The sequence below is a fragment of the Scyliorhinus torazame genome, chromosome 11 (assembly GCF_047496885.1).
Source record: "Scyliorhinus torazame isolate Kashiwa2021f chromosome 11, sScyTor2.1, whole genome shotgun sequence".
Lineage (NCBI taxonomy): Eukaryota > Metazoa > Chordata > Chondrichthyes > Carcharhiniformes > Scyliorhinidae > Scyliorhinus > Scyliorhinus torazame.
Genome location: NC_092717.1, coordinates 39430741 through 39574919, shown reverse-complemented (window position 1 = coordinate 39574919; position 144179 = coordinate 39430741). Strand labels below are relative to the sequence as shown.

At 49.8% G+C, this 144179-nt stretch overlaps 1 pseudogene; it reads right to left on the bottom strand.

Moving 5' to 3' along the window:
* Positions 1-25908: 25908 nt before the first annotated feature.
* Positions 25909-135562, bottom strand: LOC140385926 (nucleosome assembly protein 1-like 1 pseudogene; annotated as a pseudogene).
* Between the last annotated feature and the right edge of the window lie 8617 nt (positions 135563-144179).

The window sequence follows — 144179 nt, the reverse complement described above, 5'->3', positions numbered from 1 at the left end:
ACAGCTTAGAGAAGAACAAAGCCCCTAACTGCAGCCTACTTAGTGCATAACCAGATAGTCTGTCAATTTAAAATTAATAATTGAAGCTACTTTTAAAGTACCCATTTCATAGCATTTCATTATTGTAATGGTGCATGACTGAAATAGTACAAGATAAAAGAAGGCGTGCTGCAGAGGGCAGCCAGCACCAGAATGGATTGCCTACCCCTGTCATGATGTCACGAAGCTGGCACATCAGCTTGGCAATGGCTGAGAGGGACCTCCTCTTCACAGTGCGTCGAGAGACAGTCAGCCGCGATGGGCCATCTGTTGCAAGAAGACATTCAGCCAATCTTTAATGTATGAAAGGTACTGCCAAAACAGCTGCAAGTTCTAGCCTATTATTACTAACAAAATGACAATCCTTCATACATCTGAAATCTTTCTCTTAAATCTGAGCCCATTTAAGAGTTTCATTATTCTTAAATCCTGGTCAGGTGTTTATTTCTGGGAAAGTCATGCATTCTTAAGCAAGATTTGCAGGTTTACAAAGTTGTTGATTCTAATATGCTCATGGCATAGAATAATTACAATTTGAAATTATTTCTGTTTTACTCCTAAAGGTAAGTTAATTTTTAAAAGTGCTTAAAATGTAGAAGGCAAAGTTTTGCTCCTCAGAGGCATTCTTTTTTGAATTGGAATTATGAGTTGGTTTGACTCCAAAATGGCACACACAACAAACATACATCAAATTTTTTCGCCACAGTATTTGATAGCATAGGTGATAACTGATGAAAGAAGAATTACGATGATCGGAAGACCCCAGGCCCTTTTTGCAGGCATTGCTTCAGGACAATAGAGGCGATGGACAATTAATTCTTCCTGTAAATTAGCAAGGAGCGAACATGCAGAGTTCTGCCATTCTCATACTCCGGCACACAAATTTCAACACAGTTCAAGCACTTCCTTCTATTTTTCTGTTTTTATCCGATTGGTGGAATATCACTCCAAATGTTAGTCATGTATTATTCATAGATCAGAGCAATGCATGATGCATCTTATTTCCTTTCCCACTGATGGGCATGCCACAGATAACCAACGTTAACATGTTTTTTTGTCCCAAAGCACAAAGGCCAAGGATGACTGGCAAATGCCCAAATTGAAACACACCCTGGGCATCAAGAAATGACTGTGTGTCACATTGTGGGTTTACTCATGAAACTTTGAAAATACGCGCATGATAGGCTTGTTGCAGTTTGCTGACGTATAGGTGTGTGTGAGATTCAATGAAAGAGAAATGTTGTAGCCTGTCTTTAAGTGGGTGTATATATAGGGGGCTGGATTCTCCGCAGTCCCGCGGCAAAATCGTGTTCGGCGCGGGGGCGGAGAACGGCCGTTTACGCGGAAATCGTAGCCGGCGCTGCTCCCGCGATTCTCCGGTCCCCGGAGAATCGCTCGCGCGCGATCTACACAGCGTGGTTCGGGGGCCATTGACAGAGGCCACCCCCACCGTGATTGTCCGTGCAAAAATGGCCGAGTTCCTGACCGCGTGGTTCTAACCACTTATCGGTCGTCGGGAACCTCGGCCGCCCTGGTGGGGGGCAGGGTGTTCGATCACCGGGAGGGGTGTCATGGATGGCCAGGGGAGCGATCGGGCGCCGTGGATCCATGGGCGCACGCGATCTTGGGGGGGCCTACATTTCTGCTGTTGCTCCGCGGTCCGAGTCCGCCCTGTCGCATGGGGCGGCCGCCGCTGTGCGCATGCACGGACTCCCGACCGGAAGTGCGGGGCCCCATTTCCCCAGCCAGAGCTGCAAGGAGCTCTCTGGGGCCCCGCCAGCCCCCTGCAGGCAGGAGAATCGCCCAAGGCTTTCTTAAGGAAAGTCAAAATTGAAACGCCACCGTTTTCTGGCGCGGCGTGCCCCGCTGGCAGCAGGATTCTCTGTCCCGGCAGCCGGCCAATGGGGTTTCCCATTGTGGGCACACCCACGCCGTCGGGAAATCCGCGGGCGTGAGTGTGCTGCCGGCGAACCGGAGGTCCCGCTGTCAGAGAATCCAGCCCATAATCTGTATACATCGTTAGACAGGATATAATGTCATCTGTCACATGAAACAGAATTAGAATATGTCAGTTGACCAAAGAAGACGTGCTAGTAAGATATCTACATTCACATATATACAGTATATCACTTGTTGTCACTGACTACTTGCAAACCAATCACAGGATACTCAGAGCAGGTTCCGATAATTTATTCAAGCGTATGCAGGGAGAGCTAATTCAACGAGTGGCTGATCCGAAGTCTGGTTTTTACAGAGAAACCGCACATTTTTACAACATGCCTCGCACGTACACCGGCATTGTTTACATTTTGATCTGACAGCACATATAGATTTGACCAAAAGCTGGTACATCTTGTACTCGTCACGCACTTACACCCTCTGCAAAGACTCCTAGCTTATCTTGGTAAGACTACTGCCCCTCCCCTTATCTGGTACTAAGATAACTGTTCTTGCTGTCTGAGTTCAGGACTTTGTTATCGCTAAAGAGGTCAGCTAATGCAGTCCTCTAGTTGTCAGGCACAGCAGAAGATTCTGCTGATGTGTCTTTAAGTATTACGAAGGTCAACTACTGTTAGAATGTGCTCGATGCTGACTTTTGCAACAAAGATATATGCTGACTCTTTGCAATAGAGATCTGTAACACTTTTCTGCTACTTTCTTATTAATTGTTAAACCTCACTACGTAATCATATTAAAAACTCAACCTTTATTACTTATTTCCCCCTCACACACTCTAATCTTCGAATAAAGAGCTCACAATATAGTTTACCAATTGTACCTGATTTATTGGTATGTCTGTGTTTGAAGGATAAAAGGAATCATAACATGGTGGCAGCTAATTGGAATCCAAGGATCTTTAACTTTTAAGGCACACAACGCAATGGCAACATTCGGGGCTTTGAATATTTTGAAGAATTCAAGATCCGCAGATACAGCTTTGTTGCAGCTTTAAGGTTTGTCAAGGCTCTACTTGTGTGAAGGTCACACTTGCAGCACAATAACGGCATGGTAGCACAGCAGTTAGCACTGTTGCTTCACAGCACCAGGGACCCAGGTGTGATTCCCGGCTTGGGGTCGCCATCTGTGCAGAGTCTACACGTTCTCCCTGTGTCTGCGTAGGTTTCCTCCGGGTGCTCCGGTTTCCTCCCACAAGTCTCAAAAACGTGCTTGTTAGGTGAATTTGACATTCTGAATTCTCCCTCAGTGTATCCAAACAGGCGAGGGGATTTTCACAGTAACTTCATACAATGTTAATGTAAGCCTACTTGTGACAATAATAAAGATTATTATTATTATAACAAAGCCTCGAGTTTATAAAAATCTGAAAACCCGCAGCTTTTCAAAATTAGGAACCTCGAAGAACGGGGTCCTTTGAGGATTTAAAACATTTTCTGTCACCACTTTTGCTTATTAGTTACGATTCCAGCTGTGGGAAAGGCTGTGTGACTGTGCACAGCTGCTGGAGGTGGGAAGTCTGGTAATGAAAGCTCAGGAATGAGTTCGATCAACACTGGCTATCCTAAATGAGATTGACTGCCATTTCATATCGCTCACCTTTGTCTTCAACTGGCTAGCTACATGGAAGTATTGGCAGGGGTTAAAAGCCAGGGCACCAACATGTCCCGAGGATTGAAAAGATGGGGAAAGTTAAATTATGAGTGGTAAGATGAAAACCGATTTGCTTTGTCTCTCCTGGAAGCTCCTTTCTTCTGATGCTGATATTGGCAACACCAGTGAGGTACCCTCAATAATGACGCTTAGAGATTAAACTGTAAAGAAGGCTTTATTAGACTAATAAGTGTGCTAGAGCTCGAGACGAGAGCTGACTGTTGCACAGACCATGAGGCAGCCCTTTATGTATGGCTCCCAGATGGGCGGAGCCAGAGGCGGAGTCCCCAGTGTTCCAAGCCCAGTCTTAAAGGGGACATCACCTTGCATGATGATAAGGCAGTAACCGTTCATCACAACCAGTATTGCAGATCCCAGTGTCAAATGCAAGCATTATTGTCTACTTAGCAGCAAGTAGGAATTCAAAATGGCTCTTGCATTCTATAAGTTAATTGTCGTTCATTGGATTTATATAAACTAGAATATGCGTACTGACCTTTTTACAATAGTTTGTTGTCTTTCCTGCTCTTCGAACCCCTCCTGAGCTACAGATTGTTGCTTAGGAATAGTTCCACAGGCATTAGGTATTCCCTCCAAGTGAGAGCCAAGATTATTAGCAGGAGGCATCACTACTAGGCCTTGTTCTGGAATCTGAACTTGCCTGCTTTTTCCGGGTAGCTTTGAGAGAAACCCTGGATATATTTGCAGAAATGGCTCCGAAAGTGCAGGATTCGTGGCGAACGCTCTTGGAACGACTGGGGATGGGGCAACAGCAGGCCCCGCGTCAGCGTGGCTGATGGTGTTCATGCTTGCAGGGATACAGTCAAGCCGGGCAGGGGTTGGGTTTGCACCACGAGGCCCGGACACAGTGAAAGGAAGCGAGACAAAGCAGTCAGCGGCCCATCTCCCCCCCAGCAGCAGCAGCAGCAGGCTGGGCCCGGGGGCTGGAGCAACGGCAGCCGAGGAGCCAGGAAAAGGGAGAAAGCCTCCAGAGATGTCCAACAGCAGCGGCTGGAGGAGCAGAGGAGGAGAAACAAGAGAAAGGAGAAGCCAAAAGTGGTGATGCAGGACTAAGATCAACAAAAAGGGAAAGGTTACAACAACAGGCTGCAGCTGAATTTTAAATTTAAAAAAAAAGTACAAGATGGCGCCAGTCCGTGGCGCCTCTCTGTGAGCTTGTCCGTACAGATCCGCTTCCTACATCTTTTATAACTGTTATTTATAGTCTGCTCGATGTTTCATGTATGGAGTGATCTGCCTGGACTGTAAGCAGAACAATGCCTTTCACTATCTCGGTATACGAGGCAATAAATAAATCACATCAAATTATGGATTCATGCTTGTTTCCAGTTGCAGTTCACTAGATCCCTTCTTAACTGAGAGGACAACTGTTACTATTTCATCAGACCTTGCAGATCTACCTGTACTAAATGATGGGGTCAGCTTGTGCACCATTGCTAATTACTGCATTTGGAAAGACCTTTCCCAAGTGTCTGAAATCAGCCAAGTAGAGTTGTACCAATGAATACATACCAGTGCTCGTGGCCAGATGATATACGCTGGAGAACAGCCCAAAAGCAGAAGTGCACACCAAAAGCACAGGGGGTGGGTGGGTTTCTCTCAGCCCACACCGGGCCAGAGAATCGGCGGAACGGGCGCGAATCGCACGACGCTGATCCGACGCCGGTCCGCCGATTCTCCGGAGAGTGGAGAAGCGGCACCATTGGCGCCGGAGCGGTCGGCGCAGCACTGGCGCCCCCCCCCCACGGCGATACACCGCCTGAGATGGGCTGAGCAGCCACACAAAAAAACCTTGTCCCGCCGGCGCCGTTTCACCTGGTCTTATCCGGAGGGACTTCGGCGTGCATGCATTCGGGGGCGGCCTGGTGGGGGGGAGGGGGGTCCGACCCCGGGGGGGGGGGGGCCTTCACTGTGGCCTGGCCCGCAATCAGTGCCTACCGATCGGTGGGCCGGCCTCTCGGGCTGGGGGCCTCTTTTGTTCCACGGCGTCCCCTGTAGCCCTATGCCATGTTGCATCGGGGCCGGCGCGGAGAAGGGAGCCACTGACCATGCACGCATTGGCGCCAGTCCCACTACGCATGCGCAGACCTGCAGCGTCCATCTTACGCCGGGATCGGCAGCTGGTGCAACGTGGGTCGCTCCAGTGCCATGCTGGCCCCCTGTAGGGGTCAGAATCGCTGCTCCTGCAGGGGTCAGAATCGGGGTCAATGCTGAGCCTCAGGATCAGAGAATCCTGCCCAGGATGTCAGGTACCATCAAAATAATATGAATATGGAATAGGCAGGTACGGTTTCCATTGACAGATGCTGTACATCGCAGTCGAATTCACAGGAATATTTGAAACAGGCCATTTCAGAGATGGAAAAAATTGTACAAAAACATTTTTAATGCATTTAAATTTCTTCCTTGCAGTATCCAGCTCCGTGATTGGTAAACTACAGAATGCAAAAATAAAAGCATTTCATGTTCACAGTTTCTGTTGCTTTTTCACAAACCTCCACCCTTTACTCTTTCCTAGGCGCACAGCATTCGTTTTTGAATTGGAAAATCCAATTTGTTTGCAATAGCGTACATTACCGCCAATCCTCAAAATAGACTTTAAAGTAAAGATTTGAAGGCAGGCAAAATGAGGTTTGCAGTAACCGTAGTGAATTTTACTCGATGTCAATAAGCTATACTCATGCTGAGTATGGAACTGGTTTCACATCATATTTGGGTGTCATTCATTCGATTTCCACTTATAATCATTCAAAATGGTCTGGGGCCAATTTCTGCGCTCAGTTCCCAGCACTCTCTCAGATAATGCTGCATATTTTAATAGCCTACCAACCTTTAATAGCCTACCGGACCTGGGACTCATTGGTGTTGGAATATACATACATATCATAAATAGTCAGTATAGTTGATAATTCAAGCATGAATTTTTTTCTCTGTCACCAGCAGATAGTGACCATGTTGTATGCCAGCAATGATAAAATGCATGAATAAGCCAATATTTAGAGTGCTGAAAGTGAAAGATTAGGCACTATAAATGTGACTCGACCATATTGTGGGCTCAGGATCCTCAGACGGCCCATGTTGGTTCCATTGGTCATAATACTCATCTCATTATGATGATTGTAACGTAGGACTGAACTGTTGGCTTCATCTGCATTTGCCAGGGGCAAGGGATGATACGAGTTGTACTGAGAACATGTGGTGCAGCTAGCCTGCTCCCCTTAAAGGCAATCGGTCTATCTTAAAGGGAAAGCGCATGGGATAAATTTGCTGGAATTTAAAAGGGAGTACCAGGATAGAGAGAAAAAGAGCTTCAGGGTGATGTGCATGACACGGGAGACATTCGTAATAGAGTTTGGCAGCAAGAGAGTCCATTGTTTCATTGTGGCCAGGAGGCCCCTCAAGCACCACCCTGAGAAGGGAGTGGCAGCAGTTGATCAGGGAAGTCAAATCTCAGAGTCTGGACTCAGGTATCTGGCAGAAACACCACAAGATGGCAAATTGTCTCATGCAGGCAGTCAAGGTCAGTGAATGCATCTTAATATGCAACATGAAATCTCCTACCCACCACACCACCAGCATCTAACGTTGTTGAATGCATCACACTCCCACCTTTCAACCAGCAGCACTCCTTGGCACCCAGGACACATGCTGTACCTCAAGAAATTCCACCTGGTCTTCGCACAGCTACTAACGCTGCCAGCCTCACATCCATTTCTCACTGCCTCCACACATGGCAGGTACAACAATCAAACAGTGCTACATAATCACTGCAGGCAATATGACGCACAATAGAAGGGAGCAGAGCAGAATCAGTGGGAGATAAGGACTTCTTGTATTTTCCTGATCCCTGTGTAAGAGCTGGCTCTCAGCATCATGAGTTTGGTTGTGATGGAACCTGTGACATCCATCGTCACTGAGAACATTGAGGAGGAATAGTTTGCTCTTGTCTCATGCCTCTTCTCAACTCCGAGATCACCCACTTGATATCTGCCTGAAGGAGCAAGCTGAAGACGGTGTGACCATGGACGTCTTGCTTGCCACCCTAACTCCCTTCCCTTAGTCAACATTTTACCTTGTAAGTTCCAAGAGACTGCCACATGTCCAGCCAGTCCTACCCAAGGGAGAAGAAAAAGAAGCAGCATTAGCACAGTGTTAGTGAGGAGGCCCTGCCACTTTTTCGCCCCCCCCCCCCGCCCCCCCAGTAACCATCATATCAGATACACGCACTGCATGAAACCTGGATCACCATGTGGCGAGTCACCAGGCAAGTGGTTTGCAGCCAGAGGGAAAGGTTGGCTCTTTTGCCAGCTCATTAAAGGGAGAGTTCACAGGCAGGTTCTATTGTGATGGGCTAAAGTGAAAGCCTCAACTGGCTGGCTTAAAAGAAGACACTGAAAGCCATACACATGGAGTACATTGGCTGGCCTTCCAGACAGCCCCTTGGCAATGCCAAGGTTCAGAGAGGAGCACAGCTCCAGATGGCAGAGGGCACTGACCAGAGCTTGCTCTCCCTGCAGCCTCTGCTCCATCTTGCTTTGGATTGCGGACTCAGAGTCACGAGCACTGCTTTCTCCCATCCTGGTTGCTGCATTCACATGGACGGGTCACTTACTTCTCGGCCCTGTCAGGATGCAACAACACTCCCTGATAAATCCAGAAACTCACCACAACACCTCCTAAAACACTCTGGAGTACTCCCAAACACTTTGCCACAACAGAAATTCTTCAAAAATAATCTTAACTGATATTAAGCTGCCTAGTCCTTAAAGAAACGCTCACACAGAACCCATCTTGCAGCTCAGCACATGCTGTTCGAAGAAAGGTGCACAAATTCATTGCTTGGTGATAGACTATTGATTTATTGATTCATTGGTTTATTTGGTGCCTTTAAGGATTGATTGACTATATAGCTAGAGTACAGAATTATTCAAAAACACCCTGGGCGAGATTCTCCAACCCCCCGCCGGGTCGGAGCGAATCCCGACCTGCCGCCCCGACACCGGCTGCCGTATTCTTCGGCGCCATTTTTTGGGCGGGGACGGGGTTCACGCCATGCCGGTCGGGGGCTGTTGGCAGTGGCCTCCCCAGCAATTCTCCGGGCCCCGATGGGCCACCCGACCGTCTGTTTTTGGCCAGTCCAGCCGACGTGGGTTACGTATGGTCCCACACAGCGGGACCTGGTAGGTAAGTTGGCTGGGGCAGTCCTCGGGTGGGGGCGTGGGGGGATCCGACCTGGAGGGGGGCCCACGGTGGCCTGGCCCACGATTGGGGCCCACCGATCTGCGGGCGAGCCTGTGCCGTGGGGGCACTCCTTCCTTCCTTCCGCGCCGGCCCCTATAGGGTTCCGCCATGGCCATCACGGAGAAGAGAACCCCCCCCCCCCCGCGCATGCGCCAAAACACGCTGGTGGTTCCGCACAAGCGTGAGATCACGCCAGCCCTTTGGCGCATGCGTGGAACTCGTGCAGTCTCTTCGGCGCCGTCTGGAACGGCGCCAATCCCTCCGGCGTTCACCTAGCCCCCAAGACAGGTGAGAAGTCCTCCCCTTGGGGTCCGTTGATGCCAGAGTCGTTGGCACCGGTTTTCCCGCAGGCGTGGGGACTTAGTCCCCGGAAAGGAGAATCCCAGCCCCTTCTGCAAAAGGATAGTCAATGTTACAGATAATGAATAAATTATTGAACTTTGGTACCTAGTCTGCAGAAATGTAAACATTGTTTCAAAAAATGTTTCATAAATGTTTCATGTAATAAATAGACCATTGTATTCCAATGCATTTAATAATGAAAATGTACTGAATACTTAGCAACTGAAAGGTTAATGGCTAGTCATGACGAAAGTACCTTATCCTTGTAAGGTGGCGCACATAGACACTGAATTAATTTTGATGGACATTAGTAAGTCTTAGGTAATGACCGATGTTTGATTACCAAATCATCTTCTAAGTGACAGACTTTTATTTGAATAAATCAGGAGGACCCAGCTGAGAATTAGAAACCAATGAGAGTGAATGAGGGATGAGACCATCGATAACAATTTCCTTAAGAGTAAGACCTCGTGGTGAAGGGATTGTTCCGAATTTATGCTTTCATGAATTTTGAACCGTCTATCGATTTACTTTTTTAAAGTAATTCTCTTTGTACTTTTTTAGTGCTTTTTGTTTTATACTTTCTGCTATGTTCTAACTACTTTATGTATGATTTTTGATCAACATTTTGATTCAGTTTTATGCAAGCGTATTAAGACGAATAATTAGCAAATAAAGGTTGTATTTTGGGCACCACCAATCAACTGGACTTTTGACTCTTAGAAGATAGAATAAGAGATCTTATAATTGGTACCATGTGGCCAAAATCATTGTGTGAGTTCAGGATAGTGTGCCTTCACAGGCTTCCACTGCACACTGGGGTACCCATGCTGTTGCTCTAGTTGAGGAAGGGTCCCTATGATTTGTGCTGGAATTGGGTGGTAACGCTGCAGCAAAACAGTGCTAGGACTCCATGAAACAAAATTTAAATGTGTTCCTTTGAAGTGCAAACTAGCTCTATGACAAGTTGGCAAAATATATGGCTTTTGTTACTGTAACAATCCCCGCTGTTTTACTTTAACCCAGCTGGCGAGGTTTTCAAGATGGAAGCATTTTCTGATGTGGAAACAGGGAAGGTATTAAAATAATCATCTATCTGTACAACAGCCTGGATGGAAAACCAAGTTATAGTAATTATTTATCCTATTTTTATGAGCGTTAGGTAACAAGATTGGAGCAACAATGCTCGAGGGTTCTCGATTTGAATACTGGAAGGGTTAATTTAGATTTTCAATGCAAAGATTGGTAGACGTCTCTTCCACCAAAGGCTCATGGATAATGGGACAATTAAAGCTCTCAAAACTGAGCTCATTGATTGAAGATATTCATTGGTGAAAATATCAAAAAAAGAGAGGTACTGTTTGAACAAAAGGAAAAATGTATTTATGCAGTGAAACTTTAGGATCTGGAATGGACCTCCTGAGAGTGTAGTGAATTCAATGTAGATTCAATTGTGGCTTCTGGGGAGAATTAGACATTGAGAAAAATGTTTCAGTGCTCCAGGGAAATGTCAGGGTCGGACTAACCGAGTAGCTCCTAGAGAAATCCAGCATAGACACTATAGCTGAATGACCTATTTCGGTGGCGTAATCATTCTAGAATACTATTATGGTTATCAAGGCATATAAATCTAAGGCATGTGAATAGAGTTGAGACATGGATCTGTGTCACAAAATTGCTCCGCTATTTTTGAAAATTATTATTTTTAAAAATTTTGACTGAATGGAAATTTAGTATTTTTAAAAGTGAGACAGCTAACTGCTTTAATATTCAGCGTCACCTTCCAAGGTGAAGGTGAGATAAGCAAACAAGAGCCACCACCCAATGACATTTCAAAGGCAACCTGAAGACATTAAAACCTCACATTAACTGAGGAAGAGATTAAACATTTAAACTACTGAATTTTAATCAACAGTAAAAATAATGGAAAATGCTAAGCAATCAGTTACATCCAACAGGCGCTCCACCCCCCCCCCCCCCAACATTGCAATGTTTTACAATCCCCCTGGGAGCGCAAATCGGGAAGCAATTCCGTATCTTTTGGCATGCAAATTTATGCATGGCGAGGAATATGAGAGATTCCTGAGGAAATCCCACTATCTGGCCGCCATTTTGAGCGGCTGGCCCGATAGCGAATTCCGACGGCAATATAGTGAGGCCACCATCACTAGTGTGATAACTGAAAGGCGCAGAACAGTTTTGAAGGCACTGTCTTGATAGATCAATAGGAACACAGCTATATGCTCCCAACTGGATATCTTGCAGATTAGTTACTTGCTGTTCCCTTCACAATTTTGTTGACTTTCAGAAAGGGCTGGTATGGATTGGCAGAAGGAGGTGGGGCTGGATGCCAAGGAACCTGAAGTTCTAAATAAGAGGGATCAGAGCTTTCATTGACTTCAGGATCTTTTAATGAGAGATCATTACATCTTCTTGCATTAATGTGATACCCTTAGCAACATTCAATTTGACCACCTCCCAACATTTGCTAACTTTTAATCTTTTTTTATTTGGATGGTGTGGTGCTATAGGTATTACGGTACCTGATAGGCTAAAGCACCATTGGTGGAAACTGTATGCTTTCTATTGGTTAGAATGTACGATAGCTCCGCCCTGCTTGGCGGGGTATACGAACCAGTGCTGCCCCAGCAGCCTTCATTCTGTACCTGAGCTGCTGGGGGGAACATCTAGCTTATTAAAGCCTTCAGTTAGACTACAACCTCGCTTTAGTGGTCATTGATCGTGCATCAGACAGCATATCGGCAACGCCATCAATAACTTTTTTAAGAAGAAAGGATGGAGCTCCGAATCAAGCCGGAGTGTCTGCAACTTAGCACCCACACGGCGAACTCAGTGGCAATCTTTAAGCATTGGCTGGCGTGCTTTAAAGGGTATCTCGGGACGGCCGAAAATGCACCCACGGGAGAGCAGAAACTGTACATCCTGCACTCAAGGGTGAGCCCGGAGATTTACACCCTCATCAAGGAAGCGGAAAACTTCGATGCAGCAATAGAGCTGCTAAAAGGAGACTATATTTGCCCGGTAAACCAGGTCTACGCCCGGCACCTGCTTGCAACAAGGCGACAAATCCCTGGGGAATCGCTGGAGGAATTCTAGCATGCACTCCTGGTGTTGGGAAGAAGCTGCAGCTGCCCGCAAGTTTCGGCGAGCGAACACACGGAACTCTTAGTCCGGGACGCTTTTGTGGCAGGTATGCTATCTTCACAAATCCGCCAGCGTCTGTTAGAAAAGAACATCCTGGGTCTCAGGGAGGCACGGGCCCTTGCAAGCTCCCTGGACGTGGCCTCCAGGGACGTCCGCGCTTACGTTCCCGACTGCGCGGCAGCCCCCTAGGCAGCCCCAGGCCCGCTGGGCCCCCATTCCCCCACAGGCCTGCGCTGCAAGGCGGCCTGGCAACCCCGAGTGGCCCCGCTGCTACTTTTGCGGGCAGGCCAATCACCCCCGCCAGTGCTGCCCGGCCCGCGCATCCAACTGCAAGGGATGCGGCAAAAAGGGCCATTTTGTGGGGGTATGCCAGGCCCGTGCGGTTGCCGCGGTCTCCGGCGGCGAATGCGGACAGCAACCACAAACTTCTCCACGGCCCCCGTGCGGCCAGCGATTGTCGCTATCTTCATGTTCCAGGGCCACGTGCGGACCCCGGGCGCCGCCATCTTGTTCCGCGGACGCCACGTTGGAGGGATGGGTGCTGCCATTTTGTGCACCCCCAGCCATGTACGACGAATGGGAGCTGCCACCTTGGATGAACCCCCAGGACCCCAGCTCGGCTGACCACACACTACCCGAAGAGAACTCTCAACTGCTGCGATTAGCTCGGTGACTCTGGATCAATCTCGGCCTTGAACACTCTCAACTGCTACAACGACCGTATTCATCAACGGGCATGAGACGTCCTGCCTAATCGACTCTGGGAGCACGGAGAGCTTCATACACCCTGACACGGTAAGGCACTGTTCTCTCCTCAACCACCCCATTAATCAAATAATTTCCCTGGCTTCCGGTTCTCACTCAATCGAGATGAAGAGGTTTTGTGTAGCAAACCCTCACAGTCCAGGGAAGGGAGTTCAAAAATTTCCGTCTCTACGTCCTTCCCCACATCTGCGCGGCTACACCCCTGGGTTTAGACATCCAGTGTAACCTTCAAACTCTGACCTTCAAATTCGGCAGCCCTATACCCCCCCTTACTGTCTGCAGCCTCGCAACCCTTAAGGTCGATCCGCCTTCCCTGTTTGCAAACCTCACCCCGGATTGCAAACCTGTTGCCACCAGGAGCAGGCGCTACAGTGCCCAGGACCGGATCTTTATTAGGTCAGAGGTCCAAAGGCTACAGAGGGAAGGGGTCATTGAAGCCAGTAACAGCCCCTGGAGAGCTCAAGTGGTGGTGGTAAAGATCGGGGAGAAGCATGGGATGGTCATTGACTACAGTCAGACCATCAACAGGTTTACGCAGCTGAACGCGTATCCTCTCCCCCGCATAGCCGACCTGGTGAACAGGATCGCGCATTATAAGGTCTTCTCCACGGTGGACCTCAAGTCCGCCTACCACCAGCTCCCCATCCGTACTAGTGGCCGCAAATACACTGCCTTCGAGGCAGATGGGCGGCTCTATCACTTCTTAAGGGTTCCCTTCGGTGTCACCAACGGGGTCTCGGTCTTCCAGCGCGAGATGGACCGAATGGTTGACCGGTACGGTTTACGGGCAACTTTCCCGTATCTCGATAATTTCACCATCTGCGGCCATGACCAGCAGGACCACGACACCAACCTCCGAAAATTTCTCCAGACCGCTAAAATCCTTAACCTTACATACAACAAGGATAAATGCGTGTTTAGCACAGACCGCCTAGCCATCCTCGGCTACATAGTGCGAAATGGAGTTATAGGTCCCGACCCTGAATGCATGTGCCCCTTATGGTGTTCCTCCTCCCTCACTGCTCCAAGGCCCTGAAACGTTGCCGAGGGTTTCTTAGCTACTACGCCCAGTGGGCCCTCAACTACGCGGACAAGGCCCGTCCCCTGATCCAATCCACAGCATTTCCCCTATCAATAGAGGCCCACCAGGCCTTCAGCCACATCAAAGCAGACATTCCAAAGGCCACGATGAATGCCATTGACGAGTCCCTCCCCTTCCAGGTCGAGAGCGATGCGTCCGACGTAGCTCTGGCGGCCACCCTCAACCAAGCAGGCAGACCCGTGGCCTTCTTCTCTCGTACCCTCCATGCTTCCGAAATCCGCCACCCTTCAGTCGAAAAGGAGGCCCAGGCCACAGTAGAAGCTGTGCGACATTGGAGGCATTACCTGGCCGGCAGGAGATTCACTCTCCTCAAGGACCAACGGTCGGTTGCTTTCATGTTTGATAATGCAGAGCGGGGCAAAATAAAAAACAACAAGATCTTGCGGTGGAGGATCGAACTCTCCACCTACAACTACGAGATCTTGTATCGTCCCGGGAAGCTAAACGAGCCTCCTGGCCCCCATGTACCGCAGCACATGCGCTACCGCACAAGTGGACCGCCTCAGAGCCCTCCACGAGGACCTCTGCCACTCGGGGGTCACTTGCTTTTTCCATTTTGTCAAGACCCGCAACCTGCCCTACTCCATCGAGGAGGTCAGGAAAGCCACCGGGACTGCCAAATCTGCATGGAGTGCAAACAGCACTTCTACTGGCCAGAGAAAGCGCACCTGATAAAGGCTTCCCGTCCCTTTGAACGCCTCAGCATGGACTTCAAAGGCCCCCTCCCCTCCACCGACTGCAACACATACTTCCTGAACATGATTGACAAGTACTCCCGGTTCCCATTCGCCATCCCCTGCCCAGACATGACCGCAACCACCGTCATCAAGGCCCTCCATAGCATCTTTGCACTCTTCGGGTTCCCCGCTTACATACACAGTTATAGGGGGTCCTCCTTTATGAGCGACGAACTGCGTCAATTCCTGCTAAGCAAGGGCATCGCCTCGAGCAGGACGACCAGTTACAACCCCCGGGGTATCGGACAGGTAGAGAGGGAGAACGGAACAGTCTGGAAGACCATCCTACTGGCCCTACGGTCCAGGAACCTCCCAGTCTCCCGCTGGCAAGAAGTCCTCCCGGATGCCCTCCACTCCATCCGGTCACTGCTTTGTACGACCACCAATCAGACACCTCACGAACGCCTCCTTGTCTCCCCTAGGAAGTCCTCCTCTGGAACCTCGCTCCCAACCTGTCTGGCAGCACCCAGACCCATCCTGCTCCGAAAACACGTGCGGGCGCACAAGTCAGGCCCTTTGGTCGAGAGGGTCCATCTGCTCCATGCGAACCCCCAGTACGCCTACGTGGCGTATACCGTCGGCCGACAAGATACGGTCTCCCTAAGGGACCTGGCGCCCACCGGAACCCCACACACATCCCAGCCACCAGTCCCACCCTCCCCTCCACCGCAGCACTTTACAGGAGGATCGGTCCTCCCGCCGGCCCCGTTTAGGCCCCCCCACCCACCGACGCCCCCCGCAGGCGCTCCCTTTTGAGGTCAACCGTTTTCCCCACCAGCGCCGTCTCGGGGTGCCGAAGCCGCCATGGAGATCGAAGCCACGCTCCCGGAGTCACAGACGTCCGAGCCTCCACCGGAGTCACCACCGAAGCTCCAACGATCACAGAGGGCGACCAGGGCTGATCGACTACATTTTAATTGTAAACTGTAAATATAAACCATCAAATGTACATAGCTATCAGAATTGTAAATAGTTACTAAACACTGTACGGAGGTATTACAGTACCTCCATAACTAATCATACCACATTGCCATGTTTTGTAGTTTCAGGCCACCACCCCCGCCGGAGTCTTTTTTAACAGGGGGTGAATGTGGTATTATAGGTATTACGGTACCTGAAAGGCTAAAGCACCATTGGTGGAAACTGTATGCTTTCTGTTGGTTAGAATGTATGATAGCTCCGCCCTGCTAGGCAGGGTATAAGAACCAGTGCCGCCCCAGCAGCCTTCATTCTGTACCTGAGCTGCTGGGGGAAATGTCTAGCTTATTAAAGCCTTCAGTTGGACTACAACCTCGCTTTAGTGGTCATTGATCGTGCATCAGACAGCATATGGGCAACGCCATCAATAATATAACACCATCATCGCAGCTCCTGGTAAGAATGCTGCATTTGTACTGGCAGAGATTGGGAAGGGGAAAGAAACATTGCGATTCACAGGCCCATCTCAAATTCCATCCAGTAAGATGCCAATTGAGTATCAGGAATTTCAGGTTATATGGCTGTAGGCAGATACAAATTGGTCTTTCTAATTAAAAGGTGTACATATTAGACAGTTGTGATGAATGTAAGAAATGTTCAGGGGTGGGTTTCTCCAACCCCCCGCCAGGTCGGAGAATCGCCGGGGGGGCGGTGTGAATCCTGCCCAGCCGGCCGCCGAATTCTCCGGCACCGGATATTCGGCAGGGGCGGGAATTGCGCGGCGCCGGTCGGCGGGCCCCCCCCCCCGGCAATTCTCCGGCCCGCGATGGCCGAAGTCCCGCTGCTGTAATGCCGGTCCCACCGGCGTGAATTAACCCACGGTGGCCTGGCCCGCGATCATGGTGTACCGATCTGCGGGCGGGGCTGTGCCATGGGGGCACGCTTTCCCCTCCCCATCGGCCATAGCCTCCGCGATGGCCGACACGGAGGTGATCCCCCCCTGCGCATGCACGGGGATGACATCAGCAGCCGCTGACGCTTCCGCGCATGCGCGGACTTCCGCCGGCCGGCGGAGTCCCTTCGGCCCCGGCTGGCATGGCGCCAAAGGCCTTCCATGCCAGCCGGCGGGCCGGGAACCACTCCGGTGCGGGCCTAGCCCCTAGAGGTGAGGGCATGGCCCCTAAAGGTGCGGCAAAATCTGCACCTTTGGGGCGGCCCGACACTAGAGTGGTTCACGCCACTCCATCGGCCGGGACCCCCCGCCCCGCCGGGTAGGGGAGAATCTCGCCCCAAATTTTATATTATATATTTTTGAAGTAAAGCTATTAAAACCTGGTTTCAGATGCATACAGTCAAATTGTCTGCTGAAGCTATGATTAAGGAGTCATAAACGTGAGGGAATTCATTGATTTTACAACAAGTGAAGTGTTTTAGTAATAGCATTGAGAACTACTTACTTGTTCACAGCAAGCTAATGGAATTTCTTTATGTTTAAATAATAAACAGGGTGCAGATAATTTATGAGGGGTATCATGTTTGGTCCTGGCTCAATCGGTCATGGGATATCTTATGGGCTGGAGACAGAATAATGCCTTATGTACAGATTGTGTAATTAAGGGGAGCAGCCAGGTCTGTGGATTCGAACTCGGGTCTCGAACCCGGGTCCTCAGTGCCGTAGTCCCAGTGTTAACCACTGTGCCACGTGCCGCCCTCCTTGGTTTGATTAATTGGAATAGAGTAGTAGGTTTAGAAAGTCAGTTGAAGTTTCTTCTTTCACCTAAGAACTGCTGTAACTGTTAATTGTAAAACAAATTCTTTGTTGCTAATGTGGTTAATTCTGTGTTTAAATTAAAGTTTGTTTTAATCTTAAAGATGCCTCTTGGTCAGTGTTGTCTCTCCTGTGGTGCAGTGACACTTCCTAAAAGACGCATGTGATTGTGTCCCATCTGGTGAATGAAAAAACAAATTGGGCAAATTATGGACTGGAGAGGATATAAGACTATCTGGCACTTCCCACGCCATCGATGAATTTCACCAACTAGGACTACATTTTTCTCAATATATTTTAAATAATAATTTAATAATTATACTAATTTAATAATTAATAAGAATTTAACGACAATAATTTAATACTAATACTTCAGCTCCAGCAAAACAGCCAGGCACTTTTAAACTGCTCTCAGCAAAACCAGCCAGGCACTTTTCAAACTGCTTTTGGCAAAACCAACCAGGCACTTTTCAAACTGTTCTCAGCAAAACCAGCCAGTCACTTTTTAAATTGCAAAACCAAACTGCAAAACTTGCAGCTCTCTGGAAACACACAGACACATACACACTACTTTTTAAACTGAAACTAAAAACCTGAAAAATGGCTGACCTGAGCTGAGCTCCACCCACTCTATGACATCACTGTTTTCTTAAAGGTACATTGCTTAAACATCCCGTTCTTGAAGGCACTCTCGCATGAAACCTCTCCCGAAGAAAAAAAAATAACCATCAACTTCAAGATGGTTTCATTTTTCAATTTTGCACCATCCACTAAGAAATGTATACAGTAAATATACATTTTCATTTAACGAAAACAACACACTCAAACAGGTGGAATAATATAGTCCATTTTTCTTTGTTCTTCTTCCTCCATCCGAAATCCTTTTCGATTCACAGTCTCTTTGAACAAAGTCTCTGCGCGATCCATCCATTCCTCTACTCGTCGGCATTTCTCTTTAGAATCAGATACTTTAGTTCAATCTGACCACAGAGCCCCTTACAGTTCTCCAATACAGGAACGTTGGTTATCACAGCTTTCAGGCAGCCAAATGCCTGTTGAAAGTCCGCTGTCCATTGAAATTGTTCATGTTTCTTCAGCAATTCCATCAGTGGAGTAATCACGCCACAAAACTTTTGCACAACTGTTCGATCAAATTCATTCATGCTAGGAGATCGCATTATTTCCCTTTGTCTTGAGGGTATCGGAAACTCCGCAGGGAAAGTGATTCGGGTTTCTCCAAATTCACCTTCAGCTAGGTTCATCACCAAACCCGCCGCCCGAAGTCGATCGAAGAACTCCATACGATGTTTTAAATGTTCTTTCCATGTCCGAATGTTGAAAATAACAGCGGATTGTCCCACTTTCTCAATGCAATCCTTCAGACGTGGGATAGGATAAGAGTCCATTCTTGTAATTGCATTCACCTTTCGATAGTCCACACACAACTGTTGGGTACCGTCTGGTCTAGGTACCATCACTGTGGGTGAGCTCTATTGGCTGCAACCCATTTCAATTATGCCATTCTTCAGCATACTCTCAATCTCTCTGTTAACCTGTGCCAATTTTAAAGGATTAAGTCTATATGAATGTTGTTTGATAGGAACAGCATTTACCACATCTACATCATGTATAGCCTTTTTAGTACTTCCAAATTTATCTCTACAAACTTGCCCATGTGATATCAATAACTCTTTCAGGTCAGTTCATTTTTCCTCTGGAAGGTAACTTAACAATTCATCCCAATTTTTAAGAACATCCTCATTTTCCAATTTAATTTGAGGTATGTCAAATTCACAGTCATCTGGATTTGGTTTGTCACTTTGAGTTAGAATCATTAAAACCTCCTTTTTCTCTCCTTCCCTTTCAAAGTACCTTTTAAGCATATTCACATGACACACTTGGTGAGTCTTCCTTCTATCTGGTGTTTTTACTACATAATTCACCTCACTAAATGTCCTTTCAATCTGATATGGTCCACAAAACCTAGCTTTTAAAGGCCCTCCTACCACTGGTAACAACGCTAAAACTTTATCCCCACTGGCAAAACTACAAACTTTGGATTTCTTGTCCGCTACCCGTTTCATTACATTTTGTGCAACTTTCAAATGTTGTCTAGCCAATTCACCTGCCCTATTTAATCATTCCCTAAAATTTGACACGTAATCCAATAGTGTAATTTCCGATTTCTCACCCACCAATTTTTCATTAATCAATTTATGTGGTCCTCTTACCTCATGACCAAAAATTAGTTCAAAAGGACTAAATTTGGTTGACTCATTAGGTGCAACCCTAATTGCAAACCATACGAATGGGATTCCTTTATCCCAATCCTCTGGATAATCTTGACAATACACCCTCAACATTGTCTTTAATGTCTGATGCCACCTTTCTAACGCTCCCTGCGATTCTGGATGGTACGCAGTTGATTTAAATTGTTTTATTCCTAAGCTGTCCATAACTTCTTTGAATAACTTTGAAGTAAAATTTGTTCCTTGATCCGATTGAATTTCTGTGGGTTGTCCATATCTAGTAAAGAATTTAAGTAACTTCTCCACAATCATTTTAGCTGTAATATTACGTACTGGAATGGCCTCTGGAAACCTAGTAGACACATCCGTTACAGTCAAAAGATATTGATTCCCACTTTTTGTTTTAGGAAGCGGTCCTACACAATCGATTAGGACCCTTGTAAAAGGTTCCTAAAATGCTGGAATGGGTATTAAGGGCGCTGGTTTTATCACTGCTTGAGGTTTCCCTATCACTTGATATGACTGACATGATTGACAAAATTTAACTGCATCTTTATGTAGTCCAGACCAATAAAAAAGTTTCTGGATTTTAGCTTGAGTTTTCCTTATTCCGAAATGACCTCCCACTGGTATGTCATGTGCAACTCACAACACCTCTTTTCTATACCCTACCGGCAATACTACTTGATGAACGTCTGCCCACTTTTCATCCACCTGCATATGTACACGTCTCCATTTTCTCATCAAGGCATAATTTTTACGGTAATAACACTCTGGTATACTCTCAGATTCCTCTTCCGTATATGCTTTCTGATATTTCCGTTTTATTTCTACATCTTTCTGTTGTAACTCCGCCAATTTTCCTGCACTAAAAATATCCGCCTCATCCTCCACCTTTTCTTGTTCTTTTTCAACCATCTGATCAAAAATCGTTTCTGATAATTGCTCTTCAACTACATCTTCACTCTTTGATTTCTCCTCTTGTCTTAACCTGTGACTTTGCGACCTTGTTACTACACAATCCGGAAAAATCCCAGGATATTTGTCCTTCAACACTTCAGTTGACTGATTTTCCAATGGCTTATCAACCACAGTCGGCATCACTCCCACCTGCGATCCAGCTATATCATTACCCAAGATAAACTGTATTCCTGGACAAGATAGTTTATCTATTACTCCTACTACCACTTCACCACTCTTCACTGGACTTTTCAACCTTACCTTATATAATGGAACACTACTCCTCTCACCCTGAATTCCACATATCACCACCTTTTCTGGCAACAGTCTTCCCAAACTACATAATTCCTCATCTCTTACCATTAAAGATTGACTAGCCCCTGTATCTCTTAAAATTGTGACTTCTTTACCTGCTCCTCCTGATACACATGAGTAAACTTTACCCACACAAGTAAATTCTTTGAAGACATCTGGCACTTTCTTAACAATTACTTCTTGAACAGGCTGTACAATCGTTTACACCTCCTTCCCTTCCCTTAGGCTTTCCTTTACCACTCTAACAAACCCCACTGTCTTATCCTGTTTTACCACATCAGCCTTTCCAGTGCTTTTCTTCAACCACCAACACTGTGACTTTACATGGCCTAGTTTATTAAAGTGAAAACATTTGAAACTTTTCATTTCTTTTCCACCCTCCTGGATTTCTTTTTTAATGTGAGGTATACTCTCTTTATTGTCTCCCATCAGATCACCTTTACCTTTACCACTCGAGTATTTCTCATGTCCCCAGTTTCTATCCCTCACCAGCTGAAACTGATGTCGGAAACCAATCTTTGATTTATGAACTAATTCATAATCTTCTGCCATTTCCGCTGCTAATCTCGCAGTTTTAACCCTCTGTTCTTCCACATGAGTTCTCACTACATCAGGAATTGGAATTTTTATTCTACTCCAAAAGTATAATTTCTCTGAGAGCTTCATACGTTTGGTCTATTTTCAAAGCCCTTATCCACCAATCAAAATTACTCTGTTTGAGCCTTTCAAACTCCATGCATGTTTGACCAAATTGTTTCCTTAAATTTCTAAACCTTTGTCTGTAAACTTCAGGCACTAGCTCATATGCACTGAAGATGGATTTCTTCATCTCCTCATACGTTCCAGATACCTCCTCCAGTAGTGATGCAAACAGTTCACTAGCTCTACCTACCAGCTTTGTTTGAATCAGTAACACCCACATGTCCTGTGGCCATTTCATTTGTTTAGCTACCTGCTCAAATGAAATGAAAAAGGCTTCCACTTCCTACTCATCAAACCTTGGCAATGCTTGGACATATTTAAATAGATTCCCACCAAGCCTTCGACTATGACGCTCTTTCTCACTATCCTCATCACTATCATCCAACTGTACGTTTCCCTTTACGTCTGCCAATTTTACCTGATTGTCATAATTCATGGCCATTTTCTGAAGTTCAAACTCCCTCTCTTTATCTTTTTCCCTGATCTGTATCTCACTTTCTTTTTCTTTTTGTTCTGCTCAGGCTATTCTTTCTTTTCTCCTGTCTTCTGTCTCCTTTTCTTTTTCCCCACTCTCTCTCTCTTTCTCTTTCTTTTTCCTCTATCTCTCTTTCTCTTTCTTTTTCCTCTCTCTCTCTTTCTCTTTCTTTCTCCTCTCTCTCTCTTTCTCTTTCTTTTTCCTCTCTCTCTCTTTCTCTTTCCTTTCTCTCACTCTCGTATGCCAGCCACTTTAATTCTTTCTCATGTTCCATTTGTTTAATTTGCAACTGAATTTTTGCCATTTCCAGTGAGTCAAACTCTATCTCAGGCAACTTTAAATGCTTAACCACCGCCATAATTACCTTATCTTTTCGCATTTTGTCAGGTAATGTTAACAGCAATGTTCTTGTCAAATCTAACAGTCTGCTTTTCGTTTCTGTCCGTAAGGTACTACGTGTAACATTCTCTACCCCCAAAAACTTCTGAGCCTCTGAAAGAGCCATTGTTCACAACACGCACCCCACTTAAACTAAAATACCACACCGGAAAAGCAACAGTCCTTTACTGTCTTTAAGTTCACAAAAGCCATTCCAATAGGTAGACTTTTATCCCCCTCGAGCCCCCAATTGTTATGGGCGAGGCATTTTCAGAACCCCAAACTGTATCATGGAGTTCAACCAACCTCTCCCTTTAATGTATTTGTTGCTTTTCCGAGCATGCGGCTTTTTCCCTAGGTGTGGGATTACAATTATGGACACGTGGGTTTTTAAACACAAAACACTGTTTATTCCATGAATTCAACTTAACATCTTAAATAAACATTGGATCTCTTAACACCCCTTACTTCAAAGATAACTCAGAAAATATTGCAACAGTAAATAATTCCTTAAAATGTTCCTTCAAACTGCCAAGAGACTTAACACCTTTAAATAGTCTCACATCAGGTTAAAGGATATATATTTTTTCTGTAGAATGGCAGAGATATATATGCCTGGTTGACTTCAGCTCCAGCAAAACAGCCAGGCACTTTTAAACTGCATTGTAAACTGAAACTAAAACCTGCAAAATGGCTGACTTGAGCTGAGCTCCACCCACTCTATGACATCACTGTTTTTTTAAAGGTACATTGCTTAAACATCCAGTTCTTAAAGGCACTCTCGCATGACAATACCCTTGGATATTTAACTCCCAGTCGTGACCATCCTTTAACCATGTTTCAGTAATGGCCACTAAATCATAGTCATTCACAATGATTTGCGCCATCAACTCATTTACCTTATTCCGAATGCTATTTTTAAAAAGCCTGAAGGTGTGACACAAGTGAGAGTGGACTGGAAAACAGACAAGCAGAAACAGAACCAGACTCCAGGCCAGGTGAACATACCTGTCTGGAGTTTGTGGGAGCAGTTCACTGCTCAGGAGCGGGAGGGGTCCACTTTGTCAGTGGCGCAGGTGAGTTTTTTTCCAGCCTGGAAGAGCTTTCATGCAAGACTAAATTACCTACTGTGTTCTGATATGGCTCCGACTGTCCTAAAAATGTATAAATATCTTATCTTCAGCGTAGGACTCAAATTTGCATATTATAAGCCCCAATCACCTTTGTCAGAGGAGTGTGAAGCAGGTCAGCATCACTGTGAAGAGATCAGGAGGGATGTGAAGGTGGTCAGAGTCTTTGTGAACGTATCAGGAGGAAATGGGAAAGAACGTAAGAGGGGAGTGGTGGTCGTATTGGTAAAGGGGATGTTGTGCTGGTATTGGTAAAGGGGATGTGGTGTTGGTATTGGTAAAGGGGATGTGGTGGTGATATATTTTCGGGGGAACAGATAAAAAAAGTGCAAAGGGCCAGATCCTCCACTCTGGCTGGTGGTCCCCCAATCCTGTTGTACCTCATGAAATAAATGGTCTTGTGTTCTGTGATATGACCGTTGTAATGATGTACGCAGAACATATAGTTATTTAAGTAGAAAGATAATTTATTAACAAACAGGTGTAAAGATAACTGACAAACTATGATACAGACAATGGCTACTAAATGAATTCAGTGAATTCTCCTGGAGCCACTCGAATTGTGACTATCCTCTCGTACGTCTTGCTACCAACTGGCGAGTGTCATGAGTCACATGATAGATCTCTATCGCCACCAGCTGGCTGGAGGTGGCATTGCCAACTATATACAGAACTGTGTAACAATTGCATATCAATATATCCCCCTTCCTCTGAAACTGTTAACATTTTTATTCAAATATAACTACGCCTTACACAACATGATCTACATTAGCATTTTACACATGTCATATATACAGATTCAAGCAACAGGATATGCCTGATGAACGTGTCCCTGGTGCACAGCTTATTGGATATTCACGCCGACATCGCCCCATTGGTCTTATAAACCTTTATTGGTTGTTCATTGTCGCTTTAACTTCCGGAAGGCCGGTCTTCTTGCAGGTCTTTTTTATATTATCAGCTTGTTTTGGCCTTTCGATGCGATGCGTCCAGAAGACTGGTTTTCTTGCTGGTCTTCTCTGTGTGACCAGCTTTTTCAATTTTCTACCACAAAGTTTCTTGCTGTGTCGCCGTATGCTTTCTGGCCTGTCGGCCATGTTGCCGATGCCTTCTTCTTCAGTACCGCGGGTGCGACCCACAGTGTCCTCCACTCTCCTTCTCTTCCTCTTCCTTTTCATGGAAGGGAATACTTTGACTGTGCCCCATTTATTTTTTGCTGTGGTGGCACCCGTCATGCTGCTGGACTGTGCCATGGGAAGTGTTGCCTGTGGATCGTCTGCTGCTTCGGCCGACCCTGACTCTTCCTCCACCATAGCTGCTTTCGGAGCCTTAGCTGGACCGATGAGTTTTGTTTTTGTCCACACACTGAGCTGCATGCCCATCACCTGGTGAAACGTCCAGTGTCGGCATACTTTTGGATGACAGTGCAGTAGCAGTCAAGACTGCAACTTCAGGAACAGTCTGCAAAGCCTCACACCCTGGTGTTTGGGCTGGATCAATGTCTCCAACGTTGGGTGCTGCTCCTTCATTTTGTGTTTGAGCCCCACTTGGTGGCTCATCCTCACATGATATGATGATGCGTGGGTCATCTTTTAGTGAAGAGCCGACTAGTGGCTCCTCCTCATCTGATAGGATGATATGTGTTTTGTCTTTTGTTGTAGAACTGTACGCAGATGTATCCATCCGCTTTTCTAGCACGCCTTTTGGTGGAGTGGCCTCAAGAATTGGGGAATGCGCTACCGGAGCCATTTCGTGGGCCTGAGGTTATTTACCATATGCCTCTGGAGCCAGTTTCTCCAGAATGGGGATTATTCCTTCAGTTATCAGCCTGTTCACAGTTGAGTTGCTCTCATCGGATGTATCTGCTACTGCTATCTCACTCTCAGCCCCTGCATACGCCATCTTGGAGCTTTCACACTTGTCGTTGTCCTGTGAAGACTGGGCCTCCCTTGTGGTCACCTCATCACTGCCTCCAAATAAAGTAAATTAACTTCACTCGTCACTGATACCAAATAAGTTAAATAAGTTTTCAGGGTCTTCTTCTGGCTCATCTTCTGCTTCTTCACCCTCCTCATCGTAATCAGCATCACCGTCTGCCGCTTTTCCTGGCAAGTGTGGCATTGTTGTTGGAATAAGGGGTTCAGGGAAACAACCAACTTCAAAGTCAGCAGCAAATCGTGCCATGGGACCTTCATCCAGTTTCACATTCTCTGGAACGTCAGGAAGAAAGAATCATTTGGTACAGTTTTCGTAACTGTTCTACCAGTGCACCGATCCTTATGCCTCTGCTTCGTCTTAATGGTCTTCATGGTAACATTTAATTCTTCTTTCCAGTTGATTTGGCATCCTGAGCATCCTATAATCTGCGGGGCATCAAAAAGGAAAACATCTGACACATCAGGCTGGAACTTCATTGTGTATGTCTTAATCAATGTTTCATTTGTGAAATACTCAATTGGGTCAAACTTAAACTCCAGAGTGAAACTCATTGGTTGCCCTGGAGGTGAAAGTTTCACCCCTAATTCTTGTAAGTGCTTTAGGATGGGTTCATCGTGCTCCTGTATCATGTCGCTGAGCACATCCACATTTTTGAGCACTATTAACCAGAATTCTGAATTTTCCTTTGACTCCTCCACCTCACCATCTGGTTTACCTTCCTCCACTTTAACTTTCACCTGTATCTCATCGGATAACTGCACCACTGTATCTTGTTGCCAGTCACAATGATCCTCCGTCGCAGGGCTGTCTGGAATGTACAACCGCTCAACTAGGCTCAGGGCCTCACATCCGCTCCTATGATGGACTCATGTTTCCTGTCCACAATGGAAAATGGTATGTGACTTCTGTTGAATATCCATGCTTCAAGTTCACATGCACCCAGCGTCTCAATCTTATTCTCACTGCAGCCTGTCAGTAGTCTTGTTTGATTGACAACTTTTGGTTTAACTCGCAGCCCATTCAAATCGGATAAACTGAAAAGGTTGGCCCTCGTTACAGTGTCGAGCTTGCATTTTATCAATGTGTCGTTGAGCATCACTGGAATTGTCTATCTGTCTTCGATGGACGCAGCTTCACCATCACTATTGTCACAGCTGGTCAGCAAGACTTCTTCAGTTTTCATATTTGAACTCATTGTGTCATCGGTTGAAATCAGATCAATGAAAAATAATCTTCAAGGGTCATTTCATCAATTGCACTGACAGACCGTATTGAGTCCACTGTTGGATGCGAAAAGCATTGCTTCGCAAAATGATTTGCATGGCCACACTTCGAAAATACTTTCCCAAATTCTGGGCAGTGCCATGGGCCATGTAGATTGCTGCATCGTTGGCATAATATGGCGGACCCGGTCAGCCGCTTAAAATGGCCACCCGCACTGAGATCACATTTTTTATTGAACTATGTTATAGTGCTGATGGCGCTGGCATCTTCTTCCAGATTGGCGCCAAAGTTTTTTTTAATTGAGCGTAGTAATCTGCTGTGTAACCAGCTCATTTTCATGCCACATCTTGATAGGGTTTTCTAATTGAAGCTCTTTTTTGGGTACGCGTATGATATATATAATGTTCACACATCTCATTTTACTTCAGAGAGCAATGCCGATCAAAATACTTTATTCCTGCATCATAGCTCTTGCTTTCCCCTTTGCTGTTGAACGAAAAGTATTGTAAATCTATATTGCTTGAGGACCTGCTACCTTGAGTAGCAACACAATATGCCCCCCATAAGGTTGTGTCTGCAGGCCAAGGGCTACAATATAGAATCCAAATTGCTGCTTAAAAGCACGCCAATTCTCAACTGCGTTCCCTGAGACTTGAAGCTTGTGGGGTTCCTTCAAACCTTCCATCTCTAACTTCACAGTCATTCGTTGCATTGAGTTGCAGATGGCCATAGTTCACCAGGTCAGCAGAAGAATCTTCTCTTTTCGTTCTTCAGCCTATTTCTCCCCGTCTACTCCATTATTATCTTTAAATGTTCTGCACACCTGGTACCATGTTGTGTTCTGTGATATAACCATTGTATTGATGTACACAGAACAGCTGGTTGTGCAACTAGAAAGATGATTTATTAACAAACACATTGAAAGATAACTAACAGACTATGATACAGCCAATAGGTACTAATTTAATTCAGTAAATCCTCTTGGAGCTACTCTAACTGTGACTATCTTCTCGTACACCTTACTACCAACTGGCGGGTGTCTTGAGTCATGTGATAAATCACTATCGCCATGAGATGGTTGGCAATTGCATTGCTAACTATATGCAGAACTGTGCACAGGCTTATCACCACAATAGGGAAAGCAGCAACATGGGTACAAAATTGGCTGGGTGGCAGGCAGCAGACAGCAGTGATTAATGGATGTTTTTCAGGCTGGCAGAAAGTTTCACATTATGCAATTGTTTGCAAGGCATATATTGAGGCATTATGGTCGGGATTTCCTGGTCGTATCATTTCCCCCCCACAAGACCAGAAATCTCCTCCGGGGTCAATGGATCTTTAAATCATCCGTCAAATTTTCCGTCCCACTGTGGGACCAAAATATTTATCCCTATGTCTCCAGTTCATCAGCCAAGTTGAGCCCACTTGCTATTTTATGGCTCTATGTCTTCTATTCTGAATCTAGTTAATAAATATGGGTAATTTTCTGAACTGCCATATTTCTTTAAGCGTTCCGGCAATCTCTAAAGCCCAGCATTTTAGTTACCAAAGCCTGACAACAACAATCATCCCAGAACTAAAATTTACCTCTAAAATATTAACATGAACTACTTAAATCAAGTCAATGTTTATGCTCCCCAGCGATAGGCCCTGGTGAACACAGGAATGGTCACACGATCCGCAGGAACAGGTCAGTAAGTAATTTCTCACTATTTTCAAGGGGCTGCCACCACACTCTGGCCAAATATGTGGGCAGCGTTGTAGCACAGCGGTTAGCACAGTTGCTTCACAGCTCCAGGGTCCCAGGTTCGAATCCCAGCTTGGGTCGCTGTCTGTGCGGAGTCTGCATGTTCTCCCTGTGTCTACATGGGTTTCCTCCGGGTGCTCTGGTTTCCTCCCACAATCCAAAGATGTACAGGTTAGGTGGATTGGCGATTTCAAATTGCCCTTAGTGTCCAAAAAGGTTAGGAGGGGTTACTGGGTTATGGGGATAGGGCGGAGGCGTGGGCTTAAGTGCGGTGCACTTTCCAAGGGCCGGTACAAACTCGATGGGCCGAATGGCCTCCTTCTGCAATGTAAATTCTACAAAATATAAATCCTAAAAAAAAATCACTCTACCCCCACCCCCCTCCACACACTCTATGGATTGATACCCAAAGTCAAGACTTGGGCACAGAATCTGAGCTAAGAGTTCAGAGAAATACAAAGAAGGTTATCTATTGTTGAAGCATTTGAAGAACATTTTCTTCCAGAGTTTCGGAACAGCTTCTTGGCACCACTTTTGGGATTCACAGTACAAGCACTGCCCAACATTCACTACATCTCCCAAACAGGGGTATTATCATCAACAGCAAATGATTATAATATAATTATCATCAGCAGCAAATGACTATAATACATCACACAAGCTGTAGTGGTGCTTTGTCAAGGAGTAGTGCCCACCTCACGCCACTGCAACAGTGGTGATGGCAATGCTCACTGGGACCTACTGAACTGAGTCTTGCGATAGGCCCATTCAAAATCCAATTCAGAATCCAGTGTGGTCAAGGAGAGCTCAGTTGCCATTTTGGATTGAACTGGCTGGAGGGCATGGCATGCCGACCACCACCTTCTCAAGAGTAGTTAGGGATGAGCAACAAATGTTGACCTTGCCAGCAATGCTCACTACCCATGAAAGAATTTTTTAAAAAGGACTCACAGACCAGGCTGTATAAGCTGATGGCCCAGCAAAAAAATGGACCTAAAAGAGGTGCATGCCTTTTCATTTTTGTGGAGCTTGGAGGGGGAGGAGTGATCCTTTCATCCCCGTGGACCCCGTCATTTGTGCTAACTTTCAGACCCCACATTCTGCAATTCCCGCTGGCAAACTGCAATCCTGGAGAGAGTCTTAGTTATGGATTCGGGGCACTGGCTTGCATTAAACAGAAGTCCCACCCCAATCCTATTCCTTTCAGTGCAGTAGCTAGAAGGTAAATTGTCGTTAAACTGAGGCCCTTTGTGCCTAAAGTATTTCAAACCATGCAAAGAATTCTCCTAATATTCTTTCTTTAAACAACATCATCAAAATAAGCACGAAGCACCTCTTTATGGCACTGAGATCAAAATAAAAACCAAGCACCTCTTTATGGCTCTGGGCTCCTTTCTTTGGTCACATAATATTCATTGTATTCCAGAGGTACCTAAGTGTGCAAAGTGCTTTGCGGTGTTTTAATGGCATTATTTTATAGATATAAACACTTGCCTTTTTTAACTCATTATTATATTCTATTAACGCTGGTAACATTAATGCTTTGTCATGTTAATGTACTAACTTCATTATCGATGCATATTAAGAACAATGCAACATAACAATAAACAGAGTAAAGAGACAATTTGTCACTTTCATAAACTGCAATAATTTTTCATCTGTCATACAGTCTGAGCATGTGCTGCTTTCTCTTCCATGACTTCTTGTGCATGCAGACATTCTGTATTTGAACTATGAGATCCCCTGTCCTGCTCCGGAATGTGCACTTTATAAAAGCTTGCAGACATTCTGCACACTTGCCTCTGGATTGCTCAATGTGATCCTACCGGATAGATCTCCGAACCTTCATCTTTTCTTCATTATTTAGAACAAACATCTAACAGTTAACATGTGTTTCTATATGCTTGGCTGTAATTAAATTGTTCTTCCTTTATTTGTTCGTACTGGTGTTATGGACAATATCTGAGGTCACTCGAGAAATAATCTTACAGACGGTTATCTTCCTCAAACACTGCAGCTACACATTAATTATGTACAATAATACAGAGAGTAACCAGATTCACATCATAATATTTTATGCATCACGGAATGTTGAACAAGTGGAATCCTTTATCATTGATGCAGCCGCAGAGTGACTTGTACAAGGCTGAGTGCACAGCCGAGATCATCATAAATCTTTGGAATTCCTGATGCACCAAAGCCCTCCTAATCTAAAATGGCAATATTTCTTCTGTTAGGAAGCTATGCTCCTTTAGGTTTGAAAATATGATGTTCAAACATTTTACATTTGCAATTAGAACTGAGACAGAGAACTGCTTAAAAATGCAAGGCCTCATTCCAAGGTGGGGGCAAGAAACCAATAAATCACTCTGAGCGTGAATGGAGGAACCTTTCCTATAATCCAGATGCCCATCGAGACTCATAACTGTCCCAGGCAGAGACATTGAAAATGCAAAGCACTGGATGGTGAAACACTGGCTGCCACAGAAAGACCGAACCATAACCTCTTAGAAATACACAATGGGTGAAGTATTTCAAGGCAAGGTCTCCAGCCACTTGAGAGAGTTTGCAAGTTACAGTGCCAAGAAAGTCTTTTGCAGAAGAAACAAACTGAGGGCTCTCTCTCTTTCACTGCTTTGGAAAGAGTGTGGGCTGGTTCAAGAAATCAACTCCACCAGAAACCCACCAACAAACCGAGATCTCGTAATAATTGCAACATCTGACCATATCCAAGAGACCAGCTAACCTAAATAGGCTGAAAGATTTACCATTTATGCCTTAAGGGCGATCAAAGGACTGATGGTTAGGGTTCTGCTATTTTTAACTCCTGGCAAAAGTATATTTCTTCAATCAAACTTATTGTAAGTTTAAATATTTACATAAAAGGATTTTAGATCATCAGCAATGTGGTTGTCTCTTATGTGCCAATTAAAATGGCCTAGCAAGCCACTCAGTTCAATGCCAATTCGTGATGAGCTACAAATGCTGGCCCAGCCAGCAACGCTCACATCCCACAAAAGAAAAAGAATGACTGTAAAATCTTTGCTACAAAATGAAAATCCGAAGGTCATACTTTCTTCCTGTCATTAATATTGTGTTTCATCAATGACCTTCCCTTCATCATAAGGTCAGGAGTGAGAGGTAGGCTGATAATTGCCAATCACAATTTCTCAGATACGGAAGCAGTCCAGCAAGACCTGGACAACATTCAGGCTTGGGCTGATAAGTTTCAATTAACATTCCTGCCATACAAATGCTAGACAATGGCTATCCCCAACAAGAGAGGATTTAACTACCTCACACTGACATTTAAAGAAGTTATCATCACTGAGTCCCCCACTATCAATATCCTGGGAGTCACCATTAATCAGAAATGTAACTGGGCTAACCATTTAAATATTGTGGCTAGAGGAGCTGGTCAGAGGCTGGGAATTCTGCAGTGTATAACTCATCTCCTGACTCCCTAGAGCCTACTCTCCAACTACAAAGCACATGTCAAGAGTGTGATGGGATACTCTCCACTCACCTGGATAAGTATAGCTACAACAATACTCAAGAAGTTCAACACCAACCTTACCACCACCACCTTCAAATTTCACTCCCTCTATCACCAACATATGGCTGCAGCAGTGGGTTCCATCGACAAGCTGCACTGCAGCAACTCATCAAGGCTGTTCTGATATTAACCTTCCAAACCCATGACTTCTGTTCGCTAGAAGAACAAGGGCAGCAGGCACATGGGAACACCACCACTATAAGGTCCCCTCCAAGACACGCAACAACCAGACTTGAAACAAAGTCACTGTTCCTTCAGTGTCGCTTGGTCAAGATCCCTTCCTAACAGCATACTCTGGGTGGCTTCACACCACATGGATGCAGCAGTTCAAGAAGGCAGCTCACCACCAACTTCTCAAGGGCAATTGAAGATGTAGACCAAATGTTGACCTTGCCAGTGGCGCTCAAATCCCATTAATGAATTAAGATAAAATGGACATGAATGTTAAGTGGGGGTTACTGTTTAATGCTCACATCCATTGGTTGGCTAAACTGTGAAATGTAACCTGTCCAAAAATCCATTTTGTTCTGTGTCCACATGTGCTGTAGCAGGTCGCATCCCGTGGAGATTGTTGCATTTTAAATACAGGTGTTCCTATGCTTGTTATGTTTGTTCATGTCAGGGCAGCATGATGGCGCAGTGGGTTAGCCCTGCTGCCTCACGGCGCCGAGGTCCCAGGTTCGATCCCGGCTTTGGGTCACTCTCCGTGTGGAGTTTGCACATACTCCCCGTGTTTGCGTGGGTTTCATCCCCACAACCCAAAGATGTGCAAGGTCGGTGGATTGAACACGCTAACTTGCCCCTTAATTGGGTCCACTAAATTTTTTTTTTTTAAAGTGTTCGTTCATGTCCAACATCTAAGATGGGAGCCTCTTGGAGTGTTTGGATAGGTCACTCTGATCAATTCAAGGGTCAGTGTAAAGGGAGAGTTGTTTTTTAATCAGGCAGAGATAATCAGGAGCAGTCGATAAAGAAACTGAAGTGCTGTCATTTCCTCTGAGGAGTTGAGTTGGAAGGCTCCAGGTAAGGATGGCTTGGGAGAAGCCCTGGAGAGCTTATATTACACCAGTAATTAACGGTTGGAGTGCAGACTTGATAGTCCAGTGAAACAGGCTGGCATTTTCTGCCCTTGTCGTGGGGGAACCCACTGTGGGAGATTCAGTGGTCCAACCAAAAGTTCATTGACTTACAGTGATACCAGATGCTCCCAGCAGTGAGTAAGATTTGAAAACGCACCAATAGTTTTGGTGGAGGAGATTGAAACCCTGGGAAGTGAGTAGTCATTGAAGCATTGTGATTTGCAACTGCTCTCAGGGAATTCCAAGGCTAGATCTTGAAAAGTGAAGAATCAGAATCCCTTCTGAAGGAGAAATGCTTTTCATGAGATTTGGTGACTCACAGTATACTTTACGTCTGGGTGGGTTTTCTGAGAAATCCATGGGATATGTACCTCGTATTAATTATGAATGCAGGAATATAAGCTATAAATATACAGTGGATTGTTTTACTTTGGAACTTTGTATGTAAGGTTTATTTTGTTTGCTCAAAATCCATGGACCCTTGTGGCGTAATTCTCTTAACAAGTCATGGAATCTCAAATTTTGTCTGCTTTAAACAAAACATTACTGGTCCCTCACTAGATGGTGACAGAAACTTGGGGGTCTGGTCCAAGGTAATAACAAGCCCAAAAATGTATTATTTCATTTGCCAGTGTAATTTAGCTGACCTCTCTCAGACACCATTACACGATCACAAGACAATTTTTGGTTCAGGAAGGCCATTCATTGCATCTTAATTTATCCATTCAGAAGCACAAAACGGTTGCCCATTTGCCCAACAAAGTGTCAATCACGCTTAGGTTCTGTACAGGGATTTGATCAGAGGCGTCTTACTTATATCAGGGGAGTCTTGAGTTCTGAGTTCCTCATGGCTTTCAAGCTCCCACACTGCCAACGGGTCAGGTAAGTCGAAACTCAGCCCCAACACTTTATTGGCTTTTTTGATTACTTGACTCATTCATCATAATTCAGGGAGTGGGTGTGTTATTTATTTTTCCTTCCTAAATGCTGTATTTTAGTCTTGCCTGCATTCAATTTCATAGATTCGTAGACGTTTACACCATAGGAGGAGGCCATTTCGCCCATCGTGTCCATGCCGGTCAATAAAGATCTGACTGCACTAATTCCATTTTCCAGCGCTTGGTCCTTAGCTCTGGAGGTCATGGCTGTGTAAGCAAATATCTAAATACTTCTTAAATGTTATGAGAGTTTCTGACTCAACCACCCATTCAGTCAGTGGGTTCCAGGCTCTCACCACCCTTTGGTTTCTTTTCAATCCCCTCTTTGCTTTCTACCTCTTGTCTTAAATCTGTCCTCATGGTTAGTGAACCCTCTACTAATGGAAAAAGTACCTACCTATCCACTGTGTCCATGTCCCCTCGCAGTTTTTTTGTTTATTCTTTCATGGGATGTGGATGTCACAGGCAAGACAGCATCTGTAGCCCGTCCCTAATTGCCCTAAAACTGAGTGGAATTTTAAGAGTCAACCACAATGCTGCGGACCTGGAATCACATGCAGGCCAGACCAGGTAAGGATGGCAGATTTCCTTCCCCAAAGGACATCAGCAAACCAGACGGGGTTTTATGACAATGGGTTTCATGTTCATCATTAGACTTTTAATTCCAGGTTTTTAATTGAATTCAGATTTCACCATCTGCCTTGGCAGGATTCGAACCTGGGTCCCCAGATCATTACCCTGGGTGTCTGGATTACTAGTCCAGCGACAATACCACTGGGCCACTGCTTCTATCAGGCCCCCTCTCAACATTCGCTGCCCCAAGGAAAGCAGCCCCAGTCTATCTACTCTTTCCTTATAGCTCAGACCCTCTCCTCTGCGCCCTCTCCAGTGCAATCACATTTTCCTTATCACACCGTGATCAGAACTGCATGCAGTGCTCCAGTTTGGCCGAACCAACGTTTTATACAGTTCCATAATAACCTCCCTGCTCTTGTATCCAATGCCTCAGCTAATAAAGACAGGTATCCCAAATGCCTTCTTAACCTCATGATCTACCTGCCCTGCCACCCTCAGAGATCTGTGGGCATGCTCCCCAATCCTCCGCCTGATTAACCCTCCCCAAATACATTACCTCACACTTTTCCAGGATGAATTCCATTTGCCACTGCTCTGCCCACCTGACCAGTCCGTTGCTACCCTCCTGCAGCCTACGGATACGCACTTCACTATGTATCATCCTGCCAATTTTCGTGTCATCCACAAACTTCTTGATCATACCCTCTACATTTAAGTCATCTGCTATTTATTGGATCTCATGCTTACTTAGTCCAACTCACTCTAATATCTCTTGGCTACTTCTTATAATTCCACTGGCCTTCCATGTTTTGTATTATTACCTAACCTGACTTCTTGACACTGCGTTTCTGAGTACAAATCATTTCTATCAATGAGAAACTGTGTGATCCCAAACCAGGGCAATCCAATTTCCCTGAAACTTAAACTAACCCCTTTAATGAGGTTCAACCACATTTTTATTCATTTCCAGGAGTTATCCCAAACAGCTTTATAGAAGTGTAGGAATATTAGAACAGAAGTAGGCCATTTAGCCCCTTGAAGCTGTTAGCCCATTCAATGTGATTCTGGCTCATCTACGACCTAATTCCAAAGACCCACCTTTGTCCATTATCAGTAAATGCCTTTGGGTCACAAAAACCCATCAATCACAGCTTTAAAATTAATAATTGATCAAGCATCAATTGTCATTTGCAGAAAAATATTCCAAATGTGTCACCTTCTATGTGTTGAAGTGGCAGGTTTGGCTCTAGTTTTTGACACTACTTCCGAGTCCTAGATTACCCAACAAGTGAAAATATGGGCCGGATTTAATGGCAGTGGTGCGATCCTGACAGCAGACCCAGAAGTGGGTGCCATCGTCCGTTGCGCCGGAAGCAACCAGCATTTACTACATAGTTGCCTAAACTTTGCATTTATGCAATCTATCACTTAACTGCTGCTATCAGGGTGTCTAGACACAACTCTCACTCAAGCCTTTAATCATTTTCTATTTCAAAATTCATCCGCAAAGTCTGTTTTGTCCGCTTACCTCTTGTCATACCCTCTCTCAGCATTGAAGTACTTCATGCTTAATCACCAACCCCTCCACCATCTTTATCTTTCCCGTCGATATTATAACCTAATATATTTAGTTCCCAGTCCTGGCCTCATTGCAGCCATGTCTCTGTAACGGCTAACATACCTTATCCTCTAAATCTAATAACCTCTAAGGATAAATTTGCATAAAGAACATTTAATTTGGTCACACATCTTAACCTGCCCTTCTGCTCTAATGTTCTATTCACACGTTGTTCAGTTTTTGTTCTCTGCCTTAATTTATTTAAACCTTTTAATTTTCCCTTTCTTTGTATTGCCTAAAGTACAATTACTAGCAGCTCCTTTAACCTCTCCCTTTCATTTGTTCTTTTGAATATTATTCGTACTGACTGAACTCTTCCCCACGCTACTAGTTTAAAGTCGACGAGTTGCACGACTTCCTTTTGTCTGAAGTTAAAAACTCACCACTATTCTTAGAACTCCCACTATACCAAAAAAAGGTTGATATTCTAAATGGTGAACAGGAATTCTCACGCCCTGACTCCGATGCAGGCTTCAGTGGGTGCTATTCAGGTCAAACTATATTTTCAAGTAATCCCCCGGTAGAACCCATACCTTCACCAAATAATTTTACCTACTTACCCCTCAGTAGCATTGATATCCTGGGTCCTGCGTTGCTAAGTAAGTAAAGTAGGCTAATAACCACTGTTTCAGGTTAAAACTTTAAAGTTATTTTATTATTATATATTTTTTTCTTTTTAAAAGATGCAATCACTGTCTTTACAGAAAAGTAAAAAGATCTTGTTCTGGATCCTTCTGGTTGGTTGAAGGGACCTTCAGGCCCAACTTGACAATCAATCTTCTTTTTAAAATCTGGTCTTCTTTAGGTGTATTCGCTGATGAGCTCGGTTGCTGTGTCCTATCTTTCCCATGTACTGAGCTGTGAGAGCTGGCTCTGCTGGTTGTCCCCTTTCTTCGGGTTTATATATTTTTCGAACAGTTTTCTAGTTTTTATGACTTTATTGTAAAATAACTCTTATTTTCTTTGATTGTAAAAAGTATCTTTGATCTAAACATTCTAATACAACATAGATCTGATTACATTATGTCCTTTGTGATGTTCAAAGTTCCTCTGTGATATTCAAAAATGCTTTGGTTTCAAGAGAGGTGTGAATTTTGGTTTGGTTCCTGTCATTTCTATAGTTTTATTTTCCAATTGTGTCCTCAGCTCATAATTTTGACTTTGATTTTGGCTTTGAATTATGTTTCTCGTAGACTGATAGTCTCCAGTTTTCTTTAATTTACCTGGTATTAGCAAAATTTCACACCTAGAATTGTCACCAAATTCAACTGAACCTCATCCTTTCTTTTCCAGCTGCTTACTAAGTTAGTTACTTTCAATGAAGGTGTGAGCCATTATTTTGGGCTTCATTCAAAATCCTGTGTGTTTGCTAAGCCTGCTTGACCAAGGATATCTGCATTTTATAATCCTGCTCTTTGCAGCTGCTGTTAACCGTTTGTGGGATCTTTCCCTGTATCCTCTCATGTTTCTCTCAGATCAGATATTGCCAGACTTCCATGTTTCAAATGACAAACCTTTCCATATTATCAATAACATGTCGCCTCTGTTTTTTCTGAAGTTTCTATATCCTAGGATGTTATATTCATTGCCATCCTCAGTCTTTCATCATGATGCTTATAGCTACCCGACATCATAGTTCCAATGTATTTTAGCATCTATTCATATCTAATCCCGCTGGCAACTTATTGTAGATTTTCCCGCTTTCGAGCAAGGGTTTTGGAAGCTGATTCCAGTGCGAGAAGTGAGAGGCAAGGCTGATGGTTAATAGGCCCAAGAACTCTTGGTGGGTCCATGAAAGCCTTCTTGAATCTTCTGGTCCACAAGGATTGTACAGAAAAATATTTTTTTGTCAACACACTTTGGCCATTTTAGCCAATCCACAACTCCTGCATGTTTGGCCTGTCAAGGTTGACCCAGGACAAGCCTCCCGAATCTAGAAGTTAAAATATCCTCACATCTTTGATTACATTGTCACTTTTCGATGTGTACCAAGAGCATCCCTGACCTACGATAAATAAACATAGTGGAACTTAGGAACACTGCATGACATGCCCCAGCCCCACCATCTTAAATCTCTGCCCTCGCCACCTACATTGTTTCCGCAGTGCGAGGGTTAAACTCTATCCAATTGTTTCTTATGCTCTTCTTCGGAAAGGCAGTGATAGTGAGAAAGAGAGAGCTCAAGGGAGATAAATGTTGAATCAGTGCAATCAATGGTGGTTCTGAATATAATACACAACCAAATGCAATCTGCACCTGGTCTTTCATGACCAAAGAATCAAATTTGCCTTATCAGCATGAATAACATGCACCTAGACTTGTTCCATACTGCACTCAAAGTGACCCTTTATTGACAAAAGTAGTAAGAATGCGCAAATAAGCAAAAGGATCGATTTGCACTCTCGCTCCCTGCGTGGCTGGCTCCCACACTGATGCAAAATGTGCGATCCACAAGTAGACAAAATGAGCCAATATTATTTACCAATCGATCAAATGTAGCATGTACATGCACACATGTTTGTCAGGGTTGAAGAGATCTACCATGCGGATCTAGTGGCACTTGCAAACACTAAAATGCAGTAGAAATTTGAGTTAACACATCTCGGATGCAAATAAGAATCGTTTTATTTGTCTCATAAGAACATAAGAACATAAGAACATAAGAACTAGGAGCAGGAGTAGGCCATCTGGCCCCTCGAGCCTGCTCCGCCATTCAATGAGATCATGGCTGATCTTTTGTGGACTCAGCTCCACTTTCCGGCCCGAACACCATAACCCTTAATCCCTTTATTCTTCAAAAAACTATCTATCTTTATCTTAAAAACATTTAATGAAGGAGCCTCTACTGCTTCACTGGGCAAGGAATTCCATAGATTCACAACCCTTTGGGTGAAGAAGTTCCTCCTAAACTCAGTCCTAAATCTACTTCCCCTTATTTTGAGGCTATGCCCCCTAGTTCTGCTTTCACCCGCCTGTGGAAACAACCTGCCCGCATCTATCCTATAGATTCCCTTCATAATTTTATATGTTTCTATAAGATCCCCCCTCATCCTTCTAAATTCCAACGAGTACAGTCCCAGTCTACTCAACCTCTCCTCGTAATCCAACCCCTTCAGCTCTGGGATTAACCTAGTGAATCTCCTCTGCACACCCTCCAGTGCCAGTACGCCCTTTCTCAAGTAAGGAGACCAAAATTGAACACAATACTCCAGGTGTGGCCTCACTAATACCTTATCCAATTGCAGCATAACCTCCCTAGTCTTAAACTCCATCCCTCTAGCAATGAAGGACAAAATTCCATTTGCCTTCTTAATCACCTGTTGCACCTGAAAACCAACTTTCTGCGACTCATGCACGAGCACACCCAGGTCTCTCTGCACAGCAGCATGTTTTAATATTTTATCATTTAAATAATAATCCCTTTTGCCGTTATTCTTACCAAAATGGATAACCTCACATTTGTCAACATTGTATTCCATCTGCCAGACCCTAGCCCATTCACTTAGCCTGTCCAAATCCCTCTGCAGACTTCCAGTATCCTCTGCACTATTTGCTTTACCACTTATCTTAGTGTCGTCTGCAAACTTGGACACATTGCCCTTGGTCCCCAACTCCAAATCATCTATGTAAATTGTGAACAGTTGTGGGCCCAACACTGATCCCTGAGGGACACCACTAGCTACTGATTGCCAACCAGAGAAACACCCATTAATCCCCACTCTTTGCTTTCTATTAATTAACCAATCCTCTATACATGCTCCTACTTTCCCCTTAATGCCATGCATCTTTATCTTATGCAACAACCTTTTGTGTGGCACCTTGTCAAAGGCTTTCTGGAAATCCAGATATACCACATCCATTGGCTCCCCGTTATCTACCGCACTGTTAATGTCTTCAAAAAATTCCACTAAATTAGTTAGGCACGACCTGCCCTTTATGAACCCATGCTGCGTCTGTCCAATGGGACAATTTCCATCCAGATGCCTCGCTATTTCTTCCTTGATGATAGATTCCAGCATCTTCCCTACGACCGAAGTTAAGCTCACTGGCCTATAATTACTCACTTTCTGCCTACCTCCTTTTTTAAACAGTGGTGTCACGTTTGCTAATTTCCAATCCGCCGGGACCACCCCAGAGTCTAGTGAATTTTGGTAAATTATCACTAGTGCATTTGCAATTTCCCTAGCCATCTCTTTTAGCACTCTGGGATGCATTCCATCAGGGCCAGGAGACTTGTCTACCTTTAGCCCCATTAGCTTGCCCATCACTACCTCCTTGGTGATATCAATCCTCTCAAGGTCCTCAGCTGTCATACCTCATTTTCATCAGTCACTGGCATGTTATTTGTGTCTTCCACTGTGAAGACCGACCCAAAAAACCTGTTCAGTTCCTCAGCCATTTCCTCATCTCCCATTATTAAATCTCCCTTCTCATCCTCTAAAGGACCAATATTTACCTTAGCCACTCTTTTTTGTTTTATGTATTTGTAGAAACTTTTACTATCTGTTTTTATATTCTGAGCAAGTTTACTCTCATAATCTATCTTACTCTTCTTTATAGCTTTTTTAGTAGCTTTCTGTTGCCCCCTAAAGATTTCCCAGTCCTCTAGTCTCCCACTGATCTTTGCTACTTTGTATGTTTTTTCCTTCAATTTGATACTCTCCCTTATTTCCTTAGATATCCACGGTCGATTGTCCCTCTTTTTACCGTCCTTCCTTTTTGTTGGTATAAACCTTTGCTGGGCACTGTGAAAAATCACTTGGAAGGTTCTCCACTGTTCCTCAACTGTTTCACCATAAAGTCTTTGCTCTATCGATTACAATTGAGAATCATTTAAATCTTATTCTCTAATAAGTCCGGCTAGCAAAAGGACTCAAAGAGAAGCAATTTCGTAGACAATTCAACTTTCAAATAATACAGAAATGATTTTCTTGCTTACGGCAAAACAGCTTGCATTTACTTCAAGAGTCAGAGTTGGAAAGTGAAAGTATGAAAGATAGAGAGACAGCGAGTAAGTTAGATCAAAGTATAGATGATTCATGAATGGAAAATGGCCGTACGATCTAACACAGTTATACTAAATCATATATGTCTTTAGCCATCTAGCTACACCCCTATATAATCCTAATTGGTTTGGGTTCGAATCAAATAAGTTTGATTTGACGGTTAGCTGTCTGTCTTTAATGTGCGCCATTAACTTGAAATGTTTCATAAATGAATTCTTGTATGTGTTCTGGAATGCGATTCTGTGCCGTTATCGCAAGCTGCTTGAACTGGATTCTTGCTGAGGACAATAGCGCCTTTAGGTTACTGTGCCATTACCATGGAGCCTGCCCTGTCCTTGGACACTGTCTTGAGAAATGTATTTATTAGTTTAGTGAAACATGCTTGTTTTATCATGGTTTTTGTGATTCTGTTAAATTGGGTATTTTAATGTTGTACTGGCTTGAAATGAATTATGCTGTGTCATGCTGAATATGTATTTTGAAATGACCTGAGGTTATGAGTGAGTTTTAAAATGGGTATTTAATAGACTAGGGGCTTAATGCCAAATAGCTATCTTTTACCTATCACTTTTACCTATAGAAAATAGCTGGCTTCTACAGGTAACAATAAATCATCGGACAGGGCTTTCATAGCAAATCTTTAGCACAAACTAACTTGGGGCAACAAGGTATAAATGTGAGACATTCACAGGAAACCTGTCTGAATGCACTTGACATTGGTGATGACATGTTTCTATCTGGAGCAGACACATAACATGCAAAGTGCAGCGCCCATCAAACCAATTAGCGATATTTCTTGTAGGTATGCATCATCATTCACAAATCATTTGGGGAAACAATGCTGTTGGCTGGCTGTAAAAAAAACACACTTTGAATTGTTATCATGTATATCCTCAGTCTTAGCTAAATTTTTACAGAAGAAATATGTATTTTATTCAAAAGATTACAGGTTTAAAAAAAAACAAGTCAGGGATAAGCTGTTAGCAAAGAGGCATATTTACCACAAGTGCTTAAGGCTTGAATATTTAATTAAGGTTCAGCATTAATGACTGTCACAGTCCAAGCATCTTATTTTGCTTTTGCTGTAACTGTTGCAAATAAAGCGCTGGTTGATTAAAAAAACCTCTTTGCGCTGACTGAGAATGACAGTGTCATCAAGCCTCTGCAGAAAGACTGACTTTGATTTTTATCTCCATTAACGAATGTATCGCTCCATGAAATACACATAGGACTCGTAGAACTCTCGTGGCCATTTCTCACTGTGTACAGGCACTGGCTGGAACACTTGAGTTAAATGCAAAGGAATCATGTTGGGAGGGAGGAACAGAGTAGGTAGACACAAAGTTGCCAGTTCGGCAAACCTCCATGGCTGCGAGCCAGATTGTTCAAGGTTGGTTGAGGTTGTTTGGGTAGTGCTCTGTGTGGGCTGATTTAGATTGGACGAGGAAGAGTTAGGTTGGTCAGGATCAGTAACGATTCAGAACAAGCGGAGATTAGCCAAAAAGCATCTAGAGCTGAGCTGTCTCAAACCGCGATTGTTGGGGAGAAAACTGGGCGTAGAATCACAACAACTTGGGAAAAGGCAAATTTACAAATACCTGTGGAAAGAGGGCAGCACAGTGGCGCAGTGGATAGCACTGCTGCCTCACGGCGCCGAGGTCCCAGGTTCGATCCCAGCACTGGGTCACTGTCCATGTGGCGTTTGCACATTCTCCCTGTGTTTGCGTGGGTTTCACCCCCACAACCCAAAGATGTGCAGGCTAGGTGGATTGTCCATGCTAAAATTGCCCCTTAATTGGAAAAAATTAATTGGGTACTCTAAATTTATATTAAACTAAATACCTGTGGAAAGACCACATTTAATACCGGCTTAATCTCTTCTCTCTGCTCACAAGAGTGTGCAGACGAAAAGGCTTGAAAAATGTCAACTGAGGAAAAAACAAAAGAATGTTTGAGACCAGGAAGATTTTGGATTTAATAAACCTCTTTGGATGCATTTCTTTGAAAAGTATTAAAGTTTTTACATACCTATTATATTGTATTTTTTCAATAGACAACTGAATGACCCCTTTCAGCCCATTTAACTCCTCCTTCAGGAAAAACCCAGTGATCCCTGTCACTGCATCGAATTGCTTCTTAAAGGATTTCAGAGATGCTTTTTCCCTGTGCATCCTACTCTGGAGACCATACCTGGTATGAAGCAATCCTTCCTGACATCAATCCTGAATTTACTTGTATGTAATAATGTTCCTTGTCCGAAAGTTACAACCCAATTTGAAGCAGAAAGGTTAAATCTATCCAAGCAACTTCGACACTGGCTGGTTGAATGGGCACAACATATAATCTGACATTTAGTCAGCCAGGCCAGATTGGTCCTGTAAAGTCTTCGGAAAGTGACCACTCAGAAGCGACGGCTGTAGCAAAATTTAGATTTATTTCTTTATATATTTATCCCTCCTAATCCTTGAATGGTCTCCCGCAGCCCCAACAGTCTCTGGTTTAAGGGAATGATTCTGCTTCCCTCATCTGGGTAGATCATACTCAGGGGAGGCCACAGGGACTCTAAGGTTGCAGTTCCTTAGGCCTCCGGTAGGATTATAACAGGTCCTAATCTCAATTCCGGTAAGTGTTGAGTTGGGCAATCCCAACTAGATTAGAAGAGAGACTAAGATTAATGTCAGTGTCCCTAAACTAGGGAAAGGAGAAAGGCTGTTCAGAGTTTCTCTTCCTTTCCTTTTTGCAATGCTATTTTGATACAGGAAGTTACATCAATACAATGAATCACAGCTTAAAGCACAGATGAAGGCTATGTTCCTATCCTAGCCTGTGAAGGCTCTCCGAAACAGTTGCGCATTTAAGTCCCTTTCCCTCCCTCTTTCAAACTTTGTTTTTCAAACACTTAAGCACATCTCTTTCAAGAATGATTCCAGATTTGAGTTTCAACACCATCTCCAACAGGGCATTCCATTTTCAAACAAATCGTTGCATTGAAAAAAAAATCGAAAACTCTTCTGCACATTAGGAACCCAAACGTGCAGCTCTTGTGGAAGTTGGTTAAATAACCAAGTATTTGCAGTTATAACTTAATGCTTTTCTGGCAACAGTCCACCTGTGAGCAATGTTAGACAATACTAACATCTCTGCCAATATATTTTTTCTCTACTGCCCCTCCCCTCTTTTCACATTTAAGCTGCTTAAACACCAAGCTGCACTAGATAATTCATTAAGTTAGCTGATGGCTTGTCAGCAGAAGGAACAGTAAAGTTCAGCCATAATAAAACAAACGCAGTCAAGCTAATTGTTCCCATTTGCTGACACGCAGGCTTGAAAATTGCAAATGATTCCATGATGGCAATGAGTTAATTATCCACACTTCAGTGAGTGCCAGTCTTTAATATTTTAACTGCTTCCATCCATCACTGAAGGAGACTGGTACCCGTTGGTAAACTAAGCCACCAACCATCTAACTGTGGAAATCTGCCACCTACTGTTGAGCAGTTTTCAACAAAAAAAATTACATCTGCACATTTGATTAATACGAGTTGAATAACTTGATTGCCTCGTAATTATTCCTCCATTTGTCAGTACGTTATGCTGCTTGCTGTTTTTCCAGCCAAAAATAACTTCTTCATTCTCAGATTGATAAACAGAACAAGCACCAGTAAGCTGTTTTCTTTCAGTGGTTGTTCTGGTAATGCAGCAGAGGAATGGGCAGACGGTCACAGGGCAAAGCTGCCTAAAATCTCTGGAAACTTTTATCCCATTTAAGTAGAATTACACCAAATGATATAATGATCAGCCAAAAAATAAAACAGCAGAACATTAGAGTCAGATGACTGAAGAAAAATCTCTGGTGTTTCTACCCTGTGACAACAGTAACCAGAATGATTAGCAGATGCTTCAATTGAACCCCTAAGAAGATATTCCATCATTATGGATTCATCATCCTGTTCTATTAGCTTACAGTTTTTACATAGAATTATAGACAGAGGATTGATTTTAATTGTTTCTCCCCGGCAGGAAATAAATAGACGTGGATCAACCCGCTGATTAGGCACCACACAATTTATCTTTTCTCCGGCTTGTATTTGCTGGCTGGTGAGAATAGTTAAAATCAACCCCATGTCGGGTCGGAGAATCGGCGGGGGGCGGCGTGAATCCCACCCCCGCTGGCCGCTGAATTCTCCGGCCCCCCCAAAAAATTCCCCCAACGTGAATCACGCCGCCCGCCTCCGAGAATGGCGAGGACCAGCGCGATACAATGGGCCCCGGGGCCACCCGAATTCTTCAGCCCGCGATGGGCTGAGCGGCCGCGTGTTTTAGGCCGGTCTCGCCGGCATATATTAAGGTCGGTACTTACCAGCAGGACCTGGCTCCGTGGGCGGCCACTGGGGTCATCGGGGGGGCGCGGGGGGATCTAGCCCAGGGGGGTGCCCCCACGGTGGCCTGGCCCGCGATCGGGGCCACCGATCCGCGGGCGGGCCTGTGCCGTGGGGGCTCTCTATTCCTCCGCACCGGCCGGTGTAGCAGTCTGCAATGGCCGGTGCAAAGATAAACCCCCCCCCCCACCCTGTGCATGCGCTGGGATGACGCCAGCACACGCTGGCACTCATGCGCATGCGCCAACTCGAACCGGCCGGCGGAGGCCCTTCGGCGCCAGTTGGCGTGGCGCCAAGCCCCTTCCCCGCCGGCCGGCGGGGCGCAAATCACTCCGCCGCCGGCCTCGCCCCTGAAGGTGCGGAGGATTCCTCACCTTCGGGGCGGCCTGACGCCGGAGTGGTTCACGCACTCCTTCGCACCGGAGTTGCCCGCCCCGCCAGTTTTCGAAGAATCCCGCCCCAGGTATCTGTCAACATGAGTCCCCATTTTATCTCTTCCCACCTTGCTGCATATCCTCTGTTCCATTCTCCTCCATGAATGCATTACACCTCTCCTTAAATTCATAGGATTATGCCGGATACAGGGCACAGAAGCAGGTTATGCCATCCAACTCGACCATTCCGGTGTTTATGGCCCACTTGAGTTTCGTCCCATCTTTCCTGATCCAAAGGCACCACTGTAACCTTCTATTCCCTTCTCCCTCAACTGCATGTCTAGTTTCCCCTTCAACCACTCCCTGTGGCACTGAGTCTCACATTCTAATCACTCTTTGAGTAAAGAATCTTCTTCTGAAATCTGCATTGGACTTTGTGGTGACTATATTATATTGATGGCCTCTAGTTATGCTCTTGTATCCACCCTGTCAAAGTCTATCATAATTACCCTATCATAATTATAAAGACCTTAATGAGGTTACCCCCTCAGCTTTCCTTTCTCAAGAGAAAACAGAGCCAGCCTGTCAATCCTTTCCTGATATGAACAAACATGTATTTCCAGTGTAAATATTCTTGTAAGTATTCTCTGCACCCTCTCCAGTGCCTCAATATTATTTTTGTAATATGGTGACCAGAACCGTTCTCCAAGTGAGGACAGATCCAGTTATGATCCAGGCTTAGCATAACCTCCCTACTTTTTAATTCCATTCCTCTCGTACTTGGTATTTGGTTAATGGCTTTGCTAACTTTTAGTGATTGGTGTATTTGTCTCATGTGATCCCTTTGTTCCTCTTCCCACCTCGACTTACACCTGACACGTAATAAGTGATTTCCCTAACCTTCCTACCAAAATTTACGATCTCACAATTATGTATGTTGAATGGCAATTATTTGCCCATTATGGAAGTTTATTAATGTCCTTCTGTAATCTGTTGTAGCCCTCTGTAGCACTGACTATTCCAACCAATTTGGTGTTCTCTACAGAACTTAGAAATTGCATTTTGGATTCTCCAAATAGTTGCTATAAATTGTGATCTGCAATGGTCCCAGCATTGATTCTTATGGAGCACCATTTCCCACCTTCTGCCACTTTGAACAACTATCCTTCACTTCCGCTTTCTGCTTTCCCTCTGGAAGCCAATCAGCAAACCATTCTGCCATTGTCCCCTAACTCCTCATTCTCTGACTTCATTCATTGGGCCTATTATGCGGCACCTTATCAAAAGCCTTTGGAAAATTCAGAGACAATTACATTGGCTGCATTTCCATTGTCTGCTCTCTTTATCACTTCCTAAAAAAATTCAAAAGGTTTTGTCAAGGAAGATTTGTCCCTTTTGTACTTCTTGTTGCTAGGTGTCCTTTTAATCCCTCCTTTAGTAAGGGGTCCATTATTTTTGCTATCACTGATGTTAAGCTGTCTGGTCTATAATTACCTGGACATGTGTTGTCTTCGTGCTTTAATATAGGAATTACATTAGCTATCTGTCAGTCCTCTTACTACACATTTTTCGAACAAATCATTAAAGAAGTGTCGTAATGCCTCCATTATCTCTACCCTAGATTATTTTAAAACATGTGGATGTAATCCATCCAGACCAAAAGTTTTATCTTCTTTAAGTTTGTTTACATTATTCAATGCATCACCTTTTTAAAATTTTAAATACAGTAATCTCATTGCTATTCTCATCATTCAGTATTATGTCTACCTGTTCTATCTCTCTGATAAATACGGAAGCAAAATATTTATTTAATTGGTTCAATTCCGACCTTGGATGTCGGTCTGTGTGGAGTCTGTCATTCTCCCCATTTCTGCTTGCGTTTCTTTCGGGTGCTCTGGTTCACTCCCATAGTCCAAAGATGTGCAGGTGAGGTGGATTGGCCATGCTTAATGCGTGGGGTTACGGGGATAGGGTGGGGCAGTGGGCTTAGGTGAGGTGGAGGGTCGGTGCAGACTCGATGGACCGAATGGCCTCCTTTCAAGGGTGGCACGGTGGCACAGTGTTAGCACTGCTGCCTCACAGTGCCAGGGATCCGGGTACAATTCCGTCCTTGGGTGACTGTCTGTGTGGAGTTTGGATTTTCTCACCATGTCTACGTGAGTTTCCTCTGGGTGCTCCAGTTTCCTCCCACAACCAAAGATGAGCAGGTAAGGTGGATTGGCCATGATAAAATTGTCCCTTAGTGTCCAGGAATGTGCAGATTAGGTGGGGTTATGAGGTTACAGAGATTGAGTGGGGGGGGGAGTGGGCATAGGTAGGGTGCTCCTTCAGAGGGTCAGTGCAGACTCGATGGGCCGAATGGCCTCCTCTGTACTGCAGGGATTCTATGATTCTATGATTTCTGCCAACTCTCTATCATTATATACGGTAATATTTTGCCTACCCTACCCCCATTGTAACCTTCCTTTTTTATTGAATGTTGCAAAAAATCTTTGCATTTTATTTTATGTTTCTTGATCAGTAAATTTCACTGTTCCTCTTTGCCTTCCTAATTGTTTCTTTTTGAACTTCTTTCCAAACCTCTTCATATTCTCTCTCACCATGCACTCCTCTGCTGGCAAGAGAAGGCAAGGGAATGGGGATGAGGAACATATCAGCCATGATTGAATGGCAGAGGGGGCACTGGCCTAATTCTGCTCCTATGTCATAAGGTCTTCTGGACATCAGTCCCGGTCCTGCCCAAGTGTAACCCGCCCAGTTTGTACGGTCCCACCTCCCCCAAAACCGGTCCCAATGCCCCAGGAATCTGAAACCCTCCCCCTCACACCATCTCTTCAGCTACGTGTTCATCCAATATATCCTGCTGATTTATACTCTGACTGGCACATGGCACTGGTGGCCTTTGAGGTCCGACTCCTCAACTTTCTTCCCAACTCCCTATATTCTGTTTTTAGGTTCTCATCCCTTTGTTAATCTATTTTGTTGGTACCGCTGTGTACCACGAGCAGTGGCTGTTCATCCTCCCCCTCTCCTGTAACCACTCAGAGACATCCTTGACCCGAGCGCCAGGGAGGTAACATACCATCCTGGAGTCTCATTTGCAGCCACAGAAACACCTATCTATTCCCCTTACAGTTGAATCCCCTATACTATTGCATTCCCACACTTTTTTCTCCTGCCCTCTGCAGTAGAACCAACTGTGGTGCAGCGAATTTGGCTGTTGCTGCTTTCCCCTGAGAGGTCATTCCCATCAACAGTATCCAAAGCGGTACATCTGTTTGGCAGGGGAATGGCCACAGGAGATTCCTGCACTGCCTGCCAACTCTCTTGCTCTGCCTAGTGGTCGCCCATTCCCTTCCTGCCTGTGGAGCCTGAGCCTGCAGTGTGACCACCTCTCTATGCAATCCACGACACTGCCAAGCGTGAAACTGGGCACAAATTCTTGCCACACTGTCTAGCGGGAAACATGCCGTGAAACCCGCCCAACACCACACTTGTATATGTTTTTGGAAAAAAACAATGAGAGATAAATGCCAGGAACACGGACATCCCAAGAATGTAATCAGCTACCGAATGTGCAAGAACTCTTGCAGCAACTCAAGGAGATACGGCCACAAGGTTGCACCACATATTATACAACTGGTCTGTTAATAACCTTGAACCCAGACACTATAATAGGGTGTTGAATTTCCCAGTGACCCCGCAATGTTTGACAGTAAGTGTACTTGACCAGCCTCTGCGATTATTGTAATTAATGTATACTTAATTTCTGTGATTGTGACAGTAAACACTTTTGGACACCCATCCTCAAACATGTCTTCTCCTCTATGTTAGGTCACTCGGCTGATGTCCTGTGTCTTTTCAGACAGAGCCCTGTGAGGGTTTATTGCCTTCAGGTTGTTGTCAGTGATTAAACTTTTCAGTTTGATGCTGAATTCCTCCTTCTCATCATTTCACAAGACATTTTTCTTCTATTCAGAAGAGGCATTGGTTTGCACTGATATCTATTAATCATCTGTGGAGATCAACACATAAAAATAATGAGGTTATGCTTTTCAGGAGGTTGTCATCTTTGAAACTTTATAATCGAGGCAAGCATTAGATTTCAAATTCAATGCAGCTAGTGGAAGAGCCATGCATTTGTCCAAATTTACCACCCAAGGCTTTTGGCTGAACTCACATCGGATGATGATTAATCTATGATTGTTTTTCTATTGTATTCAATTCCTATTCAATTCCCGGTTTTATTTTTTTGTAACCAACCAAGGTTCATTATTCATAGAACATAGAACATACAGTGCAGAAGGAGGCCATTCAGCCCATCGAGTCTGCACTTAAGCCCTCACTTCCACCCTATCCCCAAAACCCAATAACCCCTCCTAACGTTTTTGGCCACTAAGGGCAATTTATCATGGCCAATCCATCTAACCTGAACGCCTTTGGACTGTGGGAGGAAACAGGAGCACCCGGAGGAAACCCACGCACGCATGGGGAGGATGTGCAGACTCTGCACAGACAGGGACCCAGCGGGGAATCGAACCTGGGACCCTGACGCTGTGAAGCCACAGTGTTATTCACTTGTGCTACCGTGCTGCCCTACTCATGACGATAAACTACCCACCTGCAACGTGAAACTCTATTGCTTCAACCAAAGGAACAAAGGTGGACTGGGGGAAAAGGCTGTCACAGAATGGTTCCAGCACCCAAGGAAACCATTCAGCACATTGGTTACAGTTTGAGAAGTGACGTGCTTTGTTCAGACATTTTCTTGATTTGAGTGTGGAGGCCAGAGCGTGTCTTCATTCAGTGTGGGCATGATTCAGCAGACTTAAGTTAAAGTTTGCTGAACGGTGCTTTTAGCTGGGTGTTCCTCAGCACCTGTAGCACTGAAAAAGACCCCGCCATTCAACGGCACTTTGTCCTTTTATTTGGCCTCGGTGAGCAACTCCTCTTCGAGGCCATTTTTAAGTCTTTTCCTGCACTGGTGAGCTCAGCCCATTTTTAAAGTCAGCCCCGATCTCTCGACTCCCCATCTGTGCCCCACCATGGCTTCACGACCTCCCCCCCCCTCCACTTCACCCAACATACTGCTTCCGGGGTCCTAATGCAACCCCCCCACAACCTCAGCCCTTATGGGCAGCATTGCCCCCCTCCCCCGGGCCGACCCCTGGCATAGGCAACCTGGCACCTGGACACTGGGCATTGCCAGCCTGGGGCCCTGGCAGTGCCTCTGCCAGCCTGGCAGTGCCACCTGGGCACCTTGGCAGTGCCAAAGTGCCAGTGGGAGTGCCAGGGTACCAACATGCCCAGTGCCTCAGGGCCTCAACTCCACAGTGAGATCCCCAGAGGTCGCATCATAACTTGTTCATGACTTGGTGAACCAGTACCAAATGGTACCCGGTTGAGATCTCGCTGACGAGGCCGGAGAATCCCAGGCCCAATGGCACATTTAAATATGCGGGCCTGGATCTCACCCAGCCAGAGCGAAACCAGATTGCGAGATTCCGTTGAATCTCGTGAGATGTTTCGAGCGTCGCGAATCTCGATTCAGGCCTCTCGCAAGATTCAAAACTTCGTCCCGACATTAAGTCGGGCACGATGAGGCCATTGAATCATACCCTGTGTTTCTGATTTTCCAGTCACTAATATAAATAACCAGACTTACTAACCACACATACTGACCTCCAATCCCAGTCAATTAATTGGCCTTAATACTGAACAAGACTCCATATTGGCAGCACCAGCTCATGTAATTTTCCCCAAATACATTGTGGATTATAGAAACTAGACTTTAGATTGTTCATTTTAACCTTAGCTGGATATTCCACCGCAACTGCTGTTGTCATAATTTTTTGGTGTAAATCCCTCAAGCCCTGTGCTTTTATTTCTTTCTATTTTGTTACTTAATTGATCCAGCATTCTAACACTGTCTCTGAGGGTCGAATAAAAATAATCTATCAATGGTGTGCCTTACAAATGGGCGTTTATAAATGTTCCCAATTTATCAAAGAGACACAAACAAGCATATATCATGCCAGAAAGATTGCAGCGATATCACTGAGTTACATTATAGATGAAAAAAAAAGATTCCATTCAAAGAATTTGGCAAAGATTAGAAAACAAATATTCAACGCCAGGGAGAACACAGAATTCATAGGATTAAAGTGTGTCCCCTCAGTCTTGAAAGAAAGTCATTATTATAGACTAGATACATGAAAATCATGGAACCTTATCAAATGCTAATGGTTTGAAAAGTTCAGCTTTCTGAATCACTGGACTGGCTAATTTGTAAGTAGCTAACTGTTTAATAACATATGCTACGCAACTATCAGAGTGATCTGGCAATCAAGCTTATAAATATCTCAAAGTAACTGAAAGAAGATAATGATTGGATCTTTTGCTAATTGCCGTTAGGAAGAGGTCATTGGAGTTATATTAAAAGTTGCACTTCATAAAATTCAACTTTTATTTGTTCCATCGATCTTTTCATGCAGTTGAATGGCATCAATATTAATAACAAATGAAAATGATTCTATGAAATTTTACAATTGCTTCGTGTGCGGACAGAGCTGTGGCACACATTAGGAAATTATGGGCTTGCTCCCCACGACTTTCTGTCAATCATCTCTCATGAGCTCATCTGCCAAATTTCTGTCTTCACACATTTTATGTGCAAAGCATTAATCTGATGAATAAGAAATAAATTAGTGATCAGGCACGTTCTCACACATCAGGGGCGAAATTCTCCGGAAACGGTGCGATGTCCGCCGACTGGCGCCCAAAACGGCGCAAATCAGACGGGCATCGCGCCGCCCCAAAGGTGCGGAATGCTCCGCATCTTTGGGGGCCGAGCCCCAACATTGAGGGGCTAGGCCGGCGGCGGACGTATTTCCGCCCCGCCAGCTGGCGGAAAAGGCCTTTGGTGCCCCGCCAGCTGGCGTGGAAATGACACCTCCGGGCGGCGCATGCGCAGGAGCGTCAGCGGCCGCTGACAGCATTCCCGCGCATGCGCAGTGGAGGGAGTCTCTTCCACCTCCGCCACATGGCGGAGGCGGAAGGGAAAGAGTGCCCCCACGGCACAGGCCCGCCCGCGGATCGGTGGGCCCCGATCGCCAGGAATTGGGGGGTGAGTAAAGCAGAGTTAATGTGATTTTTGCAGTCACATAGTTCAGGACAATGTGGATTAGCTTGCAGTGCACTCCCGTCACTCAACTTAACGGAGTAGGATGAGCAGGAAGGGAAAAGGTTAGCTGGGATATATATTTATATGGCTGTGTATTCATTTCCATTCCAACAATATACTTTTAATTAAATCCACAGTAGACTGGGCAATTTCTAAATAATGTTGTTCTGGAGTCTCAGCAAGGGGTAGTTAAAGAGGTGCACGATCTACTTCAAGAAGATGCATATAGGACTGTCACGAACTATGGCCTTTGAGGTAACCATGCCCTCAATGATCATGCCTACAAACATTCCACCCTACAGTGGCTTTCGCGATCCCAGCTCATTCCAAAGCAATGTCTGGCCAAGTTTTAAAATTTAGTCACTGTTGTAATGTGATAAAACAAAGCAGCCAATCTGCGCCCAGCAAGGACCCATAAACAGCAATGAAATAAATGACCAATTTTTTTAAAAAAGTAGGCTGAGGGCTAAATCTTGGCCAAGACATCAAGAGAACTCACTGTCACTTTTTCAAAAGTTGCTGTGCGATCATCAACCTAAGCATCATACCTAGCACAAAGGAAGATGTTTGCGGTTGCTGGAGGCCAGTCAGCTCAGTTCTAGGACATCACTGCAGGAGTTCCTCAGTGTTGTTTCCAGGCTCAAACATCGTCAGCTGCTTCATCAATGACATTACTTCCATCATCAGGTCAGAAGTGGGGATATTCAATGATGATTGCGTAATGTGCTGTAGCATTCATAACTCCTCAGATAATGGGCATTGTGGGTTACATGCCCACAAATAACAAGACCTAGACAACTTTCAAGCTTGGGCTACTAAGTGGCAAATAAATTTCACACCATACAAGTGTCAGGCAGTGACCTTCTTGTGCAAGAGATAGCCTAAATGTCATTTGGACAATTTAATAACATTGTCAATGCTGAATGCCCCAACATCAATATTTTGCAGGTTATCATTGACCAGAAACTGAGCTGGACCAGCCATATAAATACTGTGGCTACAACAGCAAGTCAGAGGCTGGGAATTCTGTGGTGAATAACTCACTTCCTGACTCTCAAAGCCTTTCCACCATTTATAAGGCATAAGTCAGGAGTGTGATGGAGTAATGTCCACTTGCCTGAATGAGTGCAGCCCCAACAACACTCAAGAAGCTCAACACCATCCAGGATAATGCAGCCCAATTGACTGCCACCTCATCCACCGCCTTCAACATTTACTCCCTCCACCACCAACGCACAGAGCAGTATGTACCATCTACTAGATATACTGCAGCAACTCACTAAGGCTCCTTCAACAGCACCTTGCAAACGTTCAACCTCTACCACATTGAAGGGAAAATGCAGCATATATATGGGAAACACCATCTCCAAGTTTCCCTCTAAGCCACACAACATCCTGGCTTGGAACTATATTGTCATTCCTTAACTAGCACTGGGTCAAAGTCCTGGGACTCCCTCCCTAACTGCACTCTGGGTGTACGTACACCACATGAACCGAAACAGTTCAAGGGCATGGCTCACCACCATCTTCTGAAGGATTCTCCATCGGCGGGATCCTTTGCTTCGCCGACAGCGCACCCACAGCCGCAGGTTTCCCGACGGAGAATCTCGCTGCTGGCGGGGGCGGGCCATGCCGAAAAACGGCGGGACGGAGAATCCCGCCCAAAAGCTGTTGCATCTGCTTTTTGCACTTGCCCTTCAATCTTTTGAAGGCAGACTGAGAAACAGTTAACAAAATGACAAATGTTAAGTTGCTTTAATTTACTGACAGAGGGTTGGGTTCACCGGTCCCCCAGCCGCGTGTGTGTCTCGGCAGCGCGCCATTCGCTGGCGGCGGGATTCTATCTTCCCGCCGCTTGTCAATGGGATTTCCCATTGTAACCACTCCACGTAGCTGGGAAACTGCACTGCTGGTGGGAAAGGTGAATCGCAATGACAGGAGAATTCCGGGCAGGAAGTGATCGTGCAGAGAGTAACAGTCAAATTAAATTCCTTTTTGCCCATTCACACGTGTTTCCTGAAGACATGAGGACAATACGCAGAGGCAGTACCTCCATACGCTGAGGTACTCCATTGTTGAGCTGATGAAGAAGAGTTTCACCCATTGATGATCAGGGGAGCTGCTAACACAGGATTTATGCACTCATTCAGTTGTGATTGGTGCAAATCCCATGTAAAATTGGCATAGATTGCCTGAAAACTGGGTCAACGCTTATAAAAATTGAGTTCTGCCTGCATAGTTTATATTCAAACTGGGGGCAAAAAGGAGTACTCCTAAAATGGAAAATTCTGGAAATGTCCCACAGGTCTGGCAAGATCTGTGGAGAAAGAAACAGAGTTTAATGGCCTGAACCGTTTGGGCTGGAAAGCAGGACTGGAGTAGAATCCTGGGTGACATATTACTAATCGCGTTCAATTAAGCAGCCACGCGGACTTTGGCAGAGCTATCAGCCCAATTAGAGGGTTGGCAGCAGTGCAGCATCAGCAATGCCCACCCTTTGGGATGGTCACTGCTAAGGCTGCAGGATGAGGTGCCCTCGAGGTGCCACTGGGCGGGGTTCTTCAGCTGCGCTCGGAAGAACGCGAACGAGAATTCCAGCCCGAGGTCAATGGAACTTTACATGGTCCATGCTCCGTCCGTAGTGATCCTGCGGTGGGTACGGCTGAAGAATCCAGCCCTGTGAGTTTGATTTTAAGTGTGCTGGGTGGGGCCAAGCAGACATTGAGGGGGAGATCTTCCATCGGCAGAGCATGTGGCAGCTATTGCCTTTTTTAAAATAAATTTAAAGTACCCAATTCTTTTTATTCCAATTAAGGGGTAATTTAGCATGGCCAATCCACCTCCACTGCACATCTTTGGGTTGTGGGAGTGAGACCCACGCAGACACGGGGAAAAATGTAGGCAAACTCCACACGGACAGTGACCAGGGGCCGCTATGGAACCCGGGTGCTCGGCGCCATGAGGAAGCAGTGCTAACCACTGCACCACTGTGCCGCCCCGCTTGCAGCCATTGTCACCAGCGACCCCCTCCATGTGTGACGGTGTGACCATAAAGGAAGGGTGCGCTTCTCAGGAATTGGGAGGCTGCCAGGGCTTAAGTGGCGATCTCGCCATTGACTGGTATATCATCCCGAGGCCAGTAAAATGGCAGTGGGGCTGTGGGATGGCCCTTAATTGGATACTGCATTGCCAGAATTGGCCACTGATGAGTTGTCATACCAGTGAGGTGCTGACAATCTGATGTGGTAATGTCACTAGACTTGCAATCCAGAGGCTCAAGCTTTTGTTCTGGGTAAATGGCTTCTAATCCCACCACAGCAGTTGGTGAAATTTTAAATTCAATTCAGAAAGCTAAAATAAAAAGCTTGTCTTGGCCATGCTGACCATTAAACCATTGTCGATTGATGTAAAAAACCCATCTTGTTCCTTATTGTCCTTTAGGGAAGGAAATCTGCCATCCTTACCTGGTCTGGCCTCCATGTGACTCCAGACCCACAGCAATATGGTTGACTCTGAAATGGCCGAGGGAGTCACTCAGTTGTATCAAAACCGCTACAAAGTCTAAAAAAACAAACTCTTTAACAATAATAATTCTGCAGGAGTTTGCAATGTTATGATCCCTGTGGCAATCAACAAGCCAAAAGAATCAAATTTACAGGACAACTCCATTGAAAAAATCCAATGGACAAGATTTTACCTTCTAATAACTTTAACAATCAAATCAAAATCAACAGGTCTTGTACATGATTTAACAGCAAATCACGGTCCACATAAATTATACATTAAATAGCAGATAAAACAAAGATAGGTCTCACAGATCTATCAGGAGCCCAAACACCAATTTCAGCCACAAGGCCCCAAGACACGGAGCTTTCTCAGGTAGAATTATAGCTCTCTTTATTTTTTCATTATTAGCCATTGATTCTCATCGGACAGCTGCTCCAACTCAATCCAGATTCCACGGGTACAATCGTCAACAAAATGGTGAAAAAGGGGCTGGTTTAGCACAGTGCGCTAAACAGTTGGCTTGTAATGCAGAACAAGGCCAGCAGCGCAGGGTCAATTCCCGCACCAGCCTCACCAAACAGGTGCCGGAATGTGGCGACTAGGGGCTTTTCACAGTAACTTCATTGAAGCCTACTTGTGCAAATAAGCAATTATTATTATTATTATTATTATGTCTACCGATCCTTCTCAGCTCTGCTCCAGTGGGTCTTGGTTGTGTGGATCCACTAGTACCACTTTGATCTGAAATGTGAGTAACGGCCCTTTGCAGTGTATGGCTGATTTTGGTCAATCAATTACTAAAGTAACAGTGACGGCAACCATGGCTAAATCTTCCAGTCCACAAATACTGGATGTATGTCTGAGATGTGTATCAGGGCCCTGTGGAAGTTCTGATACACTGGCTTATGTGAGAATTGCCTGGGAAGTTTCAACTTCCAATGGACAATACTTCGGCTCCCCAGGATTCTCTGGGAATGTCTCCGATTCTAGAATGAGAGACTTGAAACAGTTCTGGATAGTTACTCAATAAATATTAGACAGCTTAAAACCTAGTATAAACTCTAGCTACACAACTGGCACCTCATATCACTCAGAGTGACACCTTGTCTACCCCTGTCCCACCACAACCATCCAGCTGCCCCCTCTTTTATGACCCGACCACCCCCGAGCTCCCGACTATCCCCAACCAAATTCAACTACCCCTCCAACCACTCAGGTACCTCCATAAGCAACCTGCCAGCTTCGCAACCATCTGACCACCTGGCTCCTCCCAGACTCAACCCAACTAACAGCTCTGCCCTCCCAAATGCCCTGCTGACCTGACCTGACTACCCCACTGAGACCACTGGACTATCCCCCAGACTCTACTACCACCTCACTCACCTGCCACCCTCCCCATCCAGCACTGCACCCATTGCTAGCCTACCCTCCTGCCACCTCACCCACTTGACAGCCGACACGACTACCAACCGACCTACCCACCACTCTGCCCACATACCGCCTCATCCACGTACAAGCCTCACCCACCTGCCCATTCATTCACCCATCTGCTCACATACATTCACTAATATTCAAACTGGACCTTCAAACTTGCCGTGTGGCAGCTAATGCCATATAAAATGGGTGTGTTTATCATTTGGCAACTGTACCCCTCTTTGATGGATATCTCCAAAGGATGCTGCAATCCTCATTTCTGGGAAAGCCAGGTCCTGGAAGAAATGCGGTACATGTTGAATCATAGAAATTTTCGGTTTGCCGCAATGATTGCTGCTGCTCTGAAGATTCAGGTCCTTATCATTTGCCTTTCACCTGCACCCGGATCCAGCTGTGATGGTCTCTGTTAGCAAATACAATATCCCTCTCTTCTCCTGTGCAAATCCAGGTCCATGTTTGCACCCCGCATGCCATGTGATCACAGGTTTTCAGGCCCTGAAACATGCTTCGCAGAATCACCTTGATGCCGCCCCTGGACTGCTGACGTGAGTCTTCATTCTCGTGACAGTCCTTGGCTGGCGCTCAATGTCGTACTCCTTCATCTGGACCTTCCGCTGACTCCAAAGGAAAAGCCACAATCCTTGGGCACCAATCTCCCCCAGCCTCTCCTTGGAGCCTGGGATCAGGAGGCTGGTGGGTTAGTGACGGGATGTAAGTGCACAGAAAGTGCACAGGCTGGAGCACAATGGCACCAAGAGGAGCCGCAGTACTATGTTGCCTGCCACCTACAGCCTCAGACTGTTGCCCTCCTTAACTCGACATAAAATAGCACAATTGGGGCGGCATGGCGGCACAGTGGTTAGCACTGCTGCCTCACAGCACCAGGGAACCGTGTTCAATTCCGGCATTGGCTAACTGCATGGAGTTTGCACATTTTCCCTGTGTCTGCGTGGGTTTCCTCCAGGTGCTCCGATTTCCTCCCACAGTCCAAAGGGGTGCAAGTTAGATGGATTGGCCATGGAAAATTGTGGGGGATATGCCACGCCATATGAGGATGGGACTTTGTCTCCACAAGGTCACTTCTACCGATATTGTCATGGACAGATACATCTGCAGCAGGTAGGTTGGTAAGATATTTTTTTCCCTCTTGTTAATTCTCTCACCACCGGCTGCAGAGCCAGTCTAGCAGCTATGCCCTTTAGGACCCGATTAGGTCAGTCTTTGGTGATACCACTGAGCCACCCAACCCAGTTCCCTTGCCACCCTCAGTGCTTCCTTCATATGGAGGACAGGGTGCCAGGCTGGCAGTGCCAATATGCCAGGGGTCTGGAAGGAATGCCAGGGTGCCAACCTGCCATGTCCCCATCAACCCAGGGTCCCTAATGGCCTGGTAGACTGCTCCCAGGTACCATTATGACTGATCCAAGTTTGGGGAAGCCAGTACTAAATGGCACCCTGACGAAGTCTCCCAGGCGCGGCCGTGAAGTCCCGGGTGCCGGGTGTACCTTGCGAACGCATATTTAAATTAGCCTAATGACCTTCACTGGACTTAATCAAGAACGCGACATTTCTCGAGACGCCATTAAATCTGGTGAGGCATCTCGTGTGACGCATATCTCGCGAAAGGCCACTCACGCGATTCAACTGCCTCGTCCCGACACCAATTAGGGTGTGGCAAGGTCGTTAAATCGCTGCTAATGTCAAAACAAATCCTGACAGCGGGTCCCACAACGTTACGTTGGAGGAATGGGTTCAGGCTTCTGATGGATCGGAGCATCCTTCATCTGAAAACAATTAAAATTTGAAAAAAGAACACAAAGACCCCACCGAGCAAACCCCCAGGACTGACACGGGACCCCCCATCACTTCCCCAGGGAACGCCCCCACCCCGAACCTCCCTGACGGAAGCCGTCCTGGCAGTTCCCCTGTTGTGCCAGGGGTCAGTGTCGGGGCAGTGCCAGGGTACTGTCCTGGCTGTGGACTGTGCACAGCTGTGTGGCCCCGGCAGGGACTTTCTGCAGGTGCCCGTTTGTTAGGAGCTATTGTGAAGCCCACCGATGGGGCCGACAGGGGGTATAATACAGCGAGATGCCTGCTAATCATATTAAACATATGGTAATGGGGTTCCCAAAGTTCCAGCACGTCATTGGTGGGCTCCAGGCAATTAAGCGGGAAAAACCTTTGTGTGACTCCCCCTCGATTCTCCGCCCAGTGCCAACCCTGAAGCAACTTCAACCTAAGGGGCGGGATTCTCCGATATCGGCGCGATGTCCGCCGACCGGTGCCCAAAATGGCGCAAATCCCACCTGCATCGCACCGCCCCAAACGTCGCAAAGTCTCCAGCCCGGAATGGGCTAGCAGCGACGTGACACTATCTGCGCTGGTTCACGTGGTTCACGCCGCACGGCGTGACGGCTCATTAAGGAGGCGCTGCTCCCCCACCCGACCAGAAGACCCAACCGGATGGCCGCCCGCCGCTCAGCCCCGAGGTTCCAGTCCCGCGACATTGAGGCGCTCCTGGACGCAGTGGAGCAGAGGAGGGGGGCCCTGTATCCCGGACACGGCCGCAGAGTTGCCCAACGCCACAGCCGGCGTCTGTGGAGGGAGGTGGCAGAGGCCGTCAGCACTGTGGCCCTGACACCACGGACAGGCACCCAGTGCCACAAGAAGGTGAACGACCTCGTCAGGGCAGCCAGGGTGAGCGTGCTGGGGCCCGTTCTGGGTCCAATTGTAGGGGAGGTCCAGGAACACCTCAACACCTCGGGCTCCCCCCCTTCCGTCCCAGGAGCATCGGGTGGGCAACGGGCAGGACAGGCTGGCAGCTCGCCATCCCAGTTGCCCAGGCCGCAGCCTGGCCCATCTAGGCCAGGACGCCCCAGGAAACGGCCGCCAAAGGGATCCCATGTCAGAGGGCAGGAATCGCAGGAGTCCAACTCCAGTTCTGCTGTACTGTCTGGGGAACCACCTAGGCGTAGTCAAAGGGCCCGTAAGGCCAAACAATTAGACACTGAGTATGTTGGCACGTGTGCAGGGCACAGATGAGTTTTAGTGGCTAGGGCACGTGCATGAACTCCTTTCGTTATTAAAGTCAATGTTACACCTACAGAAGCTGCCTTTGTGCTCTGTCCAAAGCGTGCGGGGGTGTCATGTACGTTGAGCGCAAGTGTGTGTGTGAGGTGTGGTCTTACCTCAGCCCCAGGTGAGTCTGCCCCCTTCCCCCTGGGCTGCCATCAACATCTCCCCGGGCAGAGGACGGACCGTGCGCTGCAGTGTCACAGCCGCATGCAGGGATGGTCCGGGTGGATGGTGGTACTGTGGCCATGGGTCAGACATCACCCAACGATGTGGAACCAGGAGCTCATCGCAGAGCGGGTTGTCATCATCCTCCATGGCCTGCAATAGACACGCGTCCACCGGCAACTGTGTGAGCCCGGCCGTTGTGCCGCAGGTGGATCGGCAATGGGGGGGTGGTGTGCATGCGGGTGGGGTGAGGGGGTTGGGGAGGGGGGTGAGGGTGCTGGGTGGGTGGATGGGTTGGGGGTGTGGGTGGTCGGGTGTTGCCATGGTGTGCGGTCTGTGGGCATATACCCGATTCCCACGCCCATCTAGTCAGTGAAGCGGGCGTCTATCAGCCTGTCCCATGCCCGCTGGCCCAGCCGGTGATGGTGGACAGCCACCCGCCCATGTCTAGCCCGTCTGCCCTGACCATTGCCCCCATCCCCCTCATCTGGGGAGGACTGCGCCTCTTCCTGCTGCTCCTCCACTCAGCCGTCCTCTGCCTGCGGCACATCACCCCTCTGCTGGGCTATGTTGTGCAGGACGCAGCACACCACAGTGATGCGGACGACCCTATTGGACCAATACTGGAGGGCGCCCCCAGAGCGGTCCAGGCACCTGAAACGCATCTTCAGCACGCCAAAGCACCTCTCTATCACTCCCCTTGTCGCTACATGGGCATCATTGTAGCGGTTCTCCGCCTCATTGCGTGGCCTCCGTATAGGCGTCATCAGCCACGATCGCAATGGGTAGCCCCTGTCGCCCAGCAACCAGCCCCTCAGCCAGGGATGGCGTCCCGCCTACATGCCGGGGATGTATGACCGCGACAACACGTATCAGTCGTGTACACTGCCCGGGTAACGGGCGCAGACGTGCAGGATCATCATTGGTGAACACGGCCCTGTTATCTGGCGACGTGCATCCCGTCAATCGGGCCCTGGACCACGGGGAACCCGGCCACGGCAGAGAAGCCCACGGCCCGGGCACCTTGGCTGGCCCGGTCCACGGGGAAGCGGATGTAGCGGTGCGCAATAGCATATAGGGTGTCTGTCACTGCCCGGATGCACCGGTGCACCGATGTCTGCGATACGCCGGACAGGTCCCCACTCGGTGCCTGGAATGTTGCATAAACGTTGCATAGAAGTTCAGGGACACCGTAACCTTGACGGACACGGGGAGAGGGTGTCCCCCGCCAGTGCCACACGGTGACAGGTGTGCCAGCAGGTGGCAGATGTGTGCCACGGTTTCCCGGCTCATCCGGAGTCTCCTCCTGCATTCCCGGTCCGTGAGGTCCTGGTATGACTGCCGGGGACGGTACACACGGGGCGCCCTCGGGTGCCTCCGTTGCCGTGGGGCCGCGACGTCCTCCTCCCCCTCCTCGTCCTGTCGGTCAGGTGTCCCTCCAGCCTGGGCGGCTTCCGCCTGCCCCTCTGCGGCAGCCTGCGCCGCCTCTCTGGCACGCTCCTCCTCCTCCTCCTCATCCAGGGCAACATAGACATTAGCGGCTGCCGCCACGGCGGCCAACATCGCTGGCTGACCGGAAAACATGACGGCCTGTGGCTGGAGGGGGGGGGGGGGAGGGGGACCGACGACATGTCATCATTGCTCATACCTCCTCCTCCCCCCAGCCAGGTGGCATGGACCGCATGGGTCCGACTGTTGGAGGCTGGCACCTGGCCAGGTGGACCAACTCACTTGCCCTCGCATCCCCCCTCCCGCGCACGGACCTCCCCGCCACCCTCTCCGGCATGGGACCCGTCCCCGTCCCCCTCCCCGGCACGGACCCCCCCCCCATCCCCCTCCCCGGCACGCACCTCCACGTCCCCCTCCACGGCACGGACGCCCCCCCCCTCCTCGGCACGGACCCCCACCCCCCTGTCACCCTCCCCGGCACGCACCTCCCCGTCCCCCTCCCCGGCACGGAACCCCCCCCCCCCCGGCACGGACTCCCCCCCCCCCCCCCCGTCCCCCTCCCCGGCACGGACCCCCACCCCCCTGTCCCCCTCCCCGGCATGCACCTCCCCGTCCCCCTCCCCGGCACGGACCGCCCCCCCCACCGCCCCCCTGCCCGGCACGGACCCCCCCCCCGGCCACCTCCCCGGCATGCACCCCCCCGTCCCCCTCCCCGGCACGGACCCCCCGTCCCCCTCCCCGGCACGGACCCCCCTCCCATGCCCCTCCCGGGCATGGACCGCACCCCCCGGCACGGACCCCCCGTCCCCCTCCCCGGCACGGAACGCCCGTCCCCCTCCCCGGCACGGACCCCCCTCCCATCCCCCTCCCGGGCACGGACCCCCCCCCGGCCCCCTCCCCGGCACGGACCCCCCCCCCGGCCACCTCCCCGTCCTGCTCCCCGGCACGGACCACCCCGTCCGGCCACCTCCCCGGCACACACCTCCCCGTCCCGCTCCCCGGCATGCACCCCCCGTCCCCCTCCACGGCACTGACCCCCCCCCCCCCCCCGGCCACCTCCCCGGCATGGACCCACCGTCCCCCTCCCCGGCACGGACCCCCCGTCCCCCTCCCCGGCACGGACCCCCCTCCCATCCCCCTCCCGGGCACGGACCCCCCCCCCCCGTCCCCCTCCCCGGCACGGACCACCCCCCCGGCCACCTCCCCGTCCTCCTCCCCGGCACGGACCCTCCCGTGTTGGAGGCTGGCACCTGGCCAGGTGGACCAACTCACTTGCCCTCGCATCCCCCCTCCCGCGCACGGACCTCCCCGCCACCCTCCCCGGCATGGGACCCGTCCCCGTCCCCCTCCCCGGCACGGACCCCCCCCCCCATCCCCCTCCCCGGCACGCACCTCCACGTCCCCCTCCACGGCACGGACGCCCCCCCCTCCTCGGCACGGACCCCCACCCCCCTGTCCCCCACCCCGGCACGCACCTCCCCGTCCCCCTCCCCGGCACGGAACCCCCCCCCCCGGCACGGACTCCCCCCCCCCCCCCGTCCCCCTCCCTGGCACGGACCCCCACCCCCCTGTCCCCCTCCCCGGCATGCACCTCCCCGTCCCCCTCCCCGGCACGGACCGCCCCCCCCCCACCGCCCCCCTGCCCGGCACGGACCCCCCCCCCCAGCCACCTCCCCGGCACGGACCCCCCCGTCCGGCCACCTCCACGGCACACACCTCCCCGTCCCCCTCCCCGGCACGGACCCCCCTCCCCCCCGGCACGGACCCCCCCACCCCCCGGCCACCTCCCCGGCATGGACCCCCCGTCCCCCTCCCCGGCACGGACCCCCCGTCCCCCTCCCCGGCACGGACCCCCCTCCCATCCCCCTCCCGGGCACGGACCCCCCCCCCCCCCCCCTCCCCGGCACGGACCCCCCCCCCCGGCCACCGCCCCGTCCTCCTCCCCGGCACGGACCCCCCCGTCCGGCCACCTCCCCGGCACACACCTCCCCGTCCCCCTCCACGGCACGGACCCCCCCCCCCCACCTCCCCGGCACGGACCCCCCACCATCTCCCTCCCCGGCAGTCATCCTCCCGTCCCCGGCACTCATCTCCCTCCCGGCACTCCTCCGGAGCCCACCCCCCCCCCCCCCCCGCCGCACACACACACACACAACCCTACACACACCTCTCCCCCACACATATAGACTGCGGCCACGCCATCACCTCTCCAGTGGCCAACCCCCCCAGGCCGTCACCCACCTCCACGCTGGTCGGCGTCAACCTTGAGCACTGGTTGACGCCGATTAAAAGGTGTTTTGATTTACGCCGACGTGACCCATGGGTCATCCGGACGGGAGAATATCGGCAGCCCCGAAATCCATTGCCTCGCGCCCACCCGTGCCATTCTCCGAGGCGTGCGGCGCGATTGACGCCCCGCCGACTTTTCTCCCTTCGGAGAATTCGGCGGGCGGCGGGGACGTAATTCACGACGGCCCACGGCAATTCTCCGACCCGGTGGGGGGTCGGAGAATCTCGCCCAAGGTGCCAGACTTTGATTTTGCAAAACATCAGTAAGATATCTTTATAATTAGTGAATCTCTATCTGAAATGCAGGTAATAAACTGCATCAATGAACAATATAAAAAGTGGCAATGTTTTTATTCATTTCCAAATGGAATTGAGCAGTGTACTCACAAACTAGGTTTGCAATAATTTTTTTCTTTATCAGTTCATGTGGGACCAGTTGACTGGGATGGCATTCAAAATAATGTCCACAATACCGATTGAATTCCTGTTCTGCCTGAGGTAGACCTGGGACCTATCTCCTCATCTGCCTTAGAGAGTGGAAGGCAGTGTAAAAACCACCACTGAAAAGAACAATCAAGGAAAATAGCTCAGGATGGAGGATCAAAAATGAGCCTGCCTTTGTGCAGAGCACATGTGAAGTGATGTTATTCATAGCTACATCTGATTGTTTCGTTTAGAACACGGAGGGTGCAAAATCCATTTGTACCAATTTCTGGGCACAAAGGACACGATTCATGGCATATCCACGTGTGTGGGAAATGAGGCAGTGAAGACAGAAAATGCATCTGTCCACCTCGTTTTCATGACTACAATGTGGCCCTCAGGAGCACCCACGCAGCCCTGGTCTCCATTTTGGCGCAGGTGTCCTCTGCACACTACAGGAGGCCAAGAAATACAACTCTGTTCCAGGATGCCTGCCTTCTCAAACATACTGGCTGGAATTCTCCCATCTGGAACTAAGACCCATAGCAGGAGCAGGAAAGTAGTGTATTTCCCACTGTGGAGGCCATATTTTCTGGCCTTGATCAAATGAATTATGGACCCAGGGCTTTATTGTTTTAATCGGTGACATGGCAAGTGTGGTAGTATGCATTAGGGGTCATGTGGGACTGTGAAGCCGTGATGCCATTGGCTGACAGATCCCGGGTCCTGGTTGGCTGTTGATCTCTAGCTCCGCCCTGAAGGCGGAGTATAAGAACCAGGAGTTCTCCCCGCAGCTCCAGTCTGTTGCTGAACTGCGGGGAACAAGTCACGCTTAATAAAGCCTCATCGACTTCATCTCTATTCGTCTCTCGTAAGTCATTGTGCGCTACAGCAAGCATGATGGCATGGGTCCTGCCATCATACCAGGGTGTCACCTTGACAAAGCGCCAACAACACTGACCGTCCATTGAAAAAAGATGTACCCCTGAAAATAAAGCAGGATCTCCAGGAACATTCTGCAGCTGGAAGATGGACCACCTCGATGACACTGAAGTTGGAGGGTCCACCTGATAGATGCTCCCTTCACCTGCTGCAGTGGTATTCCAGGGTCCAGGGTTATTGACAGCCTCCATCCAGAAGACAAGAAGCAACCTCATACATTGTGCAGGTGAACCCTGATTAGCGGCAAGCAAATCAGTTCCACGCCGACCTCCAGCGGGTTTCCTGACCCTCCATGGGAAACACTGGTGGAAGATCCCACAGGAAATTTATTCCGGCATGAAACCAATTTTTGGACTCCCCCCATATTCTGCCCGATGCCCCACCCCACCACCATTGAACCCGCTGGTGGGGCTGTGGGAAAATCCACCCACTGTCCCTGTGGAAGTTGCAGCAATACACATAAGGCAGCTGGATAATCACTTGTTTTCCATGCAGGGTGAAGCAATGGAACATTTAAGTGTGAGAGAGGGCTCCCAGATTGTGTGATTCTGCCTTTGAATCGCATTGTAAAGATGTACAGACCACGGAGGCGGCCATGTTTCCAGTTTGGGGGAGAGGATGGTTCGGCTGGGGTTTGAAGCCCTGCAGACTAACCCTGCAAAGCCAATCAGAACAACTGTCCTGGGTGAAGAATTTCTGAAGCATCTGGAAGCAGTGCTGAAAATAGTTTAATGGCCATGCTTGGATGGTCAAAGTGAGTGAATCTATCTTCACATTCCACCTCTCATGCTATTCAATACACCACAGCCCCATCATTCACACAGCTGACATCTGGAATTACCGCTAATATTCTTCTGCCACGCGTCATTCACACACACCCTTTCGATAATGCCAGCTGCGCACACGCACATCTCGGCAAAGATACAACTGTCTAACTGTGGCAGGCACACCGCCCCATCTCAATGTCACTCAGTCACCGATACTCTGTCCTCTCTCTTGCAGGAGAAGATGGCCCACAAAAGGTGGGAGAGGTAGACGAGTGATAGAGGACCACCAAGAATCCACTCCCTCAGTGCCCTTGAGCAAATTGTCCTCATGATCTGCTCCCACAGAGCCAGTGGTACCTGGTGATGTTGATGCCATCCTTGATGAGGGTAGGATGCTGATTTATGCACATTTTGTGCTAATTCCTCTCCCCATTCTGAATGGTGCCATGAAATGGAGACTGTGGATAGAGAGATTATGAACCATTTTTGTTCCTCACCAGCATCCCAATTTCATCACCCTTACCCTCCCCTTATGATTTTAGACTTCAGTTTAGTCAAGACTTGCTGGCTGCTCATCCTCTCACGGAAGATGAGGCTGAAAACCCACTCTCCCTTCCCCCACCCTTCCGACAATCAGCTGAACACACCTTCTCCCTCACCGATCCAATTGCTAACCAGCTAACCATCCCCTATCCCCACCCCTACTCCTCCGACAACCTGCTGAAAATTCCTCTCACACATCCGACCCTACGCACTCTTCCCCACCCCTCTGACAGCCCTCTCCCCTCCTCCATTCGTCCGACCACCAGCTGAATGCCCACTCTCCCCCTCCCCCACATCTTTGATGGTCCATTGAATGCCCACACTTCCCCAACTCTAGATGATAGCTGCTTGCCACCCTGGGTGGGCTGCATTCCGGTGTGACATCATGATGCTGCCTATTGACGTACAGCCAACCCTTTGCCTGCCTGAATTGTACACCCAGTTTCTCCCTCACTTTGCAGGACTGCAGTCCAGGCAGCATAACCACGCCACAGGTTCAAACAGCTGAAACCTTGCGTACTTTGGTTTCCATAGCAAATACAGAGAACAATTCTTTTCACATGCCGTATTGATTTTATACTGCACTCGTGGGTTGTTCACACAATAAAATCTGTCATTAATTGCACAATGATTGAAGAGAGTGCTGGAAAGGAGCCAGTTTGATGAATAGGAGTGTGGCAATTTAATATCTTTTTCATTAATGCAACTATTTCCTTGTGTATTAAAAATGAAAAAATTAATGAGGACTCATTTTCATTCAGGGGTACGGGAATATCAGTGAAGCAGGGAAATTCTACTTTCTAGGCATGGATCTAAATCACGGAGTAGCTTCAGAGACATTGGCAATGCTGACTTAGTGTGAGGCAAAAAGGCGAAATGTCCTCCCATGCCATCCTCTCACCTGACACCTGATTGGGTGCAACCCTCCCACCCCCCCCATCATCAAACTGAAAATAAGGAGAGCATTACATTCTGCCAGAATCTTTAAATCATTCAGGCCTTTTCATAATATGCATGCTGTGGTACTCCGTGTTAGAAGGATTACGGTACCTGGTAATGCCGGAATACCATTGGTGGAGAATGTACCTGTTCCCATTGGTTAAGCTTGTATGTTAGCTCCGCCCTGCAAGGCAGGGTATAAGAGCCCGTGCTGCCCCAGCAGCTTTCTTCTGTACCTGCGCTGCTGGGGGAAACATCTAGCATATTAAAGCCTTCAATTGTCTCCAATCTTGTTTCAGAGGTTATTGAACGTGCATCAATTTAATAGGCTAGATTTAAAGAATGGAGCTTCGAATCAAGCCGGAGTGTCTGCAACTCAGCCCCCATGCGGCAAACGCAGCGCAACCTTCAAGCACTGGCTGGCGTGCTTCAACGGATATCTCGGAACTCGAGGGTGAGCCCAGAAATCGACACCCACATCGAGGACGCGGACGATTTCAATGCAGCAATGGAGCTGCTGAAAGGACATTATATTCGCCCTGTAAACCAGGTCTACACCCAACATCGACTAGCAACGAGGCAACAAATCCCTTGGGAATCACTGGAAGAATTCTACCGTGCGCTCCTGGTGTTGGGGAGAAACTGCAGCTGCCCGCAAGTTTTGACGAGTGACCACACAGAACTTTTGATCCGGGATGCTTTCGTTGCAGGTATGCTGTCCTCCCAAATCCGCCAGTGATTGCTGGGGAAAGAGACACTAGGCCTCAAGGAGGCACGGGCCCTTGCCGGTTCCCTGGATGTGGCCTCCCGAAATGCCCGCGCTCACGTCGCCGACCGCGCCAGCCCCCTGGGCAGCATGGAAACCCCCCCGGGGCCGACCCCGAGGCATCACCCATCCTGCCACAAGCTTGTGCTGCGAGACGGCCTGGCAACCCCAGGGGGCCCCGCTGCTATTTTTGCGGGCAAGCCAAGCACCCCCGACAGCGCTGTCCGGCCCGTTCATCCACCTGCAAGGGATGCGGTTAAAAGGGCCACTTCGTGGCGGTATGCCAGGCCCGGGCGGTCGCTGCGATCTCTGGAGGCGAATACGGACTGCCACCACAACCCTCTCCACGGTCCCCATGCGGCCAGCGGGCGCCGCCATCTTCCTCCTCCAGGACCACGTGCAGCCTCCGAACGCCGCCATCTTGTCCCGCAGACGCCACATGCGATGGATGGGCGCCGCCATTTTGTGCACCCCCAGCCATGTGTGACCAATGGGCGCTGCCATCTTGGATGGACTCCCAGGACCCCAGCTCGGCTGACCACACACCGCCCGAAGAAAACATTCAACTGCTGCCACGAGTAGCCTCGGTGACCCTGGACCAGTCTCGGCCCCGAACACTATCGACTGCTACGACGACGGTGCTTATCAACGGGCATGAAACGTCCTGCCTAATCGACTCTGGGAGCACGGACAGCTTCATATACCCAGACATGGCAAGACGCTGTTCTCTCCCCGTCCACCCCGTTAATGAAAAAATCTCCCTGGCCTCCGGATCTCACTCAGTAGAGATCAAGGGGTTTTGTGTAGCTAACCTCACAGTCGAAGGAAGGGAGTTCAAAAACTACCGACTCTACGTCCTTCCCCACCTCTGCGCGGCCACACTCCTAGGGTTGGATTTTCAGAGCAACCTCCAAAGCCTAACTTTCACATTTGGCGGCCCTATACCCCCCTCACTGTCTGCAGCCTCGCGACCCTCAAGATCGATCCGCCTTCTCTGTTTGCGAACCTCACCCCAGATTGCAAACCAGTCACAACCAGGAGCAGATGGTATAGTGCCCAGGACCGGATCTTTATTAGGTCAGAGGTCCAACGATTACTGAGGGAAGGTGTCATTGAGGCTAGCAACAGCCCCTGAAGAGTTCAAGTAGTGGTGGTAAAGACCGGGGGGAAGCATAGGATGGTCATCGACTACAGTCAGACCATCAACAGGTTTATGCAGCTTGACGCGGACCCTCTTCCCCGCATATCCGACCTGGTCTACAGGATCGCGCAATACAAGGTCTTCTCCACAGTGGATCTCAAGTCCGCCTACCACCAGCTCCCCATCCGCACAAGTGACCGCAAATACACTGCCTTCGAAGCAGATGGGCGGCTCTACCATTTCTTAAGGGTTCCCTTCGATGTCACTAACGGGGTCTCGGTCTTCCAACGAGACATGGACCGAGTGGTTGAACGGTACGGTTTACGGGCCACATTCCCGTACCTCGATAATGACACCATCTGCGGCCACGACCAGCAGGACCACGACACCAACCTCCAAAAATTCCACAGACCGCATAAATCCTTAACCTCACGTATAACAAGGATAAATGCGTGTTCAGCTCCGACCGTCTAGCCATCCTCGGCTACATAGTGCGAAATGGAGTTATAGGCCCCGACCCTGAAGGCATGCGCCCTCTTATGGAGTTCCCCCTCCCTCACTGCTCCAAGGCCCTGAAGCGCTGCCTAGGTTTGTTTTCCTACTATGCCCAGTGGGTCCCTAACTATGCGGACAAGTCCCGTCCACTGATCCAATAAACAGTTTTTATATAAACACCAACATTACCTGGCCAGCAGGAGATTCACTCTCCTCACTGACCAACTTGCTTTCATGTTCGATAATGCACAGCGGGGCAAGATAAAAAATGACAAGATCTTATGATGGAGGATCGAACTCTCCACCTACAACTATGAGATCTTGTATCGTCCCGGGAAGCTAAACGAGCCTCCTGATGCCCTATCCCGCGGCACATGTGCCAACGCATAAGTGGACCGCCTCCGAGCCCTCCACGAGGACCTCTGCCACCCGGGGGTCACTCGATTTTTCCACTTCATCAAGACCCGCAACCTACCCTACTCCATCGAGGAGATCAGGACAGCCACCAGGAATTGCCAAATCTGCGCGGAGTGCAAGCCGCACTTCTACAGGCCAGAGAAAGCGCACCTGATAAAGGCTTCCCATCCCTTTGAACGCCTCAGTATGGATTTCAAAGGCCCCCTCCCCTCCACCGCAACACGTACTTCCTGAACGTGATTGACGAGTACTCCCAGTTCCCATTCGCCATCCTCTGCCCCGACATGACCGCAACCACCGTCATAAAAGTCCTCCATAGTATCTTTACGCTGTTCGGTTTCCCCGCCTACATACACAGTGATAGGGGGTCCTCCTTTATGAGCGACGAACTGCGTCAATTCCTGTTCAGCAACGGCATTGCCTCGAGCAGTACGACCAGTTACAAACCCCGGGGAAACAGACAGGTAGAGAAGGAGAACGGAACGGTCTGGAAGACCATCCTACTGGCCCTGCGGTCCAGGAATCTCCCAGTCTCCCGCTGGCAGGAAGTCCTCCTGGATGCCCTCCACTCCATCCGGTCACTGCTCTGTACCACGACCAACCAAACACCTCACGAACGTGTCCTTGTCTTCCCCAGGAAGTCCTCCTCTGGGACCTCGCTCCCGACCTGGCTGGCAGCTCCCCGACCCGTCTTGCTCCGAAAGCACGTGCAGGCGCACAAATTGAACCCATTGGTCGAGAGGGTCCATCTCCTCCACGCTAACCCTCAGTACGCCTACGTGGCATACCCCGACGGCCGACAGGATACGGTCTCCCTACTGGACCTGGTGCCCGCTGGATCCCCGCCACCAGTCCCACCCTCCCTCCCACCGGCGCACCCCACAGCCGTCCCCTTCCCAGGTGGATCGGTTCTTCCACCAGCCCCGTCTAGGCCCTGCCCACCGGCGCACCCCACAGCCGCCCCCTTCCCAAGTCAGTCGGCCTTTCCACCAGCCCCGTCTAGGGGTGATGAAGCTGGCACAGAAGCCAGAACCTCGCTCCCGGAGTCACAGACGCCCGAACCTCCACCGGCATCACCACCAAAGCTACGACGATCGCAGAGGACGACCAGGGCCCCCGATTGACTTATTGCTTCATTTTGAAATGTACATTACTGTGTAAATAGTTAAGGTGTAATGAGGCAAAACGCTGTACGGAGGCATTACGGTACCTTCATAACTGTAACTTCCACCACTTTTACCACATTGTAATACGACGCCATCACCCCCGCAGGATTCTTTTTAACAGGGGGTGAATGTGATAGTCTGTGTTAGGAGGATTACGGTACCTGGTAATGCCGGAATACCATTGGTGGAGAATGTTCTTGTTCCCATTGGTTAAGCTTGTATGTTAGCTCCGTCCTGCAAGGCGGGGTATAAGAGCCTGTGCCGCCCCAGCAGCTTTCTTCTGTACCTGCGCTGCTGGGGGAAACATCTAGTGTATTAAAGCCTTCAATTGTCTCCAATCTCGTTTCTGAGGTTATTGATCGTGCATCACATGTGAGTTACTGTTGGCTGTTCATCTGTCTGGGATAATATGAGTCATGAGCAGCTCCTTAGTTGGCCTCGCTTGATGTTCATTCCAAACATTGCACTGGCTGATGTGGTCCTTAATCTCATTGTTCACCTTTAGCCAGGAAAGCATTTCTCTTGGCTTCCTCAGACAACACTTCATTTCTTGATGGCTGGCCTTGATACACTTTAGCATCTCTCTTCTCACCTCTTCAGAATTAATGGCCCTAGTCCCTATCTCCAAGATGCCATCTTAGGCAATCTCTTCATCTCTGCATTGCCAAGATTCTCCTTTTTCCTCCATTCATTCATGGGATGTGGGTGTCGCTGGCGGGGCCAGCATTTATTGCCCATCCCATTGAAGAGTCCATCATGTTGCTCTGGGTCGGGAGTCATGTGCAGGCCGCACCAAGTAAGGACGACAGATTTCCTTCCCTAAAGGACATTAGTGAACCAGATGAACTGGATGACAATGGTTTCATGGTCGTCATTAAACTTTTTATGGTTTCAGGGCATCCTTACATTACTATTTCCTGTAGTTCATGGGGAGTTGCATCTCGTTGTGCGGTATGCTTGTTCTGAGCAAAATACTTGAATGTTAAGATTTTCGCTGAGTCAGGATAACTCGATTCTGGGGTCCCCAACCCCTTTCCTGTGGTTTCTGATTTTTGGGAGTGCCCTTTAATGGTGAAAACTCAATTGGGTCAAAAGCACATACCCTCCACTCCTGACCTGGCTAGCTCCACACCAGGATTAGGCATGTCCTAGTTCTCCACAATTTTCAACAGTCAAGGCTGGACTTCAACGACTCTTGATGCATGGCATATTAGAGGTGATGTTAATCATAGTCTACATGAGGAAACCATTTAAAAGGTAAGTACAAAGGATTCTCCTCATGCTGTGTACCCCCGGATTGACTTCCTTGTCCTGGACAAGGCGCTGTTGGCGGGGGTGGTTGGATCAGAGTATTCGGCGAGCGTGGTCTGACCACGCGCCATATTGGGTGAATATGCGGGTGGCAAAGGGGAGTCCCCAACGGCCGCAGTGGAGGTTGGATGTTGGGTTATTGGCGGATAAGAAGTTTTGTGAGATGATAGGGGTGGCTGTTCAGAACTACGTGGAGCAGCATAAAACGGAGGAGGTTTCTGCCGCCACGTTGTGGGAGGCGCTGAAGGTGGTGGTATGGGGGGAATTTATCCCGCTCCGAGCACACATGGAGAGGGTGGATCGGGCTGAGAGTTTGAGGTTGGTGGAGGCCATTCTGAGAGTTGACTGGAGGTACGCAGCGGCACCTGAGGAGGCGCTGTTGAAGGAGAGGTAGAAGCTCCAGACAGAGTTTGGACTTGTGTCCACGGGAACGGCGGTGGGGTAGCTATGCAGGCCAGTGGAACACTGTACGAATGTGGAGAGAAAGCCTGCAGGATGCTTGCACATCAGTTAAGGAGGCAGGCAGAGAAAGAAATTGGGAGTTTGAGAGATGGTGGGAGTATGGTGGTAACGGAGCGGGTGTTTGAGGCGTTTTCCCGGAAATTGTATAACTTGGAGTTTCCGGTGGGGGATGAATGTATGAGGTGGTTTTTGGATGGGCTGTAGTTCCCGAGGGTGGCAGAGGTGAAGGTGCAGGGGCTGGGGGCCCCAATCGGGCTGACGGAGGTAATGGATTGCATGGGCTTGATACAAACGGGGAAGGCCCCAGGGCCGAATGCGTCCCCAGCTGAGTTCAATCGGAAGTTTGGGTCGGAACTGTGGCCTCTGTTAGTCAAGATGTATAATGAGTCGATGGTGAGGGAAGAGTTCTGTCCCGTTTCGGCATCGCTCATTTTAAAGAAAGACAAGGATCTGGAGTAGTGTGGGTCATACCGCCCGATTTTGCTGTTGAACGTAGATGCAAAACTGCTGGTGAAGGTACCTGTGGCGCGGATAGAGGATTGTGTGCTGGAGGTGATAGGTGAGGCCCAGACGGGATTTGTGAACAGGTGGCAGTTTTCGATGGATATCCAGAGGTAACTGATTGTCATTATGATGTCTTCGGAGGGTTGAGAAATGGAAGTGATTGTGGTGATGGACCCAGAGAAAACTTTGATCAGGTGGAGAAGGTGTACTTATTCGAGGTGCTGGGGCAGTTTGGGTTTGGGCAGGGATTTCTGGATTGGGTTCAGTTGTTGTATAAGGAGCCTAAGGCAAGTATTTGGACCAACAGGGTCAGCTCGGAGTACATTGGGTTGCACCGGGGGACGGGGCAGGGATGTCTGCTCTTCCCGCTGATCTTTGCCCTGGTGACTGAGCCCTTGGATCTAGAGGAGGTGGACGGGTATTGAGTAGGGGGAGGGGTGCGGTTGAGGAAAGGGGCGGAGCACTGAGTTTCTTTGTACGTGGGTGGTCTCCTTTTGTAAATTTCAGACCCGGTCGGGAGCTTTGACAGGATTATGGGGATTCAGGGGAGTAAGGAGGAGGAGGGGCTGGGGAGGGGGGGGGGGGGGCAGCGGGGGCTAGAGTATGGAGGGAGGCTTTGTGAGGGTTAATGCATCCTCATCATGTGCAAGGCTATGTCTCATCGGTTTCAAGTGTCCAGGATGTGTCCGTTCTTTTCAGGGTTGGAGGATAGGTGTGGGGTGGGGGTAGTGGCGGCGAACCATGGGTGGGATTCTCCCGCAACTGGCCAGATGGACCGACGCTGGTGCCAAGAGCGGCGTGAACCACTCCAACGTCGGGCCTCCCGGAATTTGCGGAATCCGCCGCACGTCTGGGGGCTAGTCTGGCGCCGGAGAGGTTGGTGGGGCGCAAACCGGCGCCGAAGGGCCACCGTGGGCTGGCGCGAGTTGCCGCATGCGCAGAACTGCCGGCGTGTTTCCTGCGCATGCGCAGGGGGTTTCTTCTCTGCGCCGGCCATGGCGGAGCCCTACAGAGGCCGGCGCGGAGGGAAGAGTGCCCCCGCGGCACAGGACCGCCTGCAGATCGGTGAGCCCCGATCGCGGGCCAAGTCACCGTGGGGGACCCCCTGGGGCTGTGCCCTCCCGCGTCCCCCCCGAGGACTCCAGTAGCCGCCCTCCGGGCCAGGTCCCGCCGGGATGGACCATGTCCATTTCACGCCGGTGGCCGCTCGGCCCATCGGGGCCCGGAGAATTACCGGGGGTGCCGCTGCCAACAGCCCCCAACCGGCGGTGCATGATCCCTGCCCCCGCCCGAAAACCGGCACCGGAGAATTCCGGCGGGGGGTCGGAGAATCCCGCCCATGTCCGTATGTTTTGGCCGTGTCCGAGATTAAGGGGGGTGTTGGATAGGATTTGCAGATATGGGCCGTCATTCTCCGACCCCCCGCCGGGTCGGAGAATCGCCGGGGGCTGGCGTGAATCCCGCCCCCGCCGGTTGCCGAAGTCTCCGGCACCGGATATTCGGCGGGGGCGGGAATCGGGCCGCGCCGGTTGCCGGCCCCCCCGCTGGATTCTCCGGCCCGGATGGGCCGAAGTCCCGCCGATAAAATGCCTGTCCCGCCGGCGTGGATTAAACCACCTTTTGAACAGCGGGACAAGGCGGCGTGGGTGGGCTCCGGGGTCCTGGGCGGGGCGTGGGGCGATCTGGCCCCGGGGGGGTGCCCCCACGGTGGCCTGGCCCGCGATCGGGGCCCACCGATCCGCGGGCGGGCCTGTGCCGTGGGGGCACTCTTTCCCTTCCGCCTCCGCCACGGTCTTCACCATGGCGGAGGCGGAAGAGACTCCCTCCACTGCGCATGCGTGGGAAACTGTCAGCGGCCGCTGACGCTCCCGCGCATGCGCCGCCCGGAGATGGCATTTCCGCACCAGCTGGCGGGGCAACAAAGGCCGTTTCCGCCAGCTGGTGGGGCGGAAATTCCTCCGGCGCCGGCCTAGCCCCTCAATGTTGGGGCTCGGCCCCCAAAGATGCGGAGCATTCCGCACCTTTGGGGCGGCGCGATGCCCGTCTGATTGGCGCCGTTTTGGGCGCCAGTCGGCGGACATCGCTACGTTTCGGGAGAATTTCGCCCATGATATCAAAGATTTTGGGGGTAATGGTAGCTCCGGGTCTAGAGGTTGACACTATTTGGAGTGTCGGAGGATCCGGAGTGCTGGGGTGTCATTCTCCGACCCCCCAGCAGGTCGGAGAATGGCTGTTGGCCGCCGTGAATCCCGCCCCCGCCGGTTGCCGAAGTCTCCGAAGGGAGAAAAGTCGGCGGGGCGTCAATGGCGCCGCTGACGTCGGAGAATGGCACGGGTCTGCGCAAGGCAGCCGATTTTCGGCCTGCCGATATTCTCCCTTCCGGATGGGCCGAAGTCCCGTCGACGTGATGACCGTTCACGTCGACGTAAATCAAACCTTCTTTTTATTAGCGTAAACCTGTGCTCCAGGTTCACGCCGACCAGTGTGGAGGCGAGTGACGGCCTGGGGAGTTGGCCGCTGGGCAGGCGATGGCGTGGCCGCAGTCCGAATGTGTGGGGAGAGGTGTGTCTCGGGTTGTGTGTGTGTGTGTGCGGCGGGGGGGGGGGTGGTTAGAGTGGGCTGGGCACCGGGGGAGTGCCGGGAGGGGGGTCCGTGCCGGGGAGGAGGATGGGGGGTCCGTGCCGGGGAGGAGGTTGGGGTCCGTGCCGGGGAGGAGGTTGGGGGGGTCCGTGCCGGGGAGGAGGATGGGGGGTCCGTGCCGGGGAGGGGGATGGGGGGGTCCGTGCCGGGGAGGAGGATGGGGGGGTCCGTGCCGGGGAGGGGGATGGGGGGTCCGTGCCGGGGAGGAGGATGAGGGGGTCCGTGCCGGGGAGGAGGATGGGGGGGGGCCCGTGCCGGGGAGGGGGATGGAGGGGGGGTCTGTGCCGTGGATGGGGATGGAGGGTCCGTGCCAGGGAGGAGGTTGGGGTCCGTGCCGGGGAGGAGGATGGAGGGGGGGGGGGCCCGTGCCGGGGAGGAGGATGGGGGGGTCCGTACCGGGGAGGGGGATGGGGGGTCCGTGCCGGGGAGGCGGATGGGGGGGTCCGTGCCGGGAAGGAGGATGGGGGGTCCGTGCCCGGGAGGGGGATGGTGGGGTCCGTGCCGGGGAGGGGGATGGGGGGTCCGTGCCGGGGAGGAGGATGAGGGGGCACCTGAGTTGGTCCACCTGGCCAGGTGTCAGCCTCCAACAGTTGGACACATGCGGTCCATGCCACCAACTGGGGGGAAGGAGGGGATATGGGCAATGATGACATGTCGTCGTTCACCGCCCCCCACCAGGCCGTCATGTTTTCCGATCATCCAGTGATGTTGGCCGCCGTGGCGGCAGCCGCTAATGTCCATGTTGCCCTGGATGAGGAGGAGCGTGCCAGAGAGGCGGCGCAGGCTGCCGCAGAGGGGCAGGCGGCAGCCGCCCAGGCTGGAGGGACACCTGACCGACAGGACGAGGAGGGGGAGAAGGACGTCGCGGCCCCACGGCAACGAAGGCACCCGAGGGCGCCCCGTGTGTACCGGCCCCGGCAGTCATCCCAGGACCTCACGGACCGGGAATGCAGGAGGAGACTCCAGATGAGGCGGGAAACCATGGCACACATCTGCCACCTGCTGGCACACCTGTCACCGCGTGGCACTGGGGGGGGGACACCCTCTCCCCGTGTCCGTCAAGGTTACGGTTGCCCTGAACTTTTATGCAACGGGGTCATTCCAGGCGCCGAGTGGGGACCTGTCCGGCATATCGCAGACATCGGTGCATCGGTGCATCCGGGCAGTGACAGATGCCCTATATGCCATGGCGCACCGCTACATCCGCTTCCCTGTGGACCGAAGATGCCCGGGCCGTGGGCTTCTCTGCCGTGGCCGGGTTCCCCATGGTCCAGGACGCGATCGATGGGATGCACGTCGCCGTGCGGCCACCTGCAGATAACAGGGCCGTGTTCACCAATAGGAAGGGGACCTATTCGATGAACATACAGGTGGTCTGCGACCACCGCATGATGATCCTGCAAGTCTGCGCCCGTTACCCAGGCAGTGTACACGACTCATACGTGTTGTCGCGGTCATCCATCCCCGGCATGTACGAGGGACGCCATCCCCGGCTGAGGGGCTGGTTGCTGGGCGACAGGGGCTACCCATTGCGATCATGGCTGATGACGCCTGCACGGAGGTGTAGCGCACAATGACTTACGAGAGAGACGAATAGAGATGAAGTCGATGAGGCTTTATTATGCGTGACTTGTTCCCCGCAGTTCAGCATCAGACTGGAGCGGCGGGGAGAAGCCCGGGTTCTTATACTCCGCCTTCAGGGCGGAGCTAGGGGTCAACAGCCAACCAGGACCCGGGATCTGTCAGCCAATAGCATCACGGCTTCACAGTCCCACATGACCCCTAATACATATTACCACATTCACCCCTTGTTAAAAATGAACCCGGCGGGGTGGTGGTTTGCATGGTGGTAGGGGTTTACAAGGCTGGTCCTGGGAGGAAAAAAATGTTTTGGCATGTCATTACAATCTTAGCCCTACACTGGGCTATGTACAGGGTTTGTGAACTATTTACAATATTCGTAAGAGGAAAAGAACATTCTCGTTACAGTCCAACAACATTCTTGTGTTACACCGATGCCACGAGTCGAGCGGGCGGTCTGGTTTTCCTTGTCGATCGCCTCAGCCCCGGTGGTGGTGCAGGTGCTTGTTCCAGCGTTGTCGTCTCCGGGAGCTTTTCGGTGTCTGTTTCTGTTTCACTCCTGGTCGGATATGGGAGGAGGACCGATACTCCCGGGAAGGGGGCGGTCGCGGGGTGCGCTGGTGGCAGGGAGGGGGTGATCGGTGTCGGGGGGGTGTGCGTGTTGCCGGCGGGCGCAAGGTCTCGCAGGGAGACCGTGTCCTGTCGGCCGTCGGGGTACGCCACGTAGGCGCACTGCGGGTTCGCGTGGAGGAGGTGAACCCTCTCGACCAACGGGTCCGACTTGTGCGCCCGCACATGTTTCCGGAGCAAGATGGGTCCTGGGGCCGCCAGCCAGGTCGGCAGCGACGTTCCGGAGGAGGACTTCCTGGGGAAGACAAGGAGGCGCTCATGAGGCGTTTGGTTAATGGTGGTACACAGCAGCGACCGGATGGAGTGGAGAGCATCCGGGAGGACCTCCAGCCACCGTGAAACTGGGAGATCCCTGGACCGTAGGGCCAGTAGGATGGTCTTCCAGACCGTGCCGTTCTCCCTCTCTACTTGCCCGTTCCCCCGGGGGTTGTAGCTGGTCGTCCTGCTCGAGGCTATACCCTTGCTGAGCAGGAACTGGCGCAGCTCGTCACTCATGAAGGAGGATCCCCTGTCGCTATGGATATATGCGGGGCAACCGAACAGTGTGAATATGGTGCTAAGGGCTTTAATGACTGTGGCCGCTGTCATGTCGGGGCAGGGGATGGCAAAAGGGAAACGGGAGTACTCGTCCACCACGTTCAGGAAGTACGTGTTGCGGTCGGTGGAGGGGAGGGGCCCTTTGAAATCCAGACTGAGGCGTTCAAAGGGGCGGGAAGCCTTGATCAGGTGCGCTCTATCCGGTCTGAAAAAATGCGGTTTGCACTCTGCGCAGATGTGGCAGTGCCTGGTGACTGTACGGACCTCCTCCACAGAGTAGGGAAGGTTGCGGGACTTTATAAAATGGTAGAACCGAGTGACCCCCGGGTGGCAGAGGTCCTCGTGGAGGGCTTGGAGACGGTCTATTTGTGCGTTGGCACATGTGCCGCGGGATAGGGCAACGGACGGCTCGTTCAGCTTTCCGGGACGGTACAAGATCTCGTAGTTGAAGGTGGAGAGCTCGATCCTCCACCTTAAGATCTTGTCATTTTTAGTTTTGCCCCGCTGTGCATTATCGAACATGAAAGCTACCGACCGTTGGTCAGTGAGGAGAGTGAATCTCCTGCCGGCCAGGTAATGCCTCCAATGTCGCACAGCTTCCACTATGGCTTGGGCTTCCTTTTCCACTAAGGAGTGGTGGATTTCTGAGGCATGGAGGGTTCGGGAGAAGAAGGCCACGGGTCTGCCCGCTTGGCTAAGGGTGGCCGCTAGAGCTACATCGGAGGCGTTGCTCTCGACCTGGAAGGGGAGGGACTCGTCGATGGCGCGCATCGTGGCCTTTGCGATATCCGCTTTGATGCGGCTGAAGGCCTGGCGAGCCTCTGTCGACAGGGGGAAGGTAGTAGTCTGTATTAGTGGGCGGGCTTTGTCTGCATACTGGGGGACCCACTGGGCGTAATATGAAAAGAACCCCAGGCAGCGTTTCAGGGCTTTGGAGCAGTGGGGGAGGGGAAATTCCATGAGGGGGCGCATGCGTTCGGGGTCGGGGCCTATTATCCCATTGCGTACTACGTATCCCAGGATGGCCAGCCGGTTTGTGCTAAACACGCACTTGTCCTCGTTGTATGTGAGGTTCAAGGCGTTAGCGGTCTGGAGGAATTTTTGGAGGTTGGCGTCGTGGTCCTGCTGATCGTGGCCGCAGATGGTTACGTTGTCGAGATACGGGAACGTGGCCTGCAACCCGTGTTGATCAACCATTCGGTCCATCTCCCGTTGGAAGACCGAGACCCCGTTTGTGACGCCAAATAGGACCCTTAAGAAGTGGTATAGACGCCCGTCTGCCTCGAAGGCTGTGTACTTGCGGTCACCTGGGCGGATGGGGAGCTGGTGGTAGGCGGACTTGAGGTCCACGGTGGAGAAAACCTTATATTGGGCAATCCGATTTACCATGTCGGATATGCGGGGGAGAGGGTACGCATCTAGCTATGTGTACCTGTTGATGGTCTGGCTATAGTCTATGACCATCCTTTGCTTCTCCCCGGTCTTTACTACTACCACCTGTGCTCTCCAGGGACTATTGCTGGCCTGGATTATGCCTTCCTTCAGCAACCGCTGGACTTCGGACCGAATAAATATCCGGTCCTGGGCGCTGTACCGTCTGCTCCTAGTGGCGACGGGTTTGCAATCCGGTGTGAGGTTGCAAACAAGGATGGCGGTTCAACTTTGAGGGTTGCGAGGCCGCAGATAGTGAGTGGGGGTATTGGGCCGCCGAATTGAAACGTTAGGCTCTGCAGGTTGCACTGGAAATATAATCCCAGTAATGTGGGCGCGCAGAGTTGGGGAAGGACGTAGAGCCTGTAGTTTTTAAACTCCCTCCCTTGCACCGTTAGGGTCACTATGCAGAACCCTTTGATCTCTACGGAGTGGGATCCTGCAGCTAGGGAAATCTTTTGCGTACTGGGACGGATGGTCAAAAAACAGCGTCTTACCGTGTCGGGGTAAATGAAGCTGTCGGTGCTCCCGGAGTCGATCAGGCATGGTGTCTCGTGTCCGTTGATCAGCACCGTTGTTGTCGTCGTCTGGAGCGTCCGGGGCCGTGCTTGATCCAGCGTCACCGAGGCCAGATGGGATCGTAGTGTCTCAGCGTCTTCTTCGGACCCCGTGGAGCCGTCAATGCTGGGGTCCTTTGTTGTCATCCAAGATGGCGGCGTCCATGAATCGCACGCGGCCGGGGGTGGACAAAATGGCCGCCCCCACGGCTCGCACGTGGTCGGGGGTGGACAAAATGGCCGCCCCCATGCATCGCACATGGCTGGGGGGTCACAAGATGGCGGCGCCCATCCTCCCCTCGTGGTGGCCGGGACCCAAAATGGCGGCGCCCACGGGTCGCACATGGGGCGCTGGGGGGGTTGGGGAGCGTTTGGGATGCGCTGGACTCTTTCTTCTCCAGGGACAGCGGCGACCCCCCCGGGACCGGCACACTGCCGCAAAATGGCCCTTTTTGCCGCAGCTCTTGCAAATCGCTGCGCGGGCCGGGCAGCGCTGCCGGGGGTGTTTCGCCTGCCCGCAGAAATAGCAGCGGGCCCCCCCGGGATGATCTGGCGTCTTAACCACGCAAGCCTGTGAGGGGGGGGGGGTTTGTCGCGACGGGGGTCCACGGAGCCGCCGCGCGGTCGGGGCCATAGGCGCGGGCGTTTTGCGAGGCCACATCTAGGGAAGCTGCGATGGCCCGTGGCTCTGAGAGTCCTAGCGACTCTTTTTCTAAAGTCTTTGGCGGATTTGGGGAGAGTTCATACCTGCCACAAACGCATCGCGAATTAACATGTCCGTGTGTTCAGTCGCGTTTACCGGCGGGCAGCTGCAGCCCCGTCCCAAAATTAGCAGCGCGGCGTAGAACTCCTCTAACGATTCTCTGGGACTTCGCCGTCTCGTTGCGAGTTCGTAGCGTGCGTAGACCTGGTTCACTGGGCGAACGTAGACGCTCTTTAGTGCTGCGAGCGCCGTCGGGAAATCCTCTGCGTCTTCTATAGAGGGTAAATTTCCGGGCTTACCCTTGAGTGCAGGACCTGCAGTTTCTGGTCTTCTGTGATCCGGCCGGGTGCCGTTCGGAGGTAGCCTTCGAAACAAGCTTGCCAGTGTTTAAAAACTGCTGCTGAGTTCACTGCGTGGGGGCTGATCCGCAGGCATTTCGGGGTGATCCTGAGCTCCATAGTCCTTTAAGCACGCTTAATAAATTGTAGCGCACAATGACTTACGAGAGAGACGAATAGAGATGAAGTCGATGAGGCTTTATTAAGCGTGACTTGTTCCCCGCAGTTCAGCAACAGACTGGAGCGGCGGGGAGAAGCCCGGGTTCTTATATTCCGCCTTCAGGGCGGAGCTAGGGGTCAACAGCCAACCTGGACCCGGGATCTGTCAGCCAATAGCATCACGGCTTCACAGTCCCACATGACCCCTAATACATACTGCCACAGGAGGCCACGCAATGAGGTGGAGAACCGCTACAATGATGCCCATGTAGCGACAAGGGGAGTGATAGAGAGGTGCTTTGGTGTGCTGAAGATGCGTTTCAGGTGACTGGACCTCTCTGGGGGCGCCCTCCAGTATCGGTCAGATAGGGTCGGTCGCATCATTGTGGTGTGCTGCGTCCTGCACAACATAGCCCAACAGAGGGGAGATGTGCCGCAGGCAGAGGAGGGCGGAGTGGAGGGGCAGCAGGAAGAGGCGCAGTCCTCCCCAGATGAGGGGGATGGGGGCAATGGTCAGGGCAGACGGGCTAGACACAGGCGGGTGGCTGTCCACCGTTACCGGCTGGCCCACCGGGCATGGGACAGACTGATAGCCGCCCGCTTCACTGACTAGATGGGCGTGGGAATCGGGTAGTATGGCAACAGACCGCACACCATGGCAACAGCCGACCACCCACACCCCCCACCCAGCCACCCACCCAGCACCCTCACCCCCCTCCCCAACCCCACCCACCCCACCCGCATGCACACCACACCCCCCCATTGCCGATCCACCTGCGACACAACGGCCGGGCTCACACAGTTGCGGGTGGATGCGTGTCTATTGCAGGCCATGGAGGATGATGACAACCCGCCCTGCGGTGAGCTCCTGGCTCCACATCGTTGGACTATGTCTGACCCATGGCCACAGTACCACCATCCACCCGCACCATCCCTGCATGCGGCTGTGACACTGCAGCACACGGTCCCGTCCTCTGCCCGGGGGGATGTTGATGGCGGCCCAGGAGGAAGGGGGCAGACTCACCTGGGGCTGAGGTAAGACCACCCCTCACACACACACTTGCGCTCAACGTACATGACACCCCCGCACGCTTTGGACAGAGCACAAAGGCAGCTTCTGTAGGTGTAACATTGACTTTAATAACCAAACGGGTTCATGCACGTGCCCTAGCCCCTAAAACTCATCTGTGCCCTGCACCCATGCCAACTTACTCAGTGTCTAATTGTTTGGCCTTACGGGCCCTTTGACTACGTCTACGTGGTTCCCCAGACGGTACAGCAGAACTGGAGATGGACTCCTGTGATTCCTGCCCTCTGACACTGGATCCCTTTGGCGGCCATTTACTGGGGCGTCCTGGCCTAGATGGGCCAGACTGCGGCCCGGGCGACTGGGATGGCGAGCTGCTAGCCTGTCCTGCCCGTTGCCCACCCGATGCACCTGGGACGGAAGGGGGGGAGTCCGAGGTGTCGCGGTGTTCCGGGACCTCCCCTACAGGGGGACCCGGGACGTACCACAGCACCTCCTCCTCCCTCAGGGTGCCCGATGGCCCCCAGGCCTCTACATGGGTGGGGGATGCGAACGGACTGGCCATCCGACGCCCCCCCCGACATCTGGCGCTGCCAGTCCTGGAGGCCCGTGCTGGTATCGACAGGGGTCTGCAGGTTTGCAGCCATGGAGCCCAGGGTGTTGGCAAACCCTGTCTGTGACAGTACGACGCCGGCTCGCACATGGCCACTGGCGCCGATGCCCTCAGCGATAGCCTGCAGAGACTGGGCCATAGCCTGCAGAGACTGGGCCATGGCCTGCTGAGACTGGGCTATGGTGTTGAGCGCCTCTGCCATCTGGCGCTGGCACTGGCTCATGGCCTCCTGTGAGAGGGCAGCACGGAAAGCCTCAGGCCTCGCAAACCGTTCCCCATGTCTGACACCGTCGCACCCATTGCCTCCACCGCGGACGCCACCCGTGCGGTGTCGGCCTGGGTGGCACGCATGACCGGCACCACTTCCAGCTACGGGACGCGGGTGGACTCCTCCACCTGCGACTGCAGACGCCGCAAGCCGGCCGTCACCCTCTTCGCTCGTCTCCGGGTCGGTGGTTGCATCGGATCTATGTGTGGGTGTGGAAACTCCAGGAACCCGGGATCCATCTGGGCGGCAGATGGTCGCTTGGGCTGGGCTGCCCTCCGACCGCCCGGCCCCTCTGCTGCTCCTACCTCCACCTGCTGTACCAGGACGGCTGTGTTGTGCGCACCAGTGAGTGTACCAGACGCCTCATCACTAAAGTGCCCAACCGAGGTGAGTGTTTCTGCGATGGTGGAGGGTGTTGATGACAGCAGTGACGTTGTGTCGTGCTCTTCGTCCCACTCTGAGTCCATGGCACTTTGGTGTGGGGGTTCGTCTCCACCCATCCACTCTGAGTCACTGTCCGGTATTTCGTCTTCCTGGGTAGTGCTGTCCTGGGTAGGGGTGTCCTGGGTAGTGCTGTCCCGGGTAGGGGTGTCCTGGGTAGTGGTGTCCTGGGTAGTGGTGTCCTGGGTAGTGGTGTCCTGGCTCGGATGTGACGGGGGCCTGTGGCTGCCCCCCTCGTCGCTGGGTGGCACACGCCTGCCTCGTCGCTCCTGCACGTGACGGGGGTGTCGTCTCCCTGTTTCTCCAGGTCTCTCCGTCTCCCGTGGTGTGCGAGGGGCATCCTGCGGGCATCGCATGCCGGAGGGTCCGGGTCTCTCCCTCTCCGTGGTGTGCGAGGGGCATCCTGCGGGCGTCGCATGCCGGAGGGTCCGGGTCTCTCCGTCTCCCGTGGTGTGCGAGGGGCATCCTGCGGGCGTCGCATGCCGGAGGGTCCGGGTCTCTCCGTCTCCTGTGGTGTGCGAGGGGCATCCTGCGGGCGTCGCATGCCGGAGGGTCCGGGTCTCTCCGTCTCCCGTGGCCTCCGAGGGGCATCCTACGGGCGGTCTGAATCTGCGGGGATGGGTGCCTCGACGTTTGCTCCTGCGATACACAATGAAGCATGCATTGTTAGACACTCAGGCAGTGATCAGGTGATATGGGGGAGGGGGGATATGGGGGAGGGGGGATATGGGGACGGGCTGTCGATGGCTCACTTGCTGGTCCGCCCCCGACCTCTGCATCAGCAACCTCCCGGTCCTCAGGTCCGCCAGCCAGTTCCAGGGCCCTTTCCTTGTGTTCGGTCAGTGGCCTCTCATCAGCAGGGCCTCCTCCAGTCCTCACATGCTCCCTATTGTTGTGTGCGCGCTTCTCCTGTGGCGGGGGGTGAGTGGGGGTGGTGGCAGGGGTAAAAGGCAACAGTGTTAGGCAGGTATATGAATGCACGCCATCGGTTGCGCGTGCATTGCAGAGGTTAAGGTTAGGGCTGGATTCACTTGGGGATATGGGGGATATGGGGAGGGGGGATATGGGGGATATGGGGGAGGGGGGGATATGGAGGAGGGGGGATATGGGGAGGGGGGATATGGGGGAGGGGGGATATGGGGGAGGGGGGATATGGGGAGGGGGGATATGGGGAGGGGGAATATGGGGGAGGGGGGATATGGGGAGGGGGGATATGGGGGAGAGGGGATATGGTGATGGGGGGATATGGGGGAGGGGGGATATGGGGGAGGGGGGATATGGGGGAGGGGGATATGGGGGAGGGGGATATGGGGAGGGGGGGGAGGCTCACCCTGCCTTCTCTGACGAGGTCGTTTACCTTCTTTTGGCACTGGGTGCCTGTCCGTGGTGTCAGGGCTGCACCGGTGACGGCCTCTGCCATCTCCCTCCACAGACGCCGGCTGTGGCGTGGGGCAACTCTGCGGCCGTGCCCGGGATACAGGGCGTCCCTCCTCTGCTCCACTGCGTCCAGGAGCGCCTCCACATCCCGTAACTGGAACCTCGGGGCTGAGCGGCGGCCAGCCATCCAGTCGGGTGTTCCGGTCGGGTGGGGGGAGCAGCGCGGCCTTATGAGCCGTCACGCCGTGCAGCGTGTATGATGCTGCACGGCATGAACCACGTGCGTAAGCGCAGATCCCATCACGTCGCTGCTAGCCCATTTCGGGCCGGAGACGTTTGACCCATTTTTCCGACGTGACGCAAGTCGGATTTGCGCCGTTTTTTGCGCCGATCGGCGGACTTTGCGCCGATAACGGAGAATTTCGCCCCAGGTGTGGAGAGAGGCTGATATGTTGGCCTTTGCCTCCCTGATAGCCCGGAGACGGATTTTGCTGGGTTGGTGGGACTTGGAGTCGCTGAGCGTTGGGGTATGGGTGAGCGAATTGGCAGAGTTCCTGCACTCAGAGAAGATCAAGTTCACCATTAGGGGGTTCACCTCGAGTTGGAAGCTGTTCATCAACTTCTTTAAGGAATATTGAGTCGAGAGCGGGGGTGGATTGGGGTGGGGTCCTTTTTCAGTTCAGGCTGGGTTAAAAGTTAAAAAAGGGATTCTGGGCCGGGGTGGCAGGGGTACAGTGGGTGGAGATGGTTGGGGGGGGGGGGTATATAAGGATGCTGAGGCTGTTTGCTGTTGCCGCGATTGTTTTTTGTGTTGTTTCTCCTTTGTTAGGTGTATATTTGAAAATGCCTCAAATAAAATGTATTTCAGAAAAATATATAATTTTTACTCTGAATCACCTATTATCCCTTCTTTCATCACCTCCACCTTCTGATATAATTGATATAATTGCACTTTTCATTCACAGAATGTTAACATTACTGGGGAGAAAGCAGTTTTGCCCATTCCCAATCACCCTTGAAAAGGAATAGTGAGCTACCTTCTTGAACCAGTGCAATCCATTAGGAAAGGTACACCCATAGTTTGTTAGGAGATTACATGTGGTGGTGGTCCCATCTGCCTGCTGAGTTTGTCCGTCCAGTTGATAGAGATCTGGACAGCGCAGGAGCACAGTGGTTAGCACAGGTGCTTCACAGCTCCAGGGTCCCAGGTTCGATTCCCCGCTGGGTCACTGTCTGTGCGGAGTCTGCACGTTCTCCCCGTGTGTGCGTGGGTTTCCTCCGGTTTCCTCCCACAGTCCAAAGATGTGCAGGTTAGGTGGGGTTGCAGGGATAGGGTGGAGGTGTGGGGGTTGGGTGGAGATGTGCGGGTAGGGTGGAGGTGTGGGCTTGAGTAGGGTGCTCATTCCAAGGTTCGGTGCAGACTCGGTGGGCCGAATGGCCTGCTTCTGCACTGTAAAAAAATTGTATGATCTCAGGGGAACCGAGGGATGGCATTATATCCTGGCATTGTCAGCAACACTCACACCCAGGAAAGAATTAACAAAAGAAAGACATTGCAATCATTAATCACCATCTGTACTTCTGTCCTGATAAAGGGATGGTCATTGATGAAACAGCTGGAGGTGGTTGGGAAAAATTGACACTTCAAAAATAGGAGCAGGAGTAGGTCATTTGGTCCATCGAATGTGCTCCCCCGTTCATTGTGATCATGGCTGATCCTCTCTCTCAACACCATGCTCGCCACTCTCTCCACCTACCTATTGATGAATTTAAAGTATAGAAATCTATCTATTGCTTTCTTAAATATATTCAATGACTTGACCACCACAGCCTTCTGTGGTGGAGAATTCCACTGGTTCACCCCTTTCTGGAGAAATGTCTCCTTACCTCAGTCTTAAATGGCCTACTGCGTATCTGGACACTGTGATCTCTTGTTCTAGACAGCACAATCCCGCCCCCAGCCCCCCAGCCAGAGGAACCAACATCCCGGCATCCGGGCTGTCCAGCCCTGTCAGAGTTTTATATCTTTCAATTACATCCCTTCTCATTCATCTAAATTCCAGTGAATACAGGCCAAGTCTACCAAATCTCACCTCAAAAGACAATCCTGCTATCCCAGGAATCAGTCTGCTGAATCTTCGCTGCAATACGTCTCTGACAAGTGTACTCCTTTGTCGGTAAGGAGAGTAAAACTGTGCACAATGCTCCAGATGTGGTCGCACCAAGGCCCTGTACAGCTGTAGTAAGACATTCTTGCTCCTGTACTCAAAACCTCTTGTAATGAAGGCCGACATACCATTTGTTTTCCGAGCTGCTTATTGCACCTGCTTGCCAGCCTTCACTGTCTGGTGTACAATTACACACAGGTCCCTTTGCACATCAATATTTCCCAATTTATCACCATTTAAACATTAGTCTGTCACTCTGTCCTACCGAAGTGGATAACTTCACACTTCTTATCCACATTATACCGCATTATACTCCCCATATTTTCCCACTCACTCAACTTGTCTAAATAGCCTCGAAGCCTCTTTTCTTCCTCCCCACCACCTACAATTTCATCTAATTTTGCGTCGTTCGCAAAATTGAAAATGTTCTAATTTATTCCCGCATCAAAATGGTTGATATATATTGTGAATATCTGGGGCTCAAAACTGATCCCTGAGGGACCCTACTAGTCACCGCCAACCAGTCCAAAAAAGACCCATTCATTCCCGCTTTCTGTTTCCTGTCTGAAAACCAATTACAAATCCATGCTAGTATATTAACCCGTACCCCATGCACATTAATTTTGCACCTTATCCTCTTATGTGGAACTTTATCAAAATCACCGAATCACAGTATCACAGAATAATTTGGTCCTTTGAATCTGCACAGACACATGAAATACACCTGACCTGCCTACCTAATCCCATTTTCCAGCACTTGACCCATAGCCTTGAATGTTATAACGTGCCAAGTGTTCATCCATGTACTTTTTAAAGGCTGTAAGGCAACCCAACTCTACCACCCTCCCAGGCAGTGCATTTCAGACCGTTACCACCCTCTGGATAAAAAGTTTTTTCTTCAAATCCCCCCTCACCCTCCTGCCCCTCACCTTGAACTTGTGTGCCCTCGTAACTGACCGTTCAACTAAGGGGAACAGCTGCTCCCTATCCACCCTGTCCATGCTTCCAGCCTTCAGAACAGTGACCACGACACCACACAACCCTGCCATGGCAATCTCTGCAAGACGTGCCAGATCATCGACATGGATACCACCATTACACGTGAGAACACCACCCACCAGGTACGTGGTACATACTCGTGCGACTCGGCCAACGTTGTCTACCTCATACGCTGCAGAAAAGGATGTCCCGAAGCGTGGTACATTGGCGAAACCATGCAGACGCTGCGACAACGAATGAACGGACATCGCGCGACAATCACCAGGCAGGAATGTTCCCTTCCAGTCGGGGAACACTTCAGCAGTCAAGGGCATTCAGCCTCTGATCTCCGGGTAAGCGTTCTCCAAGGCGGCCTTCAGGCCGCGCAACAACGCAGAATCGCCGAGCAGAAGCTTATAGCCAAGTTCCGCACACATGAGTGCGGCCTCAACCGGGACCTGGGATTCATGTCGCATTTCATTCATCCCCCACCATCTGGCCTGCGAAATCCTACCAACTGTCCTGGCTTGACACAATTCGCACCTCTTTAACCTGGGGTTACCCCATCTCTGGATCTGTAAAGATTTAATCACCTGCTAATGCTCGCATTCCAAGCATTGTCTGGCATCTTTGAATCTGTCTATATATATGTTTCTGGAACATACCTCTTCATTCCCCTGAGGTAGGAGCAGCGCTCTGAAAGCTAATGACATCGAAACAAACCTGTTGGACTTTAACCTGGTGTTGTAAGACTTCTTACCATGCTTCTTGTACACCTCAATCAGATTGCCACTCAATCTTCTCTGCTCCAGCGAAAAGAACCCAAGCCTATCCAACCTTGCTTCATAACTTAAATGTTCCATCCAAGGCAACATCCTGGTGAAACGCCTCTGCACCCCCTCCACTGCAGTCACATCCTTCCCATAATGTGGTGACTAGAATTGCACACACTACTCCAGCTGTGGCCTCACCAAAGTTCTATACAACTCCAACATGACCTCCCTGCTTTTGTAATCTATGCCTCGACTGACCACCCTCATAACCTGCCCTCCCACCTTCAGAGATCTATGGACAAACATGCCAAGGTCCCTTTGTTCCTCAGTGTCATGTCCTTCATTGAATGCTTCCTTATCAAATTATTTCAGTCTTGTGTCTCCCCACTCAGGTTCCCACCCCCTGCCACTCTAGTTTCTACCCTCCCCCACAGTACTAGCCAATGCGCTGCAAGAATATTTGCCCCGGTTCTGCTGGGGTACAACCTGTCCAGCTTATACATGCCCTGTCTTCTCCAGAATTGATCCCAGTGCTTCAGGAATCTAAATCCCTCTCTGCTACACAATCTCTCTAGCCACACATTCATCCAGTCTATTCTGCTATTCCTGATCTGGCTAGAGTATGGCACTCGGAGTAACCCTGAGATTATTACCTTTGAGGTTCTGCTTTTAAATTTATTTCTTAGCTCCTTACAGTCTGCTTGCAGAGTCTTATCCCTTCTTTTACCAATGTTGTTGGTGCTAATATGGGCCACGACATTTGGCTGTTCATCTTCTCTCAGAATGTCCTGCAGACGCTCAGTGACCTCCTTGATCTTGAAACCAGGGAGACAACATACCATCCTGATATCATGTCTATGGTCACAAAAATATCTATCTGTTTCCCTTACAATTCCTCACTACCCTAAAGAATTCCTGCAACAATGTTGTGGGCTGAGAGATTGGCCTCCAATAACCATGGCTAATTTCCTTTATTTAAAGTAGCACTGATCGTGGGCAGATTCCTCTGATTCCCATTGACTCCAGTTTTGCTAGGACTCTTAGATGCCACACTCAGTCAAACACTGCCTTGTTGTCAAGGGCAGTCACTCTTGCCTCGTCCCTCACATCTGGAAGTCAGCTCTTTAGTACATGTTTAGGACAGGTTGTAATGCGGTTGGAGCCAAACGATCATTGTGGAACACCAAGCTGAACATTGATGAGCAGGGCTTTGCTGCAAAATATCAGTTGATAGCATTGTTGGCAACAAATTCAATCGCTTTGCTGATGATTGAGAAAAGACTGACGGGTGATAATTGATTGAGTTGGATCTGTTCTGTTACTTGTAGATAGAACATACCTCGGCAATTTTCCACATTGGCAGGTCAATGCTAGTGTTGTAGCTGTGCTGGAACAACTTGGCTAGAGGCATGGCCACTTCGGGAGGACAAATCATCAGGACGACAGCCAGAATGATGTTGAAGCTCACTACCTTTGCTGTGTGCAGTACATTCATCTGTTTCTTGATATCATTCTTGGAATGAATGAGATTGACTCAAAAATGGCAACTGCAATGGCAGGCACCTCAAGAGAAGGTCAAGATGGACCATCCACTCTTGGACTTCCCATCATATGGTTGAGGGGAGAGGGGCAAGGGTGTTCATGGAAGCTTCATTATGGAGTGCAGCAAGAAAGCTGCATGCAAGTTTGGAGTTTGGTCAGTGGAAGAGTTGAAAGTGCTAATCTTATTCTTAAATTTTGCTCTTAAAATCTAATCTAATGAGATAGGATTAATTAATAACCTCCTACTGAAGGCACCTTTAGGTAGCAGCGATCATGATATGATTAAATTTTACATTCAGTTTGAGGGAAAGGAGACTGCAACCAAGAAGCGTACTTTAAGCTTAAATAAGGGCAATTATTTTGGCATGAAAGCAGAGCTGGCTAAAGCGAACAGGCAAATGTGCTTAAGGGATCATAAGAAGTTCAATGGCAGACATTTAAAGGGGTATTTCAGAATACACAGAATAGACAATTACAATGAGAAAGAAACATTGCAAAGGGAGGGCCCATCATCTGTGGTGAACAAAAATAGTTAAAGACAGTATTAAACTTAAAGATAAAAAAAAATTTACACAAAATTTTGGTCAGCAGTTTGGAAAGAATATAAACAGCATCAAAGAATGACGAAAAGATTGAAAAAGAGGGAGAAACAAAAGTGCATGAGAAAGCTAGCTAGTAATATAAAGACAGAGAGTAAGAATTTCTGTAGATATTTGGATAAGAAAGGAGTTTGGAAAATGTGTGTAGCCCTATGGAAAGCTTGTCTGGGGAATCGATAGTGGAAAGTAGGGCAATGGCGGATTAATTAAAAAGATATTTTCTTTTGGTTTTCACGATAGACACAGTAACATGCCAGAAATAGCTGCAAATCAGGAAATGGCAGGGAGGGAGTAACTCAGGAAAATTACAATTACCAGGGAAGTGGTGTGAGGCAATTTGTTGGGTCTGCGGGCTGACAAATCCCCTGGTCCAGATGGACTTCACCCTAAGGTCTTGAAATAAGTAGCGAGTGAAATAATTTTCCAAAATTCCTTAGATTAGGGGAAAGTTCCATTAGTTTGGAAGATAGCAAATGGAACTCTTTTATTTAAAAAGGAAGGGAGACAAAAAGCAGGAAACTATAGGCCAGTTATCCAAACATCTGTCATAAGTAAAAAGTTAGAAGTCATCATTAAAGATGTTCCAGCAGAGCACTTGGAAAAATTCAAGTTAATCAGGCAGAGTCAACATGGGGCTGGCGGCGGGAATGTCTGTTCCCGACGTTATCAATGGGATTTCCCATGAAGACACCCTATGCTGTCAGAAAACTTATGCAGTGGGAGGGGGGGGGTGTTGCCCATAGGAACACAGAATCTTAATGGCCTGAGAATTCCAGCCAGGGTTTTGCCAGAGGGAAATCACATTTAACTAATTTATTGGAATTTTTTGAAAGAGTCACATGTACTGTGGATAAAGGGGAACTGGTGGATGTACTGTACTTAGATTTCCAGAAGGCATTCAGTGAAGTGCCACAACAAAGGTTATTGAGGAAAGTAAAAACTCATGGTTTAGGGGGTACCATATTGTCATGGATCGAAGATTGGGTAGCTAACAGGCAACATAGAGATGGCATAAATGGGCCTTTTTCTGGTTGGCTGGATGTGACAAGTGGTGTGCCACAGGGATCAATACTGGGTCTCAACTTGTTAAAAATGACTTTTTAAAAATAAATTTAGAGTACCCAATTTAGTTTTTCCAATTAAGGGGCTATTTAGTGTGGCAAATCCACCTACCCTGCACATCTATGGGTTGTGAGGGCGAAACCCAAGCAAACATGGGGAGAATGTACAAACTCCACACGGACAGTGACCCAGAGCCGGGATAGAGCCTGCGACCTCGGCGCCGTGAGACAGCAGTGCTAACCACTGCGCCACCGTGCTGTCCTCTAAAAATGACTTTGATGAAGGGACTGAAGGTATGGTTGCTAAATAGGCTGACAACACAAAGAAAAAAAGGAAAATAAATTGTGAAGAGGAGAGAAAGAGGCTACTAAGGGACATGGATAGGTTAAGTGAGTGAGAAAAAATCTGGCAGATGGAGTATAATGTGGGTAAATGTGAAATTGTCCATTTGGCAGGAAGAATAATAAGGAAGCTTATTATCTAAATAGTGAGAGATTGCAGAGCTCTGAGGTCCAAAGGGATATGAGTGGCCATGTACACGAGTGGCATTACCACCATGCTAACTGGGAAAGGCTTCAGCAACTCATGAGGTGGGCCATCGATATGCAGGTTAGGTAATTGACCATGCCAAATAGCCCCTTAGTGTCCAGGGATGTACAGGTTAAGTTCTGGAGATAGAGCAGAGTGGGTGGGGGAGTCGTGTCCTTTCAGAGGGTCAGTGCAGACTCAATGGACCGCTGGACTCCTTCTGCACTATAGGGATTCTATGGTCCTGTGATCAGTAGCAGAAAAATTGTACCACATCACAATCTGTAACCCTTATAAAAGTTAACTCTGATTCAGCTAAAAACTTTCTCTGCATAGCTACACCATATACCAATCCGTTCCTTAGCACGTCATTGAATGCTGAGTCAAAATTGCAATGCTCCGCGATTTCTCTTAGACTTGCTACAAAGGCTGCAGTAGTCTCCCCGGGCCTTCTTCCTGTGGAGTTAAATTTGTACCTCTATAGTATTATTATGAGGGCTTTGGGTGGTAAAGCCCCTTTGCTAGCTCAACAAGCTCTGCACATGTCTTCATATCAGGAGCATCTGGAGTTGTTAAACTTCAGTTGTTAGGTCCCACATGCAGTCAGCAATATAACTTTTTTCTTATCCTCCCCCTCTATTTCGTTAGCACGGTAGAAATATTCCAAATTCTTCACATACTGTACCCAGTCTCCTGTAGCAGCATCGAAAGCTTCTAATTTTCCAAAGAGAGGCATGACTACGTTTTGCTCTTTTGCAGGCTGGACTTTTTGAACTTGTTCTACGACTCTTGCAATGGAACTGTCCTTCTAAATTCTTTCTTCTTTGCAACCTGAGTCGCTGTAGTTTTCCTCATCGTCGGTGTAGTAAATGCAATAATTGGCGACCACCAGTTAGCTAACTAACAGTGACGGGTTTCATATTTTAAAAAAACTATTAGACAGAGCATTATAATCGAGTTTTCCTTCTCAGCACTAAGATCACAACTCGTTGCAAAAGCCTGAGCTCTGCACCAAGATCCCCACGTTCATTTCCCATTGGACGCTTGGGTCATATGACCCTTCAGATGCATGACCCCACTTAAATGGGTAAGCTGCTACGATGGTCGTAAGCCTTTTGCGTAAACTGCTGCAGTCCATGTCATGAAGGTGCTTCAGGAATACTATTAAAATGTTTTTCGGGCAGCACGGTGGCATAGTGGTAAGCATTGCTGCCTCATGGCACCGAGGTCCCAGGTTCGATCCCAGCTCTGGGTCACTGCCCATGTGGAGTTTGCACGTTCTCCCCATGTTTGCGTGTGTTTCGCCCCCACAGCCCAAAGATGTGCAGGGTAGGTGGATTGGCCACGCTAAATTGCCCCTTAATTGGAAAAAATTAATTGGGTGCACTAAATTTATAATTAAAAAAAAACATTTTCATTCAGGAATGATGAAGGAACAGTGAAATATGTCCCTATATCGGAGGAATCTTTGCTGATAGGTGATTGCCATTCTCTTTCTTCAGTAATAGGTCATACCCCAAAACACAACCTCTAGAACCATCTGCACATAAATCTCAGGAAGTGGTAGCAAACACGAGGGGGAGGGGGGGACTCATGCATCTGGGGGCTGGGGTGAAGGGTTCACCAGCCTGCAACCATTTGGATAGGAGCTGCTACTCGACATCTTGATGGGCTTGAGAGAAGAGTATCACAGTTTGGGTAACGATGGAGAAACAGGCTGCATTGTCAGCAAATAAAAGATCCCATTAAGAATGTTGATCAGGTCAGGATGCATGTACGAGTGATCTAAAAACACTGGAACTGAGCAGTTGAATTTGTACTTACTTGACTTGCCAAAAGCGGGTGGCTCAGAGTGCAATGAGGAACTGGGAAATCAGGATTCCCCTGCACGTTGTGGAAATTTAACTTGCGAGTGTGCATCCAATGTCACCAACCGGTTTTGTGCCTGGAAACCAAACTCAATCAATAGTGGTGCAAGGAGAGGAATGATCCCGTGGGTGGGGGTTTGTCCTGGACTGGAAGGGTTCCATCTTGGGAGTTCGATCAGGTGGACTGCTGATCTTGGGACCTGAGGACACTGTGAGAGGGGTTGCGTTGGAAGCTCTGGGGGGGGGGGGGGGGGCATTGTTGGATGCCAGAGGGAGAGGCTATCAGAGGCCTGTGGGTGGGATTCTTAGAGACCGTGTGAGAATGGTTGGGGATCTAGGGGTGAAAGATATCTGTGGCCTTGAAGGTTAGGGTTGGAGGTTAACAATTGCATCAGAGGCTTGTGGGAGAATTTCCATGCCTCATGAGGAACCAGAGGGACCTGGTGTTGGGAGGTTGGAGGTCTCGAGTGATGATCGGGGAGGCCTGTGGCATAGGTTCATTTTCTGAGGAGTATGAAGTCAGAGACCTAGAAAGGTAGATCGGAGTCTGGAGTGGAGGGAGTTAGGATAAGCGGTCTTATGGAAAATGTTGGGATGTACCGATCACAGGCAGGCATGCTGAATCCTGAAGGTAGGAATAAAGGGACTCCCCTCCTGATTAAGCCAAGTCTTCACCCTGTAGCTGCTGGGTTCTCCACAGCAGCAGAAGTCTGGGTAACCAAAATTGAAATTGAAAAGCTGTATGCAGGAGACATATTCAAAAGTGACAGGTTGTATCTCAACAGGGCTGGGACCTATTCCATGCAGGGAGGTTCACTAGTGTTGTTTGGGAGTGTTTAAATGAGATCAGCAAGGAGGTTTGGTACCAGCGAATTAAGAAAGAGGAACTTAGTGCAGAAAGTGAGTCTATTTGATAATAGTAGAGAAGGAACTAGATAAAGGAGCGGCCTAAGAAGAACTATGAGGTATACAAAGATCGAGTAATAATGCATGTATGTAAATGCAACAAGTAGTGTGTAAGGTTGGCGACCAATAAACACAATTAGCCGTGTGGGAAAATGGTGTTGTGCCAATAATGGAAACATGGGTAAGAATGGTGAGATCAGGGTCTTAATATTCAAGGGTGCAAAGTGTTCAGAAAATATAGAGAAGGAACAAGAGGGTGATAAGATAGCACCCTGGTTATCACTGCTGTCTCACAGTGCCAGGGACCCGGGTTCAATTCCGACCTCGGGTGATTGTGCGGAGTTTGTATGTTCTCCCTGTGTCTTCGTGGGTTTCCTCGAGTGCTCCGGTTTCTTCCCACTGTCCAAAATTGTGGAGGGTTAGGTGGCCCCTTAGTGTCCAAAGATGTGCAGGTTAGGTTATGGGATTACAGGGATAGGGATAGGACAGAGTGGACACTCATAAATGGGCAGAGTGCTCATTTGAAGGATCAGTGCAGACTCGATGGGTGGAATGGCCTCCTGCTGTAGGATTCTATGATCAAATGATGGTGGGGTGACACTACTGATTAGGGACGTAGTGTTGCAAAACAAGGATTGCCTTGAGGGGGAAAGGACAGAATCCATTTTCTTAGAGTTCAAGAAACAAAAAGGATTTCATCACACCACTGGAGGTAATCCACAGGCCTTCGAATTGTGAGAGAGATACGGGAGCAAACCTGCAGGGAAACCACAGAGGTGTACAGAAACAGTAGCGGGGTGAAATAGGTAGACAGGTCAGGTGTTTTTCATGTGTCGGTGCAGACTCGATGGGCTGAAAGGCCCCTTCTGCACTATTATTCTGTGATTTGAGAGGGGAAGTGAAGAGCCAAGCAGAGAATATGAGAATGGATTGGCAGTCAATGTAAAAGAGAACCCAAATATCTTGCAGCTGTATGTAAATAGTAAGCAGTTAGCAAGAGCCAACGTGGGTCTTATTGGGGGCCAAGAAGGTGATGTATTCTTAGAGGCACTGACAAAAGCTAAAATACTAACTTAGTATTGGTGCTTGGTGAGAAAGAGGATGCTGACAGAAAATAGGTGGCAGCGGAAATGGTGGAGATAATGAATGGGTGAAAATTGATAGTCAGGAATGGTACTAAAAAGGATAGACATGCTTAGAGTGGATAAGTCACATGATCCAGATGGTTTAGATCCCAGATTACGAAAGGAATTGTGGATGGAGATAGAGGAAGGGTTTGCCATAACTTCCAATCTCCTCCAGGTACAGGAGAGGTGTCAGGGGATTGGAGAGAGGCACATGTGACAGACCTATTCAAGAATGGGTCGAAGCACAGGCCTCGTAACTACAAATCAGTCAGATTAACATCAATGATTTCTAAGGTTATAGAGACAATAATCAGGGGGAAAAAAATCAATAGGCACTTAAGTTTGAGTTAGAACAGGATAGCAAGGCTGGATTTGTAAAAGGCAGATCATGCTTGGCTGAACTATTTGAATGTTTTGATGTTGCAACAGAGAAAGTTGACTGGGGAATGTTTTTCATATGGATTTGAAGAAAACTTTTGATAAGGTACCACATAAAAGATTCGTTAATAAAGTTGAGGCTCATGGGATAGGAGGGTCAGTGTTAGCGTGGATAAAATACCGCCTTAAGGAAAATAGCAGGTTGTGGGAAATGGCCATTTTTCAGACGAGAGGATGACAGACAGTGGGTGCTCCGGAAAGTTCAGTGTTAGAAATTACTTAGATATTAGAATACAAAGTAAAATTTCAATGTTTGCCACTGATACTCAACTTGGAGGTATGGCAAACAGTTTAGACAATACAAATTGACAGCAAGGAATCATAGATGGGCTGGCACAATGGACCAAGAAATGGAATTTAATGCAGAGAAATGTGAGGTAATGCCTTTTGGGAGAAGGGATAGGGAGAGGCAATATAGACATAATGGCACAGTTGTGAAGTGGGCGCAAGGACAGAGAGACTTTGGGATGCATGTGCACGGATCTTTGAAGGCAGAAGGAGATATTGAGAGAGTTAGTAGCAAAGATATGGGAGCTGGAGCTTCAAAGTTTAGGAATTGAGTACAAAAGCAACGAGGTTATGATGAATCTTTATAAATCTCTGGGTCAGGCCACAACTGGAGTATTGCATTCTGTTCTGGTCAGCATATTTTAAAAAGGAGGTGAGGGGCATTGAGGAGTTTCAAAGGGATTTATCCAAATTGTTCCAGGGATGAAGGATTTTACCTACAAAGTAAGACCACATGACCAGCTCTGTTCCAATCGTGCATGAGTCCTTGAACCCCAGCCAATGGGGAGTTGGCGCGGGGCCCTGGGAGTGGGAACCCAGGCAGTGTGGATCAGAGAGCTGAAGGGCGAAACTCACCCCCAAAATGTCTAAGGGCGTGATCTGATAGGTGCAGATCTGTGTGAGCCGGTTAGATCGTGGGAGAGGCTGAAATCTGGATCCGCGCCAGGCACGATCAGTTTCCTAGACATGACGGGAAACCAATCATCACCAATTAAGATCAATCTCCGTAACTTTAACAGGACAGACTCCCTATCGAACGGCCTTTCGTGATCTAACCAGCTTCCAAGTGAGCAGTCATGTGGGCGTCCTTTAGCACACCTATTTAAAAACATGAAGCAACCACAATGGTTGCTGTGGGGATCGGAGGGTGCGAGTAGCCATCTTTGAAATCGGGCAATCAGCGGTGGCTCTGAAGCTGCTTCCCCAGTGTTCAGGATGGGGTGGGGGAACCCACCGGGGGAGTTGGTTGGTCGGGCGCCATCGGTGAGGGGGTCGCCCCTGGCCTGGTGTGTGAGGGGCTCAACGTCCGCTGGTTCAACAGATACCCCCATATTGTGTATACCCGTATCAGGGGCAACTCCAGCTCTGTCCGTCGGTCCAACCGAACACCCCCAGGACAGAGCCCTGTCCGTGGTAATATGGTGAAGGTCTATGTAACTCCCTCTGACCATGGCGGCCTCTGGCTGCACAGCTGATGGCTATCGCTACTAAGGAATTGGCATTGTTAAAATGAGTTGATATAACTTTGTATTGATACCAATATGGAACGACGATGCTTCCTTGTTGTTTAATGGTTAGTGTGATATGGGAATGCTACGTAGTTAATTTTCAAATCTTTATTACTGTTGACCGCTTAACAAACAAAATATTCTCAAGTGGATTCCCGTGGGTAGGCATGCCATGTGGCAGGCGAGTGTTACATCCTGGCTCCCAATCAGACTGTGAGGCCTGGGCACTTTGCCTGAATAATGGAGGTGTCAACACCACAGTGGCAGCAGACAACAATCAAACACCCAAGCGCTGGGTTTCAGCACTCGGGATATCCCGGCGACCAGAGGGTGCGTGGATCGGGGCGGGAACCTGAGCATGGTCCAAGTAATGTCGCCAGCAACGGTCCGGGGTCCGGGGTCTGGGATCGCGCCCAAAGTGTTTCCCAGCAGCTTTTGGTGAGATCCACACATTTTCATTTTTGGGGGTTTGGGCAGTTTTTCACCAGTCAAGCCCAAACTGAGAATTTTATTCCACGTGGGTACCTAAACCCGACGGCCAAATTGGCTCCTCAGAGATCAGGGCACCATTTTGAAAAGGGTGCCCCGGTCTCAAAGTGAGTTTGAGAGGTGCCCACAGACAACGGGACCCTCCCACAGACATGGGCAACAGCTTCAACCCTCAACCTCTGAGCGTGAGCAAAACCCCCTCCACCCAGGCACGACGGTGACCCTGCCCTACATCCAACCATCCATGTGGGCATCGTGGTATCTCCCACTCTCCCCCAGGTGAGCGTACCCCGCTACGGAGTCACTGAGGGCCCGCCATATTTACGGCCCCCCCCCCTTTCAGAAACCTCCGTCTTCACCTTCCCCAACCTCCATGACACCCCTTCATACCCTGCTCCATCCCCTAACCTTCAAACCCCACTTTACCCCTCCTTGACTTGCCAACCTGGAACCCTGCCACATTCAGGCAGGCATCCTTTCATCCCGGGTGCCAGGGGCAGTTCCAGGCCACTTCCCTGCACTATTCTCTACATCCTGGGAAGCTCCAATGGCTTGAGACCGCTGGAGTGGCCACCATACCTGGTCTCCGCTTATGCAGAGCAGTACTAATCGGCGCCCGGCTGATATCTCGCCGTTGCAGCTGGTGAGTCGCGGGAGCGGGGAGAACGTCGCCTCAAGCCAGCCACCCATATTTAGATGAGCCTAATGGATCAAATACAATTACCTGAATCACGCCCAGTGGGCGCACAGGTCTGGTGATTTGCGCGCGATTTTGCGCCTGGTCAAAGCCCGTTTTGGGCCTCTCCCACGATGTTCCTGGCTCAACGGGAACGGCACGGGACCAATGCAGTGGGAAAATCGCGCCCAAAGAGTGAAGACCTGGAGCGTGAGTCAGCTAAAACACTACTAAGTTTGGCATCGTGTTTTGCGGCAGCTGTAATGGCCGATTGTGACCCGTGTTCACCTGCACTTAGTGTACAAATCGAGCCCCTACGCGAAACGTGCCATGCCTGCGTCTGCCGCCGTCTGATTCACCTGATTCACGCCTCAGTTAGTCACCACTAACAAGGAGGAGCTGCTTTTAAACACACCCTCAGAACTCAGTCCCAGACAAGACACGAAAATGGCAGCATGGAGAGCAGTTCCTCACTCAATGCAATGGGTGAGAAGGGGTCACCCTGTACCCCGGAGAGTGCAGGAGACCCAACAGCACGGTGACCAGTGCCTCCTGGGAGGCAATGGCATCTGCAGTAAGGGCGGGCAGCATGACCAGGAGTAACGGTATTCAATGTAGGGAAAAATTGAACAACTCCTACACGCTGCAAGGGTAAGTTACCACCTCTCTCCTAGCATCAATCCAGCCTGCCACCCCTCAATTACCCAGCACTCCACACCCACCAATCCACTGACTGACATCTCACACCCTCCCAACATCTGACCTCCAGGTTTGTTCCTCAGTACCCCCGGCAGCCACCATCACAACCTCTCCATATCTAGGCACGGTGCCCTCACATGCTACCTGCTATATACCCCTGACCCTTCAAGCATGTGGCTAACAATGTCCTGTCTTTGTCCCTGTCATAATATTCACTCATGGATATAATAAGATGCAGACAGGCAGTGATTGACACACAGGATAAACAATGAGCACACACAACACATAACAACCAATCACCAGACAGGGCACCACCACTGTAAAGCACACAGGGTATTAAGACTCTCCCTCTCTCTACAGGATACAGCTACGAGTTCAATAAAACAGTGTTGGACCATCTCCTGTGTCAGAAGCCTGTTTCTAGTTTCACTGCATCCAGTTGCAGTCAACGTTGAAACAACTTACTTAACACATCATGGTACCAGAGTGCTATTAATCCTAATGAACCTACCTCGAGTGCATCTGCAACGACCAGCAAGCAGCCATCCAGCGGCATGGAGAAGATCCAGCCTCCTTCGCAACTCCGGATCTCCAGCAACCTCGTTGCCAACTGGAAAGTCTCCAAACAAAAGTTCCTTCTGTACATCGAGGCCTCCGACCTCGAAGCAGCACCGGATGCCAGAAAGATCGCGCTGTTCCTGTTGACTGCGGAGGATCACGCCATCCACATCTAGAACTCGCTTACGTTTGCCGATGGCGAAGACAAGACAAAGTTCAAGACAGTTCTGCTGAAATTCGACAGCAACTGCGACATTGAGGTGAATGAGAGCTTTGAACAGTACATCTTCCAACAGAGGCTTCAGGGTAAGGATGAACCTTTTCAGTCCTTCTCGACCCATCTCCGCATCCAACGCAGTCATATAATTATGACTTGATGACTGATTCCATGATCCGGGATCAGATCGTTTTCGGGGTCCAGTCCGACTCTCTGCAGGAGCAGCTCCTTAAAATCAAACAGTTGGCCCTCTCCGTCGCTATCGAAATGTGCGATGTCCATGAGCATGCCAGAAATCGCTACTCCCGCATAAGGGTGTCAGGAACTACAAAACTGGCCTCCCATGAGGCAGAAAGGGTGCAGGCCATAGCGAAAATGCAAGGCCTGAGCATCGAGGAGTGGCCGTTTTGCGTGCTTTTCTCGGGTCCACACGCATGCGCGCCACGACCGGATGGACAACGAGGCCGAAGACCCTGAGGCGCATGGGCAAATGTCGGCCGACCGCACTGCGCATGTGCGATGGTGCACAGAACGTGCTGACGTCAGCGTCATGACATGTCCGAATTGTGGCTCCGCCCATTTAAAGCGGCAATGTCCAGCCAAAGGCAGGCGATGTCAACAGTGTGGAAAGCCTGGCCACTACGCGGCCTTCTGCAGGTCCGCTCCACCGAACAACAGCTAGTGATCCCAGCCGCAGCGCAGACGTGTCCGCTGCGTACAACAAGGCATGCAGGATTCTGATCCAGACAGCCCAACGGACCCCGATGCTGACTGCCTCGAGTCTCCATATCGGGTGGGCATCAACACCACATGTGAGTTGGTCTCTACCGTGCCTGCCAACCGCCTTTCAATCTTCAGTGTGGATCCTGACGACGAGTGGTGTGCCGTCATCACGGTCAACCAGTCTCGCATCCGATTTAAATTGGACACTGGCGCGTCTGCGAACCTCATATCACAGTCAGACCTCAACAGCATCCGACACCAACCTAGCATTCTTCCACCAGCCTACCAGCTCCTTGACAACAGTGGTAATGCCATAGCTGTCAGTGGGTCGTGTCAGCTAGGTGTCTCTCACAAGGCAATCAAGGCGACGTTGAGATTCAAGATCGTCCGGCCTGACAAGGCATCCCTGCTCGGTGCTCGCGCATGCAAGCTCCTAAATCTGATAGAGCGAGTTCATGCCATATCCTCGACACCGGCGACGGCCTCGCCCAATGCGAATCCCCAGGCTGAGATAGACGACATTGTCACACAATACCACAGTGTGTTTGATGGGATGGGCACGCTCCCATATCGCTACAAGATATTGCTCAAGCCGAATGCCACCCCAGCCATCCATGCACCACGCCGGGTGCCGGCTCCTCTCAAGGATCGTCTGAAAACGCAGCTACGAGAGCTCCAAGACTAGGGCATCAGCTCAAAGGTCACGGAACCCACAGACTGAGTCAGCTCTATGGTCTGCGTCAAGAAACCCTCTGGCGAACTCCGTATTTGCATTGATCCCAAAGACATGCGAGAGCATTACCCGATCCCGAAGCGTGAAGAATTGACCTGTGAGATGGCTCACGCCAAATTTTTTACCAAGCTGGACGCCTCCCCTGGCTTCTGGCAAATTCAGCTGGACGAGTCCAGTCGGAAGCTGTGCACTTTTAGCACTCTGTTCGGCAGGTATTGCTACAACCGCATGCCTTTTGGTATCATATCAGCTTCCGAAGCATTTCATCGCATAATGGAGCAAATGATGGGGGCAGCGAGGGGGTGCGAGTCTATGTGGCCGACGTGATCATCTGGTCCATGACGCCCGAGGATCACATCGCTCACCTCAAACAGATTTTCCAGAGGATTCATGAAAATGGCTTCCAGCTCAACAGGGCCAAATGCTCATTTGGGCAGTCCAATATCAATTCTTTAGGTAACCACATTTCACAGCAAGGTGCGCAACCTGACGCCGACAAGGTGCTGGCAATCAATGCCATGAAGACACCAGAGGACAAAATGGCGGTCCTCCGCTTCCTCGGGGTGGTAAATTTTCTCGTAAAATTAATTCCCAACATGGCATCCCACACCCCGCGGCCCTCCGGCATCTCGTTAAAATGTCGTCAGTGTTCCAGTGGCTTCCCGCACATCAAGCGGAGTGGCTTGAGCTGAAGGCGAAGCTCACCACAGCCCCAGTACTGGTGTTCTTTGACCCAACCAAGGATACCAAGATATCCACAGATGCAAGCCAGGGCGGCATTGGGGCGGTGCTCCTCCAGCGCGATGATTCCTCGTCCTGGGCTCCAGTGGCATATGCCTCCAGGGCATGACTCAGACCAAACAACGGTATGCCCAGATCAAAAAGGAGTGTCTGGGTCTCCTGACAGGAATAGTCAAGTTTTATGACTACGTATACGGTCTGCCGAAGTTCACGGTGGAAACAGACCACAGGCCTTTAGTCCACATAATCCAGAAGTATTTAAATGACATGACACCTCGGCTGCAGCGAATTCTTCTTCATCTCCGCCGATATGACTTCAAACTCGTCTACATACCGGGCAAGGAGCTGATCGTTGCGGATGCCCTATCCCGATCCATCACCATGCCATGTGAACCGGGCGACTTCATTTGCCACATCGAGGCACAGGTGCAGTTGTGTGCCAGCAACCTCCCAGCCATTGACGAACGAGTTGTCCAGATACGCGAAGAAACTGCCAAAGATCCTCTACTGCAGCACGTGATGCAACACCTTGCCCATGGCTGGCAAAAGGGGCAGTGCCCCCAGTTCTTCAACGTTAAGGACGAGTTAACGGTTGTCGAGGGAATCCTTCTTAAAGTAGATAGAATCGTCATTCCCCAAAACATGCAAGCCATGGTGCTCAGACAGATCCATGAGGGTCACCTTGGGGTCGGAAAATGTCGACGCAGAGCTCGGCAGGCAGTCTACTGGCCTGGCATCAGCCAGGACATTGCCAACACGGTCCTCAACTGCACAACATGCCAGAAGTTTCAACCAGCTCAGCCCAAGGAAACTCTGCAACAGCACGAGATCGTGACTTCTCCGTGGTCCAAGGTGGGGAATAGACCTCTTTCACGCAAATGGGTGTGATTACGTGCTCTTGGGCGACTACTTCTCCAGCTTCCCAGAAGTGGTGAAACTGTCGAACCTCACGTCCAAGTCAGTGATTAAAGCCTGCAAATAGACGTTTGCCAGGCACGGCATACCACTCACAGTAATGAGTGACAACGGCCCATGTTTCTGCAGCTAAGAGTGGTCCGACTTTGCACGATCCTACCGCTTCAGTCACATCACATCCAGTCCCCATTACCCACAATCAAACGGGAAGGCCGAAAAAAGGGTCCATATTGTCAAGCGGTTGCTGTGCAAGGCTGCAGACTCAGCCTCGGACTTCAACCTGGCGCTGTTGTCATACAGGGCATCCCCTCTGTCGACTGGTTTGTCTCCGGCGCAGCTGCTCATGAACCGCAACCTGAGGACGACTGTTCCAGCCATCCATGCTCCAGACCTTGACCGCCTCACGGTGCTGCAGAAAGTGCAGTGATCCAGGAACCATCAGAAGATCACGTATGATGCTCATGCCAAGGATCTGCCTGCGCTAGCTCCAGATGATGTTGTTCGCGTCCAGTTGCCTGAGGGAGGTTGGTCAGCCCCAGCTATTGTCGTCAGGCAGGCTGCCCCCAGGTCCTTCGTTGTCCAAATGGCTGATGGCTCCATTCTACGGCGCAACAGGAGGGCACTATGAAAAGTTCACTGCCCACCGCCTGGCCGCACTGCTCCGCATGTCATCATGCCTCCTCCGGACATCTCGCACCACGAGGCCACCGTTCTGGCAGCGATCCCGCCTCTCCATGAGACCACCGACATGGTAGCAATCCCGCCTGTCCAAGTGTTGCCGTCCCTCCCTCCACCTCTGAGGCGATCAACAAGAATTCGCCGCCCGCCATAAAGACTGAATCTATGGACTTAAATCTTGTAAATTTTGTTCAGTTTGCTCTGTATCTTCACGATAGACACCTTCCCATGTACATATGTTCATTCACTCACACTTGTGTACAATCATGCATGTATATATATCGCCACGTTCCAAAATTTACTTCAAAAAGGGAGATGTCATAATATCCACTCATGTATATAATGAGATGCAGACAAGCAGTGATTGACACACAGGATAACCAATGAACACACACAACACATGACAACCATTTACCAGACAGGACACCACCACTACAAAGCACACAGGGCATTAAGACTCTCCCTCTCTCTCTACAGGACACAGCCACTGAGATAGTAAGAGTGCACAAGCCAGTGAGCACTATCACCATGAGGAAGAGAGTTAGTCTGGTCAAGCCAGTAGGAGGTTATCAGTTTGATTGATAGAGTGTTAACTCACAGCAGACTATTTACAGCAATCAGGAAGTTCAATAAAACAGTGTTGGACCATCTCCTGTGTCAGAAGCCTGTTTCGAGTTTCACTGCATCCAGCTGCAGTCAACGTTGAACCAACTTACTGAACACATCAGTCCCCGAAGGGGAAGATAACCCATAATAAGAGGGAAAGGGTCAAGATGGGGAACAGAATCCCAGAAAGCCGAGTCCGCGCCCCCTGTGAGTAAAGGGTGCTAGAGATCGCGGGGTTGCCCAGGGAGAGAGCAGTGATCACCAGCGAGGTTGGCCTGCCCCAGAGAAATGAGGATCCATTGTTCCTTCATCAAGATGACTTGTCTCAAATGATTGTTGATGTCCCACAAAATTATCCTTCCTCTCACTGACCACATGGCCATTGTCTTGCAGGATCACCATCTGATGAGGTCAGGCCATCTGGAGTCATACTGCCTGTCATGATATTCAAACACACACATCATGATAGACACACCAACAGACAAATCAGAACACACAACACCACAACCAATGACAGAAAGATATAAAAGCACAGACACGACCCCCGGAGGTCAGTATTAGCTGCAGAGGAGGACCAGGACACATCTATTGCCAAACACACTCAGGGAGACAGCACGTGCAGAGTATCCAGAACGAACTGTATTATAAGAGTTAAAATAAAATAGAGTTGTACCACATACAACTGTGTTGGCTCATCTGTGCACCAGAGCACCCAACACCACATGGTACAGGAGTGGATCGATACCTGCCGGCATACCTCAGTGTACACAGACAACCAGCAGTGCCCAGGCAAAATGATAGAGCTCCCGGTTCCGCAGCCGCTCCAGTGCCACGGCGATCTCCGCGAAAACTGGCGGCGATTCCGGCAATGGTTCGAATTGTTCCTGGTGGCAGCTGAACTCCAAGACCTGGATGATAGCGAAAAAATTGAATTTCTCCTCACCATCGCCGGTGCAAGGGCAAGAGAAATATTCACAAGGTTCAGGTTCTTCAGGAGGCAGCAAAGGTACGATTACCAGGCAGTCCTGGACAAATTCTCCAAGTACTGTGAAGAAAACGCAATCCAATCGGCAAATAAAGGTAAGAAAAGCTGCAGTACTCACCTCGTGGCTGGGATCCCGGAGCCCGAATTCCCAGAGGCCGAAATCCCGGGCCTGAGAGAGGGCTGGGTCGAGGTCGGCGGCCATCTTGCTAAAGGTATCACGCTAGCACAGTTGCGCGAGCAGTGCGCAGAACCGGAAGTATCGTTTGCGCATGCGCGAGATGCTGCGCATGCGCAGTCAAGAAAACGGCCATCGGTAAAGGAACAGCGATCTGAGCATGCGCAGTCGCTTCCTACGTGCTACATACCGAGCGTCAGGATGTTAGAGGCCCCAGACTGCACCAATTTAAAGGGGAAACGTCCCAAATCCAATTTAAAAGGGAAACGTCCCAAATCAAAAAAACAAAAATCTGTTAAAGCTGTAAAACAACCTTCCCTCACCTGGAATGACAGCACAGTGCCGCAAATTGACCCAGGAGATGAATTTGACCTCCGAAGAACCCTCCGACAAGCAGTTACCTACGCACAAGCCGATGATTCCGACCTCGAATACTTCGATGACGATCTTTACAGTGTTTACGGACCTCGCGAGCCCAATGATAGCTCCGTGGTCCTATACGACTATGACTCGGACGAACCTTTCGTATTGCACATTGGCGGCCCTCACATTGAATCCGGCGCAGATGCGGACTCATTTTTCGGATTTGAGGATCTTCAATCCAGCAGATATGACGTTCCAACTTATCAGTACCGGATGATGCTGCAGCCTGACATTAACAGACAGGGAGCGGTGCAAGCACACGGAGAGCGCCCTGCTGCCACACAGAGCGTGGTCCACGTCCCGCTCAACGTTCCCGACTCTATGAAAGAAGACATGCAAGACTCCAGAGCGCAGTCCTCGCATGAACCAGAAGTGACTCCAGTGTCACAAGCCTCCACAGCAAGCTCGTGGACAGACTCCACAATTGCAGAAATGCAAGACTCCAGAGCGCAGTCCTTGCACGGACAAGAAGTGACTCCAGTGTCACAAGCCTCCACAGAGAGCTCGTGGACAGCCTCCACGATAGAAGCAACGCAAGACTCCAGAGCGCAGTCCTTGCACGAACAAGAAGTGACTCCAGTGTCACAAGCCTCCACAGAGAGCTCGTGGACAGCCTCCACGATAGAAGCAACGCAAGACTCCAGAGCGCAGTCCTTGCACGAACAAGAAGTGACTCCAGTGTCACAAGCCTCCACAGAGAGCTCGTGGACAGCCTCCACGATAGAAGCAACGCAAGACTCCAATGTGCAGTCCTTGCAGGAACAAGACCATGAGGGTCTAGCAACCTCTCCTGACCAACCAGCGGTAGATGATGCAAGTCTGCCATGCTCACGTGAACAGCAAGAAGGCTATAACAGCCTACCATGCTCCACTACACAGCAGCATGACCATGAAGGTCTCTCATGCTACAATGAAGGGCACAGCGCTGATGACTGTTCAAGCCCAACTGAAGACAAGCCAAAGGAATCGCCTCGTCCAAGCCCGAAGAAAAAAGGTTTATGCGCTGACCTTCAGGATCATTATAGCCGAACAGAGATTAATAATGCTGCACGGCCACAGAAGGATGCTGAGGATTTGCTAAAGAAATTTATTGAATGTTTAACTTGCAAGGAGCAGACTGAGAATTGCCAGTGTTTTAGTACGGATCGAGAAAATGGACAAGACATTGATCCTCAGGTAATGGAAATAACACAACCTGAATCATATCTACAGCAGGGACAAATGTCTCCCTTCAACACAACGCCGCAAAATCCCAACTTCGGAGACCAGCAGTTAGTCAGTAATGACTCTTCAAACCTTGAGGGGAACATTAATTGCATTGAACCTATACACACTCCACTGATAAATGAGCAGAACATTGGAGCAAGAATCCTGAGGACACCGACATCGAGTAGCCAGATAACGAATTTAAAACCCACAGCAGTTTCAAGTGAACCAAGTGTGCTTTCCACTAATGGTGAAGATGCAGATAAGGTCGACCCGATTATCCATTGTACCACACTAACCCCAGTGATTAAGCAGTTATGTATGGGGAGTATAATGTGGGCAATTGAGAACAGTAAAAGAGAGACTGTGACCATGCCAGTCCCAGCAAAATCAGACCCAGAGACCATGAAGGCATGTACATTAGACAAAGATACATATGAGGTACCTGAGAAGAAAAGTGAAACGGAATGTTCTTTGGAAAATAGTACAATGTCGATAGAAACATTGGATCCTATATTCGAGACCATACATATGGGAGAATTTGGGGGTAATAAACAAGGTTCTGCAATGTCTGGGGGAAGATTTAAAATTCCAAAGAAGAAAAGCCCAAATGAAGGACAACGGCAAGACAATGACAGTCCACCGACATGGTGTGCACCACCAGATGAAAACTCTGACAATTTATCCAACCCTAGTGAACAGCAAGCTGCTAATGAGGAGCTATCCACGGGATGTGAGACGAGTGACGACAGCATCCCACTTCCCATGCAAAAGGTGCAAGGTGACAGACCTCGCCTAGTGCGTACCGAGGCACTCGACGATCACGGTGGGACCACTGACGACTGCGGTGGCGGCGCACCGCTTCCACCCTCGATGGCTCGAGCCTCTCCACTGGTTGGTGCATTCCTGCATGTTCCGACTCCAGAAGTGCAGCTTCAGGGAATCTCGGCTGCCTCCAGTGAACCTGTTGGGACTCCGGACGGGGGGCATCGACGGAAGGCAGACCGGACTCCAGATGGGGAGCAGCCAAGCGCCGACTCTGATTCGCGCACGCCAGACCTTGCTCCGGACGGGCGGTGTCGCGGCCTCGGTGATGGCACGCTCAGGGTGACGGCGGATGCCACGGCGACAGGGAATGGATCGCGTGGCAGTCCCACTGGGTCGGCAGTGGCAACCAGCACCGGCGGTCCAAGATGGACACACCAATTCGCGCCATCGCCAGACGTTGATGCGAGCAACAATTCTCTCTCCAAGGCGACATGCTTCGACGTTTCTCTGCGGAGTCGCCCTTCCGGCACAGCAGGTGGCCGGAACCAGCGTGCACGGTCTCGGCCAACTTCCACATCTGGCACAGTCATCGCCTTGCATGATATTAGTGATGGTGCTACTTCGATGGCAACGACCCATCGGCTACAAGATGCCGTCCACCACAAACATAAAAAGAAAAAAGACTCCACCTTGTTCCTGGCATGCAGGGCGGATGGATTGGTGCGTAGGCGCAATCAGCGAGCTTTGCGCCGCCTTCCACGCTCGCAACTGAACCGTACGCACACGCCGGATCCTCCACTGGTTCCCAAGGATGACTTCGTGGAGATGCCACGGATCATGCCCCTTCCATCGCCACCAGAACCAAACCACAGCCAAGGCACCACTAACAAAGATGTTGAATGTTATATTTGCACGAATGAAAAAACCAAGCACTGCACGAAGTACAACAAATGGTAAAGTAGAGACTTCGGCAACAGCATCACCTCCCAACAGTCCAAGGTGAACCAGTGTGACCCCAAATCTCCACAGCTGAACCGGCTTGAGGACCAGCCCATTCTTGAGGCGGTCACCCATTAGACTGGACTTATAACGCTGTTCATACGTTCAAAAAGTCAAACACTTCTGTATTATAACCTGTTGTTGTTTATTGTTCCAGATATCGTCTGACCAGACCAATGTTCACGTTTTTTTTTTCTCTCGTATCCAAGTTTTGTTATGGTACAACCTTGTTAGTGTGATGCACCCGACATCGCCCCATGTAAATAGTTACGTCATATACACACGCTGTACACAACACACACACACACTCTTAGATGCACTCACGACACAATTATATTTATAACCACGTAGGCACATATCTTTGTAAAAAGGGGGGATGTCATGATATTCAAACACACACATCATGATAGACACACCAACAGACAAATCAGAACACACAACACCACAACCAATGACAGAAAGATATAAAAGCACAGACACGACCCCCGGTGGTCAGTATTAGCTGCAGAGGAGGACCAGGACACATCTGCCACCAAACACACTCAGGGAGACAGCACGTGCAGAGTATCCAGAACGAACTGTATTATAAGAGTTAAAATAAAATAGAGTTGTACCACATACAACTGTGTTGGCTCATCTGTGCACCAGAGCACCCAACACCACAGCACCCAACACCACACTGCCCTCTCGCCACCCATGAGTCTACCAAGAGCTCTGAGGAGAACATCAATGAGGCATCAGAGGTGTCACCCGTAGTTCCCACCAGCGCAGAGACACACACCTCGGTAGGCAATGACACCAGGGAGCAGACAATGGGGAGTCTCCAGACTGGTGGTATCAGATGGCTCAGAGTTTTTTGGAGCTCACTCCGTCACATGGAGTCACCCAGGGCCCTACGGGCACATTCAGGGAAGAAGAAGCACTGGAGCACAACACGGGGCCTGCCACCAAGGAGAGTAAGGCAGTCTCCAGTTCTTCTGAATACCCCCCTCCTACACAGTTGCATCTCAAGGGCAGCGGGCAGAACAGGGTGGCACCTGTAAGTCAGCCGGAGCCTTCCCGCTCCCGGCCCTCCAGAGGGTGACCGGCAAAGGCATCAAAGGCCACAGGGTACTGAAGGCAGACGTCTACCTCTACCTCCGATGTGCATCTTTGGTACACACCTCAACGTTGCACTAGACCATGGAGGTTTGAGAAGGTGAGGAACACTGAGTGAGCAATCATGAAGTAACTATCCATAGTCAGGGGGGATGGAAATCTGTCACATTAAAATGGTAACCAGTAAAGCATTTTACACCTGAAACATGTGAAGCCTCTGTCATTTTAATCTTCACTGCAGGCTTGCCTGAACACCCTCCCCCTCTCCCCCCCTCTCCCTGCATCCCCCCCCCCCCACACTCCAGCACAATGGTCCAAGATCAAAAGCCCCTGGCACAGAATCCGTCCTGAGGATGGGTGTGTCCGCCTTGTCAGCTCAAAGACAGGAATGAGACTTAATCAGAACCTGAGGGACACCAGACCTTCCCTCACAGTGAATATTCATCACTCTCCTGCCTGCATGTATCTCTGCCTGCTCATCCTGCTCTTCATCCAGAATGTTGCCCCGCTGCTGTGCCAAATTGTGGCGGGCACAGCAGACGACCACAAAGCGGCCCCTCTGGGGTCTGTGCTGTAGAGCCCCACCAGCGTGGCAACACAGCGAAACCGCATTTTGAACAGCCCTATGCACCACTGAATGACAGCACAGGTGGCAGCATCTCTGTCTCGGTCTCAGGCCTCTGCACTGGCATCATTAACCGTGTCCTCAGCAGGTATCCCTTTTCCCCCACATGCCAACCGTCAAACTAGGCTGGTGTTCGAAGACACCGAGGATCTCTGAGTGCCCCAGTATGTAGCTGTTATGCACGCTCCAAGGGTAACGGGCACACACACGCATGATTCTGAGGTGCTGATCGCACAGGATCTGGACATTCAGGGAGTGGAACCCCTCCCTGTTAATTTCGGGCACTCCCTGATTCCCCAATGCTCACAGGCGCCATGCGTGTAATCAATGGCCCCCTGGACCAGGGCATTCCGGTGATACCGGCAAATCCTACAGCCCAGGCACCTGGGTGGGCCTGGTCCAGGTCAAAGGTGATATAGTTAGATGCCCGGGCACACAAAGCTTCCTTCACCTCCCCGATGCACCTGTGGGTTGATGAGTATGAATGCCACACAGGTCCGCCTGCGAGACTGGAATGACCTGGTGAGGCATAAATTAAGGGCCGCAGTGACATTCACCTCCACCAGGAACGGGTATCCTCCTCCTCCATGGATGCCATGCCCGGGAGGACATGGCACAGGTGCCACACTGTCCTCCTGTTAAGACGCAGTCTTCTACAGCATATGTTGGCTGTCAGCTCATTGAATAACCATTGACTCATGTACACTCTAGTATGATGTTAGCTGACCGGATCCTGAGGATGTGCGGCGGCCCACTGCATATGTGGTGCCACCTGAACCCTATGTTGGCCTTGCTGTCTTCTTCGCCATCTGTCCGTCTCGAATGCGACAACCAGAACAAGGGCGCCTTTCACTTGGTCGACACCAAAACCTATTTGTGTCTCTGGAAGGAATTGGAGAAGTCGAGAGACTGTCAATCAGTTTGTGTACAGGCCCGCTGTTCAGGCATCAAAGATTGCAGGACATCCAGTCCACAAATCATCCTCTCAGACAGACCACCTGTTCCTTCAAGGAGGCACTTGTGAGTGCAGCGCCATGATGTTCTCTCACAACTAAAAAGGCTAATCTCTCATTTGAGATAGCCTTCAGTTGTTAAGCCGTTTCTTTTGGCTTCGGGGAGTTTTTCCCCACCGAGGCCGCACTTAGGGGAGTTTCCAGCTGTCGAGCTGAATGAGGCACCTGAACGTTCTAATCAACCTTTCAGCACCCCCATGTTTATAGTATGGCACTGCCAGAGTGCCCGGGTTGCACTGCCAGAGTGCCAGGTTGACATTGTCAAGGTGCCAGGCTGCCATCCTGCCCTGTACTCAGCCCACTGGGGGTCTCCAATGGCCTGGGGGATCCCCGCAGGTACTATCTGAACCCTCCAAAACTCCAAGTGCCGTTCCGCCTGGTCCACATTTGTGGGGACCACTGCTAAATGGGGCCGGCTCGGGATTTCCAAGGCAAGAGGATTTGATCCTGGGCGCTGGGTAGGTCTGGCGTAGATATATTCAAGTGAGGCTAACTATTCACTTGAATAAGCAAATTTGGGCCCACCCATTGTGGGCGGTATCCAGATTGTGACGCCTCGCGAGATCACCTTCAATCTCGCAAGGCATAACGAGTCCGTTACATCTCGCGAGTCAGACGTGGCACAGCCGTTGGATCGCAACCTTAGTCTCACAAAAGGAGAATTTTTCCCATTGTGTCTGCAAAGCCTCCCAAGAGCCAGTACCCACCTGTTTTGTGCATTGTGTTTGTCCTTATCAGACTTTGGGGGTTATTTGGTGAAATCTCTGCTAAATGATTGCTGTACTCATGGATGGGTATGATACTTGCTGAATACTTATGAAATTAGCAAAGTAAAGTGTGACGAGGATGGGATCTTGAGCTGAAATTACAGCTTAACCTGTGTTTAATGCAAGATGCCATCTTGATCAAGGAGTTGAGGCCAATGCTGGGGATAGCTGCCAAGAATCTTCTGAAACAAATGATTGTCACTTAAAATGCCAACTAGCACTCACTAATATTAAGGCTTGGGATTCAACTCATATCCTCTCCTAACAATGACTAGCTGTTTGGGAGTAAACCTGACCTCAATATTGATGTTGACCGCTGTCTAAAGGGATACTCAACTGTGGGTTCTGTGCTTAAATGCTGACTAGATGCAATTTTAATGGAGCAGTATATGTGGGCTCCTTGTAGCCACCTTCGCTGAAGGTGTGGCACGTGCTGGTTACACACTGCAGCAGATTACAGAGTGGCCCAGGAATTGATGGAAACGGCAGCACAGGTTTTCCAATTGAGAAACCTGGTGGAGAATTTCTCTCATTGCACGCCCCCCCCATTCCTCTTTCCTGCAGCAGATGGAACTTCTCCGCCTGACCCCTTTCCCTCCTCCCATTTCTTGTCCAGCCTCAGGTGGGTCCCTGATGAGATAGACATCCATGGTCAAGCACACCCCTTTTGCTTGGTGACTCCTATTGAGTCTCCACTAAGTTGAAGTAACACAGAACGTCCTGTTTTTAAGCAAAATTGTCAAAGAATTTCTGGAATAGGTATTTTCCTGATGCTGGTGAAGCCCTAAAAATGTCCCAGAAGGTCTCCTGATATCTTTAAGGGGTCTTGTTAACAGCCTCAATAGCATATGGTGATTATCCTTTTTGAGTAATACTTGAAACCAACATCATAAGACAAAGACCAGAAGACATAGGAAGAGAAATAGGCCATTCGGCCCATCGTGTCTGCTCCACCATTCATTAACATCACGATGTATCTGATGTGATAATCCTCAACTCCACTTTCCCACCTTATCCCCATAACCCTTAATTCCCTTACTGATTAAAATAAGAACAGAAATGACATTTCAAGTCAGTGACCTTTCATCGGAACTGGATTGTGTAATCAATGTCTCCCTTAATTTTCTTTTGCATTCTTTCATGGGATATGGCCGTGGTTGGCAATGCCAGCATTTGTTGCCCATCCCCAATCGCCCTCGAACTGAGTGGGCTACGCGACCATTTCAGAGGGCATTTAAGAGCCATCACATGTTTGCTTCAAAACAGCTGGTCTCTGTTGGGAGAAGTGCCTAGGTCAAGAACTAGTCATCAAGATACACTGCAGAAACTTCAACGAGCACATGCAGGCAGTTGAATCAACCAGAATTAGTTTAATGAATCTTTGGGTAGCTATTCCGAGGGCAGGCTTAACTTCCTTCGCCAAGATACTTTCTTGCACTAACTGTGGTTTAAATCGGAATTTAGAAGCGGTGAATTGATTGGAGTTTTCGAGATAAATGTAACACATAAGGAACATTGATTGTGGAGTAGGGGTGGCACAGTAGCACAGTGGTTAACACTGCTGCCTCTCAGCTCCAGCGACCCGGGTTCAATTCTGGTACGGGTGACTGTCAGTGTGGAGTTTGCACTTTCTCCCCGTGTCTGTGTGGGTTTCCTCCGGGTGCTCCGATTTCCTCCCACAGACCAAAGATGTGCAGATTGGATGGATTGACCATGCTAAATTTGCCCTGTTGCGCTCACACAACATGAACTCACAGCTTTTGTATTTTAAAAACATAATACTTTATCTAAAATCAAAATAGAGAACAGGCACTCTGCTTTTGACACAAGCTGGAGTTGAGAGGCCAGGTGGCCATTTACTTTTCTGTCAATTTGCATGGAATTATGCGAGACTCTAGAAGCTAGTCATGTCTGGACAAGGCATTGAAGCATGACAAAACCTTCCCGCAAATTCGTGGCTGCTATTATCCAAATAATCTGCGAACCTCGTTCACAATGGTTTAGTGTACTTCTTGCAGTGAGATTCCAAGAATGGGTATGAGAAGAAACCCCATTCTGTTACAAGGATATATAAATGGGTAAACTTCAAACACTATTGTGTGTCAATGGCCAAGTCATTAGAGACATTTGTGAGTACAATGAATAAACCTATACTATGATCACAAGGCAGGAACAAAGGTCTATGACAAGGGATATTTAATAAGAAACATCTTTGGAGCAGAGAGAGAAAGACATATCCAGATTAGTAAAGAAACCAAACCTGACTGAGACCCACCAAAGGGCAGAGAATGCAGGTTAGCCTACCTATTTAAACCAAAGTTTTGCTACAGTGCTTCAATTGCACCTTGACTAGAGTCAAGCCAAATAAACCTGCTGCTACAAGTAGTAAGTCACTGCAAATCCATCTTCATTGACATCTAAACTCTACTTCTTCAATGAATCACAAAGGAATCACAGGCCTGCAATGTTTCAACCCTTCATCATGATAGAAAGCATCACAGCGAAATTTGGACTTCTAAGATCTAGATGCATGTTACCTCTTTTGTAATCACCTTTTATTACACGTGTATGTGACTGTGTAAGTGAGTACTGTTGCAAATACATTTCAGGTGTTGGGTAATAGATGTATTTCCTTTTTTAAAACCCTGTTATTTGCCCCTTCTTAAGAATTCTGGCACTCAGGGGGATAGAAACACTTTTCTCTTTCAAAATACATCCGTTTTATGGTCAGTCGACAGGTGGAAAAGCGGGGAATCATCCATCTCTCTCCCCTGTCCATAACATGTTGCTGAGTTGGCTGATATCAACCGTCTGGCAGCAGCAGTGCTGTGGTGGATCTCACTGGCCCCTGGGACAAAGAAACAGAAAAAGGATAAATGTTATTGTCACAAAGTGTCAAGCAAACAAAAGAAAGATTTAAAAATACAGGGGAAAAAACGCAACTGGCCATGGAAATAGAAAGGGCTGTCCAATGTGACGTTTTATTAATCCTCAGTACAGTATGAACGAATGCTTTTGTTTTGACACGACATACATGAAGATTTTTATTTTCACCATTCATTTGTTTGGACACTATGAGCAATTTAGCATGCCAATTGACCTAACTTGCACGTCTTTGGAAGGAAACCGGAGCACCCGGAGGAAACCCACGCAGACACGGGGAGAACGAGCAAACTCCACACAGCCAGTGACCCAAGCCGGGAATCGAACCTGGGACCCTGGAGCTGTAAAGCAATTGTGCGAACCACTATGCTACCATGCCACCCTCCATAGTCCATAGTTTTTTTTCAGATGCATGTCACCGGATTTATTCACCGGTTGATTAATGATGTGCTATTTTAGCTGAGGTCATTTTTGGTAGTAGGGAATAAATTGGGATTTTTTGCTTAGTCAGGGACCATTTTGCAGCTTAAGATGGATTTTCCCTTTGCAGGATTAGTCTTTGATTGGATTCTACTGGATTCTGCTGTTTTTTTCCCTCATAAACAGATACTAATGTGTATGAATAAAACATGATTATTTGTAGAATTCATTAGTGCATAAAATTTACTTAGAGCTTTCTCAGTGTGACATGTGCACCAAAATCAACTGCATTGTGAGAAAGGTTACAACAGGTCACATCCTCTCCATCCTGGGTTCAGAAAGATTCATTTTACTAATTTGAAATGACCAAAATAAGTTCAACAGCAAAATAAATCTGTAATTGTCATTCGCTCAAATTACTTGCATGAATGAATCTGTCTGCATTTTAAACCAAACCGATACAATGTGGGAAAGGTTACTTCCAGACGGAAAGAAAGAACGACAATTTTTTTTTAAAAATCAGGTGCTTCGATAATAAGATTCACCTGTAGCCATCTGGAACGCAAATATTTGACCCACAAATTTGACCTTGATGGCTGCTGGGAGCATCAAAGATGTAGAGGAAATTTACTGAAGTGCCAATGGGTAAATTATAGATTTCCCAAAGTCGATTGCAATAATGGCCGCGTGAGCGATGAGTAACTCTGGGTTTGAAACTGTGTGCAAAAGAAATAATGGGCTTTAAATTCATAATCCCCTGTTAAATGGTCAGTCTGTTCCAAATGCATGTCTCTTCACGTGGGTTTGGAGATAGCACTAAATTAGTCCCTGTGCCTGCTCAGAATGAAATAAATGAGGTGGCAGCATAAGTCATGCTCTTCCTTGGCAACTTGGGACGACGTTGGTGTCATGGTAATGTTGTTGGGTTAGTAGCCCAGGCTCTAGCTTTGGGATCAGGGTTCAAACCTCAACATGGAAGCTGGTGGGATTTAAATTCAGTTCGTAAATCTGGAATTGAAAACTAGCATCAGTAATTTAAAAAAAAATTTAGAATACCCAATTATTTTTGTTTTTCAATTAAGGGGCAATTTAGCATCGCCAATCCACCTAACCTGCATATCTTTGGGGTGTGGGGGTGAAACCCACACAGACACGGGGAGAATGTGCAAACTCCACACAGACAGTGACCCAGGGCCGGGATTCGAACCCGGGTCCTCAGCGCCGCAGTCCCAGTGCTATCCACTGCGCCACATGCCACCCTAACTTGTGTCAGTAATGTGCGACCATAACAACGGTTATCTATTGTAATAAAAACCCATCTGGTTCAGAAATGTCCTTTCGGGAAGGAAGTCTGCCATCTTTACCTGGTCTGGTCTAAATGAAATGAAATTAAAATCGCTTATTGTCACAAGTAGGCTTCAAATGAAATCACTGTGAAAAGACCCTAGTCGCCACATTCCGGTGCCTGTTCAGGGAGGCTGGTAACAGAATTGAACCGTGCTGCTGGCCTGCCTTGGTCTGCTTTAAAATCCAGCTATTTAGACCTGTGCTAAACCAGCCCCAACATGTATCTCCAGACCCACAGTAATGTGGCAGATAGACTTTAACTACCCTCTGAAGTTTTTGATGCAAGGGATGAGCAACAAATCCTGTTTTGCCAGCGATGCCGACATCCCACGAAAGAATGATGGAGGGAAGGGATCATTATGTAGTTCAGTATGAAACTGTCATTCAAAATGCTCCTGTGAAGCACCTTGAGGTATTTTACTATGTGGGAAGGTGGTATGTCAGTGTAAGTCAGTGTTGCTGATGCCATTGACATAAATTCAAGACAGGTAACACCTCTTAAAGGGGAGTTGGACTGTGATTACATTCAGCTTCGTTCTGAACACCATCAGAATGGCAGGCAGAAAATATGTTGAAAGGGTGTCCCATTTTTTGAAGGTGCTGAGGAGGAGGCTAACCAGAAGGAGGTTGGTCTCCTTTTACAGGTAGCATTGGGAGATAACAACATTTGGTTGGATAGCAGCACTACCTTTGGTGCTACATTTTGGTTCCACAATGGCAGCCATGGCCCACATTTCTGGAATTGGCCACACCAGGCACCATCTCAGGCATAATATGAGTGAAGGTGCAGGGAACATGTGCCAAATGTCTGCAGAGTGGCCAGATTATGATATGTCAGTGTATAACGCTGATTTGACACCAGTGCTACATTTTCGAGGTCAATGCTCCAGCATGTGCCCCCTTCTTAACCTCTTACAGCTGATCATAAATTCAGCTGACGGAAGGACTCACTAACCAGCACTATTTTAAAAGGATCATTTACTCCGTTGCTAATTGTGGTAGTATGTATTAGGGGTCATGTGGGACTGGAAGCCCTAATGTCATTGGCTGACAGATCCCGGGTCCTGGTTGGCCGTTGACCTCTAGCTCCGCCCTGAAGGTGGAGTATAAGAAGCCGGAGCCCTCCCCCGCAGGCCATTCTACTATCGAGCTGCGGGGAAACAGACAGGCTTAATAAAGCCTCATCGACTTCACTCTATTCGTCTCACGGAGTCTTTGTGCGCTACAATTTATTAAGCGTGCCTAAAAAGGCCTATGGAGCTCAGGATCATCCCGGAATGCCTGAGGATCAGCCCCCACGCAGTGAATGCGGCAGCAGTCTTCAAGCACTGGCAGACTTGTTTCGAGGCCTACCTCAGAACGGCCACCGGCCGGGTCACAGAAGACCAAAAACTACAGGTCCTGCACTCGAGGGTAAGCACGGAGATTTTCTCCCTCATCGAAGACGCGGAGGATTTCCAGACGGCGTGTTGGCTGTTGCTGAGTTTGAAAAAATGTGCTAGATGGACGGTAGTGCCATTTAAAGTTGCTGAAGTCAGTCAACGGAGGACATAGTGGCATATGCTGAATGGATTAGATGCGTGTTAAAGAATTCTGCAGAAACAATTATCTCTCAGAAATGGGTGCAAGTAGTTTGCATCTCTCTTTGAATACAGCATGACATGAAGAATGAGCAGAGGTGACATAGAGGTGGATAAGCTAGGGAGGAGGAGCAGGTGGAAAAAAAGATTCTCAGCATGAGGTACATTGCAATTCTTCCACCTCGCCCTTCAGCGAGGAACAGTCTGCCAGTTGTCTCTTCTTCATGAAGGAGGTTCTCACTGAAATCTACCATCTGCTGTAGCACAACTTCAGCCTCAGAGGAGGGCAAGGTCAGCGCTGCCAGAGGCTGCCAAGGTGAGAATGGCCATGAATTCTAATGCATCAGACCCTGTACCAGGCTGGATCTTGGAATGTTTGCAACAATTTGTCATCCACTATTTAAAAAAAATTCTCTCCTGGGATATGGAAAGGACAGAATTTGTTGCCATCTCTTATTGCCCTTGGGAAGGTGGTTACTGAGGCTCTGTATGCAAAGACAACTTGTACCATTTTGTGGCAGAGAGTTGTGGAGAGAGCAAGCAAGCAGCTTTGTGAGAATTGCAACATTGACTGCATACGTCATTTTGCGGGTGCTTTATGTCGACTCTGAAATGTTCTGCAAGTGGAAGGGAAGTGGAAGTGGAAGACATTGCAATGTCTACCTGTCATGTGACCATACTCAGAACATCATACAGACCAACGTTCAGCATCTTTACAGCAGCCATGATGTCTTCATTCTGTGGCAGTCTGTTGTGCCATTCGCATTTGAGGCAGCACATCAATCCAAGGGGTAGCTCATGAGTTAGAAGGCCCACCATGATGACCACCCGACACATGGCTCAGTGCATAACCCACAGATACATGGACAGCATGCACGGCATGCATGACATGGATTACCATACACCCACACAAAATGTGATTGAGTAGAACATTGTAGTGCTTAAAGGACAATTCTGCTGCCTGCAGCATTCTGGTAGACCCCTGCGGTATTTGGCAGAAAGCATGTCACACTTCGTTGTGGGCCGGCTGCATGCCGCACAGTCTCACCACTTCCATGTCTGCACAGCCTTCACTTATACAGAAAATAGCTGAAATGGAAGAAGAGGAGGAGAAAAAGGAGGAAAGAAAGGTGATGTACCATCAATTCACGACAAGACGATGAGAGTGAGTGAACATAGGCTTTATTATCCAAGAACTTGCCTGCCTGTTACTGCTGTAACAAATGAGCGCCGCCACCAGGCGGCAGGTCTATATACCGTCCGGGGGGAGGCGGAGCCAGAGGCGGAGCCCACCAGGGTTCCAGTACAATACATGGAAGGAGATTATATTACTATTCCCTGGCCATAGGCCCCAGTATTATACAGACTACTTATATTATGGTGAATACATTCACCACAAAAAGTTAAGGAGAAAATGGAGGATGACGAAGAAGTGGAGGAGGAGGAAGGGACGAGAGAACCAACACATCCCCTTTCTGGCTAGATTGTCTGTGATCCACACATCTGACGGTGGTATCAGCAAACACAACTCCTATTCCACTTTCACAACAGTCCTTACATCTGTAACTAAACATCACAGCCTCTTGGCCTTAAAATTAAAATAAAAGCCACCAGATAACAAGCATTTCAAACCAAATGTATAAATCAAGCCATCCAATATGTCATACAGAAGTCAACTAACCACGGGCGTCATTCTCCGACCCCCCGCCGGGTCGGAGAATGGCCGTTGGCCGCCGTGAATCCTGCCCCCGCCCCCGCCGAAGTCTCCGCTCCCGGAGATTGGGCGGGGGCGGGAATCCGGCCGCGCCGGTTGGCGGGACCCCCCGCTGGATTCTCCGGCCCGGATGGGCCGAAGTCCCGCCCAGGAATTGCCTGTCCCGCCGACGTAAATCAAACCTGGTATTTACCGGCGGGACCAGGCGGCGTGGGCGGGCTCCGGGGTCCTGGGGGGGGGCGCGGGGCGATCTGACCCCGGGGGGTGCCCCCACGGTGGCCTGGCCCGCGATTGGGGCCCACCGATCCGCGGGCGGGCCTGTGCCGTGTGGGCACTCTTTCCCTTCCGCCTCCGCCACGGCCTCCACCATGGCGGAGGCGGAAGAGACTCTCCCCACTGCGCATGCGCGGGAAACTGACAGCGGCCGCAGATGCTCCCGCGCATGCGCTGGGAAACTGACAGCGGCCACTGACGCTCCCGCGCATGCGCCGCATTTCCGCGCCAGCTGGCGGGGCAACAAACGCCATTTCCGCCAGCTGGCGGGGCGGAAATCCCTCCGGCATCGGCCTAGCCCCTCAATGTTGGGGCTAGGCCGCCAAAGATGTGGAGACTTCCGCACCTTTTTGCCGGCGCGATGCCCGTCTGATTGGCGCCGGCTTTGGCGCCAGTCGGCGGGCATCCCGCCGTTGGGGGAGAATTTCGCCCCACATTTCTGCATTCCCTTTGTGCAGGTCTTCAGGCATTTACCTCCCCTAATGTCTGGAACGGTGTCTTCACAGTCAGTGTCACAGTGAAGTGGTATGGGAACAGTGTTCTTACGGTTAGCATCACAGTGAAGCAGTCTGGGAACTGGCCCACAGTCAGCATCGCAGTGAAGCAGTCTGGGAATGAATGGTGTTCTCACAGTTAGCATCGCAATGAAGCAGTCTGGGAACGGTGACCTCGCAGTCAGCGTCGCAGTGAAGAGGTTTGGGAGTTTGAAAGGAAGAATGGGCCAAACTATGGACACTGTAGCCCATGGACCCCTGCAGCTCCAGCATTCGTTTCTCCGCATGCTCTCGGAATAATGTAAGTTCAATGGCCCATTTCAGAACAATGGTGGTTTTGACTGAGTGGTGGTGTTGTTGACACCACACACTAGCAGGTCCCTCAGTATCTCAGAGAGGGACGGCCCGAACTTGCAGTGTTCAGCCAGACGTCTTAGGTGGGTTAAGAAGTTAGTGATTGATTCACCTGGACACCACATCACCATATTAAAATGACACGGTTGCATAATTACGGAAGGCTTAGGTTCCTCGTGTTCCGAAACCAAAGCGACCAGCTCATCAAAGGATTTGGAGCCTGGTGCAGCCGGGTAAGTCAGACTCTTCATCATCCCATACATCTGGACCCTGCAGGTCATCAGGAAGAGGACTTTCTGATGGTCTTCCCCCCAAATCCCGTTTTCCTCGAAAGAATACCCCATGCGCTGCGTATACTGGTTCCAGTCTTCCGGGCCTGCATCAAAGGTTTCCAACTTACCGAATAGTGGCATCTTAAACTGGTGCAACAATATGCCTCGAGCAGCAAACTTCCAGCGGTAGGCGGTTCCACGATCATGTCCGGAGTTTCCTTTTTTCCTCGTCGCCAGCTTAGTAACTTGAGGAAGTCAGTGGTAAGAGAAAAGAAGTTTATCGAATTATTTACAAAGTTCTGCTCAAGGCAGCATATGGCTCCCAGTACAGTGCTTGCTGGGTGAACTAACCAGGCCCTGCTGTGGGCCGGCTTTTATCTTGGTTCATAATGCTGTGTCCCCCGCCCCCTATCTGGGAAGCCTGTCCTTCATGAGTCCCACAGTCAGGAAGGAACTAGCTCTGCAGGATGAATCTCAAAGGCATAACTGGACTTGCCAGTGTCTTAGTAAATACATTTTCAAGGTACAAACAAATGCCATCAGTTCTGCTCAAGCAAGTAACTTTGTGCCTCTGCATGAGCAATTTGGGTGCTTATCATTTTTCAAGATTTTAAATTATCAGCCACATGGCTCTTCACTGTGCTCCAGACAGCTCTGCGCTAATGTGCCTTAAACCATTCTCTGTTACCTTACCTCTGAAAATGTCATCCCTCTCCAGCCGATTAACAAACTTTCAAAGAACTTAACAGCAAGTTGATTGGAAGTGTTTGGATTGCTGTCTCGCTGCTTCCCCATTTTGAAAATTGCAGTTACTGAGGCGTCGGAAGGCGCTGTGCTTGATACACCCGCCCTCAGTCGGAAGACTGACGCTATCTGAATGCACTATTTTCAAAGCAGTGACATATGGGTGACTGAGAATCCAGCCCTTACTGTCTACACCTACTGAAGTCAGCTCCACCTCAATTAACAATCTTAGTGGCTGGTTTATATTTCTCATTTTCAAACACTATCTTGAAAAAATGATATCATGATCCCTACTTGCTGAATGCTCAAGTACCTTCATGATGAAAGTAAATATAACGCATTACCTGTTATTTAATCTAAATGCGGTGCACATCCGGTGACGGCGGGCGGGAGGCAGCCGCACACTGGAGGGCTCCCGCTCGGGAATAGAAATTTTAGGTTTTAACCCCCGGTCCCGGGGGCAACGGAGCTTGAAAAAGCTGTAAGAAGGCACAGGGAGGGGAAATGTCCAAGATTGGGGGAAAAAACAGCCGTGAAAAAGGGGGTTAATGAAAGACCGCCGGTGAGTGGAAAAGTCAGCGCAGGAATTGTAAGGAAAGCGGTGGCTGGGGCACCATTGGAGGCCGTTTCGCTGACAGCAGAAGAAATGACCAAGGTGATGGCTGTGGAATTTGAAAATCAGTTCACAAAACACATGGAAGCGATGAAGAAGGAGATGGGGGCGGTATTGAAAGTGCTGGTGGAGGAGGCGATTGCCCCGGTGAGGGCGGGTGTATCAAGCACAGCAGCAGAGGTGCGGGAGCAAGGTGAGACACTGAAGGAAGTGAAGAGGCATGATCGCAGCACAGTGATCAACTCACCTCGATGGGGAATGAGTTGTGGAGGGTGATAGAGACCAACAAGGAGGGTCTGCAAGCCAAAATGGAAGACCTGCAAAACAGATCCAGGCGGCAGAATCTGAGGATCGCGGGTCTGCCTGAAGGGGTGGAAGGCCCGAGGCCGACGGAGTGTTTTGCCACGATGAAGCTATTTGGGGAGGGGGACAATCCCTCTCGATATGAACTGGATCGGGCTCATCGGTCGTGGAGGCCTATACCAAAGGCGAGTGAGCCGCCAAGAGCAATAACTGTGTGTTTCCTTAGCGTGAAGGAGAAGGTCCTGTGCTGGGCAAAACAGAAGCGGGTGGTGCAGTGGGCTGGAGCTGGTATGCGCATATACCAGGACTTTACGGTGGAGCTGGCGAGGAGGCGGACTGTCTTCAGCCGGGTGAAGAAGGCACTGTACATCAGCAAGGTGCAGTGCGGCATAGTATATCCAGCTAAGTTGAGGGTAACCTACAAATCCAAGGACTTTTATTCTGGCTCGGCGGAAGCGGCGGAGGAGTTTGCGAAGGCAGAAGGACTGTGGCAGAATTGAGAAATGGGACTGAGAGCGGGTCGTGTACCGATGGAGCCTCATGTAACTTTATTTTTTCACTGGGTGTTGGTGTATGTACTAAATGAGTCGACGCTGTACATATTTGGACAAGGGAAGAGTTGGGACTTTCATTTGCAATGATGGTTCTTTGGGGCTTGGGTGTGTTTGTTGGGGTCGTGTGCTAAAGGGGATTTCTTGGTTTTCCTGGGACCGGGCAAGAGGGAAAGAGACCCGGGCGGGGGCCTCCATGCTGGTCGGTTTAAGCCGGCCAGTGAACGGGAGTGAGGTGGGGGGGGGACTGCGGCCATCGGAGCCTGGTAGAACAGGTTTCGGTGAGTCTAGCCGGGATGAAAAGTTGGGGGAAGGAACCGAAGTTGGGGGGAGGAGTTTACAAGAGGAAGTGGAGGGGAAGAGTCTGGGAGGGGGGGTGTCTACAATTCATGGGTGTCATTCATGGTACTCTTTCGGGGATTGGATGGTGTTGAATATTAGGGGGTGGGTGGACTATATATGTCAATGGTGACCACAGGCGATTCCTGATTCCTTTTTCATTTTTCATTTTTTTCCTCCTTGGGAGGTTTTGTTTTATTTGATACTGATATTGACAGGTGGGCCATTGTGTGGGGTTGGTGGGAGGATGGGATCGTTGTTGTTGGTAGGGGAATTGACATGGTATTCGTTTACTGTTTGTTGGTGTGGTGTAAATTCAAAAGAAAATGTGAAAATGGAGAATAAAAAAATATTTTTAAAAAACTTAATCTAAATGCAATATGACACCACCCGTGTGGTCCTGGGATGTACTGTTGCAGAAAACTATCCTCAATCTTCTTGAGAAATTTTCATCTTGCGAACATGGGTTTGTCCACTCATCACAATCTACATGAAAGTGAAATTCCCCCATTAATGCCATTACATGCTTGTCTAATCCTTGCATTTATACATCCTTCTAATTCACAGCTGCTACCAGGTCGCCTACACACATTTGTACGCTAGCCCTTAATCCTGGGTGGGATTCTCCGTCCCACCAGCCTGTTTTCCAGCACAGCGCGTCCCCGCTGGCAGCGGAACCCCCTGTTCTGGGAGCTGGCCAATGGGGTTTCCCATTGTGGCCATCCACGCCGTCAGGAGACCAAATTGCCCGGCACTGGGTGGCATGGTAGCAGAGTGGTTAGCACTGTTGTTTCACACCGCCAGGGTCCCAGGTTCGATTCTTGCTTGGGTCACTGTCTGTGCCAGTTTGAACCTTCTCCCCGTGTTTGCGTGGGTTTCCTCTGGGTGCTTCAGTTTCATTCCACAAGTCCAGAACGACGTGCTGTTAGGTAATTTGGACATTCTGAATTCTCCCTCTGTGTACCTGAACAGGCGCCGGAATGTGGCGACTAGGGGCTTTTCACAGTAACTTCATTGCAGTGTTAATGTAAGCCTACATGTGACAATAAAGATTGTTATTATAACGCGCGGACGTAGGTGCACTGTCGGCGAAGTGGAGGATCCCACCGACGCAGAACCCCGCATTCTTTCTCTATTTCTTTATTTTAGCCACAAAGTCTCCACTGCCTGCTTATCTTCTTTTTAAATCTCTCTTTTCTTAGAAATCATTTAATCACTAAAGCTACTCTGCGGGATTCTCCATCTACAGGCTCCTCCAGTTCTCCGGCAGCGCACCCGCCCCAGCAGCTTTCCTGACGGCATGGGGTGTGGCCACAATGGGAAACCCCATTGACCGGTTGCGGAGAACGGAGAATCCCACTGCCAGCGGACACGCCGTGCCGGAAAGGGGGGCTGGTAGGACAGATGATTCCGCCCCTGCTCTTCCCCGTCCACCAGTTTCTCTATCATCGCTGCAGAACTTAAGTTGGTTTAAATATTGCGGATGATAGAAATCTGAAATAAAAACAGAAAATGCTGGGAAAGCTCAACAGATGTGGCCGCATCTGTGGAGAGAGAGAGTCAAATCTAACATTTTGAGTGCGTACGATTCTCGAACCATTTAGCTCTGTTTCTCTCTCCACTGATTCTGCCAGACCTGTTGAGTTATCCCAATGTTTTCTCGTCAGAATTCTCCGGTCGCTGCGGTTCACTTTTCCCGCTGGCAGCACATTCCCGTCAGCTGTTTTCGAGGTGGTGTGGGGCGGTTGCAATGGGTAATTCCATTGATAAGGTAGAATCCCCGCCGCCAGTGAATGGCGCTGGCCAGAAACATGGCCGGGATTCTCCAGCCCGGCGCCGGGTCGGAGAATCCCCTGGAGGGCGTGAGAATCCCGCCCCGCCGCCGGCCTCCCTATTCTCTGGCGCCGTTTTTCGGGTGCCGGTGGGATCGCAGCCTCGCCGGTCGGGGGCCATTGACAGCGGCCCACCCGGCGATTCTCTGGGCCCCGATAGGCCGAGTGGCTAACGAGTATTGCCCTGTCCCGCCGGCGTGGATTACTCACCTCATGAGGTAAGTACGTGTGCGGGGACCATCCTGGGGGCGGGGCGGGGAGACCCAGTCCTGGGGGAGGGGCGGGGGGACCCGACCCCGGGGAGGGCCTCCACGGTGGCCTGGCCCGCGATCAGGGCCTACCGATCGGCGGGCGGGCTAGTTCCATGGGGGCCTACTTTACTCCTCACCGGGCCCCTGTAGGGATCCGCTATATTGCCCGTGGGCCGGCACGGAGAAGGGAACCCCCATGCATGCGCGGAAATACGGCGGCCGTTCCGAGCATGCGCGAGATCACGTGGGCCGTTCCCCGCTGGCTGGAGCTGCGGGGACAACTCTGGCGGCAACCTAGACCCTAGAAAGGTGAGAATTCCTCACTTCCGGGGGCCATCGACGCCGGAGTCGTTGGCGCTGGTTTTCCCGCCGGCGTGGGGTGGGGACATAGTCCCATTTGTAGAGAATTCCATGTGTCTGGAAGACTGGAGAATCACGCTCTCTGTTTTTATCATAACCAGCGTTATTCAGTTCACAGCACTGACTATCGTGCAGTCATGTCTCAGTAATTTGTGGCTGAATATTTTCCTTATATTTGACGTCTTTGTGTAAAGAACGTCCATTTGAGCCACACGCTCTAACATATGCTTCGACTGCAAAGTTGTTTTCCTCCCACGTTTCTTATTTCTCTCAAGTGATTCAAGTCCTTTACGTCGATAGTTTTCCCTTCATCTGTGTTGCCGAAAGCATAATTTCTGACCATGACTCTACTTTCTTCCCTTTTCTTCAGTATGGCTGAAGGCGAACGATGGAAACATCTGGTGAGGCGAAGATGGATTTGAATCATTAGGCTATTTTATTTCAAGGAAGGTGAATATAGAGGGCAACAGTTATGACTCATTTGAATTAAAGCAACGTGTCTATGTAGTAACTTAAAATAATGAACTTTCTGTACTTCCGCATCAATGGGTTATCTTACTGAGTATCAGACAGAACGAATACTCCGTATCTGGACTATGTCCTAGAACAGGGTCTCCTCTTCTTTTCCGAGCCTACATTTTTCTGGGGCCCCTCCGTATACAGAAAAGGACCAAACATTTCCCAAAATAAAGGTTATGGTTTTCAGAATTGTCCTGAAAATCAGCACACTGTTGAACATGAACCCATGGCATCCACTCAATGGATTAAGTTGTAGATCACAAACATTTTCAGGGATGCAGTTTTTAACGTTGCCCAGCAGTCAATGAGAGCAAATGGGCAGTTAACTGAACTGGATGGTGACAAATCTTGTGGTTCAACGATTGAGCCAAGCCAGCAGTTAACAATGAAAGAGAGTCACTCTAGTCGTGTCTACCCAGCGATTGACAGTGGGCCACAGTACTTTTGTGCAGCAAGGTAGAAGAGTCCTGCTCCACCAAGCCACGTTTTCCCTCTCCAAATTTTCCAGGCCATTTATGGCACAGCTTCGAGTTGTTCCTTTTAAGGTTGCTGGTAAGTCCATTAACCACTTGGTACAAATTGCCAATGAGGTTCTTAATTTGGCATGTTTGCCAATCCAAGCAACCCTCTGTCTCTTTCAGATAGCTGTGCCTGTGCCTCTTCGTAAATGCCTAAAAATCGCATCAGCAGGTCTTGGGCCTGGAAGAGCCACTCGAAGCCTACATTTTCAGCTTCTCCACACCTCATAAATAGAGCAGTTAGCAGTTTACAATCATCATAAATTATTACTCAACCTAACTGTAATATTATGCGAGGTATTACTGAGGAGGCTTCGTCTGTAACAAAGAGGTTTTTGGAAAAAACAATGAGGTTTAACTATAGACAGGCACAGAGGTATATCATACAGATCCTTTCTCCAGAGTCCACACTGCCCGGGCCATTGTTCCCAGGCCCTGTGCTTTTTCCCCATTGGTTGGGGTTCCTGCACTCCCACACGATAGGCCCCAAGTGGGTCAGGTGGCCGGCTAAAGGTCGGCCCTGATAGCAGCCGCGCTGCCACACAAACAAATAGCTTTTTGTTTTGTGCTTGGGGAAAGCATATTTGAATGTGGATAATCACTTTTGCATTTAAGTCATTTTATTTTAAAAAAACCTTGTATAAGTTCAGATCTATTTGAAGCAAATGAGAAGTGAACATACTTTTAAATGTTTTCTGAGGAAAAGTGGCCAAATGATTATGAAGTGCTACATGAAACAATGTATAGCGTATTACTGCTGACATTCTGGATGTGATGTTTAGGATTCATATAAAGATGGTGAAATTGTGCTATACAAGTGATACATTTATTCCTATGTTCACAAATGCATTAGTGCTTTCATTATAATAGCATTCAAAGAAGGTTTATGCCAATTGAAAAAAAATTGAACAGGAGCTCTTGTATTACAGATGTAAGAATGAAGGATTGGCTTAAGTGCCCCTACAATTTTAATAGGTTTTCAACTCATACTTTTTGCATATATTCTGGGCACCAATCAGTTGTGAATTATTCAACACACTGAGCTGAAGGGATCGGGAGTCATAGATCCAAATTTGTCGATGATTTGCAGCACAATGCTCTCCACCACAGAGATAAAAATTAAATGAGGTTGGGGCATGAGGGGCCGATGGCGAAATGGGACACGGAAGTGAAGGCGTCTCATCTGTTGCCCCCATGCCCCCACTTCATCGACAAACACACTGCCTCGTCTCTCAGTAGCTGAATCTACTCCGCAACAGGCGCAGGTGATACAGACTTTGGCCACGTCTCCACGATATCCAAAGTCCAGGTAACGCCGGCCAAGATCACCTCAGCAGTCAAAGCAGGAATCAGATGGATGAGCAACACCTTTTTTTTTTCTGCGCAAAGATTGTTCTGACCGGGTGAGAAAAGGGATGAACTGGCTCCCCTTATATTCAACCTCCTCGGTTGCTCACACCAAAGGCTGAAGTTAAAGTCAAATGAAAAAAAGGTAAGATAATAATCGGTCCTTATTTGTCCTTGAGGCACAGATTTTAAATGTTGCGGCTGATATGGGTTAACGGTTTTCTTGGATATAATCAGATGTAAAAGACATTGCAATTATTATGAGAGTTCTGTTTGCTGGCAAGGTACTGATAGAGTTGGCTTCCCAAACTGGGCAAGGCTTTTATTCAAAGTGAGAGAGCGTGGCACGGTGGCGCAGTGGTTAGCACTGCTGTCTCACAGAGCCAGGGACCCTGGCCTCGGGTGACTGTTGGTGTGGAGTTTGCATTTTCTCCCTGTGTCTGCATACATTTCCTCTGGGTGCTCCGGTTTCCCCCCATGGTCTAAAGATGTGCAGGCCAGGTGGATTGGCCACGATAAATTTCCCCTTAGTATCTAAAAGATGTTAGGTGGGGTTACTGGGATAGGGCGGGGAGTGGGCCGAGGTAGGGTGCTCTTTCGATGGGTCGGTGCTGACTTGATGGGCCAAATGGCCTCCTTCTGCACTCTCAGGAGTCTATGAGCAGCTTTCAGCCGGTTTCCTCAGCTAAAGACTATTTTGACACCACTTTTGTCAATTGCAATGTCTCTCCAGTGGCTGGACAGCCTTGCCTTGAAATACTTCACCCATTTCCAAGAGGATTGGGTGTGACCGTCTGTGGCAGCCATTGTTTCAATAACGAGTACTTTGCATTTTTAATGCCTCTTCCTTAGACAGTTATGTGTTTCGATGGATGTCTGGATTGTAGGACATGTCTCACTCGGAGATGTTTTGTTTGTTGCTCAACGTCACTTTGGAAAGTGCATTTTTAACTAATTTGCTCCATCTCAATTCAAATTGTAAAATTTCCAATCAGTTGAAAAATGTTATATTCAAAAGTAAAGGAAAATAGTCTCATGACAGGTTTTACACAGGCACCTGAGAAAATATTGGATAGTTAGTTGACCATTCTTCAGGTAGGTGAAATAATTATTATATTACACCACTTTCCCATTTTGTCCCTTCATGGGTATTGGGTAAAAAGTTAATTCTTTACTTATTTGCTGATGAATGGGAACCCATGAATTGATGAGAACCAATGTGTGGGGGTGGTATGGGCTGATGTTGAAGTGATGGTTGATTATTTGAAGGGTTAGTCTGTGTTTGTGGAATTGGTGGGGTGGGGGTAGTACTGGGCAGTGCAGAATATAAGGCTGTGTTTTCCGTGAAAATGGTAATATCAGATGCTGGGTGCAAAAACTAGGGCGGAATTCTCCATCCAGCGACGCCGGAATCGTGAAACATAATTGGGCAGAGAATCGTTCATGAGATGAAAATCGTGGCCAGCACCGGACGCCCAACAGAACGCCATGCTCCGGTGCCTCGACAGCGACGTCAATGCATTCTACTCCGCACGTCCAGGAAGCACCATTGGCATATCAATAACTGGTCCGACCGGTATTCTGCGGGGCTCCCACAATGCTCTGCCTCCATCAGGATGTATTACCGACGGCGGGGCCCTCCCGAGCGCCCTGGCACCTGAGTCGCATCTTCAGGAGGCCGGTGCACTGCCACATCAGGCCCCTGGTTGCTGCATGGGCGTCATTGGAGTGGGTCTCCGCGTCAGTCTGTAGCCTCCAAATAGGCGTCATCAGCCATGAACGCAACGGATAGCCCCTGTCGCCCAGCAGCCAACCCTTCACTCAGGGATGCACCTCAAAGGTGTCAGGATGAAGGCGTCGTACACAGTGCCCGGGTATCGGGTGCAGGCATGCATGATGTGCATCTTATGGTCACACACCAATTGCACGTTCATTGAGTGGAACCCCTTTCCAGTTGTGAAGATCGGCCCGTGTTGGTCAGGTGTCCATAGGACGCGACATGCATCCATCCCATCGATCACCCCCTGGACTTAGAGCATCCCTGGCGATGGTGGCGAACCCCACTGCCCAGGCATCCTGGTGGGCTCAGTCCACATTGAAGTGGATGTTTTGTGCCGATGGGCAAATAGGGCATCCATGATGGCACGGATGCACCTGCTGACAGAGCTCTGTGAGATCACGGACCAGTCCCCACTCGGCGCCTGAAAGGGCCCAGTGGCGTAAAGGTTCAGGGCGACCGTCACCTTGATGGCCACCGCGGTACCATTTGCGCCATGATGCAACAGATATGCCGTATTGTCCACCTGTTCAGCCGGAGTCTTCGACGGCATACCCGGTCTGGCAGGTCCTTGAAAGACAGGCGCTGCCAGTACACATGAGACCTCGAGCCACGCCTCCTTCCCACCTCCTCCTCGGCCCGCTGGACAGCCGGCACTCCACCCTCACCAGCTGGTTCCAGTTCCTCTGGGACAGGCTTCGCCGCTTCAGGGCCTTCCTTGAGCAGCTCTTGCTCGTGCAGTATCAGTGCATCCTCCAGGGCTGCAGAGGCCAGGATGAATGCCACCATTCCTGGTTGGATTCCGATGTTCATTGTCTTTAGCGAGTGGAAGGCATGCATTTTAGCATGGTGTGTACCCTCTGCCCAACCAGGACCACTAGGCTACACGGTGGCCCCGGTCTGCACTGCCCCCGCCTGACCCTCTCCCACCCCCCCTCCTCTCTCATCCGCACCCCCATCCCCGACCATTCCCCCGGACATCTGCTCACCGGACCTGACCCCGCCAGTGCCTGGGACTGAGGGGGCCTGTGACCCCTGCACTCATCCCTGTTGGAAGCGGTACTGGTGGCTAGCCTTACCCATGCCGGTGGAACGCTCTGCGACCCCCGTCCAGCACCCTCCTGTAGGGACTACTGTGGGCGACCCCCTTGTGTGGGCTGTATGCGGCCCCTCCAGTGGGTGACGCCTGGTTGTGGGGTGGGGGTGGGGTGACGGAGTGGATGGTGGGTGGTGGATTGCGGAGGTGGTGGGGTGTGGGCAGCCATATCGCCGGTGTCACTCTGCCACGGTGGTGGTCAGTGGGGTGTGCAGCAAGATGGCTGTCATTGAGGCTGCGGCAGTGGTGGTCCATGCCTGGACACCCCGGTCCCAGGGTGGTCAGGCCGACCCCACGACCCATCCCCTGGTCAACCTCTGTAATCCTCAGCTGCTCCCCCCCTTAGCCCGGGTGAACTCAGTCACGCCTCCCGTACCATGTCCTACCTCATCTCTCTCCATCAGCAGCCACGGTGCCTGATTCCTGGGGCGAAATTCTCCGGAAACGGCGCGATGTCAGCCGACTGGCGCCCAAAACGGCGCCAATCAGACGGGCATCGCGCCGCCCCAAAGGTGCGGAATGCTCCGCATCTTTGGGGGCCGAGCCCCAACATTGGCCAACAACGAGCCCCAACAATTCTAGGCCGGCGCCGGAGGAATTTCCGCCCCGCCAGCTGGCGGAAAAGGCCTTTGGTACCCTGCCAGCTGGCGCGGAAATGACATCTCCGGGCGGTGCATGCGCAGGAGCGTCAGCGGCCGCTGACAGTTTCCCGCGCATGCGCAGTGGAGAGAGTCTCTTCCGCCTCCGCCACGGTGGAGACCGTGGTGGAGGTGGAAGGGAAAGAGTGCCCCCACGGCACAGGCCCGCCCGCAGATCGGTGGGTCCCAATCGCGGGCCAGGCCACCGTGGGGGCACCCCCCGGGGCCAGATCGCCCCGCGCCCCCCCCCCAGGACCCCGGAGCCCGCCCGCGCCGCCTTGTCCCACCGGTAAGGTAGGTGGTTTAATTTACGCCGGCGGGACAGGCAATTTATCGGTGGGACTTCGGCCCACCTGGGCCGGAGAATCGAGCGGGGTGGCCCGCCAACCGGCGCGGCCCGATTCCCGCCCCCGCCGAATCTCCGGTGCCGGAGACTTCGGCAACCGGCAGGGGCGGGATTCACGCCAGCCCCCGGCGATTCTCCGACCCGGCGGGGGGTCGGAGAATGTCGCCCCTGATTCTTAAAATCACAAGTGAAACTCGCCATCGGTAATTCCTCCTGGTTGAGGCGGACCATCGCGGGAGTCCGGGAGCATAGTGAGTAAGGCCTGTCAATGATATGCCAACGGCGTTTACTGTACGAGTGGAGTAGAATGCATTGACGCCGCTGTCGAGGCACTGAAGCATATCATTCTGTCAGGCGACTGGCACGGTCCACAATTTTCGCCTCACTCGCGATTTTCCGCAAAATCACGTATCGCGATTTTTACGTCGCTGGACGGACAATCCTGCCCTAAGTTTTCACTTTGCGATCCGATTCACACCTCAATTGGAAGACAGAAATTCGCCCCATTGTTTTCAGTGACATAAAGCTTGGTAAACCGAGGACAGAGATTTGAGTGACAAATAAAAAAATTAGAGGCAACGCGAGGATGTTTTTTACAAGCAACTTGTGAGATGGAATGCACTTCTACAAATGGTGATGGATGCAGACTCAGAAGTAATATTCAAAAGGAAATTAGACAAAGACTCAAAAGGAAACAAATTACTGGAACATGGGGAAAGAGCAACGGAATGGAATTATTAGGAGAGCCAGCAGCAGCATGAGGAGCCAAATGATTGTGTTGTGTCACGCTATGACTGTACATTATATCATTTCATTTTACAGCCATCACAACTATAGATTTTTGAAATATTAAGATACACTTTACTAAATTGACTGACAATAAAATGCTGAACATCTAATGCATAGAACCATTGGCACATCAAATCTGCATGAGTTCCTTCCTGCCTTAATTCACTTAAACCGATATGTTTATCCTTCTATTCCTTTTACTCAGTGCTAGGTTGGCACTGCCAGAGTGTTGGCCTGAGGGACCCGCTGTCCCGATGTTGGGGAGGCTGGATGGGGATGTGTGGGTGGCAGGTCGCCCCCATGCTTGCGTGGTGTGTGGGCAAGGGTGACGTGGTCATTTAGTGATAGGGGAGGTTGCCCCTCAGTGGTCAAGGGTTCGTGGTGTTGCCCATGTCTGTGGGGTGTCACCATGCCCATGGGAAGGGGCATGTGGGGGACATTCAACTTCACTTAGAACTCAGGGATTCCTTTAAAAATGGCACCCTGATGTCTGAGGAGCCGGTAATGTCAGTGCCTTTAAGGTCCCCGCGCCAGGAAAGATTCTGGGCGGGATTCTCCCAACGGGAGTCTAAGGGCGGGATTCTCCCAACGGGAGTCTAAGTGCCGACGCCGGAGGAAAAACCGGAGTGTTTCACTCCGGCGTCGGTGCTCGTTCCCAGACCCCTATTCTGGGGCCTCCGTGGGGATGGCAGGGGCGTGGCGTGATTTGCGGGGGCGGGGCCTCAGCACGGCATGGAGACGTGGCGAATTGGGTCCCGCGCATGGAGAGTTGGGCTGCGCCATCCTGCGCATGCGTGGGGAACTTCTTACGCACGCCGGCCCCGACCCAACATGGGGTCGGTGTTCAGGGGCCGGCCGTGACGGAAAGTAGGCCAAGGGGAGGAGAGGCCGGCCCGCTGATCGGTGGGCCCCGATCGCGGGCCAAACCCCTTCGGAGGCACCCCCCCCCGGTGAAGGAACCCCCCTCACCCCCCACAGGCCGCCCCCCGAGCGTTCCCGCAGAGTTCCCGCCGGCAGCGACCGGGGTGAACGGCGCCGACGGGACTCTGTCGTGTCGGAGCGGCCACTCGGCACATCCGGGCCGGAGAATCGGCCGCCCCGCCGATTCCAGGGGCCCGCGGCCGGTGCCGCGCCAAACGCGTCAGCACAAATGGCGCCGATTTTCCGCACCTCGGAGAATCGCAGGCCGGCGTCGGGGCGTCGTGGTGCGGTTGCTCTGATTCTCTGGCCCGGCGCGGGGCTCGGAGAATCGCTCCCTCTAAATGTGGGAGAATGCAGTGAGAATCTCCCCAAATGCCAGAAAAATGACTAATAATAATAATCGCTTATTGTCACGAGTAGGCTTCAATGAAATTACTGTGAAAAGCCCCTAGTCGCCACATTCCGGCACCTATTCGGGGAGGCCGGTATGGGAATTGAGCCTGCGCTGCTGGCATTGTTCTGCTTTACAAGCCAGCTGTTTACCCCACTGTGCTAAACCAGCCCCAGTACTAAGTGTGAGTGGATTGCGATGGGAATTGTGCCGGAACAACCGGCTGGATTCTCACCGGATTTTCCGCCCAAAAGAACACTGAACCAGAATTCTCCGGGCGTTGGGATTCTCCGTTTCTGCTGGGGGCGCACTCGTTTCCCAGTGAAGTGGGATGGCTTCCATGGGCAATCCCATTGACATCCGGTGGGAATAGAGAATCCCGCCTGCCAGCGAACAGTGCGCCGCTGAGAAACACGCAGCTGGGGGCACCGGGAAATCCACCCCTGAATCATTTATGTGAGAATCACCCCCTGCAGTTCAAAAGTGCATCATTGGCTGTAAAACATCTCATCCAGTGGCCATGAGTAGGACTACATGAATGTAATTCTTTTTATTCACACCACTGACTTGCAGAGTTAAGGATTCTTGTCATTGCTGTCACAGGAACTGGATGAGCAAAACAGCGAAGACAGATTGGCTTTGACTCACTATAATGGACTGTTAATTCAGGTTGTGCTACATTCATTAATTATAGGTGATTCACCAAGGGAATTTTCACTTTGAATTTCATTTAACGGTACCTGTGCATGTTTGCGTATGTGTGTCATTGACGAATGTGTTTTGAAGATTTTAAATAATTCCCTGCCAGACTTTTACTCAATAAAGCATTTTTTTTCCATTGAAGGCCACATACTTGCTTGAATAATTTCACAAATTGTGAGTAACCTACGATTATTAATATAATTATAATAATTACATGTTTTTTTGGATTTTTCTTTAATGCTTGATTTTATCAATTAACTGTGTACCTAAACCAATAATAGTAGCAACCAATTCAATTTGTTCAGTGGGGTAAATCCAGTGATTATACGTTCCCAGTGGAATAGAGTACTGTTCAGAGAAATGGCACTTGTGTCACAATAGACCAATCTATGGCCCACAATACATGCCCACATTCTTCCAGCGGAGCGGGCAGAGAGGGGAGCGACTTTTGGAAGGGAGAGCTGGAAGGTAAGCTGAGATTTTGATTTTTAACTTACTTTTTCGGAGCAGGAAACCGGAAGTCGGCCATGGGGAGACTTGGGAAGGTTGTATTACCCAATAAATTTGAACAGTGAGGAAACCCGGGACATTACATGTGTAGTGTCTCCCACCCTCCCTCTTCCTCTAACCTAAAAAAAAAAGACTCAGTACTGTGAGCAGGTAAGCTATTTACTTTTTTTTTCTTTTTTACTGGGAGACGAAGTAGAGGTGATGGCAGCTAGGGCAGTGGAATGTTCCTCCTGCAGAATGTTCGAGGTAAGGGAGACCACCGGTGTCCTTGCTGACTTTACCTGTGGGAAGTGCAGCCATCTCCAGCTCCTCACAGACCGTGTTAGGGAACTGGTGCTGGAGCTGGATGAACTGAGGATCATTCGGGAAGCTGAGGGGGTGATAGATAGAAGCGACAGGGAATTAGTTACACCGGAGAACAAAGATAGTAGGTGTGGTGGTATGTATTAGGGGTATTACCGTACCCTGTGATGCCGAGAGGCTATTGGTGGATAGACGCTGGGTCCCGATTGGATCAGCCGCCTACTGGCTCCACCCAGTAAGGCGGAGTATAAGAGCCTGGGTTCTCCCAGCAGCCGCATTCTGTAACTGTGCTGCTGGGGAACAAGTCTGCATAATAAAGCCATCGTTTGACTCCTTCTCATCTCGTCTCGTGAGTGATTGATTGTGCTACAATTTATTACGCAGACTTTAAAGGACATGGAGCTCCAAATCATTCCGGAGTGTCTGCGAATCAGCTCCCACGCGGCAAACTCAGCGGCCAATTTTAAACACTGGTTAGCGTGTTTTCATGGATACCTCTGAACGACCCCGGCGTCCCTCCAGAAGGCCGGAAAATGCAGGTCCTGCATTCCAGGGTGAGCCCAGCAATCTACACTCACAGAGGACGCGGACGATTTCCAGGCGGCGCTCGCCATGCTGATAGGAATCTACGTTCGGCCCGTCAACCAGGTCTACGCATGCCACCAGCTCACGACGAGACGGTAAATCCCCGGGGAATCGTTGGACGAATTCTACAGTACGCTGTTAACACTGGGGAGAAACTGCAACTGCCCATCGGTTTCGGCTAACGAACACACGGAGCTACTGGTTCGGGATGATTTCGTGGCAGGTATGCTTTCGTCCCAAATTCGCCAGCGATTGCTGGAAAGGGATTCACTAGGCCTCAAGGAGGCACGGGCCTTCGCGGCCATGTTTGATGTGGCATCGCAGAACGCCCGTGCCTACGCCCCAGACCGCGCGGCAGCCCCTTGGGCACCGTGGACCCCCGCCACGCCCGAAACCCCAGCACCCCCCGCTCCCCCGCAGGCCTGTGCTACCAGAGCGCCAGATCACCTGGGTGGACCCCGCTGCTACTTTTGTGGGCAATCGAAACACCCCCGACTGCACTGCCCGGCCCGCTCAGCCCTCTGTAAAGGGTGCGGCAAAAAGGGGCACTTTGTAGCAGTGTGCCAGGTCCGGGGGGTCACCGCAATCTCCGGGGGAGAAGCAGGACCCCAACCTCAACCCCCCCAACGATCCATGTGCGGCCACCGGGCGCCGCCATTTGGGTCCCGGACTCCATGCGGGAGGGATTGGTGCCGCCATTTTGTGCTCCTCCGGCCACGTGCGATCAATGGGCGGCGCCATCTTGACCACCCCCGACCGTGTGCGACCCGTGGACGCCGCCATCTTGGCTGATGGCTAAGGACCCCGGGATGGACAGCCCCACGGGGCCTGAAGAAAACGCCCCGATGCAGCAACTGCGACTGGCTTCGGTGACCCTGGACCAGTAGCGGCCCCGAATACTCCAAACGGCAACAACGACGGTATTCATAAACGGGTACGAGACGCCCTGCCTGATCGACTCTGGGAGCACGGAGAGTTTTATACATCCTGATACGGTAAGACGCTGTTCCCTTCCGATCCACCCGAGTAATCAAAAATGTTTTCTGGTGGCAGGGACCCATTCTGTAGAGATCAAAGGGTTCTGCATCGCGAACCTCATGGTGCAGGGGAGGGAGTTCAAGAACTATTGGCTTTACGTCCTCCCCCACCTCTGCGCTGCCACACTCCTGGAGTTGGATTTTCAGTGCAACCTCCAGAGTTTAACATTTAAATTCAGCGGCCCTATACCCCCACTCACTATCTGCAGCCTCGCGACCCTCAAGGTTGACCCGCCTTCCCTGTTTGCGAACCTCACCCCGGATTGCAAACCAGTCGCTACTAGGAGCAGACGGTACAGTACCCAGGACCGAACCTTTATCCTGTCAGAAGTCCAGCGGTTGCTGAGGGAAGGCATAATCCAGGCCAGCAATAGTCGCTGGAGAGCTCAGGTGGTAGTTGTAAAGACCGGGGAGAAGCAGAGGATAGTCATAGACTATAGTCAAACCATCAATAGGTACACGCAGCTGGATGCGTACCCTCTCCCCCGCATATACGACATGGTCAATCGGATTGCACAGTACAAGGTCTTTTCCACGGTGGACCTTAAATCCGCCTATCACCAGCTCCCTGTCATGATATTCAAACACACACATCATGATAGACACACCAACAGACAAATCAGAACACACAACACCACAACCAAGGACAGAAAGATATAAAAGCACAGACATGACCCCCGGTGGTCAGTATTAGCTGCAGAGGAGAACCAGGACACATCTGTTACCAAACACACTCAGGGAGACAGCACGTGCAGAGTATCCAGAACGAACTGTATTATAAGAGTTATAATAAAATAGAGTTGTACCACATACAACTGTGTTGGCTCATCTGTGCACCAGAGCACCCAACACCACATGGTACAGGAGTGGATCGATACCTGCCGGCATACCTCAGTGTACAGAGACAACCAGCAGTGCCCAGGCAAAATGATAGAGCTCCCGGTTCCGCAGCCGCTCCAGTGCTACGGCGATCTCCGCGAAAACTGGCGGCGATTCCGGCAATGGTTCGAATTGTTCCTGGTGGCAGCTGAACTCCAAGACCTGGATGATAGCGAAAAAATTGAATTTCTCCTCACCATCGCCGGTGCAAGGGCAAGAGAAATATTCACAAGGTTCAGGTTCTTCAGGAGGCAGCAAAGGTACGATTACCAGGCAGTCCTGGACAAATTCTCCAAGTACTGTGAAGAAAACACAATCCAATCGGCAAATAAAGGTAAGAAAAGCTGCAGTACTCACCTCGTGGCTGGGATCCGGGAGCCCGAATTCCCAGAGGCCGAAATCCCGGGCCTGAGAGAGGGCTGGGTCGAGGTCGGCGGCCATCTTGCTAAAGGTATAACGCTAGCACAGTTGCGCGAGCAGTGCGCAGAACCGGAAGTTTCGTTTGCGCATGCGCGAGATGCTGCGCATGCGCAGTCAAGAAAACGGCCATCGGTAAAGGAACAGCGATTTGAGCATGCGCAGTCGCTTCCTACGTGCTACATACCGAGCGTCAGGATGTCAGAGGCCCCAGACTGCACCAATTTAAAGGGGAAATGTCCCAAATCCAATTTAAAAGGGAAACGTCCCAAATCAAAAAAACAAAAATCTGTTAAAGCTGTAAAACAACCTTCCCTCACCTGGAATGACAGCACAGTGCCGCAAATTGACCCAGGAGATGAATTTGACCTCCGAAGAACCCTCCGACAAGCAGTTACCTACGCACAAGCCGATGATTCCGACCTCGAATACTTCGATGACGATCTTTACAGTGTTTCCGGACCTCGCGAGCCCAATGATAGCTCCGTGGTCCTATACGACTATGACTCGGACGAACCTTTCGTGTTGCACATTGGCGGCCCCCACATTGAATCCGACGCAGATGCGGATTCATTTTTCGGATTTGAGGATCTTCAATCCAGCAGATATGACGTTCCAACTTATCAGTACCGGATGATGCTGCAGCCTGACATTAACAGACAGGGAGCGGTGCAAGCACACGGAGAGCGCCCTGCTGCCACACAGAGCGTGGTCCACGTCCCGCTCAACGTTCCCGACTCTATGAAAGAAGACATGCAAGACTCCAGAGTGCAGTCCTCGCATGAACCAGAAGTGACTCCAGTGTCACAAGCTTCCACAGCAAGCTCGTGGACAGACTCCACA